Source organism: Ixodes scapularis, unplaced genomic scaffold, assembly GCF_016920785.2.
Source record: "Ixodes scapularis isolate PalLabHiFi unplaced genomic scaffold, ASM1692078v2 PGA_scaffold12__126_contigs__length_90152505, whole genome shotgun sequence".
Lineage (NCBI taxonomy): Eukaryota > Metazoa > Arthropoda > Arachnida > Ixodida > Ixodidae > Ixodes > Ixodes scapularis.
Window position 1 is genome coordinate 39,181,814 of NW_024609838.1, and position 109,106 is coordinate 39,290,919.

At 46.6% G+C, this 109,106-nt stretch overlaps 1 protein-coding gene and 1 pseudogene across 1 annotated transcript; both read right to left on the reverse strand.

Annotated features, from left to right (window-relative positions):
* Positions 1-25,301: 25,301 nt before the first annotated feature.
* Positions 25,302-71,176, reverse strand: LOC8037598 (lithocholate 6-beta-hydroxylase-like). Its single transcript, XM_042289186.1, has 11 exons — positions 71,028-71,176; positions 70,684-70,931; positions 58,116-58,340; positions 50,533-50,663; positions 47,923-48,034; positions 46,965-47,034; positions 43,073-43,181; positions 33,675-33,763; positions 31,734-31,874; positions 29,754-29,919; positions 25,302-25,396 (listed from the first exon to the last, which is right to left on the reverse strand). Exons 1-11 carry the CDS (start codon positions 71,174-71,176, stop codon positions 25,319-25,321), a joined length of 1,518 nt encoding a protein of 505 aa, XP_042145120.1. The 3' UTR covers positions 25,302-25,318.
* Positions 71,177-72,022: 846 nt separating this feature from the next.
* Positions 72,023-73,595, reverse strand: LOC120844845 (annotated as a pseudogene).
* Positions 73,596-109,106: the final 35,511 nt, after the last annotated feature.

The window sequence follows — 109,106 nt, forward strand, 5'->3', positions numbered from 1 at the left end:
AGTGTTTTTATTTATTTTTTTCATCGTAAAAACAAACTAGGCCTCACTGAACGCTCATTAACCGCCCAAATGTAGCGCAACCCGTCCGAAGCAGGTGCCAAAGTTTCAGCATTAACTGTTATCTGGCGGAAGTTATAAGGGGTTTTGTGAAATGTGTAATGCAAAATGGGGCCCACTTTCGCCGGCTTCGGCAACTGGCGGTGATAGAGCTCCATGTATTCGAGAACTCTGCCGGCCAATATTTTTTTATCTAAAATTTAAAAAAAAAATTATTTAGTGTTTTTAATAATATATCTGTTTGTATCTGAAACTTTGGCGTCTGGTACAGACCGCTAGGGCTACAATTGGGTGGATAATGAGTGTTAGGAGTTGCCAAGACCCTGTGACGATAACAATGTCAGTATTGGTATCATTCACATAAGAAAGTGCTTCTGTTTTGGAATTACGCTGCGCATATTCGTGAACACCAAAGAAAATTAGTTGGATTCTGTCCAAAATACTTGACAGGACTCGATTCGGAAAAAGATGTTTAGTAAGCTGCTATGTAATTTTATTTTGTTGAAGGGAAGCTTGCAAGGCACATTTTTTCCTTTGCAAACTAGAGAATTATCCATCTAGCATTAGGAACTTCAAGGAAAAAATTCCCTCTCTGAGAAAAATGTGTCCCTCTTTACAAAGGACCCGATGTTAGGATGCGGCCTTCGTGTTTGAAGAGGGAACATGTTGCAATTCTTGGTCAATTTTGTTTTTTTGTTGAGTACAGTCACAGGCGGCGGGCTTTTTCGATACAGTCGGAGCTGACAGTCTGCTTAAGATTCCGCACGCAAAAATCCGAAATATATTTTTTTTTCACACATAACCCACGTTTTGTTTTCAGTATCTGAAATTCCTTAAAACAAATTATTACAACGACGAATGCGATTTTATTCATCATAGCTTCCAGCGTGCACATGCTAACCTTGGATTAGAGAGATGTGAAAACTTCGGCAGACAAAGGGGGCGACACAGCTTTGAAACGTGCAAGCTCGTCTTCAATGGCTGCCACTTTGTTGGATAACCTCTGCAGTTTGAAGTTGGTGGTTTTCTGTTTACCTTTTAGTTCTTGAAATTCGTTGAGGATTTTCGTCTGACCTTCTTTACAGTGGCTAAGATTTTCGATTGAACATAACTTCGAGTATCGGGACCAAAGTTAGATTCTACATCCCCTGCCACAAAAAGAAAAAAACGTAAATGCAATAAACAATAAAGAAATACGTAAAAAAACGGAAACATTCGTTTTCTAACTCTTTGATTGGCACGACACCATAAAAATAAACGACAAAAGGGATATGTCACCATAAAAAAGTAGTCGCTCTACAGACAGGTCGTACAGTCTAATGAACTAACCCGCAAGTACATCAAAGATGAACAGGACCGGCATGTACAGCAACAGCAAGCGTGCCATCCTGGTGGTGCCACGTAATTAACAAGTTTTGATTCATTATCTAACTTAGTACGACAATTGTCCTTTGACATAATGTCTGCCGAGCCCGATAAATATGTTCTAATTAAAATCAGACGCCATGTATATAGTATATGTTTACACTAATTATATGGTAAGAAAAATTGGCGGCCACCTTTACCTTTGAAGACTTATAATGCATGAAATGCATTATATTGAATTGGTGAGGGATCGGGAACTGGTGTATCGCGTGACGCATAGTTTCCAGCTAAATGGAGCTGGGAAACTGAATGTTTGTAGAGGTCACGTGATGTCAGATCTTGTGAAGACGACTTCCCCCGCTAAATTTAGCGGGAAAACTGGATTGGTGTTTGGGTCGCAAGACGTGAATTTCCCGGCTAAATTCAGCGAGCAATTGAATTAATGTATGGGACACAAGACGTGAAATTTCCCGCTAAATTTAGCGCGTAACCTAATTGGTGTATACGTCAAGTGACGTCAGTTTTCCACTAAATTTAGCGGGGAAACGAAATTGATCTTTTATCCACAAGACGTAAGCTTTCCCGCTAAATTTAGCGGGAAAACTGGGTTGACGTATAGGTCCCGTGCCGTCAATTTCCCCAAGGCATACAGGTCTCGTGAAGACGTGACATCACATGACGTCCCTTTCTCTCCAAAATTTAGCGGGAAATGCACGGACGAATGGACGGACGGATAAAATTTTGAGACGGGGGGGGGGGGGGGGGGGGGGGGGCAGCGTTACAGAGCATATCGTGTTTTAAAAGCTGGAAGGCCTACATTTCCGTTACCCCAAAACTCCGGTTATAGAACTGTCTTCAAAATATTTGTTCTAATAGGAGGAATCACGCACCGCTTTGTATATAGTATCTAGGGAAAACACAGGGTCATGGGTCGTCCCTCCCCTTCCTGCAAGGCGTCCCCGCGGGAGGAGTTAAATTAGTTAATAAAGCGACGAGCGTGAGCTTCCGCGAGCCATCTGGGCTTTCGGCAGTCGTGCATTCACCAAAGTGGAGAATGGCGTTAGCGGGAAATGCGTCACTGACACGCGAGGAAACGTGTTCTACTTCAAACAAAAAGACACAGCTTCGCAAAAGCAGCGGAGACGAGCACCGGGCAGAGGGAGGCGAGCGCGGTCCCCGTTTTTCAGAATACCGCTGATCGTGCAACCGAGATGCGAGCCCCGAAAATTGGCCCCGTATAGCTGGCTGGCTGGGGCTTAATGTGTGTTTGGCTGCGTTGTAACGGACACCGCTCATGTAGCACGTAACTCTCAAAGCCTCTATTTTTTTCCTCTTTTCTATTATTTTTTTTTTTTTTTTCAGAATGGTGAGCTGGTATTTGTGTTTCAGCGTATACGTGTACCTTCCGAAAAACGCTTGATGTTTTATATGCGAATTCCCGATCGCTTCGAGATTATTGTTTCTAAAGACACAGAAGTCAAGTTCGTTATGTAAAAGTTTATATATCAGAGAGTTAGTCTGCCTTGAAATAACTTCTGCTGTTTCTGTTGTTTATCGGAGTCTGCATAACCCTACCGAAAAATCCAGTATAACTTTTCGCTATCTGAATTATGAAACTGGAAATCTATCTGGATACCATCTGGATCTCAGGTTTTTCGAAATTATTCCTTTGTCTGTAATCTGTATTTCGAATTTCCAGAAGCAGATTTCCAGTTCAATAATCCAGATAGGGAAAACCTATACTGGGTTTTTGGTAGGGAATCCTTTGATTTCAATCTCAATAAAACGAACCTCTATGTAACGAATACCTATTAACAAAACTCAAAACATGACTATCAGTTACACGCCTTGAGTAACGTTCCGACTTCAAACTTGTTATTACGAACCTTTATATAACAAACGTGAATTATCAAACATTGCAACGTAACTATCAGTTACACGTGTTACATAACGGTCATATTTTAACCTCAGTATAGCGAACCTCGATTAACGAAATTCACAACTTAACAATACGTTTCACGTCTTGATATTTTCGTTATCTCAAGGACGTTTCATATGCAACCCACAACAGCTCCGAACAAGTATGAATGTGACAAGCATAATGAGCGCACAAGAATCACTGATAGCCTTTCCTATCGTCATTTCACAATTATTATGCTCTCGAGTTTTAGTGTCATTACAATCTGATTCCACACGTATCACTTTCAACAAATGTCAAACCAATGTATATTCAATTGAAGTAATCTTACTTCTTGGTTTCAACAAAGACACTGCAGTGCCGAAATCCAGCTACTTACTAGAATTGACAGTCGGGCTAGTTGGTATGCGTTCATGGTGAGAAACAGGGCGAAACATCAGGACACATTGGCAATAAATACGCACAGGACCAAGGTCCTGTGTGTATTTCTCTCCTTTGTGTCCTTGAGCTTCGCGCTGTTTTTCATCATCCAGCAACTTGACATTCTTCTTTTTCCGAAGAGATTCTTATACCTTGACACTTCAAACAAATTCTGAATACCAGATCCTTTTTGTTCCGTGGAAATAGAGATACGGTGTGCCTTAATTTATTTTGCATAGTCCCAGCCTATTATTTTTAACAGATCTAGTATTTTTCAATTCCACAACCTTCTTTCTTTCACTAATTGTCTAGTTGAGCCAGAACGGAAGTCAAACTTACTCCAAAGGCTGTGTTGTGTAACCTGGCATAAATTCACGAATTGACGTAAGTTTTACGTTTGTTCTTATATTTCTACATAAAGATAGGAGCACCAAACACATAAAGATAGAAGCATCAAACACTAATGCCGTTAAACTCAGAAACATCCAGCCAGTAAAGACTAACTACTAGTTATTTTGAAAAGTCTCTTCCCAATTACTATTATCCCCCAAAACCGGAAACCTTAATTTTTAGCGCGAAGCATATCTTCGCCTGGCAAGGCGATGCCTGCGCTGTCAATTCCGTCCAACGCTGACTTCGATCTTACCTTCGTATCTTGTCAGCCTCGTCAGCACCACTGTTACCAAAAAACAAATACAAAAGAGCACGTCCAAAAACAAAAAAAAAAAACAGTCGGTGCACAATCAGCGCAGCAGAGGAGTCCCCGCAAGCTGACGCTACCATTAAACTGTAATTAAGACTGCGTGTCCACCGCCGTGTCAAAAGATAACATTGCTGTTGTCGTTGTTGTTTTTCGTTTCTTTTGTGACATCGAAGAAGAAACATGACGCCTGAAAAAACGTCCAAGGATCTTGTGTTTCTGCACTTATACGTGCAGCATTAGATTGTGACATGTCCTTTGTTTTGCTGTAAGCAGTGACACGAAACGCCGCAATCGGATGAGTAAAAAAATTAGAGATAGTTTTATTAATCATGCGTTTTCGCTAGATGGCGAAGTTAAGGTGATACTAGGTGCATTTTTAAACCTTTCTTTTTTATATATTGGCACTTTAATCTCGACACAAACACATGTTCCGAAGCAAATTTTAATTTTGACAAAAAAGATGCCTTGGGAGCATTCCTAAAATAGAAGGCGGCGTAAAAGGCAAACATGGCAGATATTTTCGTTTCCATGGTGTTGATCATTGGAGCTGTCAAGGCGAAAACTGACGTTTCTACCACCTGTCGGGGATCACATGTTTGGCCGCTAGCTATTTTGTCACCTCTCACACAACTACGCTAGGACTCTTCTGTTATACACGTAAAATATATTACTTGACGCTTAATAAATTAAAAAAATATATTCTAACGTAGACTAGCTTTGAAACAAAAGTTCGAACTATCTTCCTTTAATGTTTTCTGGCAAAGTTTGCCAAGTTCTTAAGTGTGACCTATTTAACACATTGCGCATTGCGCTCGCTGAAGTGCACACTGCGTGCTCAATGCACTCTGGCACAGACGCCAACTCTAAACACACACAATTATTGTTATTACTTTATTACCAGAGAGCTTAACATACACTTGGATTATATTTCCGGAAGTACACATTAATTAATTTTATAAAAATGCGCCATTCGAATGCAGTTTTCTTTGGTTGTTTGTTTGTTTGTTTGTTTTGGGGGAGGGGGAGGGGCAAGGGCTTTATTTGAGGTTTGGAAATTACGTTTTGCGAACATGTTTTGAACGTTTGGCTTCATAATTTTCAGCGAAGTTCGTGTACTTTTAAAAAGCGCTCGCCAAAGTGTAGTTGCCGCGCCAATTATTCGAATCCGTCATTATTTTTGGTACTTTCTGTGAGCTTCTGTTGTACGCGACGTCTTCGTCATCGTTCGTCATGAACTCGTCTCAGCTCGCATCGAGAACCAGTACTACGTCAGCATTCGCTGAAGACTCAGGTCCAATGTCCACGCGCCGTGGCCAAGGAGTAGTGACCATCGCTTATTGATGGAATTCTTTAAAAAAATGTATTAAAAAAGAAATGCAAGTTTTAGTTTGGTTTATTGATTATGCCGCTATATTCAGAATTGAGTTTAAAGGAACGCAGAGGATGCCAACTTCTGTCTCAGCTTTCCAGGCATGCGACGCCGTGTCAGCGTAACCACGTCCTTATTTTGTATCTTTTTTTTTTTTGTTAATATTTTGGAATTGGGGAAGTCTTCTCGAATCCCGTCAAAATCCTTCATCTTGGTTTTCTTTTTTTTCTTTTCCAGTTGTTTTGTGTCCGGTGGAGCTTGCGTCGCAGGCGTTCGGCAGTAGGCCACGCTTCAAACATGTTTGTCGAGGCTAGACCCGAGTTAGCCTCAATAAGGATTAAATTGTGCATTCAAATTTCAGACATCATCCTTTCTACTGCTTGGTCAGGTTTGGTAAAAAAAAAGAACCCAACCTGACGTGTGTAGACGCCGCAGACGCCACACAAGCGCACAAGCACACACGGATAACTCTCGCCGAGAAAGGTATGTATACCCGATGGCCTATTGAGAGTAGACGCGCCAACGGGGGCTTTACTGCGCCTGCCAGCGCCAGAAACCTCCGGGCTGATTTTTAACCGATCGACTCCGCGATCCGCCTCCAGCGCCATCGCCGAGAAGTTCCCCTTTTCCTTTCATAACACCCCGTATTTCTGCCCCAGCGCCGGCGCGATCCGCCTCCTCCATAAGCGGAGCTGAAAATGAAGTGACAAAAAGTTACTGCGCCAGAGACACCGCATATACGGAAACCGGAAAAGAGAGATGACGCCATTCAGTGAGAGGTCCTCCTGCTAACAGACCAAGAACTCTCCGCAGCCTCTTCCTCCTCCCTTTCGATCATTTAGCGGAAGCGACCGCAGACCGTCGATGACGCGGCTATTGTTAGAACGTCTGGCGCAGTCGCGTCGATTGCCTCGTGAGCTTTGGCTGCCTTTTCGTAACTTATTATTCTCTTCTTTTTTTTTCATCTTTTCCACGACGTTTGGAACCACTGTTGCGGGTCTCGAGTCTACTACAATTCGTATCGCCTTAAGCGATGGAACGCAGAGAACTCCACGAGCCATCGAAGCCAATCCGAGGCCACGTCAGGGTCACGTGATCTCCGGGAGGTACGCAGCTAAGCGTATCATGTGATACCTCCGCAACGTTCGATTGGCTGGGGAGACTCGTAGCGGCCGCTGAGGTTTATTGTAAGGTTAAACAGAGCATAGGCTCCGTTCACGCCCCTAAGCTGGCATTACGGTGGGAACTAATTGCAGACTGGAACCAGCCGTGTGTCCATCTTTTTCTACGTGATCAAAGCCCTCGTTCATACCCAAGGGCAGAGACACGAACCAGGGCATAAAATGGAGGCAACTGATTGGTCCTGCGAGGGCCTATAACTCCCACGGCACTGTCAACTTAGGGGTGTATGGAAAATGGACTACAGTGTGGGCGGGAAACTGAAACGACTCCGGGTCGGGTCTTGACTCTTTATCCCGATTTTTGAGCGAAGCGCGCCGGGTTCCGAAACAGTCAAATAGAGGGGGAAAAACATGAAAGAAAAGAATCTCTGCCGGAAATTGTTGACGAGGGAAATGGCGCGGAAGTGATCTTTGGAGAAAGTCTGCGGGGGTGTACAACCGCGGTCGAGGCTTGAAATGTCCCTTTGGGTTGACGGCTCAGGTTTCCCAGATTAGTGTCATTACTCCCTTGTTCTGGGTAGGAGGTATAAACTGGGGTAAGCCGCAACCCCACTGGTCATGCATCATTCAAAAGATACGGTCTGCAGAAATGATGACGAATTTATCTGCGGACGCACCTGAAGCATGTTTGAAGCCGGTTTGCTTCATGCATGCTTCGAACATTTCTGCAGTCAGATGTTTTGTATGACCAACGTGCCGGGACAGTCGTACAAGAAGAAAATAATACGCCTAAAACACTGTCAGTAGACTGTCTTTTGTATGATGTATTTGCAGAGTTTACTTCGGCTTTAGCTTCCGAGAGCCTCGGCATGGTAGAAACCAGATTTAGCTGGACTAACTATACACTCGTCGAATGCAGTATTTGCGGATGGTTTCGTTAAAACAGTAAGCGAGCATTAAAGGGGCCATCAAGAAGCCCCTAAAGTAATAAAATTGGAGGTAACTACACGTCGTCAGATTCTATATTAAAGGCGGTCTTTTGAGCTGCCCAAAATAAACAGATTTGTTTTGTTTTTTTCAATACACAGGTTTTACTTTTCAGACATGCTATTGATTATTTCTAATTTCAAGATACCATTGAGAAAACGTCAAATAAAGCTGATGCCAAAGTCAACATTCAAACCTCTCAGCGTTGTCCGGTGATGTGAAGAAACGAGTACAACTTGCATGTCAAGGAAACAGTAAAAAAAAAAAGAAAAAAAAAATATATATATATATATATATATATATATATATATATATATATATATACTCTTTTTTTTTTTTTTTTTTTTGCTGGCGTGAGGCTATCTAGCTTTCATTTCACACCACCAGACCTGCTGTAAGCCGCCGGGAAGCTGTATACAGCCCTACTGCCCCACATTTTGAAATATTTGACGTAAGGTTTTTGCGTTGCCAGAGTATCCTCTCAGCCTCTCAGACCAAATTTTGAACTCAATACCATTGCAAAATAAAATTTAAAAAAAATTAATATGTTTAGCAATTGGTGTTGCTAGTTTAGATCTGCATATGAAAGTAACAATGAAATGATTTTTCAACTTCTTTCTCTTTAGCTTTCCTCCTAAACTCAAAAGCGAAATTAGAAATCGCGTGATGGTTACGTCTTGGGCAGCGGTACGAGGACTCCAAGATTCCACGGTGACGTTCATGCACACCATAGAACGTGTCTTGTGCGAGTGATGATGAATGTCGTCACAGCACTCTTCGGCCACGGAAGCGAATTCAAATATTCGTCGACGGATTGATTGTTGACGAGAGCATACGTCTTATTGACGCAGTGCACGTATTTAGTTTGTGAGCTGAGTTCCGGCTGACGTGCTTTAGCTTTCGCGATGAATCATGGTGAAAAGACAGGTAGCTTTCGAAGGAAAGGGGGAGTACGAGATAGTTCGCTGTATTTTCAAATGTTCGCATCGAAAAGCAAGCTTTTGACATTTTACCCTCTGTTTTTTTAGTCCCCACTAAACGGTATGCGATTACTAAACTCCGAAGCTAAAATAATTTATTCCAGCCCAGAAATAATTTTATGACTCCTTTAATGTGATAAAAAAAATTTGAGGCAAATCGGTTACTGTCAAAACTTCGTGTTTAATTGGGCTGTGTATCTTCTATACGTCTTATTGCAGTAATTGCCCATTTTCAACAATACATTTTATCAATTCCGGCCCGTCGATTCATCCTACCCACGGAGGCAGTAGTGTTTAAAAGCGTGTGTGGCGTCAACCACCAATTACCCGTAATAATATTGCTTTCACTTTTTCAGTTGTTTTTTTTTTTTTAGTTGTGCTGAGAACCGATACACAATAATGATATTTCCGTACATCGTTGAAGCATATGGTGGTCATGGAACCAGTTACGCGTCAAAGTTCTGGCACGGTTACCCGTTCAATCTCAAACTTTTTTATTGTGAAAATTACAAAACGAAATAATCGCGAAACTGGACGATGATTCTATTGAAGGAGCCGCGCAACCATATTGGTTTCAAATGTTTATCGCTTTACACAAGCCTACTCACGGACAACTTTTGCTGGCTATGCAGTCAAAGCTATGGGCAGACGTACGCACGCGCGTCTTGGGCGCCCATCAAAGTAGTGCACGAGCACTCCACTTTTTTTTTTTTAATGCCACAGAAATGTTGCGGCCGCACTCAACTAAAGACGCTTTAAACACGCACCGGATTGAGCCGCCATTGCCCACCTTCTTTTGTCTTACGAAGATGCCGAGCCACTGAAGCGGGCTTTAAGGAGACTCTACGAAGGCCTGTGCTAGAGAGGAGGACACAGTAGCACCTAAAGTAGTTATAACCTGTCCTTCTGTGGCAATGATGAAGTGAAGCGAACGGAATAAGAGGAAACAAAAACTGAAGGTTGGTTTTCGCCGCGCCCATGCACCAGCTGCGGCAAAGCATCTCCGCATAAACTTCTTTCTGTGTAATGCAAAAGAAAAAAGCGTGCCATTTATTTCACTGCCAAATATTCGGGTAGGTGTTCTTGTCCAATCAGTGCAATAACGTGAATATCAGAGAGCCAGAAATTACAATACCATTAATAGTACTTCAGCCGTATTAATGTGGGTACTTTGGCATACCAGGTCGCAAAAAGGCAGGGCTGCCCATACCGCAAAGGCTCGCGAGTCAAAATTGAGGCCCATTGTTGCACACACATGTGCAAAAGGCAGAAGAGAAAAAAATTTTTTTTAAAGAACGGGGAAAGGGAGCAGGTTAGGGGGGGGGGGGGGGGGGGAGGGACAGGATTGGAAACGAGAGGCGCCGGACTTGCACCGGCAGGCCTTTATGTATCACGTTACTTCTTTGTATTTTTTCCTAACACAGTAATTAGTCTCTTTCCTAGGTAAGGAACTAGTAACTTATTTTTGTTGTTGTATGATGGTGTAAAGATTAACGGTGTTTGGTTGCTTCTAGAGAAGAACGTGTACAACTCAAGTTACCCTATTTTGTTTTCATCCCAACTCGCATCTGTGCCCTACACGTCAAAAAAAATCATCAGTAAAAAAATTAAAAAAGATGCCCTTGAACGCGTTGCTCCGCTAGACATTATTAACGACACAAAATATTGAAAGGCGGTTCGGTTTTTTTGTTTTTTTTTGTTTTTTTTTTTGGGGGGGGTAAATAAACGCGTTCTTTTTTTTTTAAATCTCAATAACGAGTAACCTACTTAGTTAAGCTTTGGTCTGGAATTTGCTTTCCACAGCGTTCATGGTTGATCCTAGGGCGTGATGTTCGAGGTGAAATGTCGGTGAGAGCTCCGGGGGAAGCTGTTGACGCAGCACAACAGCACGCGGCAACCACAAAGCTACATGTATAGCCTCCTCCATACTCAGAAAACCTGGCAGTTCGACGACGGAGCCATAGAGTGCCCAATCGCAGATTTGGAGCGCGATGATGTGGTAGCACAGAGCATCAAAGAGCCATTTCTCGGGGAACCATAACGCCAGCGCACAGCTTTTGCAGCGGCGAGGACCCGAAACACACTTGTTTGATTGGGAGAAGTGTGTTTCGGCGTCTCGCCGCAGCGGGGCGCGGGTCACGTGGCTCTCCTCTCGTTATTGTCTGCCACTCCACCTTTCCTATCTCGGCGGCCGCTTCTCGAGGCGATCTGCCAGGCTTTGTTAGTATGTAGGAGGCTATTTTAGAGAGCATATCAGCTGTCTGCGTAAGAGGAAAGCGTGTTTTTGTCCGCCACTTCCATACAAGTAGTCACACGTGCTAAACGAATAGCACCGAGTAAACAGGGTTAAAGAAGTAGGTAAGACGAAGCGCACTCTCAAATGAAAACTATCGAAACACGCACATAATTAATACGTCCTTGTGGGTATTTGCCTAGAAAATAGAACTGTGTATCTGTCAGGTGCACTGACCGGGCACTGACGCACTTGCTTTCTCCTTGCTTTCTGATGCAAAAGGCATCGTAAAATTATAGGGCAGTTTTATCTGCGTATCTCCCGCAAATTGTTGTTTCTGCTATTTCTGGGTCACATGGCCACCTACCCCAGCGCACTGACAGATTGCCCGTCGGGGACTGTTTTACTGACAATGAACGCTCTCTTGCTACCATGCATGACGATGCATTTCATCTTGCTTGCTTGTATCTCGTTATCAGCGGACCAATGTTTTGGCGGAGTGCGGAAAATGGCCCGCGTCGATATGGAGCGCGGACTACGGCGCGAAACCGCAAAGTTTCCCACCAACAGCTATTGCTGTAAAATTAATGAAGCTTTGTTCATTTGACTGGACGTAAGGAATTTCGGTAGTTTTACAGAAACATTGTTGGTGAAACCAATTAGGAAAAAAAATGGCACGGTGATGAAATGGTTGTAAAATGGCCTGCCCAGATCGAGGACGACGTAAAGGACGGAGTCTAGGATGATGTCAAGGGCGACATAAAGGACGACCACGTATAGAATGGCGTCGAGAACGACGTCTAGGTTGACCTTTAGGATGTCCCAAGGGACGACGTCTAGGGCGAAGTCGGGGAGGACGTCCTAGCAGACGGCGTCCAAGATGACGTCAAGGACGACCTCTAAGACAATCTCAAGAACGACCTCTAGGACGACGTCGAGGAGGACATCACAGACGTCAGGTCACGTCAGCTTCAGCTACCGGCACTTACACGCCCCGTGCTTACGACCTTACGCGACCGGAGCTTACGCTTCACTGCAGACATGGGTGTTACGTGGCCTTGATAACGCAACCTTGAGAGCAAATGTTTTTCTTCCTTTCCCTCCCTCTCTATTCCTCTCTCGCTCGCTTGTCATTATGCCATTTGACTTGACATGAACCCGTCTACACTATTGCTATTGTCCCGCACTTTATCTAAGGAGTCGTTTGTTTTAGGAGTGTTCAATAGGCTGACCCTATACAGTCTAATTTAAAGTCTGCGACTTCATCTTCCTGAAGGATAGAGGCAGTCAACAGCAGCAGACGATAGAGGGATCCCAGCATGGGGCGAAGCTCAGAATAAGATCACATCTGAAAAATATATTGCGCCCAGGGACAGTGAGAGGGTAAAACGCCACGCTCAATATTCCTGAGCACATCGGACTTTTCAGATCGGATCATATTCTGAGCTTCGTCATTCGCTGGGGGCCTTCCATCGGTCAGCATGATGAGCTCGCTTCGTGTTCTGCAGGAAAGCAAACTCGCGGACGTTTCTTAGGTTGCAATGTCCATCAACAAGGCGCTATAGTTACCTCATCCCACGGCGGCGTATTGCCCTTTGCTCACGGAGTAAAACCATGGAGAAAATCCGGGGCCCTGATTGATTTTTGATATTTGATTGATATTTGAACGTCTCGCTTTTTCGCAAGCAGATGACAATGACCCTTTCGCGCTCGTTGTTTGCTTGAGATAAGAAGACGGGCTCCCACCGAGGACGGAAGGGCGGACGTTTGACACGCGGTTAATCGGGCGGCGCCGTTAAAACTTATCGTAAAAAATAAAAACGACAATTAACATTCCAGTCGCATTTGTTCTGTCGCGCGCGTACCCAACAAAATTAGTTTACAGTTTCTTCTTTTTTTGCTTTTTTTTTGCTTTTTTTTATTTTTTAAATGTGGTACAATGTTTTCTCCATGTCCTAGGGAAAATACATTTACCATAAAACACAAAATACAGCGGGAAAAGACGAGAATTTAGCCGCCAGCAGTGTTCGCAACTCCACCTACGTAGGCTGCGCCTGTCGAAATCACAGTCCACTCGTTTAGGGTTAGTAGGGACGCCGGTGAGAGTCTAGCCTCAAACCCAGTGACTGGGCTCGAAAACGGCTTGTGTTCCTGGGGTCGAGTGTTTCTTGGAAAGGTGTATAACCCTTTCCAAAAAACGATCCTAGGCCGCCGCCATGTTGCTGATGCTGATGCGGCTGGTGCGACTCTCGCGCCCTCCATCAGGTAGAAATTTTTTGCCACTCTATTGAACTCTGAAGACCCGCTCAGCGCGGTTCTCTACCTACGTTTTTGCGGTTTTGCATTTGACATTTTCTCGCCCCTCTTGAAAGTTTCCACTTGCTTTTCTTTTTATGCGTGCTGCGTACTTTTTTGTGTTATTTTCCATTGTGAGAAATGGGGCTGGTAAGTGCCTGCCATTTAAGCTTTTCTGCTCGACATGCACGGGAAATGAAGGAGGTGAAGGACGTCGAACGGCCCTCGACGCGAATTTGCGAACATTGTTCTCTCCCCTCCAAGACATAATCCGCGTAGAATCCTCAGTCGTCTCCGAAAAATAGTTGTCCGGGTTGGGGTGAGAAACGGGTCAATCGCGTTCGTTCCTTTGCCTTGGTGCTGTTGTGAAAAAAGAAGCTCTCCCTAAAACGTGCCCCAAAACGAAGTCAACTTGGGTTCCATCCGATCGTCAAGATGTGACTGCCGCCGACTGTGACTGTGTTATTTTAAATCTTTCTTAAATAAATTCCTTTCGGATAATGCTGCATCGTGTGGTACGTACAATATATTGTTCGAATGTTAAAACTTCCTAACTTGTATGTGCGTCTCCTGTCCATCGGTAAACACGTTATTTGTGAGCGTGAAAAATGCATGCCTTTCGGCTATCTTCTGTTGTAAATTATTTTCAACAGCTAAACGCTTTCTCGTTTGACATGCGGCTGATCGCGCGGCGCCGTAAAAATCGTAAAAAAAAAAAGAAAAGAACAAAACGAATTACACATTTCAGCCACATTCGTTCTGTTGCGCGCGTATCCAAAAAAAAAAGGGTTATAAAATTTTCATTGCATTTTTTTTTTTTTCAAATGTGGTACAATACTTTCTCCATGACCTCGGGAAAATGCATTCACAATGAAACACAAAATACAGCGAGAAAAGCCGAGAATTTAGCCGCCAGCAGTGTTTGAAACTGCGTCTACGCAGGCTGCGCCTATCGAAATCACAGTTCACTCGGTTAGGGTTAGCAGGGACGCCGGTGAGAGTCCAGCCTCAAACCCAGTGACTCGAAAACGGTTTGCTGCCCCTGGGGTCGAGTGTTTCTTGGAAAGGTGTATAGGACCGCAAGACCAGGCATGCAAGCAGCCAGCCAGTAAGCAAATCTCTCGCGGAGGAATTTCCATATCCGAGGCGGCATCCATGTACGCGTGAAACACTGGTGCGCGCTTGACCCGCCGGCGGCGCGCGCGTTTCTGACGTGCCTCAAAAAAAATGCAATCAGGGGCCCCGGATTCGCCTTAAGGCCCGTTCACACTCTTGCGACTGAGTAAGACCCAGAGAGACCAGACCGGTTTTTAAGCATCTTGCGATCTCTTAGGACCAGCTCCGCTGCATCGCATCTGGTCCTAAGAAGTCGCAAAAGGCTTAAAAACCGGTCTCGTTTCTCTCGGTCGTACTCGGTTGCAAGAGTGTGTACGGGCCTTTATGGTTTTACTCAGTGAGGGAGCAACCATGCACCCCTCGGCGACCCCCTCGCCGACGGGAGGAAGCGGGTGGTGATGTTTTTAGTTTCTCTGCCCGATCCCTCAAAGGTCACCCTAGCGATATCCCACACTGTCTGATGATTGAATACAGAAGGGGAAGCAAATTGGCTAGGAAGGGCTCTAGGATGAATCATGCTTTGGGGTTCTAGTCTAGGAGGCGCAAGCTACCGCTCGTTATAAGAGATACAGTCCTTAGCATCCATCCCTTCAGGGCGTGGCGAGTCCCGTCTTATCATTCCGCAGCCAATGCGATGGCGGCATTCTCCATAAGAACGCCCAAGACCAATGCCGAAGACCGAATCGTGAAGCCGAAAGCGTGAACATTTCTCAATGATTCTAAGATTCTATGCCATTAATAGCAATCAAACCGGTAAAACAAATACATACATGAAGGGCCGATGTTTTTTTTTTGGCAAGGATACGACCCCGAAAGAAAAGTGCGAGAGGTGAACTACTGCCGTAGAGATGTTCTTGTCTACTATGTTGTTGTTGTTGTTTTTTTTTTTTATTATTCGTAAATATAATCGACTTGATCGAGCAATTGTTCACTCAATCATGTTCTTTTCAGTTTTGCAGGACACGTGTTTGGTGTATACAGTTATTAAGTTATTTCCATTATATTTTTTTAAGTGTACATTGTGTTTATATATCGTTTGTATAATGTATTCACTTCCTGTTACACACCTAGAATAATTCCCTCTTGGCCATGCAGGCATCTCAATAAATGAAGATGCTAAACATAATAAGAAGCCCCTTCGTTTCTTAGGCTATCAATAAGTATAAGAGCCGGAAAAAAAAAGGGGGGGGGGAGCAATAAGTTAGCAATTTGACCAATATTCTTCTGCTTCAGTGGTGACATCTCAGCCATTTTTGCACCCGATCGGTCTTTTTTGTCTTTTGAAGCCCGTTTAATCCGGCGTGACTCAGTTCGCGCGTAGCCTTGGCTAACGCTCAGACATCATTTCACCGGATATGTCATGCACTGAGTTCGCCAGGGTAACGCGTTCGCACACCCCCTGCAACCAAGGCTGTCCTCACCCAGGGACAGACAGGCATATGTACGCGCCCTAGCACTCTTGAGGACATAGCGCCACCTGTGGGCTGCGCGACGAGACTTCCCGGACCCCTCAAGTCAGGGCGGCAACTTCAAAAATACTAAATGCGGCACCGGCGAGCAGTGTTGCTCCCAGCAAACACAATCGCTCATTTCTAAAGAAAAAATCATACAACGCCCTTACGGCCAAGAAACGCAACACACACAGAAGGAGGTACATTTTATGCCGTCTGTAGAGCAATGTATCGCTGCAGGCACATTTACGTACCCTAGCACTCTCGAGGACATAGCGCCATCTGTGGGCTGCGCGACGAGACTTCCCGGACCTTTCAAGTCAGGGCGGCAACTCCAAAAATACCAAATGCGGCACCGGCGAGCAGCGTTTCTCCCAATAAGCACAATCGCTCATTTCTAAAGAAAAAAATACAACGCCCTTACGGCCAAGAAACGCAACACACACAGAAGGAGGTACATTTTATGTCGTCTGTAGAGCAATGTATCGCTGCAGGCACAAGTACGCACCCTAGCACTCTTGAGGACATAGCGCCATCTGTGGGTTGCGCGACGAAACTTCCCAGATCCCTCAAGTCAGGGCGGCAACTTCAAAAATACCAAATGCGGCACCGGCGAGCAGTATTGAAAAACACAATCGCTCATTTCTAAAGAAAAAATCACAAAACGCCCTTACGGCCAAGAAATGCAACACACACAGAAGGAGGTACATTTTATGCCCTCTGTAGAGCAATGTATCGCTGCAGGCACAAGTACGCACCCTAGCACTCTTGAGGGCATAGCGCCATCTGTGGGTTGCGCGACGAAACTTCCCAGATCCCTCAAGTCAGGGCGGCAACTTCAAAAATACTAAATGCGGCACCGGCGAGCAGTATTGAAAAACACAATCGCTCATTTCTAAAGAAAAAATCATACAACGCCCTTACGGCCAAGAAACGCAACAGACACAGAAGGAGGTACATTTTATGCCGTCTGTAGAGCAATGTATCGCTGCAGGCACATTTACGCACCCTAGCACTCTTGAGGACACAGCGCCATCTGTGGGTTGCGCGACGAAACTTCCCAGATCCCTCAAGTCAGGGCGGCAACTTCAAAAATACCAAATGCGGCACCGGCGAGCAGTATTGAAAAACACAATCGCTCATTTCTAAAGAAAAAATCATACAACGCCCTTACGGCCAAGAAACGCAACACACACAGAAGGAGGTACATTTTATGTCGTCTGTAGAGCAATGTATCGCTGCAGGCACATTTACGCACCCTAGCACTCTTTAGAGTGCCTTCATAAACACGCGCGCTTTTGCTTGAGTGGTGACATCTCAGCCATTTTTCCGCCCAATCTTATTTTTATGCATTTTGAAGTGCGTGCAATCCAGTGTCATTCAGCTCGAGCGCGTAGCTTTGGCTAATCCATAGACGCCATTTTACCGCCCAAGTCACGCACCAAGTGCGCGAGAGTGTCACGCGCTGGCACATTCAGGGTAACAATGGATGTCTTCACCCTGAGACAGACAGACATTTAGGCACCCTAGCACTCTTGAGGACATAGCGCCATCTGTGGGTTGCGCGACGAAACTTCCCAGATCCCTCAAGTCAGGGCGGCAACTTCAAAAATACCAAATGCGGCACCGGCGAGCAGTATTGAAAAACACAATCGCTCATTTCTAAAGAAAAAATCATACAACGCCCCAAGAAACGCAACACACACAGAAGGAGGTACATTTTATGCCGTCTGTAGAGCAATGTATCGCTGCAGGCACATTTACGCACCCTAGCACTCTTGAGGACATAGCGCCACCTGTGGGCTGCGCGACGAGACTTCCCGGACCCCTCAAGTCAGGGCGGCAACTCCAAAAATACCAAATGCGGTACCGGCGAGCAGTGTTGCTCCCAGCAAACACAATCGCTCATATCTAAAGAAAAAAAATACAACGCCCTTACGGCCAAGAAACGCAACACACACAGAAGGAGGTACATTTTATGCCGTTTGTAGAGCAATGTATCGCTGCAGGCACATGTACGCACCCTTGCACTCTTGATGACATAGCGCCATCTGTGGGCTGCGCGACGAGACTTCCCGGACCCTCAAGTCAGGGCGGCAACTTCAAAAACACCAAATGCGGCACCGCTAAGCAGTGCCGCTCCCAGCAAACACAATCGCAGCTGTGCCCAAAAGCGTGACAATTTGTCCCGAGAACAGCCTCTAAAAACCGTCAAACGCCCACAAAATATAGCAAATTAGGTCCCGCTAAGTTAAAAGTTACAGAATGCATTGCAGAAATGCTAAATTTGACTTCCGAGGTACCGCCCGCCAAATTTAGCGCACGATGCATGGTCACGTGACATTATCAGCGAGGTGTGACCCCATTACTTCATCAGCACAACGTCGTCACGTGACACCAACCATGTGACAACGCCACGCAATGCTACTCAATGCACGTGACTTGACACCATGGTGTGACACAAAAATCACGATGTCAAGATACTATGCCATAACTCTACATTGTTTCACGTGACGTTGCGTTGTGGAACACTACGACGCGACACTGTGACATCACGTGCCCCGACCACGTGACCATCGGACATATTGTACGTACGAAAGGGTTTAGGAAATCTCACAATCAAATACCCAGCAGAGCTCATAACACGCTGCTCATTTTGTGTCTTGAGTATGCCCAAAGGATTCAGATTAATTTCAATTAATTATAGTATGGTCATATTTAAATAACTCGTTCAAGAACGGAAAGTCAAAATTGAATTCACACGTGTATTTAAAAAGCAGATCATTATTATAACTGCGTGGTTGAAATCCCCGTAATAATTTACCTTTTGTGTGCGTGGCGTTAGTGTAGTGCTTTATATGATTTTTTTTTACCTTGATTTGAGAAATTAGATGTAATGTCGTATCTTCTTACAAAAAAAAATGATTTTACCTCCTTGAGAAACCTTCTTGCCCCACCGTAAAACGAATTCGTATTTCACTTATATTTTTTACTCAGGAACCCCAGGTTCGAACCCGGGGTTTGGCAAATATGTGCTAGGAATGAATGATGCACATTTATCATGTACCATTTATGGTAATATTAATTACGTTACTACATCATTATGCGCGAGAAACAGTTTTTTACTGCTCTAAACAGCCCTGAATGCATTTGGAGAGCCCTGCCTTTTGTTCTTTACATGACCGGGACACTTTGTAGAATTAACGGATCGCGACGAAAATAGTACCACGATGTAGCTGGTGAACTGGAGCATATATAACCGTAGAGAGCAGCTCGGGACACGGAGTGGTTAGTTTGTAAATCAAGTTTGAACTCAAATATTTATCTGTAAATCACCGTACTCCCATAAGGATAATGCATTTTTTTCTGATTGCTAGTTGGCTCCATTTATCTCAGACATACAGTCCTTAAATTTAGCCCAATGGACAAAAAGGGTATCTATTAAAAACTTTCGCTGAGAGCAAAATAATGCGCGCTTAGAATTTCGTGAATTAAAAAAAATATCTAATTCGTCCCATTGAGTTACGGGCCGTCCCGCCACCACTGCCGATAGATGGCGCAAGTAGTGTCGGCGCGCTCCTGTCCAGGAATTCCGGGTATAGGCTTTCTAGCTGATAGAGGGCGCGCGAGCCGCACCAACCGCATTAGCATCAGCAACATGGCGACGGCATAGAAGCGTTTTTCGAAAGGTGTATACTGAGACGTAGGATTATAGCCTTCACCTACCGATACTGCGTTTCACGATAACTTGGCGAACTGTGGATGCTGAGGCCGCCGCGAGCCAATAAGAGCGCCCGAGCAAGGCACGCGATAACACTCCGTGGCCGAGGCCACGGGGGCCTCGTTACCACCACTGCAACAGTGCCGTCCGTAACAAAATGTAGTTCTAAGCTTCTTTTTCATTTAACTGCCATTTATCTCGCGTGATTATGTCTATAACGAGAAGATATGAAGAATAAACAATATATAATCACACAATTATGAGTTTCAATTATGTTTACACAAAAAATTGACGCGTCGTCTGTATCCTATTCCGATTTGTTTCTCCTTGCAGTGCCGTGGCCGTTGACGATCGCCGGCGATCGCAGTCGTTTAATCGGCCGTTTCCGCTCAAAACATCGCACTGTGCCCTGGCTTTAGCACCAATCACAGATTCACGGCCAAATTGAACGCACGGTTGTCTCATGAACTGGTCCCGAAATTCTCGCTATTCTAGTGGACGGAAATTTTGCTGCAGTGGACATTCATCAGAAATTGGTTGGTTTCGGAGCAGACGACTTTTGGCTAGCATACGACAGCCGGTTCCTCTGGGCCTCGCGCCTCGCATTTGGCGTGGTGACACAACTGCTTCCGTGACGTCAAATCACGTGCCTTTCTCCGACGCACTTATTGGGTCGCGGGGCGCTAGCACCCACAGTTCACCAAGTTATCATAAAACAGAGTATAGGGAGTATTCACTGGCGGCCATAGCTGTGTGCGCGACTGCTGAGCGCGTGCTGACGGCGAGCTTCCACAGTTCTTTTTCAGCGTGCATTCCACACCATCAAGATTGCCGGTCTTAGCAGCCTATTAATGTGACCTCGCTCTGAGCATGCGCTTTAAAGAGCACCCACAAATATGGCGTCCAGTTAATACTCCCTATAGATGAATACAAAAATTTTAGAACGACGTAAAAAGAATGGAGTGTTTGGTGCTGTGTGCAGTAAGTATGGCGTCACGAGCTGCGGGTTAACAGTTTTGACAAAACCCACTTTGTCGGAACTGTGAATCTGCGCGTGCTTCATAGTCGACGAAGGCTTTGGTTCAGATATGTTGTCGGCAGCCGGCAGAGGAGTTGGGGAAATAAATTGCCGCTAGTGTTCTTTCATTGGTTGGCTACCGTCAAGAGAGGGGGAGTTTATCCACATCTTTGGTCAACGGCAAGCGCACGCACTGCCGTCCCTTTGATCGGATTGCCACGTGAACGCTGCCGCCTCGTCTGGTTTAAGAAGCAGAAGGAAAGTGTGGGGCTCAGTGTATGTTGCCCCCGTGTTGAACATTACTGGCTCTATGAGTTTTGAAATCTGTTTTCGATACTGAACCCGAAGAAGAAAAATATTAATATTAATAACAATGATAACAATAATAATAATAATCTTTATTCAACGTGCCCCAAAACAACCACAGTGGTCTCTAGATTGGTGCCCTACTGAAAAAAAAAAAAAAAAAAAAAAAAAACATTTGGCGCCTACATGAAAGTAAACAGGCTCATACCGTTAACAGTTTAGCCACACCGGAGACCAGTTTGTCAAAGGGCTCGCCCGTATGTCTCAAAGGGGTCCCCCGTATGAGCCATAACGGTCACCTGTATGGGCAAACAGGTCACTTCTTTGGCAAACGGGTCAGTTGTCTGGGCAAATGTGTCACTCGTTTCGGCAAAGTTGTCGCACGTTAGCTCAAACCGGTGACCATGTTGCACAGACGGGTGACCGGTGACCGGCAAGCTGTACAGGTTTAATTAAACGGCTCTCCGGAGCCCGTTTAATACTGAACGTACAGATCGGGGGCGTGGGCACGACAGTTTCAGCAGTGGCAGCCTGTTTCGGGAAAGCCGGGAATAGGGTGCCTTCATCGATTTACAATCGTCCGCGTAATGCAAGTAATTATATTTATATTTTGATTGCGCTGATGTTCGCTTATATTGCAACAGCAATAAACTTTTTTTTTTTTTTACGTAAACATGCGACGTTGCCGAGCCGATATTTTTAACAGAACTTCAAAACTTTGGCGTTCTTTGTTGCCTCAATTTACTTATTCAGCTCGAATCTCTCTCGCAGAGGACGCGACCGCGTGAAAGAATATACACGAACTCAACTCTGTGACGTCACGGCGCGGTGGTGGCGCGTCGGTCGCACTTCCGGTCTGGAGCTGTGTGCAGAAGTCCCCATGCCAGACGTGTATTCCTGCGTTGTTTTTAAAAGGAACCAGACAAAAACCTGCCTTCTCGTCAAAACGCCACAAATGAGGCCGTACTAGAAGTGTCGAGAAAGCTTTGAAGGTCAGTTTTCCCGTGCTCGGTTCGTCCGAGTATCTGGATTTGTGCCGTGAAAAGGGAAAAGCTGACGCCGTCGGACAACGATTGCTTGGGCGGGAAACACTTTGGGCTGAATTCACGGATACTTGTGGTCATCAGATTTGTTTTGCTCCAACATGAATGCCAGAAAACCGTCCAGTTGTGCGGACCACCTGCGGACTATGTTCAGTGCGTCTTCCAGTTCAAACGGCCGCCTGATCGTTCGACCTGTCGTCTGCTCTTTCAAACGTTTTGGCTTGTCGTCTGCACTCTTAGACGACGCCGGCCCGTAGACCAAATGTTGGCCCGGTACTTGCGATAAGAAGTAAGTGCAGGCCTCAAAAGACTTGAATTTGAAGGTTGGTAAGCAGGCTCAATGTAAACAGTAGATACAAAGAGATGTTGATCATTGTTACCAGTGACCATCACCGACTTGTTATGCCTAATTCACTTGGTCTGATTCTGCTTGCGATTTTCAGCATCGACGTCGACCATCTCAGCTACGGTTCACGCTTTTGCAGCCCGAGCGGCGTCGCGACTGAAAATGGCGAGCGAAATCTCATCACGCGAATCAGGCTTTAGCGTCCATACTGCGGCGTTCACGCGGAATGAATCGCCACATGTCACATTATTCGCGCGAAGTTTTGCGGTGTAACGAGCCTCGGTAATTTCGCTGACGCCGCTCAAGATAGTCAGACATCGCCAGGAAGACGTAGAATCAACAATTCGAACGCGAAAAAGGGCAGAGGACTCACATTGACGCCGAGAAGATCGCATTTCAATGGTTTGTTTATGGGCGACGGCGAGCTTTTTGCCCACTACCTCATCGCGCATGCACGGCGCCGGTGGCGTCCGCTAGGGGTCCTCCGTTTTGTTTGTAAACATGAGTTGGTGTATACTTCTATACTTCGTCTCACCCTAGCATGGACAAACCGCGAATAGGGTGCCTTCATGTGCGCTTTGCTTAGGGTGGAGACGTCTGGCCATTTTGTTCCCACTTTTACATTTATTTTTTGTTCAGAAGCGCGTGAAAGAACATGTCCCTGCACGCGTCTGTGGCGCGGACTGTGCTATGGCGACATTTTGTTTTCGTCGATTTCTTTGTATTTTCCCCGTGAGCGCGTGCTGTCGGCATCGGGTACTACAAAGGGTGGCATCACTCTAAACAGAAGGTCATTGAGGCGCCCTAACCGCGAAGGCTGTGCTAGCGCGAGCGGCCAACCTTGACAGCCTTGACTAGAGCACTTGCTGCACGAGCGCTCGTGCAGCCGCCGCGGCTCTATTCAAAGCGACGAGCTCGCGCTTTTAGCACGCGCGGCTAACAATAGTCCATACTAAGGTGAGACGAAGTATAGACTCCGTTTCGCCCCAATTCAAGACTCAGCGAAGGTAACGCGCGAACACGTGGCTGCACGAACATCGAGCATTGCGAGAGCAGGCCCGCTGTTCCAGCAGTCAAATTAGGAGCTAGCGCTGGTGCATTTTGAAGCGTGTGCTACACTGGCCGAGGTTGAGCAGTTTCGCGTGGCTCGCATGAGCCGTGCTCCGTGCTGCGCATGCGCGAAGAGCAGTGACGTCATTCGGCGCACAGCTGGCACGCCGGCGGCGCCGCCGCCGCGCGCGCCTCGCCGGTCTGCACATTCCAGAGGAGTGACGTCATAGCCGCGGCAGACGCACTGACGCCACCGCGTGCCCATCTGTGCGCCTCCGTTGCGCATAGCCAAGTCTGACGCTGCACTGGAGCCACTTGATAGCGCCTCTCATTTCGCGCGCATACGCTCACGCTACGTATATCCTGTCTTACGTATATCCAGCTAAACCACCGCAATTTTTTTTCAGTAGGGTGCACCTCCACAAAAACACAATAAGTAAGAAAAAAAACAACACCTTACCTCAGTCAAGACACGCTAATACCAAAATAATGCAAAACACAAAATAAGAATTGGTTAGCTTGAAGCGAATTACCCCGTAGGAGGCGGAAGTCAAAAGCTGATACAGAGATATCGAGATCCAAGATCCGGAGATCCAAATAAGGCAGCCCTTTCCGAGTAGTGGGACAAGTGATCTATGACCACACTGATCCATTGGTTCCCTTAACGAGTAAGGTGAAGGGGTCCCAACAGATCGACTCTACTCTTTCAAACGGTTAATACGGTGGGTAAAAAAAAAATGAAATGTCCAACCAATGAAGTTGTCCAATCTTTTGTTTTTGCCATTGACGTTTACGTGGATGATGCCACATACTTGAAAATATTACGACACATGCCATGGCAGTAGAAGGTATAGCGAATACGTGCATACATTTTGGGTAATCTCAGGTGTTCGGACTTAGGACCTCATCTACGCTACGACATTCATTGGAATGTCGTAGGGTTGATGCTTGGGAAACAAATAGTAGATCCGGACCTTCTGGGCCATAGTTGCCACGATATCATATATTGTTTTTCGTGACAAGCAAGTTGTTGTTCGTTCTAGGTGAGGTCGGGTATGTAGAGAAGGCAGAAAAGCTTTTGGAACTTAGGCTGTTCTCGTTTGTCAACAGTGAATTCTAACTTGGATGTCTGGACAACAACGGTAACGGCAGGAATAGGAGGATTTGAGGATGCCAATAGTAGATTTCAAGAAAAGCAGTCAGGTGTGTCGTGTTGCTTGCCGGACTTGTGAAAGAGAAACACAAGGTATTCTGAACGTTTTATTGACCATCGTCAAAGGCGTCCAGAAGGAGCTTAAAAGTCTGTTAATCAGCAAAAAAGAAAAAAGTAAAAAAAATAACGTGGTGATCGGTAACAATTTTCAACAGACGACCAAAAATGTATGGTCTTTGAATTTGCTAATGGTCGATATGACGGCTAGGCATTCGTTTTCGGTGACAAAGAAACTTATTTCCGCTTTGGGCAAAGTACGACTGGCATATACGGCATGTCATCTTCCGACACGCTTTGGGAACATGACGGCATAAACTCTGTAGCCACTGGAATCGGAGTATTACAACACTCTTACAGATATCAGGATCCTTTGCAGCAGGCTAGCTCAGATTCATTGAAAACGTTCACATAATTATACCGAACTGAGTCACCAAGCATATACACACAAACCTGAAAGTAAATAAAAACAAACTACGGCGCAATACCGTAAAAAAGTTGGGATTGGCTAATACAGTGAAGTTTACGTGAACGTCGGCAAGTGGAAGATCTTTCCCCTTTCTAAGCCGCCGAAGGTTGATTGCGGGTTTAGTTTCCACGGCAATGTTTTCATATTTTCTCCATTCTGATCCAACATCCACCATCGCTGAATGCAAGAACCACTTGTGAGACGTACTTGAGGGTCCTCTGAAAGGGAAAATAGCGCAATGAATATTGTGTTATGAAAAAAAAGTCACCTTCCAACTGACGCTGACAACTTAACAAACGCAGATAGTAGCGAGTTCCAACCATCTTTTATTATCGCTCCTTGTCATTGCTGCATGCGTCGATAAGACCGCAGAAGAACGAATCGCGAAGCAAGAAGCGTTACCATATTACACCTCTTTTCTTGAGCTGTCAGCGAGTATAGGTTCTGAACGTCCTTCTTTTATATGAAGGAAGCCTGCCAGGTCACTTTGCTGCAGAACACACAGAGAAAGAAAAGATAAGTGGCAGGTTTAATGCGCTAAGTTTAGTGCTACTGGTACAGGATTAATCAAAGGTTTTCAATGTTCGTCACGTCCTTGATGTGCTGGATTTGAAGCCGGCGGGCAACGCGTGACGAAAACCCAATAACGTAGAAAGAGGTGTCCAAACAGGACACTACAAAACGCACGACTTCGACAAATCGTGAAAATTGAAGCGGACGCACCTATAGAAGCGTCCACTTCAATTTTCACGATTTGTCGGAGTCGTGCGTTTTGTAGTGTCCTGTTTGGACACCCCTGAACAGGGGGGCAAAATTACTTTTCTTCGCGGATTTAAGTGCGGCTCCCGACTTGCTGGTAAGTACACTCCCCCCCCCTGACTTAGATGAGAAGAAAATAAATACAGGAATATAGACAGCTTGCGCCACTATACGAGTCACCATACAGCTTTGTGCTAGCATGCGCACGTTAGACAAACCTTGTAAACTAAAGTTCGTCAGGATTTTTAACTATACCTAATATACCTAACCATGCTCTAAGGTGCTTTCCGGAATATATCAAGGTGTTCACCCTCAGGTGCTTGTTTCACAAATGGGGACGCAGAATTAAAAAACATACAATGATCAATCACATTGCCAGTGGTCGTTCTAATCACTGCAATGAAAGAATTAAAAAAAAATCCGCTCCCTTCCTTTTTTTTACTGCGTCACCTCACTTAAAACGTCTTTTCGTACGTCTCTTTGCATATATCCATATTCAGTCTTCCGGCAAATTTTCATTTCCTGACCAAAAGCATATTCATCATTCGTTGAAGTATTTCGATAAATGGCGATGATTGGATTATTTCTGCTGTGCGGAAACATTGACGAGCAAAATTCTTGTTTATGAACTGGTAAATCGATGACTCTGGTGGCGGTATATACACCCTAAAATTATGGTGCGTCTGTTTTCCTGCAAAGCACTTAGGAGAGCAAGTCGCTGTAATTTACGGAGGGAGCTCGGCGAATGAGGAGGCTTTTGTTACTTCTCTAATTCTTCCTGTCATTGTTCTGTCGTCACTGCAGTCTCGAGTAATTCTACGATTATGAACTTACACCAGCTCAATTGTGCCCCGACGTTTTATTTGCAAATATGTTTAAACCTAAGAAAAACAGATCGTGCTGTCGCACTGAGCGTGACAGCGATTGGCTTTCCGATTGCTTTGCGGGAAAGTAAACGCCCCAGGTTACTTAGAATGTACAACGAGAAAGTTTGTCTACTCCCAGCGCTGCGGGTACAGTGACGCCACAGCGCCGAGATATGAATTAAATGAGACTGGGCAGGACACAAGGGCTCGCAGCCTTCTCCTCTACTCACAGTATCCGTTCTATCAGATCGTGCAAGATCGTCGTCTGCTCCACGCCAAGTTTTTTACTCGCGAAGCCATTGAAGTTTTAATTTTGGCCTGAGGGACTTATAAGCTTTACTTCAAGACTAAAAACGTGACGTCAGTAGTTGTGTTATGGGGCAATAGGGGGGCTTTAAAGCTCGCGCCCGACGAGTTACAAAAAGTTAAATGGTTTAAAATTAATGCTGGTTACGCTCATGCAAGCAATACGAAAAATAAAAAATGCTAATAAAAGTGTTTTTTCAGACTTTCTGCTAGACTTGCGGTTTATTTATTATTATGACTTCACCCCACCGGAGAGCGCGTGGAAAATTTGAATGTTGGCTTTGGCAACTTCTTTCTTCGTCATTCTTTTTTCAATAGACCTATTGCTATATTACCCAAGCATCAAGGAGAATGCAGGGATTGGTGTTCCACGCGCCACACGCGCACGCCTTCCCCGTATAAAAGATTCGAAGTAAATAACCAAAATAAAGCGTTGACGAACGCGCGTGCAAGATGCCATTTGTTTTCGGAATTTACTTTAGAAAAGTTACTACCGCTGAGGCCAGCACGTGCGCCGCGTGGAACACCAATCCCTGCATTCTCCTTGATGCTTGGGTAATATAGCAATAGGTCTATTGCTATTTTGAATTTATATATAATAAATTGCATGCAGTAACCTCCATGCCTGGGTACTCCAAAAATGTACTTAATTTAGGCAGGTCAAATAAATCGTCGGAGCTTATGATGATAATGCAATTAAATGCAACGGTGCATGCGAGCTGGACAAAAATGACGAAGATAATCCCTGGAGAAGGGGAGCAAGGGGGAAAAAAAGGACCAACCTAAATCTCCAAACACAGCTAGGCGACTGGTGAGCGACCGAAAAAATCCGCCAGGTCCTGGTATCGAACCAGGGAGCTCTCCATTTCCAGTAAAGGGCTCTACCAAAAAAAAAAAAAAACTAAGCTATCCAGGTGTTAGACGTCTGTACAGCAAACGGGTTTTTTCAGCTGCCACCAGTTTAACACCAACGAGGGTGAACTGCTTGCGTTTTTAAAATCATGATAATAATGCAACTAATTTCAAAGGTACAAGCCAGCTGGACAAGGATGAAGAATGATGGAAAGGTCCCGGGTTCCATACCAGAACCAGGCGGATTATTTTGGTTGCGCACCAGTCACCTAACTGTGTTTGGAGATTTGTGTTTGTCCTTTGTCCCCCTTGCTCCCCTTCTCCAGAAATACCTTTCGTCATTCTTATCCGGCTTCCTTGCACACTTTCAAATAACTGCATTATCATCATATCCTTCAAAATGCAAGCCGCTCACCCTTGTTGGTGTTAAACTGGTGGCAGCACACACACAAAAAAAAAAGGAAAATGTTTGCTCTACTGATTTCTAAGTCCTGGTTAACTCAGTTGGTAGGTCGCTACACTGGAAATGGAGAGGTTCCTGATTCAATACCAGGACCAGGCGGATTTTTTTAGTCCCGCACCAGTCACCTAGCTATGTTTGGAGATTTGTACTTGCCCTCTGTCTTCTTGTTGAACTTCTGGGATTATTTTTGTCATTCATCGTCAGTCGTCACCGTCGGAGCTTCTTTTGAAAGGTTTGCCTTTGACAAAGAGGAGAGGAGATACCCCAAAGGGCACATTGTTTTTTTCTTGTTGTTGTTTTTTTTGTTTCTTTTCTACTAACAAAGTTTTACCAGAAGCGCCTCAATGAACGAGGAACCCACGACCGAGATGTCGACTGCCCCCCAGCCGTCAACGCTGCGCAGGCAGAGCTTCGGCGCTGATGTGATCACCCCCTCTCAGCGCGCCCCTTTTCTTAGGCGAAGGGACGCGTTGTGAAACATCTTTGCTATCTTTGTCCACTGGACCGTGTGTGTGTGTGTGTGTGTTTGTGTGTGTGTGCGTGCGTGTGGGCGTGTGTTTGTTTGTGCGCGTGCGTGCGTGTGCGTGTGTGTGTGTGAGTGTGTGCGAGGGTCTGTGTGTGCCTGTGTGCGTGTCTGTGTGTGTCTGTTTGGCGTGTGTGTGTGTGCGTGTGTGTGTGTGTGTGAAGGTTGAGGGGGGAGGGGAAGGAGAGGGCCAATCGTAAACGCGCACAGGACGCATTGGTTACTTCCTCACTGGATTGTGAAACAAGAAATGAGAATGCTAAATAGATCTCTTCTGCGCAATATCAAGCGCCGCGCATGCGCAGGTTGCCCACCGACTTGCCATTTTGTCCTGGTCGATAAGCGCAGGAAAGGTGCGTAAAACGGCAAATCCAGTCAAATCCATAACAGGTAACGAACATCCGCTTCCTAAACGCGACGGAAGAGGATGTGCGTCAGCTTGAGAATATAAATTAGGAGCGTGTTGGTTTTTGGACAAAGTCGACAGAAAGAACAACACACTTAAAAAAAACGAAAGTGTCCGTCGTTCCTTTGTTTTAAATGTGTTATTCTATCTGTTGTCTTTGTGCGTCACATTATATGGACTTGTTCTGGCCTACAGACTGCGCACACTATTATAACTGTAGGTATTATGCACAGTGCACTTACCAGCGACCACAAGTGGCTGCATGACAATAATAATCGCAAAACATTGCTTCAATTCATTTATACCACAGGTCTTGTATGTAGCATACATAAAAAAAAATATTCATGCACTTACGCAAACCTTCTACGTAATACAAGAAAAAAAAAAGAAAGCAACTTGCTTTTTCGGGGTCGTCGCTGAGATGCAACTTGTACTTGACCACAGTCTTGGCCATGATTAACGCGAGCTCTAGCTCGGCCAACCGAGACGCTGGGCAGTTCCGAGGTCCGATGCCGAAAGGGAGGTACGCCATTGGCTCGATCGTCGACTTGTTTTCCGGCCGGAACCTGGCAATAAAGAATAATTTACATGAAAAGCCCACGATTTAGTCACGGACATCTTAGATATAAATAAATATATTTATGAAAACATAGAGGGGATAAGCCAGAGTTCGTCCTTTGACTGGCCACACCATTCTTTTACTGGCGCAATTCAGCTCTATGTATTCGAGCACTTGATCGGCCGCCATTTTACCACTGAAATGTTAAAAAAATCACATAACGTTTGGATAAGATACCGCTTAGTTATGAAACTTTGGCACCTGGTTAGGACCGCTAGCGCTACGTTTAGGTGGAGACTGAACGTTCGACCATGCGTCATTTTCCTTTCCGGTCAATATGAATATGGGGGCCACACTTCGTTTTATTGGTAAGTCAGGACCCAGTCAGAGCGCAGTCGACCGCTCGAACGCAAACAACCAGAGAACGTCAAACTGAAAGCGCAAGTCACGGGTCATTCACTGCGCTTGATTGCTTTAGCTGATGGTAGACCCCATACTCGAAAGGTAACGAAGACCATGACGTTGCGCTTTTGACGCTGTATGATCGATTCGACGTGCTCGTAGCGTCGGCCGCGCTCTTAAACTAAAACGAAGTATAGGGGTACTGGATACTCGACTGGGGGGGGGGGGGGGGGGGGGGGGGGGGGGTTCTGCAGGAGACGTGGCTATTAATGCTACGTCTCCTGCACGGCGCATGAGGCCAAAGAAGGCCTCCTGCACGGCGCATGAGGCCAAAGAAGGCCTCATGCGCCGTGCATGAGGCCTTCTTTCTTCGAAATTTTGCCAGTAGAGCCAATGCTTTGTTTTGTTTGACGTTATCAGAGTAAAGACATTGTGAATGCATAATATCTTCCTGAATACAAAAGCTCAAAAGTCTCCAGATTATCGATAGTTATAGATGGAAGGATGAATGAATGGAGCTGGACTCTTTCAATCGGGCGGCCGCTTGCGCCACCTGTAGTCATTTCTGTGTTCGCTAGACCCGTCTCTGAGCGAACGGACGCAGAGTGAAGTTCTGAGCAAAAATACAAATTCCAGAATTAAAAAAAAAAAAACAAAAAAAAAAACATTTTGCGTTTAGGTTTCTTTATTTGCGCAGTGTCCGGTAGTCTAACCGCGAGACTCGAGTAAACCCACTAAAACAATGTCGTTAAATCGTCAACGTGACCACCGAAGCCATAAATAACGTTGGTCACATAATCGGTCATAAGCATCTTTGTTTACATATAAAAAGCGGAAAGGACAGACAAGGACAGAGAAGACAAGCGCTACACTCAGAACTGGCATTTAAAATCAATTACAAGAAAGAAAAGGAAGTGAGTGCCCTTTATAATCACCAAGATACAAAAAAGGCAAAAGCGAAAAATATAAAAAAGGAAAGGGACATATATCAGAGCTAATGCAGTGATAAAATGCTACAAATAAATTGCAGTAATAAATTACGTTAGAGGAAAATCACATAAAACTAAATGTTACATAAAAAATACGTCAACAAAGCTTTAAAACAAGTTTCAATCAACCTCCCCAAAAAGAAGCCTAAAAACAAAAAAAAACACAAAAACTCCCCACCCTCCTTGCTCCTTTTAATGATGAAACGTGTTCAACGGAACAGTCCCCTAGTTTCCGATTAAAAAGGATGTATTACTCAAAATAACGGTGCTAAAAGGGTGTAGTCATGTCTTAGGCATATATGCCTATGAAACCCCCTTCTTGCGTCCTTAAGTGTGTACAACTGCTTGATATATACATACGTATACAAAATGCTCACTGCAGATAACGAATGTCTTAGTTCAGACAACCCAAAAGGCGTTGACCTCTTACCTGTCAGGGTTGAACTCTTCGGGGTTGACCCAGTACCTTGGATCATAGTGCATCATTTTCACGGGAACTTGAATGTGCGAGCCCTTCGGAATGCGAAGCCCATTGAATTCAAAGTTCTTCTGGCATCTTCGGGTGACGAGCCTGCGTGGCAAAATCATTCGAGATATGCAAGAATCACGCTGCATTTTGTCACCAACGTTTCAGTATGACACACTCTAAGGAAGCTTGGCCTGTGAGTTCACTTTGCTGTAGAGCACTAGATAAAGACTCATCGCAAATAACTGTAGAAAGCGTATGACGAAGCTCATAATACGAGAAGGCCTGAAAGACTAAATGTGAGCATGGACATTGTGCAAGTGAAACGTCATATTTATTAAACACCCTATATTTGGTGTCGTATTCTGAACTTCGTCATTGGATGGGGTGCCTCTACAGTTCCTTGAGTACGTTTTCGCACTTACACAGGCTGCTCCACGTGCAGCTTGAGATAATGCTCAAAAATATTCTGGTGGATTTTACAAAGACAAAAAACGATCCTGAGGTATGGTTCGCCCAGTTTTAAAGTCAATTCTCCACATATCAGATAACCTCGCAAATCCGCATGTTCCACAACGTGGTTGCCATGCTCTGTCCCGACATTCCTACGGAAATACGGGATTTGATCCTCATTCCGCCATGAACGGATCCTTACACCAACTTAGAGACGGAACTGGTTAAACACACACCAGAGCCCGAACAGCGCCGACTAAAACCAGTTCTAACTAGCGAAGAGCTCGGTGACCGTAAACCTTCGCAACTGATCCGACGCCTGCTACAACTTATTGACGAGAGGGCCTTGTTATTCGACACTTTGCTGTTGAAACAGTTGTTCTTCCAGCGGTTGCCGACCAACGTGCGTATGGTCTTAGCGACGGCGTCGGACCCCCAGTTGACTGCCGTGGCACAGCTGGCAGGAGGCTCTGTGGTGCGATGTTGCCACACCACTGATAGCAGAACTTCAACAGAGGCAAGAATCCACAAAACCATGTACGGCGTCGACACCTTCCATCCTTTCCATTCAGATGACATATCTTCGAGACGTCCTCCATCAAGAGCTGACGGACTTCAGAAACGAAATATCGGCAGTATCGCTGCGCTCTCGATGTACATCGCGGCGACGTGATGACAGGCACAATCATCCAGACCGCTCAACCCCTAGGGTGTGTTGGCGGTACGGGTGAAACACTAGCGCGAGAGCACAAAATTTCGAATGATAAAATTATACAGCCTCCTCAGAAACACGTATTTCTGTGGTTTTTATTAAGAAATCTGTTACACGATTCGTAATCCCGGGCTTTGAAAAAAGGCTGCGAGTTACAGAAAACTGCGCTTTTCTGTAACTCGCAGCCTTTTCAAAGCTCGCAGCCTTCGCTGCGCTTTCCGCAGCAGACATGCTGTGTCTGCAGAGTTGTGAATCTGCATGGTGAGCGATTCGGTACGGCTGAAATGACTTACGGAATCCCCTTTGCCTGGGAACAAATCACACTTGCAAAGTAAAGGTGCATGACTGGCACAACGAAATTTTGTCAAAATCTTCGACTTGATCCTTGGTATAAAACAACCACTGCGGCCGTCGACAACGAGCCAAATTGAATAAATCATCTTTTAGATTTGTGCTTTATGCTTCTTGATTTGGTTTGGACGACACGCCCGTTTCTCAGCGGCGGAACCACCCAAAGCAGCAGGCGCACGTGTGCACTAGCGCTGCAACCCGACCTCGGTTCGTTTGTAAACAAGAGTCGGTGTATTAACGCGTGTCACCGAGACGGCCTTCTGCTGGACACGGTAATAAACATTTGCCTTCAGCTTATAATTACTCATTCCCATCGAAATACTCCGTAAAACAGGACGTGATAAAACGCTGACAAAATATCGAGTTTGTAATGGATTAGGACACAGTACCCTGGAAGTGGGGGATAGAACCTTAGCGATTCCGAAATGACTTGATTCAGGTACTGCAGGCTGAAGATGTTGTCGTAGTTGATATTTCCCTGTAAAGGAAAGTAAAAAACAAAACAAGAAAACGATCACTTGTTAGAATTTTAACGTCCCTGACAGCTTAAAAAAAAAACTCACGACGTGGATTATTGCGTTTACGCTTCTTGTTCTAAATTCCTTTTTTTTTTTTTTTGCCTTGGCCTAATTGGCCTCGCAATGATAATAAAATGCTCGTGGCTCGCCAAAACCTGCGCCTCTTAGACTGACTATTAGCCCCAAAAAGATGGAATGGCGCCACCTAACGGATTCTCGTCGTGACGTAGTACCAAATATCACGTGACCGCTTCTGGGCTTCGTTGCTAGCATGTAGGTTGAAGTGTGCCGTTCAGAATTCACGTTTCATTTGTTAATTTGAACAAAAGTTTGGGGTTGCGTGGGCCTTAAATATTTCGTTCTACTTCTCGTGACAATTAAGTTTAAACAGCGCGACGACACTGGCGTCGGAGCATATAGGGAACAGGACCTGGTGACCAAGTTCAATGTTATAGTGCTGACCACGACTAAATCGGTCGTCGCGTGAGTTCGAAGGCTTGTCAAGAGATCAAACATGTAGGTTCTGAGACAAAACAACTTCCGGGGCGTTTTCTTTTTTTTTTTTTTTTTCTGCGTTTTGGAGACAGGCAGGCAGAGAAAATAGAAACCAATCGCGACAATGTCCGAGCAGGCGTTGACCTTGGCATTGCGATCGCCTTTTAGCTTCCGCAGTTTGCTCGCGCGGTTTTGGAGAGACACTGGAAAAATGATGTGAACGTACACTCTAAGAAAAAATGGAGGAAAAAAGTAGCAACGGCGCGTCTTCCTCCCTTCTACTGACGCGCCTCCAAGCGGACACAAGAAACAGGGAGGAACGAAACGTTTTTCTCCTTCTCCAGGCAGACGGGAGAAAGCTTTCGCACTCCCGACTCATCGTCTTTCGGTTTCGTTTTTCGAGCAGGTCGCGCACGTTGTTTAATAAATAGCTGTCGAGTTGAGTGAGCTTCAGTGGCAGCGAAGGCCGCCTGTAATTCCGTCTTCTAGTCTAAACGTGCAGAACATTTCGGTTGCATTAACGTTTTTATCACTAATTTTATCAAACGAGCAAACGAAGCCGCTAGAAACAGCGAAGTTCCGGAGCAGTGCCAGCAGCGCCACGTACACTGGGGGATGGCCGTCTCCGGATTGCGGGACTCGCGCGGCACGGAACTACAGCTGCTACAGCGACTACAGTCACTACAGTAGCGAAACCACGCGGAACTGTGTCGACGTTTGCGACGTTATGGAAACCGCAGGAACTGCGTCCAAGAGAGGCAGGTTTTGCTGCCGGCAGCCCGGGTGCCTTCTGTCCTGAGTTCGGTTCTGTTTTCCGATGCCGAGTGCAACCGGCGTTCAACGTGGTTCTGTATTTGTGCGTGTCAGCAACATAGCTGCAACATCGTGATGGCAGTGTTGTGGGTTGTGAACAGAAGACTGGAATTATCGCCGATGTGACCGTGCGTTCGCGTATCAGTGGTGTAACAACAAGATGAGATCGTAAACTGTCGGGCATTGATGCCGTTGGTCGGGCCGTGATCTGAGGGGGCTTGGTCTCGCAGGTTGACATTCCGCTTTACATTAAAAAGTTTAATACCTCTTGAGGGATTACGTGCAATCGATCAACGTGCGGATAGTCATGTTGGAACGCTGGTCTGAACAGTAGAAGCTCCTATCGCTATCGTACAGTGGCCAACGTGACTGTCGGAATCGTCTTGTCCCCGAGAGCGATTGAGCTCTGGGGCAAGGACTGAACAGTACGAAATCGTGACGGAAAGTACGTATATTTACAGTATGGAATTTCGGCATTAAAAAACAATAGTAGGTAAAATCGAAGAAAAAAAAAAAAGCTACCCTTTATTTTGCTGTTTAAATATACTACGGTTCCTGGAGAAACTGCCCTACAAGTGGCGCGCTGGGATGAGCGGTAGAAGTTTTCGGGCTCGCCACGGCGTAGCTCCGTACACTTAACACCTGCCGCAAGTCGCGGCTTTGACTGCATTCAAGCTGATCGAAAAGCGATTTCTCAGCCCGTGAAGCATCACTTCCAGCTAAGTGAATATCCGCTCTACAGAGATTAATTCAAGACGACAATTGCAGCTTTGCGCGAACAGCACAAATAGAAAAACCAATAGAAATACAGGCTACGACGTGCCGTGTGGGGAAACAAACTCGTGGCTTCGAACCGCATTGGAGCGGCTTGATTTATTGGCTTTCAAATAATTACGGCATGATCGAGCGTTTACTTTTTAATAAGAGATTAATCCACTGAGCCATTCAAAATACTCTCAGAGGTGTGACATTGCTGGGAAAAAATCAACATGCTGAGAATATTTTTTATTGGTTAGGGAGTCACCGAAAAGTTCCGTACGTTCAAAACAACCAGTATAAAAGGCGGAAACGCAGAGCACGGTGTAGTGTTCGGATTAGTGTGGTGTTCTGTTGTATTGATATTTGTGTGTGCCGTGTATGTGCTCAATGTATGTTCACCTGATGTTTGTAGTAAGCGTAATGTGTGTATAGTAGAGGATCCCCAAGCGCACTAGTGGCCTCAGAAGAGCTAAATATTTTTTGTAGAACATGAATTGGGCGTTACCTAGCGCCACCTAGCCTAGCTACTTGCAATTACTCTGCTTGACCCCGCCATCTGGTGGCTAGCGAATTAACCTTTCACGCTACGCGATAAACAGCGGCTTCGAGTTTGTTCTTTGGAGAGCGGCTTTTGGTACCGCGGATTGAGTTTGCCCTTGTACGTGATGTGCGGTTGACAAAGGAATTGTGACTCGAGGAACACCAAAGGTAAGACGCAAAGTGCGCGAAGTAACTGGGTATCGGTTGTCTCCGTTTAACATCGCAGTGCTGTCGACGAGAAGACTGAGTAACTGCTTTCGTAACGCAAGTTTCTGTACCTGTGGGGGGAATCTGGCTTCGGAAATAAACACAGTTCGCGGAAAGCTCGTGCTACGCTTTTATTTGCTGCTGCCCTCGTCTTGTACAAGAGACGTAGCGTCCTCGTCAAGCCTTTTTGGGCTCGATTTGCTCGATTCGGGGCCGCCATATTGAGATGCAAGCGACAGAGGAACTGTGCTCCCCCGCTTCAGGGACGAAAGTTTCTCCCTTTCTAAAGGAACATAGGTTACAAGACCGTTCCTCCCCTAAGGGAGGACTATCCATACCCTTTTTTCTAAGAGTGTACCACATGATGCGAGGCGAATCCGTTCTGTGTTTATTTGACCTTCACATCAAAGAAAGCGGCAAATAGATTTGACAAATATGTCACTTCGACGAAAGTATCCGCCACCACCGCTCAACACCTCAGAGTCCGAAAATGACAAGGGTGCGAAGTAGGAATAAGACTCCCCCGGAAGATCTATGTCAAGTAGTAGTAGTAAGCAACCTTTAATTGCGCTCAGAAAGACTAAGCGATTGGTCGGAGACCCATCCAGGATTTCCCTTCCAATCACCCCTTAGGCGACGGCCAAAATCATTGGACTCCAGTGGCGTCCTCGGCCAGTCGGACGACTTGTTCCTGCACCTTAAGGTCGGTGCAGAGAAGAAGAGCTTCCCAGCTCTCTTGGTTGGGGATCTTTTTTTAGTAGCGGTTAGGTTCTATGTCAAGGTTCAAATTACTCATGCGGAATCGATTGATTTAAAAAGTGGGGGGTCGAGCGAACATACTGATTCAAGGAAAAATGCTGGGGGAAGGCAGTGAGTGACGAGCACCTTGCTAGGCCTTCCGATCCACCGTGTTAGGCCTCCCCACCGACTTGAGCCGCAGCTGAACTCAGTGGGATTGTTGTCGTGGCTTCCGAAAACCGTTAATCGATCGGCCTTTTGCGAGAATTGTAGTTTCAAGTACAGCGAAGTACCCGAGAGGTGTTAGCGGCCATGAAGATGTCGCAGGATTTCATCGTAACTTACAGAGAATTCCCGATTGTTTCGCTTGGCTATTCAAATTTGTGTTTAGGTTTCGTCCTGCGCACGCTTTGCGTGATAGCGAAAAAAAAACATTTAGTGAACAGTTTTTGCTTCTATGCGCTAAAGCACACAACCAACGAAAAGCAAAGCAGAGAAAAAACCTCGCCTCGTCACATTCTGCTTTTCTTACTACGTCATCATCGAGCGATCGCAACACTGTAATCGATCCCGCTCGGGGCTAATAGGAAGCAACGTAATGGGGTATTTACATGGGAAAGAAATCACTCCCTTTGCTGCCCGGGAAGCACGTCACGTGGTAAAGACGTCAAACTTTTGCGCGGAGCCGCGGTAACGTCGACATCCCAGGGAGATGCGGGAGATTTTGCTCGGGCTACACAATCACTCACCACAATGGTGTGAGTTCTCTTTGCAATGGGCTGTATTTTTTTTTTTTTGCGTGTCTGGCAACTTTGGAAATTTTGTTTAGCGAGAAACCGGCGGTGACATCGGTATAGCCTAACTTGTTGTGACGCGCTGTCGCTACTCAAACGAGTTTTTCCTTCTACGTCTTTTGTGCTGCATCCATTCATTCAAGAAGTATCTTTATTTTAGCTGGAAGCATTTCGCCGTCTTCTCATCTAACAGGGCTGCCACCGTAATCACATATCGGAGTTTCGTATACACCTGTACTTTTTCTACTCCCGTCAACGCGCGCCGTGTCCTTTTGCCGAATGTGCGACCGTTAAATACGTCTGATAACCATGGCATCCCTTTCGGTTCTCCACCGTTCGTGTGAATGCTTGATTGGAAGAGGTAGTGTCGCTGGTCCCGCCGATCACTGATATCCCGCTCAGTCCCCCCCCCCCCCCCCAAAAAAAAAAAAGAAAAAGCACCCCCCGTGTTGATATCCGTTAAATTATTTAGGACACGAAAGTTAGACGGTAGAATATTCTTGACATCGAATATACACCAAGGTTCGCGCGTTCTAGAGCTCACGAAATTAAAATAATCAATTTACGAATGTTCATAATGTTTATTAGCGACTATAGTGGGTTACAAGTCAAGAAGGTAGCGGCAAACGCCCCTCAAAGGGAATCACATATCCCTCCGCCACCTCCACATCCAATAGCGTCCCATCGTTTCCGTGACGTCGCGGCCAACGCGCGAGGAGGGTCTTGCCTTTCCGTACATATTTGCTTTATCTTTCGACTTTGACTTAGCATTGTGGAAGCCACGAGAGGGAGATTAGTTTTCCCCCTCCAATGGAAACAAATACGACTTTCAAGGATTAGGTTCCCCCTCCGATGGATACAAAGGCTGCTTTCAGGGGCTCGGTTCCCCCTCTGATGAATACAAAGGTCGCTTTCTTAAAAGTGGGATCGGAGACAAGTTGGCATCACTCTGTAGCCAATATCTATCCATTGAATCGGAACAAAGAGCGTTTCCAGTGAACTCTTCTTTCTACTGCGGAGGGATTCGAAACCGGCGCATCACGTTTGTGGGAGGAGCTTCTCCCACCTTCTTAATTTGTAACCGACTATAGGCAAAACTGTTCCGGTTATTCGCACCAAGGTTACCATGAACCACGTAATCGTGAACGCTCTAATTCTAGGCGCCTTCATGCTCGCCTCGCCAGAGTACGATCAAAGCCTCTCACGCAGCTCGGCTACTCAAACACTATGTACTCTCGCTGACAAGGAAACAGCGCACCCTCAAAACAAGCACTCTAAGCTTTCATGCACACAAAAGAAAGAACCACTTACACAGCGCTGTGTAAGCGGTTCTTTCTTTTGTGTGCATGAAAGCTTAGAGTGCTTGTTTTGAGGGTGCGCTGTTTCCTTGTCAGTCATGAACAACCAACTCGCCCGAACCTCCGTTTTAACAGGTACTCTCGCTCTTGCTCCCGGCCCGTTGCTCCCGGGCACCATGCTTTAGACAAACATACTGGGCTCGATGCTCTAGGTAAGACTTAAAAAATTGTAGCACGTCTCCCCGAATACCATAAATGTAAAGTGTTTTTAGTAAAATGTCGTGATCAAGGCAATCAAGCGCTTCCGTGAATTTCGCGAAAACTCCCAAAACCATTTTTCTTTCTTCGAAACTTTGCGAGATTAATTCTTTCTGCTCGAATAAAGCGGTTTCCGTTGAACAATGTTTCTTAAAACCAAATTGCGAATCTGTAATCAGTTTCTGTTTATTTATGAAATTTGTCAAGCGGATAGCATTTTTTTACAGCGCTTTTGAAAAGACCGGTAGTATTGATATGGGTCTGTAGTTTCCCCATTTCATCGCTGCCTTCTTTTTTATATAAAACCGAAACTTTAGCTATTTGTATGCGCTATATTGTTTTTTAAATTCATTCAAATCTTCGGAGCTTCTAGAGGGTCGTTGAAAACCAGTCTCAGCAATATCACCATGGAGCATCATCGTACCGGAAGCGTTCCTCGCCAGTATAAGAGTCTTTGGCGCTGTGCATGCAATCAACTTATCAATCATGCCCATCTCCACAGATATCTTACAATTGTATTGTTGTTCTTCCGTGTTTCAAAGCAGTAAAATTATTTTTCAGTGGCTCCCAGCACCGACACAGCATGTGGTGGTGGTACAAAAATGTACGCTTGTTTCGCCGGTGTGTGGACAGCAACATCTCGGTATACAACAAACGTCTCCTTAAAGCTACCCGTCACCAGCGAATTTAGATCGGCTCACCAAGAACGCAGGGTCAAGGAGAAATTGCTCATTTCACGCACCAAGATGGCGACTGTCCGGGGACCTTGAGGCTACTTTCCTATGATCCAGTGACTTTAGTGAGTATGTGCGAGGGGACGCCGCTCGTTGAAGTAATGACGTCATCGACGCAACTAACACGGCGGCCTTCCCAAATGGGGTGGATTCGAAGGGACCGCATATTAATCGATTTATCCACAAAACTATCGGGCCATTACCAAAACAAATTTAGAAGATATATAGGAATTTACGATAGGTCCTAGCAGTATAGTTACCTCATATTTTATTTCCGAGTGTCCTAACCAATTCAAACACACGTAGGCGGATTTCTATGGTCCCCGACACCTTAAGGAATACAGGGCGTTGCTTTTATTTTAGCACTTCTTGCTTTGTGATTGGCTCTTCTTCATTTTTATTGGCCATGGCTGCAATCTCCTTGACCGCAAAGCGATAATGAGATGAGGTGCTCCAGATATGCCGCGCCCTTCGTTTCTCACGTTTTCCGCGACTATAAATTGTTAAATCGGGGTTAAAAGTGTCTCCAACAAAACGTCTGCAGCAAAATTGTATAGGGCGTCCGCTCTTTGCGAATTTCGTGGGACGCGCAAGACGCAAAAAAATGCAGGCTGTTTTTTATTTTTTTTTTTGTTTTTTTTGTGTGTGTTTGAACATATTAGAGCCAGTGTTGTGCGTAACGGCGTTCCAAGGAACGGCGTTCCTGGAACGCGTTCCTTTTAGGAGGAACGGAGGAACGCCGCCGTTCCATTTTGCATCGGTGGAACTGGAACGGGAACTCGCTACTTTTTTACTGGAACGGAAAAAGGAACGACGTTCCTTTTTGTTTCGTCCAGTGGGGCAATTTTTATTTTATTTCTAAGAGAAAAATTCTAAAAGCATCAAAATAATATCTTCACAAAGAGCAAGATCCCGTTAACTCTCTGATAACTTATATTGGGGTTTATTTTGTGTGGTGTTTGCTTAGCAACAGTCGCTTTCAGGAAAGCTAATGGACATCGATTCTTTTTTCAGTGCCCGAGACTGCGGTACAAAGGGCGAGACTTTTAGTCGAAGAATAAGACGCAGGAAGAGGGACGTACGTTTTAAACTCAGATACTTTCTTTGCATCCACGAATCCTCACACACTCAGAAATCTAGGACCGACTACAGCCATCACTGAACTTCCACAAAGAAGCCTACAGTTACAAAAAAACAAAAACAAAAAAAAAACAGGTTACCAGACATCAAACAAACTCTTGTATCCCGAACACTGGTCACTTAAAAAATACACAAAAATTAATCTGTGTACCTTCTCTTATTGTCCCCCACTCTCAAACTGTACGAATCCGACTTTCACGAAGAAGGACTTGTAGTTTTCAAGACTGATCTTGCATATGCCCTACCCTCTTTTTCACTTGCTCGTCTTGCGGACAGCAACATCGAGAATTAACCATTGTTAAGTTCGAACAAGGGACTTTGTTAGATTGAAACGTGTGAGGTTGTTGAAAAACGTTCGTGCAATGTGGGGTAACAGTACATTTGGCTCGTCTGAATCGTTCGCCAAAAACATGAATATAGTTAAACCTTTGATTTTTAAAGGTGAATATATAAAAAAAATGAAACCCTTCTTCCGCTTGTTTTCTTCTCCTGGTGCTTTTCCATCACGACACTCAAATGTGTATGTTCCCATTTAGTGGGATAGATAAAATAAAAAAAGAAGAAAACTTTCCTCGATCTAACTAAATATTGTAATAAGCAAAATACAAAAGTAACGTATATGTAACGATACGTTCCATTTTTTTAACAGTAACGGGAACGAGTTCCTTTTTCACATATGGAACTTGTAACGGGAACGTGTTCCAAAAATCGGAAAGAATGAGGAACGTTCTCTCGTTCCTTTTTTCAAGGCACGTGTACAACATTGATTAGAGCGCATCTCTTAGGCGCCCGTTTCCGGCTCGAGTGGCGTCCCCGTCGCTGTCGCCTTCGGCGTAACCGCACGTTGCATTATGGGACATTTCCCATAATAACGTCACACATGACATCACAAGTGACGTCACGAGGGTCACGAGTGACGTCACAAAGGTCCCTCGTGAAGGTCACGACGAAGGTCACGTTCTACGCATTGACCTTCACGAGTGACGTCACGAGGGTTACTAGGGTCACGAGCGACGTAGCTCTTGAAGGTCATTGTGAAGGTCGTGGCCTTCGTCGTGACCTTCACGATGCCTTCACGACTGACCTTCAAGAGGGTCACTAGGGTCACGAGTGACGTCACGAAAGAGGAGGGTAAGAGGGGCTGAAGCAGAAGGGGGAGGAGGAGGAGAGCGGAGGAGGAGAAGAGGGCATGGAGGAGGAGGGGAGAAGAGAAGCGGAGGAGGAGGGGCATACTTTCCTCTCAGTACCGCCTCCTCTTCCTGAAGAGTTGCGCTCTAATTCGGCATTACAGGGAATTGTAAACTTCTTTCAATTTTTTCAGCATCGTCATTCGTTGCGCATCTATCGTTGATTTCCTCCGGATAAGTGGACGATCAGATTCTCAGGCGGGCGCTTTGTCCCGCGGAGTCACCGAGGCGGGACGGTTTCTGTCTTTAGACCGTTTTTTAAGCGTAGACAATTTCAGATTACGGCATAGCTATTGGGAAACTCACAGCTTTCTCCAGGAGAAGTTTTACTTCCGCCCTCACTTTGTCTTGGACGTCTTGATGCTTTGCCAAAAGGTACGTGGTGAACGTGAGTGCCGAAGTAACCACCTCAAGGCTGGAACAAAAGCTTGATTTAAAAGGCACGTTGCTGGCAACACTCAAACTGTAAAGCAGCAGTCACCTCATGGTGCCTGGAACGCGTTCCCCCCTTGTGTGCTTACCACGTACAAAAAAGTGGTCCCTCCATTTCCGCCCGATCACGACATAGAAGTGTCATGCTCTCGCCGGTCGCGATCTTGGCGGTGTCACAGCAGCGGTGGTGGATGTGACAGGCGCCTGTTCTGCTGCACGTCGCTCTCCACTGTGACATTCCACGAAAGCTTCAGCAGTCAGAAGTTGGGACGCCATGACGACAGCGACACTCACGTTCGCTCGTGATTTTCGCGGGAATTTCTACGACCAGCCGCCAGGATCGCGGAATCCGACAGCATGAGAGTCCGGCCTCTGTGACGTCATGTGCTGCCACATCTGGACAATCTTTGATGTATGGGAAGCATAGGACGCTAAACACACCAGTTGGCGACACACTCCAGGCACGATTATACCATTTGATCGCCTCTGGGGCGAGGCGGCTAAATATCCACTCCGCGGGCTCTAAGCCAGGGAGACAGGTGTTCTCGTTTAGTCACATAACGCGATAAACGCCCAACGCTTCTTTTTTTCTTTTTCTTTAATATATAATGCAATTGCCAAATATGTTACCGAAAAAAAAAAAGTGAGCGAGGATGCGTGTCCCGCTTTTCCTGTCGCTGGCTTAAAGTGGATTTTGCAGCTGGATGGCGAAATCGACTCTTCGCTGGCAGAAAATCTAGATATGGGTCCCAGTCTGATCCAGATTTTCCTCCAGCGACGGGTTCATTTCGGCACCCGGCTCCAAAATACCCTTTCCGCCTGCGCGGATCCGCCCGCGGAATCCGCAATTCTAAACGCGTCATTAGAGGGGTGGCGAAAAAGCAGACGGACGGAAGCAACCGCGGAGGGTTTCTGGCCGCGTCTTACGGGCATTCTATGGGTAGTGATAGAGCCTGTTCTAATAGCAGACGACGCCGTACGCTGCCGCACATGGTGCGCACGTCCGCCCGCACGGCTAGCAGACGCTGTAGACGGCAGACTATGGTGGCTAGAAAGGGAGGTGTGACGGTCGGAGGAGGCAAGGCCGTCGCGCTGCGTTATGACGCCGCGAGCGGCGCTGTCCTCAGCAGCCCGACTAGCCCGTTCCGTGTCCGCGCTGTCGTCTGCACGTTGTCGCGATCCCTTCAGTTTGCGGTTTTTCTTGTATCACAAGAAATAATGGACCGAGATTTTAATTTCGTTTGACAAATGTAGTATGTCAGTTTGGTCACGGAACCTTGCACGCAGGGGCCACCGAAGTTCTTGCCTTTATCTTTTGATGAGTCAGTGTGGAATAAAATTGGAGCGGAGATATCGAGTGTCGCGTGTTACAAGCAAAGGGAGATAATGACTTGATTTGTCATCGCTTAATGTTAAATTTTCTTTACTACAGTACTTAACCGTTGTCCAATAATCCAGTGGTAAAATCGAGCTTATGCCTAATAAATGCGAAATAATTTGCTACCCGAGAAAGCTGAATTTTACTCGCGTGTTCTTGGGTGCGGGTAATCGATTCTTAGAGAGGAATTTTCTCGAAAATACTATTTTTAAGTTTCATAAAGTTGTGTATATAATAGATAGCTTTGGTACATCACACCAAAAATAAAGCGTGAATTGCATAGTGTAACATACTTTAATGTCAATCCAAAGAATGCATGAACACTTTAATAAGCACGAAACTCAAAACAGGGTTGTGAAAATCTCCCTAACAGCACAAACATGAGCCGGCAGTCAGTCTCATAACTTCATAGGTTATGAGACTGACAGCTTGACAACAGAACAACTGTAAACATTTCAATGGTCACAAGTGGATACCGGCTTTTACAGCCCGCGCCTGATCTTTAAGTGTTTTTTTTTTTTTCTTTTCCGGCTCGCCTGCCTACTTGCATTCTTTGTGGCGACAAGGAAGTGCGACCTTGTTACCTGGTACCTGATACTCCTCATCTTGCGCGAAAGTTAATTGAGCAGCAGCTTGCGCAGATATTTACACTGCACACATCTGCTGCTCTCGCTCTGAACAGTGCCAGTGCAGTTCAAACTGAATACTTTGCATCCAAATGTGCGGTGCTTACACTTCGAGCAAAGCAGTTCATCAAGGTTCTGCACTTCTTCCAGTCCCATGCAAGCTTCCATCGCTTGTAGTTCTCAAAGCAAGTCTTCGGCTTTTTGTAGGCTCTCTACTTGAACTGTTTTCAAAGTTGCACCCTAAACGATCACGAGGGCGCAAATCACGTTGTTTGTGCTAAACACCACCGACCGCTCCAAGTACCTGCCGTCCCTCCGTCCATCTCGCACACTGAAAACACAACAAACTCAGGAGCACCTGAAATCAGATGGCTTCCCCAGTAATTGTTAGGTAGTGCACAGCCTTGCAGATCCACACCCTGCAGAACGCTCGTGCTGGTGCTCGGCAGATCTGCGTCGTTTAGCTGCTGTGCAGAATCTGACCCTTCAATGTCAGCTCGAACTGCTTTCAAAGGGAGCCCCTCAGACGATGTTTTTGTTCGGCGCTTCTTTGGCAGCGGCTTTTAGAAGTACGCCGGCAGACTGAGAAAAACTGTTGGTACCGCATCGTCCGTGAGGATAGTTCGGTCGCGAGAAATCTGAACGAGCTCCCCCCTCACTGTATGCGGGAAGTGTACGATATAGAGTTCGTCAAAGTGCAGTTCACAGAGGACTGACCTGTCGTCGAGTCCTTTGTCGGCTCTGGAAACGACGCGCTGTCATGCTTGGAAGCGATCTGCTTGTTTAGGCACACCGAACAAGGACACGTGTGTCTTCGCTCGTGTCGAAACATAGCCGCTTGAACACCCCGGGGCAAAGTAGTGCGTCTGCTTCTTCCGCATTCTGTCCACTTTCCTGTCTCGCTATATTCCGCTCACATGCTAGCAAAAAGCACGGGTAACAGAAAGACATTTCAGCTAATAAGTGGTAGCTCACGGAAGCACACGAAACAACCAACACGATGTCCAGGCGAATGACTCAACACAGGCAGAGCAGCGGTAGCCGCCGATGTCTCCGGAGAAACAGATCGCGCTGGGCTCGCGAGCGCCACCTGTCGCCGTCATACGAAAACGTAACACTCCGCACAACGGAGCGAGCCGTGGGACCGATACACCTCCCCTTCTAGCCACCATAGGCAGACTATAACGCACCGGACGTCGCGACATGGAGACATTAGGCTTGAAAACATCTTAAGCCGAGCAGCCAAGCCAGTCCAACTGTAATGGGTGGGGCCGCCATTGTGCGGGCGGAGTCTAGAGTGGGTGGCGAACTCCAGAGCCTGATGAACTCCAAGTAAACTGCTCCAAATGTCGTAAATATTGCGCAATTTTTTTTTTTTTAAGGTTGAGGGGAAAAAACATGTGTCATATTTTAACCCTTTAGTTGTTGTTGATGTTGATGATGTTTGTTGAGTGTCATTGTCAGCCTGCAAAATGCGTGCATTGTTGAAACGCTATACAGGGGAGGTCAGTCTTCTCCGCTAAGTTCTTTCTACTGTAACATTAAAATGGTTGTTTAAATGCTAAGGGTAGATCTTCGCGTGTTAATCTATGGATTTCGAAGCTGCACTTTTTGACGAAAATATCCACTTCAAATACACCTTTAGGTAATTCGAGCGATCAAAACATGCACAATACAACGGTAAAAGCTCCTTCGAGGGCACATCTTCGTAACTATGCCATTATTTGCATATTCCATAAAATTGTTTCCTGCTTGGACTCACCCTGCAATGACGAAGAGTTCGGCATTGGCTACTGTTGCAAACGGTGTGATCCCCCTACGTGGAATGTTCGCTGTACAGAAACAAAATCTCAAGTCAGTTCCAGCTCCACATATGTAAATTATCATTTGCATTCTCACTCAAGGCTCAGCGAATAAATAAAACTCTAAATTCCAGAAATTTCCGCCAAAAACTTGGTCTAAACCCTGTCTGCCAATGTTTCGTGTCAAGTTATTAGGAACGATTTGCTTTGTTTCTTTTTTTTTTTTTGTCACGTCATTTCAGTCTCGATTTTGGTTACATACCTTGACTCAATTCTGTCAAAAAGAAACACGAATATAGTATTTATTTTTATTCCGTTGTCATAATAATTTGCGTCTGACGAGGTTACAAAAACGTTCTTGTCCTTAGTGCCCCTCCAGAAGTTAGGACAAGAGAAAACAAAAAAAAGTGACAAAAGCAAACCAAGTAGCCCTTCAGGATTTCACGCGTATCATGCATCGCATGTCGAAGCCCCTTCAGGATTTCACGCGTATCATGCATCGCATGTCGAGGCCCCTTCAGGATTTCACCGCGCACTGGTCACACCGAGGTTCGCCGTACGCAGTAATTTCTGCGTGTTCTTTTACAAAATTAAAACCAGTGCACTTTCACGTCTAGGAATAAAATCAACGGGACTTCTTAATGTAAAAAAGTTAAGCAAAAGGTTGCTTGTAAGTCCCAACTCAAGTTCTGTCATACTCAGGTGGTCCCCATAATCGACTGAATTTTATTATTGCTCTTGACAACGTAACGGTCGATGCAACTCTCGTGATACTTAAAATACTGCAACAATAACACAACTTCATAACGCATTGCGTTATGAAGTTGTCTAGGTGGGCCATAATTCCTTGATATATCAATAAACATGGCAGGTTTTGGCAGTGCGGTGAACTGGTAATACACATGCAAATATACTTGCAATTTGTCGAGTGGCCGCTGTCAGTGGAATGTCTCGTTCCACTTGGCTTGACTTCTCCGCCGTATTTTTCTTCCGCATTGAACAATAACTGAACCAAATCTTCATTCCCTGTCTGTCGAAGGGGACGATGTTCGAAATAATTAAATTGTATGAGGTATAAGTTTCATTGAAATCGCCTAAAATAAGACCTCGGAACATTTATCTTACTGTTGCCTAGTTCAGGATGTTACGTGCGTCATAATGACTGTACACCATAAATTTCGCTTATTGTTTTATTAAAGACGTTTTACACATAAAAAAGAGCGCTGAATCAACCCCTCCTCTTCCTCCTCCTCCGTACCCTCCCCTCTTCCTCCATACCCTCCTCTGGTCCTACAGCCTCCCCCTAGATTTAGCGGGAAGATTGACGTCATGCTTCCTCAACACCAATTCAGTTTCCCCGCTACGTTTAGCGAGAAAAATAACGTCCCATGACTTCGTGTCCCTTCACGTACAAACAAATTCAGTTTCTTCATCGGATTTAGCGGGAAAATTGACGTCACGTGACCTCCATACCAATTCAATTCCCTGCTAAATTTAGCGAGGAAACTGAACGGGTGTTGAGGTCACGTGACATCAGTTTTACGGCAAAATTTAGCGGGGAAACCGAACGCGCAGTGTTACATTACGGGACGTCGCAGTCCTACACACCAATTCAGTTCCTTCGCTAAATTTAGCGGGGACTTCCAATTGGTGCAGAGGTCTGTGACGTCCCATAACGCAATGCGCGCGCGGTTACGCCAACAGGGACGCCGACGCCGCTATGCGCGAAAACAGACGCCTAAGAGCAGCGCTCGAAAATCATTTAAAAATTGACAATAACCAGAAGTTTATTTTTCATCGTGTTTAGAAGGATAGAAAAGGCAGCCTAGGGCCTCACGAGTACATGTCAGTTATGAAGGGAGTTCTCGAGAAAAGAGAACCGTGTTCTTCGGCCCGCATAAATAAAGTATGCTTCCCAGAAAGTACGAAATCTGTGATAATATGAAGCTAGCGGCTGGAACAGAACGCGAAAGTTTTAGAACAATGTTTTACCTGCATCAAAATATAATTGATAAAAACGAAATTACTATATGAACCGACACCGATACCGAAATTACTATATGATGTCGTCAAAACAAGAACTAACGTTGTGGAAGATTTGATTTATATCAGTGAAAAACTGTTATCCGCCAGGAAGAAAAGATTGTTTTCGTTCTTGCTGACAAGTTTTTGTTTGTTTGTTTGTTTGTTTTTTTCACTGAAAGAGATGCGACAGGCACCTACAATGTCATTTCCTTCCCAGTGTAACACTACTAGGCTGAAGTGGACGTTGGCTCAAAGAAATTTGGGTTTTTCTCAATTCTCTTTTGATCCAGGGAATGTCATGTTCTCAAGCTTTCGCAATCCATCCCAACCGCCAGCGACCCATTGCCAATGAGTTAAGGCTTTCTGCGGGGCATAGTTTATTTACACGGGCCAAAAAACACGGTTCTCTTCTCTCGGGAAAAACATGTACTTTATTGTAATAGTTAACAGAGCTGTTAAAGTGAGGGGATGGCAGTTGAATTCGTTCAGGGTCAGTGACAGCTCAGCAAACACCAACGTTGACGCTTCTGCTTTATCAGTCGGCGTTCCCTTATGCCGCATACCTACTGGCTACAGAGGGGCAATAGAAGGCTCGGGACCTGTTACGCAATCCGTTATTTAAAATTTTTTTCAGAGTTTTATAATGCTTAAAATGCAATGTTTGAGGAAGAATTTTTTACATTTGTTTAGGAGACATTACAGGGTTTTCGTAGATCGTGTTCGCCGTCTCGCGACGCCCTCCACAACACGCGATGCCTGGAACTCTACTGTCAAGGCCATCGGCTCGCAGCCGCAGTAGCGGTTTCTTCGTTACGGAGTGCTTAGCGGAGCAGGAAGCACGGTTTACGAAAACTCCATATTTAAGCGGTCGTTTCGGGGAGTGAAGAACGTATTTTTTATTCATCTCCCCGACCTATTTAGCAGAGGAACCGGCTTGGTATAAGAGTGAAGTGACGTCAATTTTTCCTCTAAATGTAGCGGAGAAACTGAATTTTGCCTGTAGGTATCGTGACGATAGCTCACGTGATATCAATTTTTCCGCTAAATTTAGCGGGGAAACTGGTTGTTGTGTAGGTTATGTGACGTCCATTTCAACCCCTAAATTTGGCGGAAAATGCAATGGCAGACGGATGGACGGACGGACAAAATTTGGGGGATGTGGGATCTCGTTCAAAAGCATTACACGCTTTAAAAATTGCACAAGATTGATCATGTTGGCAAAGACCGCGAAGGAGAGAATTTTTCAGCGCAAACTACTCTCTTGCAAGACAACCTTGCAGAAATTGACGTCGCGTCTCATGAGGTACATGGCTTGGTCACATGACGTCAATTTTCCCCGCCGCATTGAGCGGAGAAATTGACGTGACTTTCTACCATAAAGTTATTATCAATGAATGCGGATGATAAAGCACAATCTGTGTTAAAACTGAAACGAAGGGTTCAAAAACTGTAGCATAAAACGTCTCCATATTCTCACTTGATGGTAATTTGATGAACACTCACCCATCCTTTTGCTCGACGTAGGCGGACTAGCTCAGCGATGTATTTATGAACTCTGGTTTGAGGCTGCACGTGAAAGCATTCTCGCACGAAGAATATCAACTTTTTCATACTATTCCATATTGGAATTGCGTCTGTGAAATAAGTAAGAACAGCATTGAAGGCCTGATCGATATTTTCTGCTACTCAGCTGAATTCGCGCCTGTAGTTCGCCCTGACCACTAATAAGTTGAAGCAGTATTACATTTTGGATTTCTTTAGGCTAGTACCACGGCACCTTTCCACAGGGGCAAAAAGGTAAACTCGAAGAAATCTGAGGCAGGATTCTCAAACCTGTATACGACAAAAAAGTTTGTAAATACAGCTTGCGCAAAAGTTACCATCTTCTTGATTTTCTCGAAGCAAAATGTTCGCAAATTTTCTGTGATATAAGTCAAATCATACGACAGGGGTCCAAGTCCTCTTACGAACTTTTGCATAGCAATGCGTCCAAAATGGCTGCCTACGTCCCGTTCGTCCTTGAACACCGCGACGCCAGAAGGAGCTTACGGCAGCAGCGTGTGCTCAGCGCCCGTCAGAGACTGGAAACGATAGTCGATCATCACCTTAAAGGCCTATTCGCACATATATGGAGTATTCACAGGACGCCCTATTTGTGGGCGCTGTTTAGAGCGCATGCTCAGAACGAGCTTACATCAATAAGCTGCTAAGACCGGCACTTTTGATGGTGCGGAATGCACGTTGCAAAAGAACTGTGGAAGCTCACCATCAGCACGCGCTCAGCATTCGCGCACACAGCTATGGCCGCCAGTGAATACTCCCTATAACGGGGCGCTAAGTGAACGCAACGTGGGCGCTCGAAAGAGCGCTCATGTGGCGCTTCCTAGCGCCTGACTTAGTTCTAATATATAATACAAGAAGCAATTAGCGCTTTAGTAGCGCCTCGTTAGCGCTTTAGAAGCGCCTTGTGATCGCTTGAGTAGCGCCTTGTTAGCGCTTCCGAAGCGTTTTGCTAGCGCTTCTTGTACCGCGGTTACTGCTGCGGATTAAGCGTGCATTGCGGTTCCGGTTCCTGTGGTTGGGTCAGCGGCGGATTTATGGGTCAGGCCTGGGGGGGGGGGGGGGGGGGGAGGGGTTCGTATTGCGGTAGGCAGTCGGCTGGCGGAAAGGGGCGGGGGGGGGGGGGGGGGGGGGTCTGCTGAGATTTGACGTTACAGTCGAAACGTTGCCCAGATCTATTTTGTTGACCCAATATTTGCTATTTCACCAGAAACTCAACTTTTGGCTGGTGTATATCAATAATTTTTATGAAAATAAAGTTGACCTGGGGAAGCTTAGCGGCGGCGCCCTCCCCCCCCCCCCCCTCCCCCCCTAAATCCGCCCCTGGGTTGAGTGAGCATCACCAGCACCATGGCGGACATGTGGGACGCTGAAATAGAAGCGCGACAAATGCTCTTACATAAGCAATTAGGGTATATGTGTGTGGGCGACTTAACGCCGAGAAGAGCCTTCTGGGTGCGCGAAATCTTTCACCACCAACATACCGACGGGTTCCCGGCGAACCTTGTTCCCATACCGAGAGACCGACACACAGCTTTCTTGAAGGTGATTATTTCTTTACCTGCGTGTTTTTGAAACTAGGGTCACGCATGTCGAATAGAAAGCGATGAGGTCGTACCCAATCAATTAGTCGCTCAGAGTCCATGACTCTGGATCGTCTCCCCGACCGTTTGCTTGGAGAGCGGCTCGTTCACTTCATCTTTCGCCGTCAAAGGAAAAACAACGGAATCGCCGTGCACGCGCCCTTCCGCAGCAGCAAGCACGGCACAAGGAGCGTCAGAGCGCTTACACTGCGCTGCTGAAGCGCTAACCGAGCGCTACTAAAGCGCTGCTGAAGCGCTAACCGAGCGCTACGTCACGCGCAAGTCGGTTCCAAGTGCTGCTTCCAGCGCTCATGAGGCGCTAACTTAGCGCTCCGCTGTATGTGTGAATCGGCCTTCAAGGGGTCATGAAACGATTTTCCTACATCTTCCTCCTTAGCTTTAATCCTCAACTCAAATGCGAATTGTGAAATCACGTCGTCGTGACATTCTTCGGTACCGGTGCGATGACTCCTAGCTTCCCCCGTGCTTTTTATGCACATCATAGAACTTGTCACTCTCCAGTGACGATAAGTTCCGTCAGGGCACTCATTGGCCAGGAACGCGAATCCAAATATTCGTCGACGGATTGATTGCTGACGAGCGCATACATCCGAGTGACGCAGTTCTCGTGTCCAATGCGTGAGCTAGGCTCGGCTGACGTCAGGTTGGCACCACTGACGCGCTTTGGGAACCGCGGATGTATCATAGTGAAAAGGCGGAGAGCTTTCGAAGTAAAGAAGGTACAAAATAGTCCGCTATATTTTCAAGTGTTCGCACCGAAAAACTGGCTTTTGACTTTCTACCCTCTTTCTTCTGACCAACTAAACGATATGCGATTAGTAAAATCCCAATTTAAAATCATTCATCCCAGCCCAGAATTTTTTTCATGGCCCCTTTAAGCGAGGGGTTACTTCCGCTTGCTGAGGCCTACCGGGCGAAGCCCTGAAATGTGCAGGCGCCAATGCTTCGCCGCCCGACACCTTAGCTTCGTACGGTTTCCGCACTAGTGCTGCTGGCGCTTCGCTTTTATGCCAGAGGGAGTTTCCAGTCGGTTGTAGCTTACGTCAGAAACCCTGAGCCAGACGAGGGCCTCGCGAATAATCAACAGATTTAACGGTGGTTCGTGCTTCCTATACGAAAGCATAATCAAGTCTTTTGTGACGCCGTGGCAGTGCTCGTGTATGGGCTAGGCCTAGCAAGGTATTTTTTACTTGCCCTGCTGAGCGGCCCTGGCTTTTTTGAAAGGATCGCTGCCAACCGAGGGCTGGTCGGAACACTTCCGCGAGCTGGTGTTTGGGGACCCCTGCTTTAAAACATTAACACGGGTCGAGATATAGCATGTCTTGGGAGCTATGGGTCAGACGCTTCCTCTGCTGAACGCTACGTCAGCATCGAGTTGCGATTTGGTAGTGTCCTCGCAGCCTGTATAAGCGACTGCAACGTAAAATATTTGTCAAGAGCAGTTATTAAGACGCAGTCCCACGGCGGAGTTCCATCGCTTCGATCGACAACACAGCACTCCCGGCGTGAACAGGTGGCTCTTGCAGGCACTTTTCTGGAACAAAAAACGTCGGCTGCTTCTCGGATTTCTAAGACAACGAACGATGCCTTGGCTATTTGTCCCCCGGCGCGTCGTTTTGAAAACAAGCCGTTCAGGACACCCCCTTTACCAAAGAAAATAGACTCGTTGACATCGTAGCGATCACTTTGGTTGTAGGACAGTAGGAGTCGACAAAGGCGGCTATGCCAGCCATCCCGGCCATTGTAGGCTGGGCGTGCGAATTTGTCTAAAACAGGGCATTGACGACATGTAACTGCACGGACACGATGATAAAATCAACGACGCTGGAAGGACGCGGCCTCCGTTTGTTTTGGTACAGACCAGTGTTCAAGGCGTTACCGAAAAAAAGTAACAGAATACGTTACTCGTTACATGCAAATGAAAGGAACACATTACCGTTACCGATAAAAAGTAAGGGACGTTACTTTTGAGTAACTTTTTTTAATCATGAATTAACGCGTTTTACTTGTTTTGACGTTATAGGTATGCATAACCGCCATATTTCAAGAAACATTATGCCCATGCAGAAACTGAACATAATTACTTTATCTTTTTTACAGTTTAATCTAAATAATCACTAAAAAACGCAAAAAAAAAACTAAAGCATTCACATGATTGGTTGCCTAGAAACTTGAAGCAAATTGAAGAATAACTTTTTTAAATCTTGGGAAGAGAAGTTAACGAGTAACGCAACGTTACCCGTTATACGGAATAAGTAACGTAAGTACGTTACCCGGTACTGGTTTGAAAGAAAGTAACGTAAGTAGGTTACCAGGTACCATTTTGAAAAAAGTAACGAGTAAGTTACATGTTACCGACAAAAAGGAATGCGTTACCGGTAACGTCATTACTTGTAACACTGGTCCAGACCCACATGCTTCGAAACATGCCAAGCTCTCTAATGGGTGGTTCGTGTCGCCGAAGGCGCTATCGCCATAGCAACAGCCCTCTCTCCTGGTGATCGGGAAGTTGCGGGACACCGGAAGCTATCGTTTGTCCGGCGTTTTCCTCCTCACACTTACAAATACATTCGGGACGATCTGAGAACATCTTGCGATATGCGTAACTTACGAACTTCTTACCGAAAACATCTTAAAGGTGCCTTGAGGGGGTTTCTGAGATCGCCTAAATTTGGTGATAACTCAATCTGCGGGACCTGAGTATCCTCGAAATCCATAAATCATAACGATGCATGACCGATTTCTCTAATAAAAAAATAAATCATAAATCCAAATTATCTCCGGCGATGGGAGGAGCATTGTGCCGGTAGCCCGGACTTCATGTGACGAGTGAAAACGCGACATTTTGTTGAGATTTCCAAAGCTACTATTACAAAATGGGTATGATTTTGTAGATGAAAGATGCAAGTAAGAGTAGTCGAAGAATGTTCATTTTTTTGCGGAGAAGGAATATAATATTGCAATATTTGTCTAAACAAATAAAACTACTGTAAACGATATTTTTTTCGCGAGCTCAATATTTCGCGATTAAGGTAAAAGCTGAAGTTTTGTAATAATTCGCGGGTTCTAATTTTCGCGACACAGGGGGATTTCAATGTAGATTCCAATGTGTTTACATTTTACCGCAATTGTTGGCGGGACCTATATTTCGCGAATTGTAGGTGATTTGCGAAATTCGCGAAAATTAGGTCCTCGCAAAAATTGATTCGTTTGCAGTATTCTTTTTTTCTTCTTCTTTTTTTGAGAGTGATGTGTGCGTTTGTTAGCTCTCGTGCGCATGAGCGCGCGCTCTCGCTGGGTTGAATGGTTTTCTGGGCTGTATGGGCAACGCGCCACGCGTTCAAGATACTCTCACGAATGACAATGGACCTCTTGGTGAATATGTGCTGCCACCTAGACACGCGACTGGGTTCGAGGCTGACTGGCGAGAAAATAACGCGCGCTCAAGGCCTCTCCCACCCGTTCCACACCCAAAACGTCAGCTACATCCTGTTCACCCATTGAGGCGCTGTGACCTAAAATACTGCTCCCCCAAGCTCACCTTTGTCCCCATCGTGCTTAATCTTCCCCCCGAAGACACAACGAAACCATCTTCCTTCTCTGCTCGGCCAGAAGGAAGAGAAAAAGGGTATTGGAACCATTTACTCTCGAACCGATGTTTCTACAAAAGGTCCATTGATGCGGCGACGAAAACTGAAGTAAACTAAACATTTAATGGGGCGAACTTCTGTCCAAAACAAGATAGAAGAAGGCAAACGTCGCTGGAGTCGATGGCGGCGAAACAGCGCGATCGAACGCTGGAGCGAGACTGACTCCGGCTCGCCACGTGGAGCCCCTAATGTACAGTCGTGGGCTCGATCCTGGAACAATCGACGAAGAACGTTCGGCGCGTAGAACAATCGGACCTCGAGCGAGACACAGGGCTCTCGAAGTTATGAGAACGTGGCATTTACAGAAATAATAAAAGGCTACGTCCGTTCCTGGGCATCACCTGGGAGCCTCCGAGCGACACCCAAGAACGGCACAGCTGTGTATAAAGACAGTTCGGTTAATGGGGAGGAGTGGGCAGAGCCAAGGCGTGCACCAGGCGCCACAAGAGGGCTTGACATGTTCTCTTGGTTAACCAGAAGCCGAAAAGATTCCCCTAGCGGTGGCAGCGAGAACCAGGTTTAATCATAGATATGTGGTTTTAATCAGCGCGTAAGAGCTCAACGTAGTAACCCTTCATATATGAAAACATGATGAGCGTGATGTTTCGATTATGATCACGAAAAAAGATGTAAGAAACGGATGTGCCACTCGAACTCTGTTATGCTCGAACAGAGTGTGGCCACTCGGACGGCAGATTCCCGGCCCTCGGCGCCTGGCGTACGGATTATGTCGATCGTTCCGCTAGTTGCGCTCTTCCTCCGTGATTTTGGATGAGCGTGATTGAAACATCACGTGCACCATATTTTGAGTCACCGAGAGTTACTCCGACGCACTTATTAATTTAGTTTCTCTTGACCACCTCTAGGATATTATTTCCGGCTTCTGCATGGTTGGCCATATACGAATTTGTGAAGACACCCTGGAACAAGCCCACCGCGCTTTTGGTCCATGGTGTCTCCTAATATGACGTTAATACTTCCCAATGAATGGCCGAACTCTCCGTATGTACGGCTCTGAAAAACGGTAACCATTCGGCCACGCACGCGTTCCTCGGCGACGTGCATGGCAATATCACTCTGCGGTTCCACCGGTCGGAGGCGCGAAGATCCTCCACTCGCTATCGACTGACAGCGGTCCTGGTTTGCGAACATGCTCCTGCCATCGCCGGAGAGGAAATCGGTGTGTCGTGATATTTGATTGTTTTTATAATAGAAAATCGGCCGCGAATAGTAATGATTTAGGATTTCTAGGATGCTTAGAATCAGGAGAATGAGTTATCACCATAGGCCATCTCAGAAACCTCCTCAGGGAACCTTTAAGACAGTCTTCGTGAATCCTGCCTCTGGAGCGCCTACTTTCCTGCAACGCACCTGGGAGGGTCGATCGCTGCACTCTACGGAGAAAGCTGAGCTAGTGACGAGGATGCTAAAATATTTTGACGCTAAATACACAGTCTGGGTTGTTGCCCCAAGCATGAAGTTTCACCATACTCGGTGTACGTAGTAGCGCAGACTGTTTTTTTTTGTTTTTTTTCGGAGGTCTAAACGTAATTTCAGCGTCGTCATTCGTCTACCTCTCTGTGTAGATTGTAGCAATTGCATCTCCCAAGTTTGTTGTGGGAGAGTGGACGCGAAAGACTTCTTAGAGCCTGCAAGCCGTATTACACGTTATGCTTCTTTAGGTAACTCCAGGGGCGCTCTTCTACGGAGGCAAAGAGGTGTCCCGTTTACATACATCTCATACATCATGCAAAAGACGCGAGGTACTCTACAGACACGATGACAGAGCTATCTGGGCACACGCCTCACGCGTGTTCAAAGCCTATTTGCTTCATACACATGTATGCGTCGAAGATGACAGCACACATTTTTTGTATGACCAAAGTGACATGAATATCCTACAGGAAACAAACACGCTTAAGACAGTGTCTGCATACTTTCACTCTTACGATGTATTAGCACTTTTTAGCCAGAGGCTATGGCTCGCGAAGTTATGCCTCTTGAGAGCTCCTCTTGAGGAGTGTATGGCAAACGTCTCCCCTACGAGAAAGTCTGAGGGCCCGAGGGTGGATGCCGGGGACCAAGGCACCGGGACGTCGCAAGCCGCCGATCTAGGAAAAATAGGCGGCTAAGCCAAGCGCGGCGCTGACCAGTGGCGGCGGGAGGCGATGTCTCCGTGCTTTGTTCCCAGCGTCCACCTTAGGGCCCCTTGGTGCACTTCAATATGCCATCCACGTCTTCCCATTGAATCGCGACTCAGCGAAGTACTCACTGAAAATCAAAACCCAGCTGTAAGGAGACCGGGCAAGAGCAGCTCGGACAAATTTTACGAAGTACTCGGTCTCTTCGGAAACCACCTGGACGTTCGTCCGGGCCCCTATAAGGTAACGCAATAGGACATCTATGGAAAGCCGGCAGAAGGGCAGGCTTATTTCGACATCTCCCCTTTCTCGTTCCGTCTTGTCCACAATCTTGAAAAAGTCATCGGTGCATTCGTCTATAATCGGGAACGCCTAAATGAAAATCAAAAAGGAAATAAATGTAAGTGAGTCCGCAATATAGGCTGCTCCGACGATTTACTGAGCTACAAACAAGAAACACATTTTCGGAAAGGCAATTAATCATCTTGAAATTCAGAGTAGCTATTGAGAGACCGGCGTATGATGTTAGGATTAACCAACGCCCAAATTTTTCCGCGGACTTTGGTGGGCTAACGTCACGTGTATAATTGGAAAATCGAGCAGGAAATATGAAAAACACAACAGGCACTATCAAAACGCTTCTGACAGTAGTTTGGTTTATGAAGTACTCAAATAACAGGCGAGCTGGCGACAATTCATCTTTAAAAATAAAACAAGGCAGACCACACATTGAGTCTAAAACATCCGTTTGGGACTCAGTGCGTGATGTACCCTTTCCTCTGTTTTCCTCTGCCCCAAAGATTTTCAAAGATGATATTATTTTCAGCGTATTCTTTTGTTTTGCTGGTTTGATTTTCTCCAGTAATAACTTGAGATCACGCCTACGCGATAGCAATCTTAAGAAATGTTAGAGGGACAATGACAAGGGTACATATCCGTGCCGATGTTTTTATTTGAACATGACCTATAAGAGCCCTACTACCCAGAACACAATTTGCGGCTGGAATTTCGTATTCTTTCAACGCGAAAACCGCCGCTCGAGAATTTGCCAGTTTCCAGGCGCTGTCACTCTCTTTTCCACTGTTGTGTGCCGTTCAAACTGACGCAAAACAAATATGCTCCAATCGTGGGTCATCTAAGATACACCTTCAATATTAAAACTAGAAAATATTATGAACTTCATTTTTGTGGCTTTTAAGTAGCCAGAAATTTGCTGACCTAAAAAGAATGGTTAGCTCAGATCACACGAATTAGATGTACAGGATATTCTCAGTATGTCGACGTAATTAACGTACGCTCGCGGGCTGGACGACGCGATGGCGGCGCACGACGAACCAACGTTGCGACGGATGTGGGACCGTTACTTTGGAACTGTGGTTTGTGGTACCTGCCAATCGACCTTCAAGCACAGAACAGCGAGGGGAAGGGATAGATGTGCGAAACATTCGAAGGACAAGCGTGTGAAGCAAACGTGCTTGTTGTCGTCGTCTGCTTCACGCGCCCAAAAAACAGAAGAAAAAAGAAACTGGGTAAGCAGCGATAGCCACGTGCCTTCCGGCAACTCTCTCCTCCGTGTCTCCGTGCCCATGTTTCAGTATGGGTCTTGAGGAGTTACATTTTTTTACTTTATTAAAATATATATGACTCTGTAGCAAAATACTGACTGGGTAGTCTTCTAACTCCATACTAAATCGCCAGGTAAAAAAACTAAAATGTCATTTCGGTAATGTCAGTGTCCCTTTAAGGCAAGTGATCGTAAGCTGCCATAAGTGTGTAAACCAGCCTTTACGTGTTCGCACTCATCAAGATCTCTGCAACTTGAATTACATACCCGCCTCATCATGCTCGACTTGAAGGCCGGTGATGTCAACGCCCTCATAGCTCGCCATTTGTCACCGGAAAGTCTTGATATTTTTACGTCGTTGACAGCTTCCACACTGGTCAGCTCCACAACTCGCTGAAAAAGTGAACGTGCATGACATACCTTAATGTAATGACGACTACTTAGGGAGCATATTGTATTGCCTGTATTTTAAGGTTGTGATGCGATACTGTCTACACATGCTTCTGTATTTTGATGTGGCTACGCCACACCAGTACCACAATACATATACAGCCGTCTAGAGGTGCAAGCATAAGAAAGCTCAGGAAGTAAAGCCCTTAAGGTTCTATATCAAAGGAAGATTCCAAAGTCACACCTTTTTGAGAATTGCGATACATATAAAAGCCCGTTATCGCTGCAGTCCTGGGTACCGGCTTTCGTGAATGTATACACACTGGTGAGAAATCTGTATATCTTGAGTTTATTTCGCTGGCATTTATAGTCACTTTAATAAATAAAGAACACGGAAAGCGGAAGGCCTCTCAAACCGTGGTCAAGGAACCCAATCGGTGCTGAAAATTTAAGAGTTTTTATTAAATTATATGACATTAGAGCTGTTTTATTCCGAGTGTCTGATATCATTACACCACTCTTAACTTGTTTTGTTTTTTCGAATGATGGGACATAGTTAAAAAAGAACAAAAAATATTTCATTCTGTTTTAGGTTTCCGAAACTTTTAAGATTTACGATACCGTCCGCTTTCGTTAGCAAAAGCGCATAGGAGAAGATGGTATGATGTATAAATTCCTTTAGACGTCACCAGGATAAGCCTTTTCACAGTTTCCCGAAACAAAATCATTCACAGCCGGATGCGAGCCCATTGTATAATGCCGCTACTTCCAGTTATACGCTGTTTCTGTAGCTGAAATGAATACAGATGGGTAAAAAATGTCTTAGGAATCGCTTGATAAATCGCAGGTGTTCCAGAAGGATCAGTTTTCTTGCGAAATTCGCGCTCCCTGTGATAACAATAACGCGAAACTGTAGGCCAGCAAAAGTAGCAGCTCTGGTGTTTTTGTGTAATAAGTTATTTGTGTTGTGTGCGTGTTTAGACAGCCGGAAGTTAGTCAGTGATTAATGTGTTATTATACTGAAGAATGTTTTGGCTGGTTCATTTTCGAATCTTGTAAACCTGCCATCTTTTAAGCTGCATGATTGTGAGTGTATGTCCATATGGCCTATGAACCCCCTTTAAATTATGAACCCCCTTTAAATTAAAAAAATCTTAAAATATTTCTGCTAGCTTGTTTTGATAATAGGAAGTCAGTTTCTAAAAAAACCCCGAAAATGTATTCCTCTGCGATACCGTCAAAACTGTTTGTTCAGTTACTCGAGCGTCGCATTCCCCTGCAAAGGTGGATTTATTGAAAATGGAGGTGATAATCATTCCCCCAATAATTATCGACCAATATTGCTTACCAGTGTATCATGTAAAATACAAGAAGAAATACTATTTTCCCAATTGACTAAATTCCTGTATTCAAATTCTTTTTAAACACAGCTCAGCATTGCTTGCGCAATCCTTTTTCTCGGTGAGACGCAGTTTTCATATTTTGCTAACGATCTTCACTCTGTCGTTGATCCCGGGTTTAAGGTACATTTTTTTTTCTAGATTTTTTGAAAGCATACGGTGAAGTTTTTCACTAGTTGCTTGAACAAAAATTTATTTATCTGTGCATAGATCCTAACCACTAACTTCCGGTTTTCCGGGCTAGGTGGCGCAAACTACCACCTTGTATAAATGATAAAACCCTTAGTATCCATCCATCCCTTCATCCGTGACAGCTAGGATAGCATGCTTCTTGAATAATCAATTTTGTTTGATAACTCATATGAGAATGAGTTTCCTCTCGTTTCCGTCACATTTGGAGTACACCGGGGGTACTTTATTAATGCGAAAGCATTAACTTTCCCATGGAGCGAGCTGACGTCATCAGTTTGAAGCGCGAAAACGGCACCTAGTTTCCCCGATCCTAAAGGAACGAAGTAAAGCTGATGGAAGTAAAGCCATTGGATGACGCATCGACGGGGTTCCCATTGGCCGCTGCGCTCGTCAGTTTCCACGACCGCTCACCGCATGGCGCTGCGTGTCCATCAGCGCGCCGTTAGCACGGAGCGTCCAGGGGAGCACGCGCGCTGACCGGCGACGGAAAGTACGCAGCAGACGAAAAAGGGAGCGGACAAGCGGCTTGCATGCTTTCGCATTCACAACTCATAAGAAGTGCTTAGGTGTACCTTGGAGCTTTTTGTTTTTAATTCACAGTAAGAACTTGCCACACTGCGTTAAAGCGAACTAGAGGAGGGTAGTGAGCTCAGCGAGCGCTCACGGCTTCCGGACTTCGTGTGAACGAGAGAAAAGGGCGCATGCTTCACATAGCATTCGCGGCGCTACTAGGGTTGTCGTCGTCGTTGTCGTCATAGTCGATTCGGCATTGAACTTCATTCGACATAAGCTACAGAAAACACGGGGGAAAGGATCATCTGAACGAGAGCCTGTTCGCGCTGCCAAACTGCCAAGCCAAACCTGCCTGTCGAAGACCCTTGGAACGCTCCGATTCTCCAGCCCATGCTACTGTAGCGCCGCCGCGTACATCCAAGGCCTTTCCACGCTCTCCACTTCACAGCAATCACATGGCGCGCGTCGGCGCCTGATCTTACTCTAGTTCACTGTAACTGCGTTTCATCTTCATTAAGCCGTTTCACTTATGGCTCTGTAAATTACAGTGAAACTAAAAACCACACTGTTGTTGCCAAGCTTCTGACCTAAATCAACTCTTTTTACCGATGATGTAAATTTTGTCAAAATAGAACTTAATACAACAAAATGCAAAATTATGCGAGGTGCATGTAATGATACTTCAGTATCATCGTAGCACCTTAACAATGTTCCTTTGTCTTCCGTCGCTTCTTACAGATATTTGAGAGTCCACATTACTTGTAATATCTTCTGGAAAATGCATACCTAATCTTTCCCCTTGCACTATTGATCTTAAAATTAACCTTGCATAGGACTCTCGTTCGGTAGTAAAATATCTTTTGTCTGCCAGGTCACTCTTATCATCGATGCTCTCGAGGCAGTACAAACCGGTCAGCTTGTTTGATTTTCTGTAATTATCATGGCACCGCAATCGTAACGTCCATGAAAGCATATTTATCCCTTACCAAAATTTCATTCCGTCATAGAATTGCTCGCTTATGACCTTTTCACGAGATATATGATGCTACCTCTTACTTACACCAACCAAATTTCACTCCGCTATTGTATATTTTACCACGCATCGACCATCAGTTCAAACTTGGCCTTCCCGATTATAAGTTTAACGCCTTTTATAATTGTAGGAGTGAGCTCCGAAGGATGAAATAAATTATTTTTCTCCTTTTTTTTTAGCTTGCTGCGTGAGCTATGTAATGCGCGAAGATTGAAAAGAACAAGTTGAGCGAGAACACCTTAGAGCTCGGACATCAATTCCAAGAAACCATTGACCCAGAATCCTAAGGCCTCCTACAGCGACCACAGTCAGCGTTTAGATAATGGCGCGAGGCAGTACTGTTACCGGCGACGGCGCCCCTTTTCGTTTTTTCGACTTTGCCCTCATGGCCATCCAGCTCCCGATTCCGCCCGCCTTTTTGGCCGAAAAATCCAAGAGTCTGGATAACCCAACTCGAGGCTCAGTTTCACCTTCACCGTATAACATTCCAGCTGTTTCGGTTCTACCTCGTCGTCGCCTCCCTTCCTCCGGCCGTCGCCGTTGGGATGACATTTTATCTCAGCCTCCCCCATGAGGACGCCTACGACCACCTGAAGGGCGTCCTCCTCGAGTGGACGATGGCATCAAAGCGCACGAGGATCCAGCAGCGGCTCACAACCGAGGAGCTTGAGAACCGCCGCCAATCTCAACTTCCTCACCAGATGCGGCAGTTGCTCGGTCCCCAAGCCTCCGGCACACAGGACCCTATCCTGCAGGAGATATTTCTGCAGAAACATCCTAGAGGAATACGCATGGTTTTGGCAGCTGCGGAAGATATGCCGCTAGACCGTCTGGCGATGCTCGGGGCCGCACCGCTGGAGTACGCTTCACTGTGCATCGTGACTGTCACACAGCACAAACGGTCCGCCAGGGAAACAGCCCTTTTTAAGACTTGGGACACGTATGGAAGATCTATCCTGCACTGTAGCTGTTCAGGCCGTCACACGAGTCACCTTCTTGACCAACGAGGCGAGATAAGTCTTAGACCCGTTCATCCTTGCGACGTGCCTCACAGTCAGCTGACGAATCGCTGTGCTGAACAACAAGCGGTACGCAGAACATCCCACCCCTATTGAAAATAACACTTCAGCCCTCATGTGTCATGAGACCCCCTCAGCGCTTCAATCCCTTTCAGCCCATCGAGCCCCTCAGCTCTTCAAGCCCCTTCAGCCCTTCAAACCCCTTCAACTTTTAAGCCTTTCAGATCCCTAAACCGTTCAAACCTTTAGACGCCAAATTGACTGGGAACCATAGAACAAAGATGCAGTTTAAAACGTTATTAAACCACTAAATTTAGAGGGAAATATTTCCCGCTAAATTTAGCGAGAAAATATTTTCCGCTAAATTTGGCGGGGTCTTTTTTCTGCTAAATTTGGCGGAAAAAATTTTCCGCTAAATTTACTGGGAAACTTTTCCCCTGAATTTAGCGAGGAAATGTTTCCGCTAAATTATGTGGGAAAATTTTTGAGTGAAATTTAGCGGGAAATGTTTTTCGCTAAGTTTAGCGGGGAATTTCTTCCACTAAATTTGGCGGGACTTTTTCCCGGCTTAAATATAGCAGGGAAAGTTTTCTGCTAGATTTAGCGAGGAAAGTTTTCCGCTAAATTTAGCTGGAAATTTTTCCGCAAAATTAAGCGGGGAAGGTTTTCTGCTAAATTTAAGGGCGAAATTTATCCATAATGCAACGCGCGGTGAGTCACTCGTGACGTCACTTGTGACCCTCGTGACGTCACTCGTGACCCTCGTGAGTCACACGTGACGTCACGTGTGACATACTTATGGGAAATCTCCCAACAAACAACGCGTCGTTACGCCGACGTCGACGGCGACGGCGACGCCGTTCAATCCGGAAACGGGCGCCTAAGAGCTGAGCTCTAAAGCTCGATAAGAACCAACGTTTACTCAAAGCTGGGCGCAAGCAGCTGTAGACAAAATCAATCAGACCATGCCGGGACAACCGAGTTCCTTGCCTCAAAAAATATATCTCGAAGTACATACAATGCCGCTGGATATATTCCTAAGATGTACGGCAGTGCAGCGAATAAAACCAAGCAGGTACACCGTGCTAACATATACAGATTGTCAGTTGCATGTTTAGCGAAACCACAAACGCGCAGCCAAAACTCCCACCGTTGTGAAATCTTAAGCAGAGTCATTGTGTCGTCCCATGGTGGCGCCGCGGTGGCGCCTCCGGCGTCTTTTTTGATCGCTGAATGCTCCTGAAGCCGGACGGACGAAGAAGCGCAAAAAACAGGGCGTTAAGCGACAGTCTTGATCTGCACACCCAACTGCTCTAGAAGATAAATCCCACGCATGAGACGGGAAGCCGACACCGAGCCTCCGCTGGTTCTAGGGTGTTTAGTTTGCGCTCGTTGACTGCGAAAATACAGGGCAATCAGCTACTGACTAAGGATGTATTTAGACTGATTGAAAACAGGCTATCTGCAAAAGACCAGCAAAATATCCCTCTCCCATATTTCTCAAGCACTCTCTCTCTGTCGCGAGCGAGGAATGTGTGTCTTTGAACACCGGGAAAACGCCATATTTCTCTCTCTTTCTAGTCCAGCTCGTGAAACATACACAGAACACAGAGACCCAGCAATCCAAATAGATGTCTACTTTAGGATTCATATCTCACCAGTCTTGCGTTGAAGCTGTCAAAGTTTCTAATAAATACTTGTTTGAGGAGTTGGGGGTCTCGGACGATGATCACGGGTCTGAAGCCGCTGAAATACCTAAACGATAATACAAAAGAAATGCAAAAGATTATCAGAATACGATTTTGTTTTGTCTACCAAAGGTATCGAATATTCTGTGTTTTTTCTGTAAATATCGCGCACGCTTTATGTGCTACATTATTACAACATGTTTTTTGTTTTTTTCATGTCTCAACTTAATTGATCCAGTAGATGCAAAGTACCCTCTTCAAATTCTCTGGCTACATTTTTGCCTGTTCACCGAAGTTCCCATCACACTGTAAAACAGGTACTCTGGCTTGCCCTCCTACAAAAGTGCCAACGCACAAGCCCGTCTCTTTGGTATATTCCGAAGCCGCTCTGAATGCATTGTTATTTACAGGTTGTCTGTAACATGATGATGACACGTCACAGTGTGACCTCCCGTGACACCTTCGCGCCATGGTGTCACGAGATGTCGCAGAGTCACGTGACATTACTGGGACACGTGACATGACGGTACGATGGATATTTATAGCGTCACATGACGCCACAATTGTGCGTGACGTCAAGATCTCACGTATAATACGATAACCGGAAAGTTTCCTTTGGGCTCATCGTCGTTGCAGCCCTACGGCCAGAAAACACAACGGTTGTGATAACCGCGACGTCAGCACCGTGACGTAACCATCAAAGCCACGCACCAGGCGCGGACAAAAAATTTAGATCCCTAAGAGCTAAACCTATAAATTGTGTACATTACTAACACAAGAGGACACGGTTTTTCACAGTTGTTAAAACATTCTTTATTGCCCTGTTATATATAATATATATATATATATATATACCATACACACATATAATGCACCATTGTCGTCTGCATCGGTGTGGGCCTAAGGATCTGCCGTTGCCGTCATGGCGGTCTGGGTGGGTGTTGGTCCCAGTGCCCTCGGCTGCTGCAAAGTCGTCCACCGGGGCCGTCGTTGACGTAGATGAACTCCGCCAGCTTTGTCCACAGCAGGGAGACGATCGTCTTGTCACGACTGGTGGGCAGAATCCAATCGACATACGTCGCCGGACGGATCTCGTCTGGGAGTTCCTCCAGTTTCGTTTTCCGAAGGCTAGCGTGGCGCTCGCACTCCCAGACAACGTGGGCAGCCGTCGCGGTCCTCTGGCACCGGCAACACACCCCCTCGTCGGGATCGTCGCCGAAGAACTTATGGCGCAGCGCCGGGGATAGGACAGTGTTGGTCGCGAGGCGGCGGACGAGGGTCTGAGTGCTCCTCGGTAGGTCATTCGGCATCGGAGGAACGGGACGCAACTGCTCGTCCGGGCATTCCACCCACTCCTCACGAAGGTGCGTAGGGTTCTCCGCCTTCGCTGTTTAGCACTTTCCTTGACGACAGACCCCAAGCAGCACATAAACGTGAAGAAAACGTCGAAAGAACGTTGAAGACGTCTGTAACGTGACGTCGTAAAACGTCGAAGGTCCCGACGTTACCTTCCTTCGACGTCGATGAAACCTTTAAATGTCCGCGAGAAAAGGTGCACAGGAGGTCGAGGGGACGTTCCAAATGACGTTTGTTGCACATCACATGCACGTCTCAGTGGGCCGTTGCGTCCTCCCTCGACGTTTATGATACGTGTGTTTACGACATCCGGACTACCAACGACGTTCACAGAACGTCGAGAAACCTTTCCAAATTACGTTCCCTAGCCGTCGTGGGAAAACGTTGTGTCCCCCCCCCCCCCCAAAAAAAAAAAAAAAAAAGAAAAAAAGTATTTTTTTAGTATTATTGCGAAGGCAAGCTGCTATCATGCAAGTACGAAGGAAGTAACTAAAACACAGGTTTTGTACGAACTGTTTATTTGAGCATGTTCAGACACGAGATACAATACGGAGCGCCTCCAAAAGACGTCCCTGGATGGGCCAGCCTCAAAGATATAAAAGAACAAACTAATTCACGTAAATAAGTGAACAAGAGACGATGTCACGCGGCGCGGAATGTTCCACCGCTTACCTCGTTCTGCTTCTGATTAATGCGCTGACGCGCGTGCTCTAGCCGTCCCATTGCGCGTAGCTGGTACTCTCGCTGCGTGCACGGGAATGGTTTCAGAAGGGGGATCCCGTCCGCTGGGCGTTCTTGATTGGGATCGTCGGAAGCGTCAGAACGGTCTTGATCGGAGGCTGGACTTGACGCGCCGGTATGTGCACTGCCACTTGTTTTCTGGGGGCGTCATTCATTCCTCACAGGCACCTTGATCGGAGCAGTAGTACGATTCAACGTGTGAAGCGTTATGGCCTTGAAAAAGGTCCTCGAGCCGTGACTGAATACGACGGCGTTTTTGGCGATCACCGACTTCTTCATAGGGGCGACTTGAACGACTCATCCAATCGCAGCACTTATACTGTATGCAGACTAAAAAAAAAGAAAAATCATGGCGACATAGCAGCCTGCCTCGTAGACCCGTAGACGTGACAGCCGGTGCTAGTGACTGGCTTTCGGAAAAAGCTGGACCGGGTCCCAGGGCTGTTCTCTCTGGGCCAATTCGAAGAACAGAACATTCAGTGAAATATTTTGGGAACGACTGAGAAAATACGTGCACCCGGAACTTAGGCTTGTCAATTGTTCGTCCGTCGCTATCTTCCCCCACTTTTCTCGCTCGCCCTCTTCTTGCCGAGCTTCCCGACGTATCGCATGGGGCTCTATGGAGTTGCCACTGGCTTCTCCTCTGCCTACCTTTCCCCCTCTCTCTCGCGACGTGCCGGCTGTTTTTTTTTTTTTTCTTTTTTGCTGTGTTTTTTTTTTTTTTCGGACGTAAGTGCGGACTGGGGTTGAACGCTTTTTGGACCGTCATCTGGGCCATTCAGGGGTTGGCGTCATGAATGTCAATTTCCACAAACCGTTGACAGTATCTACCGGATTTCGTCATTGCCGGGCATTTTATTTTATTTATTTTTTTGAGTCAACTCCAAAAATGCGCAAGTGTGCAGTGAAGTTGTGCTCTGATATAGTCTTTGCTGGCATGCGATTTTGGTTTGGGTACGTCACCAGTGGCAACGAAAGCCAGATCTGTACTGACAGTCACGTGACAAGACTTTGCGCCCCGATCTACCGAAAGCGCTAAGGCGCTGGAAGTTGGTGTTATGGATGAACTGTGATGTTGATGCGAATATTTTGGCAGTGCGCAGGTGAGCATGGGTTACAAAATACGAAAAAACAACTGACGAACCTTAAAACAATCTCGGGTGGTCGCGGAGCAGTATGGATGCTCCTAAAAAAGGATGTAAGCCTAAAATCACCTGGAGAGGGGATAGTGCGGCGCCCCTGAGGCGCGTGCCAGGGCCCAGGACCCATGGAAGACGACAGTGCGCGTGCAAAATGTAAGAATATTACAATTCGATCCGTTCTAGACGCCATGAGCTTCGCAGATTAAACCCGTAACAATATTTTAAACAAACCAAAATTATAACAAGCACATCTAAAAGGAATGATATTTCCAACATGCTTTCATATTATTTTTTTTCTTCCGTGTAGATTGAGTTTTGTAAATGCCCTCTTTAGCGTCATCGATGTGCAATTAATAGCATTTCGAAACTCTCTCAAAAAACCCTCAAAAATTAAGTTTTCTTTGCGGCTCTTGAGCACTGTCACCTTGACCACAGTGATTCTGCAGCTGGAGATTGAGCTGAAAAATCTAAAAACGTCGAACAAAACGTGAGTGGTCGACGTTGCCAGCATGTCTTGTATGGCGTTTACGACATTTACGTGTGGACGCGACGTCACTGAAACGTCACTGACGGGGCAATAATGTAACGTCACCCAGGACTTTATTTTAACTTTGAAGACACGTGAGTGTTCGACGTTGCTAAAACGTCTTATCGTGACGTCGTGGTGACGATGACGACGTTAAAGTTGAAACGTGACGTCGCCAGCACGTCACGGACAAGACGATAATGGGACGTCATTTATGAACTTCAGTTCAACGTCAAAGAAACGTGAGCGTTGGACGTTGTGAGAACGTCGTGCATCGACGTCGTGGGAACGTTGACGACGTTTGAGTTGAAATACAACGTCGTCACAACGTCACTGATTGGACTCTAATGGAACGTTATATAAGGACGTCACCTCAACATCGAAAAAACGTGATCGAAGTCATGCGGGACGTCACGGACGTCCGGGACTTTTTCTCGACGTTTCCACGACGTTTTGTGCTGCCTGGGACGGGTCGGCCGGGCTGGCTGCCTCGCCGGCTGAGTTGTGGAATGCGTTCGGCGCGGATGCCATCTGGCGAACTGCTGCTCGCGCCTCGCTATGGGCCCACTCATTGCCGTCAATGCCCGCATGCGCGGGCGCCCAGGAAATAGTAGCTTGGATGTTGAGCTTGTTTCGAAGTTCTAGGAAGGCGGCGAGCAACTCGCCGACTATTCCCGTGTACGTTGATGGGCTCCCGCTCACTCGTCTGCAAGTTTCGTACGCGCGGGTCGAGTCGGTGAACAGTAGGAGCCTGTGTGGATAGTCTGTTGGTGCAAAAGTTTGAAGAACCCGCTGAGATGCTCGGAGAAGTGCCATGAGTTCCGCTTGCGTAGTGTCGACGTCTTCAGTGGTCGAAAGCGCAGCCGAGTTCGGAATGCCATGGGTGGTGTCGACCCACGCGACCGCCTGGACGTGCTTGGGGGTTCTGTCCTCTCCTTCGCCGTCGTCGCCGGCAGTCGACAGCAAGGTCTCCGCCATGTCAGTGTAGATGATGGTGTGCGTAGGCGGTGATTTGTGCGCGACGCTACGTGTGTGCGCTTTGTCAAAGCGTTTGCGTCGCTCCGAGTTGCTCTTTCCAGGTCCCATGTTTCGTGGGAGGGGTTTTTTGTCGGTAAGCGTGACCGGGGCGGCCCACGAGGGGGCGAGTACGCGTCCGCCGGGCGGACGTCCAGACTGGGAGGCACGCGAAGCTCTTCCCATATGGAAAGCCCAGCTGTCGAGCTGCTGAGGCGGTCTCTCTGGGCGAGGAGCGCCTGTTTGGCGAGTTCCGACTGGAGATTCATGCGGCCGTGTGCGTACAGCTCCCGGAGGGGCGTATGTTTAGGCAGTCCGGTAACAATGCAGATGGCTTCGCGATTGAGTTTCTCGAGTTGCTCCGCCTGCCTGGGCATGAGGACGTGATAGTTATAGCCGTAGAGGATACGGAATTCAAGCAGCGCCGTGACGAGCTGGCGCGTTTCTCGCTCCCGCGTGCCTCACTGAAGGTGTGTGATTCTACGGATGAGGCGGAGGAGGGATCTGCACTGCAAGGCGACTTTCGTCACCCACGTGGTGCCTTTGCCGTCCTGACCTATGTAGGCTCCCAGGATCCGAACGGAGGGCTTTCGCCGTATCCCCTGGCCGGCCATGTTGAGGGCGATTTGGTTGCGGACCGCTTAGGTCTTTCTGTGGGGCCCGTTTAAAACCGCGACGTATTCGGTCTTCTCGGCCGAGGCGGTCATGCCGACATTCCGAAGAAAGCCCTGTATGACGTCGAGGCCAAGCTGAAGCGTGTGCTCCTGTTCACCCGCCGATCCCGTCGTTGTCCAGATGGTGACATCATCGGCGTATATGGCGAAGTGCAGCGACGGAACCGCTTCAAGGAGTGGGGGAAGTCTTGCCATGACCATGGTTGAAGAGGGTGGGCGAGAGGACCGCGCCCTGCGGTACCCCGGTCCTGTTCGGTTGAGCGGCTTCAATGAAGTCCCCGGCTTTGATCTTGTACGTTCTGTCGTTCAGGAAACTCTTAACGAAATTGAGAAGGTGGCCACACACTCCGGCAAGCTCTGCGCTCTGGATGACCGCCTCGTGAGGGACGGTGTCGAAGGCCTTGCGAACGTCCACCGCCACCACCGTTCTCGTCTGCACTTTCGAGTAGGCGTCAAGGACCTGGTGGTGCAACATAAGGAGAATGTCTTGCGTGCTCATCCCGTGGCGGAATCCTAGCTGATGTGGGTGGAGCGGGTAGTTCCTCTCGAGATGCCACATGAGTCGCTCGAGGACCATACGTTCAGTGAGTTTACACAGGTTGCTGGTAATGGAAATTGGCCGGAGTTTAGTGAACTCATTTGGTGGCTTGCCCGGTTTTGGAATTGGTATCACCAGGGATTCGCGCCAGGAGCTCGGGAATTTGCCCGTCGCCCAAATCTCGTTTATCGCGTCAAGGACAAGCTGAAGGGGGAGTTCAGGGAGGTTGCGCAGTTCTGAGATGGTTATCAGGTCTGGGCAGGTGCGCTGCGGGCGTTCGCCCTTGCTAAAGCTGCGTGAAGTTCGGCCATTTGAAACGGTTGGTCCATGTCGACCTGCTCCGGTACTCGGAGATCCAATGCCTGGAAATCTCCGATCATCTGGGTCGGTGTTGCGGAGTCTCGGGAGTATATGGTGGGATCCGGTGTAGCCGCAGGCTGCGGGAAGAACACTGCCCCAGCCTGGAGCGCCAGCTGCTCCTCCGAGATTCGCATGCGTAGAGCCGTTGTCTGCGCCGTGGTGCGTCTCTTGGCTTTGCCCTGCCAATTGCGAAAGATGTGCCATATGCGCGGTCCGCTCATGTTACCGTTGAAGCTGGAGCAGAGGTCGCACCATCTGTCTGTAAGAGTGTATTTGCGTAATCACGCGCCTCAGCCGTTATAAGGCTCAGACGACATCGCAGTCCGGGCATTCGTCCTCTCTCTCTGTACGCACACAGCGCGTCGAGGCGTTGTTGCCATGGGTTAGCCAGGTGCAAGTCGGTGACGGCTTGTCCTCCGCCACTTGAAATTGCTGGGTAGATGACCTTTTGGCTCCGCGTATTGTCCGTAGGAGGTGAGCCAGTCCGTGCGTTTCCGAGTCACCGCCTGATGTGGTGACGGGTGTTTACTCCAGCTCTGCGCGGAAGGCGTCCCACCAGACGACGCTCGTAGTTCGTTTCGGCGCCGTAATCTTGTGACCGCGCAAACGAATGAAGATGGGCAGGTGGTCGCTCCCCCACGTGTCTGCTCCTAGTTCCCAGAAGAGGGCCCGCCGCCGGTTCGTCCATGTCAGGTCGGTCGTGGTGTCACCCTGGCGGGCGTGCTGGCCAACTCGAGTTGGTAAGTCCGGATCGTTGAGCAAGCTAAGGTGGTTGTCCTCCATTGCGCAAACTAGGTTCGAACCGTATGTGTCGGTACTCGATCCCCAGCACGTGTGGCGTGTGTTGAAGTCGCCACCGATGACGACGAGGGCATCGGGATGCATTTTCCGCAGGTCTTCGACCCAGGACCAGTCAATGGTGACGCTGTTGCGGATCGACGGTCGGACGTATATCGACACCACCACGACCTTACATTGGGGGAGTTGGAGGGCCATGCCCACGACCTCTTGATGTTGCGTGCACCAGCGCTGGAGGTCCAGCTCGTCACGCGGGATGCGGGCAGCCACTAGGACCGCCGCGTTGCCCCTGTAATTGACGCTGTGCGGCGGCGCTTTGCCACCCGGACTGTTCGGCGTTCGTTGGCGATGCGGGATGGTCGGTCGCGTATACGTGTCGTAGCCGGGCAGCGAGAGTTCGTTCTCAGAAAAGAGGTCATCAAAATGTTTAGGTGAGGAGATGGGGAGCGGGGGGAGGGGGGGGGGGGGGGGGGGGGGGAAGTAGCTATGTTTAAAATTAATACTTTCAAAAGGGGCTAGATTCGGAGCTAGAATTCTCAAAGTGATAAAATCGGAGCTAGATTAAAAAAAAATAAAAGAGAGAGCCAATTAATTTGGGGGTGACAACAAATTGGGCGTTCCCAAACTTTTGACGTTTTATAGGCAGCTGCCTACTCTGCCCATTGTTAAGTCCGTACTTTCCCCTGAGAGTTATTTTACGACCAGATTTTGTTTTGAGAGTGCAGGAATTAAAATATACTTTAATTTATTGTCTAACATACTCCGTGTTGTATTTGTGTTTTTTTTCTCGTGTTTATTCTAAAAACATCTAGGTAAGCGTCTTTTTTATATATGAGGCACAGACTACTGTCGTGTAAGCCGTACAAGAAAGTAAGTTAGCATCACACTCTAAAACGCCAAGGGGCAGGAAGCGTAACTTACCCGACAATATCACCGTATTTGGAGGCCCACCCTTCAGTCGCTTTCAATGTACCCTGGAACATCAAGACAAACAGTTGAGGTATACGGAATCAAAGAAGAAACACAGGCACGACAGGAAAATTGAAATTGAGCACATCTCTCTCTCTCTATATATATATATATATATATATAACGGGCATGGTGGCGGGAGGCCGAAGGCGTGGGTACAAAACTGAGAAGAAAAAAACCCTTAGTGAAAAACAGCAACAACGGACGATTTAATCTTCGACGTTTCGGCCGGAGTCCGGCTTTCGTCAGGAAGGCCGGACTCCGGCCGAAACGTCGAAGATTAAATCGTCCGTTGTTGCTGTTTTTCACTAAGGGTTTTTTTCTTCTCAGTTTTATATATATGTATATATATATATATATATATATATATATATATATATATATATATATATATATATGGAGTAGAAACTTGAACGAATAAAAAAACTTAGGTAAATAAAAACGTCGCCAAAAAAAAAAAACCTGGAAACTTAGAACTTAAAACTTCAAAACTTTATTTCCCAACCGTTTCGCCTGGAGGACCCGGCGTTCGTCATACAGTCTCTAAAACTTTATTTCCCAAACTACGTGAAGCTATGTATGTATATATATATATATATATCAATGTTTTGTGAACTGCACATCACGAAGTTATACATATATAATTTCGTGATGTGCAATTCACAAAAAAGTGCTTTATTTTATGAACGGGGCTGGGGGGGGGGGGGGGGGGGGGGGGGCAGCGGAGGGGGCGGAGTGGGAGGGGGGATGTGTTTACAAAGTGGATAGGCCTCTATGAAAATTTTGATATTTTCTGTTGTTAATTATTTTTTCATATATATTTTGATAAAAGGAAACGGCTTTCAAGCTTCTTCATTTGCAGTTTATAGCCAAAAGGTATGTAGAGACATCCGTTGAACCTGTGGAAGTATTGTGCTAAAAGAATCAAACACAATTTCCTGTTCCAGCTCTTCAAGCAAAGGTGTCAAAAACCACTTTACTGAGAAATAATGTACCATTTCGAAGAGTTCAGCCATATTTCCGTAAATGGGATGAGGATCTGGTCCCGGTATGCCCAGGTCTTTGAAGAATGTCCTTTTCGTCTTGCAGAGCTTGTAGACACTGCAGAAAAAGCAATGCAATGCCATGAAGACTAGTCCGGCTAATGAATAGCTTTAGTGCACACCACGCAAAAGCTTCGCGTAATTCAAGAAATTGTGAGTCGAAAGTGCGAATCAGCAGAATGTAAAAAAAATGCTAGCACGTATTTCGTACCCAAGCAACGCTGGTAATTACTTGCGGGAACTTCTCGAGGGATCTCGTGCCCAGGGAAAGGGAAAATTTCAAAATGTCGGCTGCCTCGCATCCTTACAAAAAAAAAATATCTGGCCAGATCTGAAGATTTCATGTATGGCACATATCAAACATTGGCCACATATAACCTGATGTCTGCCAGATATAGCGTCATAATGCCAGATATAGTCTGATATCTCTAGCGAGGTATATGGCAGCATAAGCGACGTGGTGTTCACAAAGTTCTGTTTTACGTGAAGCTATGTGGAAATTCAATTTTGCAATTCTTTCCTGAACCTACCGCAGTAAAGCTATATCACCGTGCAGCTGCACGAGTGCAGACTTAAAATCTTCATCGCCCGCAATGTGCGTTAGCACTGCCATTGCTTTTGACCAAGTCAACCCCCGGTCACAGTCCGAGTTTCGCGGCTTCGACATTAGCGTCGCCACCATTGGCGGCGCTGTGAATAGCGTCGCCACTGGCAGCAGCGCTTTCGTGGTGGGGGCTCTCATTAATACAATACAAATATGGAACTTCGTTTGCTAAGAATAATTTCAACAAAATGTCTTCCCCGCGTCCTGCAAATAAAATGTAATTTATTTGATACATAAATTTCTATTTTTTTTTTTTTTTTTTTGTCTATCGGTCTAAAACCTAAATCATAAACAGACAGGGAGGAAGTTGCATGAGCAGCAAACTCGCTCGACTGGCCGGCGCCCTGGGCCTCGGCCCTTGGCTCCACTTTTCACCTCTTCCAAATTTGTAACTTTGTAACGGTTGTGTCGCTCTGCGCCTGCTCGTTGTGCGTGGACGCGTGTATTTGCTTGCCCGAGGGTCGTGTGAGCGTGGTTGCCGTCTATGGCGTTCCGCGCGCCTGTCGAACTCGATGGAGGGTCATTCTATGTCAAACGTCCCAAACGTTGCGCTCGAGCACCTCCGATTTCTAAAAAAGATCCATGGCATTTTGCCGCAACATTTGTAGCCTTGCCCTGAAATATTTATCACGAAAAAAAGTTTTTGATGCCGTGAGCGCGGTTTTAAGGTTTAAAAACAGCGTGAAACTAGGCATCAATCAGTAATTGATGAAAAGTCAGGTTTTTGATAAAACACCCGACAATATCTTTTTAATTTGCACAGCTTTCGACTTACAACGTGGTTTAGCTTGTGCAGTTTTGTCTAATTTAAATATAAAAAACTAATCTTTTTTTTGGGAAACTATAACATTTTTGTATTTTATTAAAAATATCTCATTACCTTCAGGACTTAAGAAAACTTTTTACCGGGTGCCCCCTGCGGGTAAATAATCTATAAAAATGTTTAAAACCGCTCACTTAAATATCTTGCAGTAAACAAAAATCCTGAAGTTGCAAAAAAGTGCGTTTTGATGCATAAACTGCCGTTTATTTCACCCTGAGGTGGTCCAAGTAAAAATGCACAATGTGGTGGGTTTGGAAGAACAATCGATTGCCTTCTGATTGTGAAAGTTTAATCAAAGTAATTTTTGTTTAAAGCGAGACAAAGTTTTTTGAAGCTGAACTCTCGCACCACAACCCGGAGTCGCTTCTCAACGCCTCTTCGCCGCACAGCACGCCACCTGCGACGATAGCTGACACGATTAGGCCCAAAGAAAGAAAGGAGTTTGCTGCCGCTTCCCCTTGTCCGTTTTTCCGACTGCAAGGGAAGAAACGGAGCACGTGGAGCGAAAGCTCGCGCTGCAGAACCCAGGGATCCTGGGTTCGAGCACCACCCCTGCCCGTTTTGACCTGGATGAGCATCGTACCGGCGTGCGGTCGTGTATCACTACTGCGTGGTGCACGTTAAAGACCCTAGGCTAGCGGTTGTACTGCACTGTCTAAGTTGCTCATCTACAGCGTCTGACTCGTCGCAACTTTAATGGCTGACCAACTACACGCTCTATAAATATCCCCATAACCCAAACCATTACGGTTATCGTTAGGATTATCGTTGCGCTTTGAGATCTCCGTCCTCAGCCGGTACGCGCAGCTGTTTGACGTAAGTGGAGGGGGGGGGGGGGGGAGGGGAGGCGCTGGCCTACCGTTAAGCCTAAGTTTAGGCCTAACGTTACGCTTTGACGTCTAACGTCGCCAACCGGTACACGCAGCTAGGGTGATGATGATGATAGGAGGACACGCGATTGCAGCACTCGTCACGCCGATTTCACACTCACGGCGCCGCGCCGAGCTTCGCACTCCCGCCGCTGCCTCGCCCAGCGGCGCAGCAGTCACCAGCGAGCTAGGGCGGTCTGTGCGGTGCACCGTCGCACTCCCTGCCGGCGCTGCGGCCGCCTCTGCTCCTCTAGGCGTCGACAAACATTGCGGTGCCTGAAGCATCGATGTCGTCAGCGGTCGCAACCTCAAAACTCGAAAATATTACTCGCAGTGCAAAACTCGAAGGAGCACTCAGCTGCACTCAATTGGACATTGATGCTTTTGCATTCGCAACTCGTAAGAAGTGCTCAGCTGTCCTCGGAATTTTTCTTTGCTTACTTCTGTACAAGTGAAGGATAGAGATAAAGAAACTTCTTAGTATCAACCTCAGCGACGAAGATAATCCACTCTAGGTACAAACGAGAAGTTTGGGGGAGCCGTATCTAGGTCACAGCGTCTCAATGGGCCAACTTGATCTAGCTGATGTTTCGGGTGTCCAACGGATTGAAAGAGACCTTGCGAACGCGTTTTTTGTAGCCACTCAGTCGCGCATCCAGGTGACTGAACCTATTTTGAAAAGGGAGATAAAAGGGTGTTCAGTGCAGCAGACGACTTCTTCTCATCGAAACGATGCGAGATGTCCGATGAAACGTTTCAGAGCCCCAATGGTGCCCATGGTCGCAAAGTGTAAGTGGCGGCCACACTAAACCCTTCTATAACAATTTTGGTTTGTCTTCACCTGGTACAGTAAGCCTAAGAGTAACGCCGCGAAAGCAACGGATTCATATTTGAGGTAACAGTCCCTTACTTTTATTAAAGTGTAATTGTAAATGCAGTTCCCTACTTTTTAGTATTTTAGTAATTCGCTAACGCACTAAGACGCGAAGTTTGACTGTCGTCGCTAATGGAAGTTGGAAGCAGGAACATCCAGAAGATTTGCTGATCATTTTGCACAGTGCACAGAATCACAAACATTCCAGTGCCACCCCTATTGAAAAAACGCTTATGGCCATGAAGTAAAGTGAGTACAACTCAATTTTACGTTTTGCCATGGCTGATTAACATATTCTGCCGGTAAGACGGCACATAAGCGGCGTTGTTTACTCCCATTTATATTTAATCATTTTCACATTAGCGATATTTGTTTTGAAAAGGGCGGCGCGCGCAGCTGCCGATAATATTTGGTGTCTTTTATGTGTCTGATACACGTAAACATTTATGGTGGATTGTCTTTAACGCTTACAAATCTAAAGTTCACTGATAAAACTAGCATTTTTTTATTATAGATCGGGTCAGTGCATATATGGTAATCTAGCACATGTTTCGTTCGTTTCAATAAGAACTGCTCGGGAATAGATATTTAGTTCATTACATCACTAAGAATTCTAGATTACAAGAACCACTGCACTTTTGAAAACAAGGCAAAGGACACGTAAAATTCAACTTGCACGGTTACAGACTGTAGAACATCAGTTAAAAATTAAAATTACCATTCATAATTGCATTGGCTTAGCTTGTATACAATGTGCACGAGAACCGAACAAATCGCAACAAATAGGGCTGGACACTGGACCAGACATGAACTCACTTGTACAAGATTGCCAAAAGGCCTAGAGCAGCGCACACTATAATCTCGATGAGCATCGTGGCGTTCACTGCGCGTATGGAACGATGGATTGCCTGAGGGACGCCGATTTACCTACGATATATTTGAACTCCCACACCAGCTGTTGAAAAGAGGACAGTCGTCGCTCCAAAAAGAGGACAAGGTACAGCGACCGGATGTGATCGCGGCACACACACCCTAAAGCCGAGGTTACACCGCTTATACATTATACTAGAGGTGGAAAACTATCGATAGTACCATCGATAATATTGACAGTCGCCAGAAATTTGACTATGGATAGTCAACTATCGAAAAACTATCGATAGTACAATTGATAGTCGACTACCGAAAAGCTATGGATAGTTCTATCGATAGTCAACTATCAGAGAATTATCGTTAATTGACTATCGGAAAACTATCGATAGTTGACTATCGTAAACCTATCGATAGTACTGTCGACGGTTTACTATCGATAGTTTTGCGACACTATAGAAGTTTGCGTCACTCCCTCTTCTCTTTTTCTCGCTTTATTTTTTTCAAATGAGACATTAACTAGCCGAAGCACTAACAATCCCAAATTTGGTTCAGCTTTCAGTGATGACGAAGACGGGAGTTTGGGCGAAGAGAGGAGGAAGGGAGGTGAGCGGCGGGGCGGCAACTGTCTTCGCTCTAGTAGTGCAGAACTATCGATAGTACTATCGACAGTATCGATAGTCGCCAGAAGTCTTACTATCCATAGTAAAAAGACTATCGATATTACTATCGATAGTCGACTATCGAAAAACTATTGAGAGTACTATCGATAGTCGACTACCCATAGTTCTGCGACACTATCGATGATTTTGGAAAAACTATCGATTGTATCGATAGTCATTATCGATAGTTTTGCATCAGTACCATTATATACAAGGCAGTCTGCATACAAACTCAAACGCGAGTCACCGCGAGATCCTTGCTTGGAATGTCGCATGGTATTGAGTTCAAGAAGAAAACTTGGCACGCGGCATTCGAACCACTGATATTGTGTTGACTCGGGTTTCCAGACTGTCTGTTGAACACTTTAAAAGGGAAGAGTGCAGTGGGGTGCACCCGTTGGTCGGTGTAAGTGCTTGTCATATATCCTTTGGGAAAATAGTCGTACATCCCAAAGATGGGAGTAAGTGTACACTCGTTGGTGTGGTGCACATGTAGACCTATATCTACACCAATCTCACTCGAAGGGAACACAGGTGCACCCCATTCAATGGTGTATGACTGCACCAATTTCTACACCCACTAAATGAAAGGGAACACAGATGCACCCGATTCGAAGGTGTGTCATTGCACCACTGTATAAACCCGCCTCACTGAAAGGGAACACAGATGCACCCCGCTCAATAGTGAACCATTACCCCCATTTCTACACCTACTGCCCTCAAAGGAAACACGGGAGCACCCCATTCGATGATGCACTGTTACACCGCTTTCTACACCCACTTAACTTAAAGGGAACACCGATGTACCTCTTTTAAAGGTGAGTTAACCGTTACAATACTTTATGCACCCACTTCATAACTATCTTCACGAACCAATTTAAAACAACAAGGAAACCTGTGAAAAAAATGTACGCTCCCAGGTAATTGAAAAAAGGCAGCTAAACAGACACAAGAGATTGTTTTCAAATCTCCTAGAAGTTTATTAGACAGCCTCTTTCATAAAAAAGTACACACTTGCAAGCAATTCGTGATGTGTGAAGAGGTACAACGAGGCTGTTTCACAACTGAGAATATTACCAAACAAACAAGAACCGGGGTGATTCTTAGGTAGTGTTTATTCTCCCAGCAGCCGGCAGAATTACTTCCCCGAAATTCTACCGGCAGTCGCCACTCATTGACGGTACAATCACTTCATCGAACGACGTTTTATCGACACGTGATGTTTCATAGACAGCTCTCATTAGGATTCGTTTATTAGCTTCTCTTTTCTTTTTCTTATAATCAGCCGCCCCAGACTGTATCCGCGAAGCGACGCGTACGGGTGGGACAGTTGGGCTATCAATTTTGTAATGAGCCGCCAAAGACTGTCGCCACGAAGCAGCGTGAACGAGTGAGCTGGGTTGGTGAGCACGCGTTTCAGAGATACACACGCGACGAAATGTAAGATGTATATGAGCAGTGTGACCCCGACCAAACTACAGCGATATGTTTCCTAGAGCCCCTTATTTTTCAAAAGTAGCGCAAGGTTCGTTGATGCACGAGGCACGTGCAACGTGCAGCCCTTGGGAAGATCACGGCGGCACAGCGCAGCACTGAGCAAGATTTCAGACGCCATGTTCTACCCCAGAAGTGGCGCGCGGCACGTGTCTCGAGCATTTCCACAACAATGACTGGCGCCACTTTTCCGAGGATAAAGGGGCTTTAATGTTTCCCAGATAGCAGCGCCCGCGAGAGTCACGAGGATTCGTCGGGTTCTTTGAACCCCGCTAGCTTAACAATGCGTTCTACAGAACGTTTCCGTTATAGAAAAACTAATTTTATCCACGGACAGTTACCGTGCGCTCTGGCTTAGAATAGTTATTATAGAGCGCTGCATCGAACAGCTGCGCCTCCGTGTAACGACGTACGTCACCCCCTTTCTTTTTACTGGCACAAGTTCGCTTCATTAAAAGCTTTTTTTTTTTTTTTTCACATCAACATCCGTCGACATTTTTTTAATATTTTTTATTATTTTTGCGTGTCGTTGTTCTTGTTGTATCTAGATTTTTTGGCACCTTCCAAAAAAGGTAAATGACCAAGAATTTGAATTTATTTTATTAATTTATTTACTTCTAAAGGTCCACAGGTGTATTACATAAAGGGGGGAGTAAATAGATTGTCATCAAAATCGTACATTGTTGTAATTGTATGAAAATATAAAGGGAAACATAATCACGCTAACGAACTCAATAACGCGTAACATGGTACATGGTCACGCATACCAGCATGTAATAAGCTCTAAGTGATTAAAAAATAATGCAGAAGAAATGTAGAAGTGCTACCAAAAAAGAGGGTACTTAGAAAACCCTATAGAAGAGAATTACTCAGCGATGATAAAATGAATAAGTGGAAATATAAAGGCACCGAACGTAGACGTGCTTCTTGGAAAATAAAAACAAAATTGACGTCATGATAAAGAGCCACGTAACAATAAAACAAACGTGTCATGGTTTGTTGTGTGTGCGATTTTACTTGCCAACTCATCGCAGGCCTGCAGAAGCGACGAAAATTTACACATGTTAGTTTTTGCCACGGGAATATCAACTTCTTTGGGGTGATCATGACGAGGAAAGATGCGGGAGTGGGATGGCGTTATTATTGCGAAATTCAGTTGAAGAGTGAAAGAGCTAATAAAAATGCGATAGCCTAGCAAGATATCTTCTTTGCTGAAGTGTTTAAGTTCTGTGGTGCTTACACGTGTGTATTGTTTGAGTATGAATTGAGTTGCCCTGTTTTGAAGAGCTTCTAGCCTGTCATTTAAATCATTTTGACGCGGGTTCCAAATTATAGGTGGGTACTTCAACGTTGACCTAATCAGAGCAGTGCATGGTTACAAGTCAAGGAGGTAGCGGCAAATATCCCTCAAAGGGAATCATATGTCCCTCCGCCACCTCCGCGTCCAATAGCGTCCCATCGCTTCCGTGACGTCGCGGCCAACACGCGAGGAGGGTCTTGCCTTTCTGTACATATTTGCTTTATCTTTCGAGTTTGACTTAGCATTGTGGAAACCACGAGAGGTAGATTAGAGTTTTCACCCTCTTATGAAAACAAATACTACTTTCAGTGTTTAGGTTCCCCCTCCGATGGATACAAAGGCTGCTTTCAGGGGCTCGGTTCCCCCTCTGATGAATACAAAGGTCGATTTCTTAAAAAGTGGGATCGGAGACAAGTTGGCATCACTCTGTAGCCAATATCTATCCATTGAAGCGGTACAAGGAGCGTTTCCAGTGAACTCTTCTTTTGACTGCGGAGGAATTTGAAACCGGCGCATCACGCTTGTGGGAGGAGCTTCTCCTACCTTCTTAACTAGTAACCGACTATATTAGTTTCGTTTCTGTTGTTGCCATGTACAAATGTCTTCTCATAAATCCTAAAGATTGGTTTGCTCTTTTAGAAATTTAGTCTACATGATTATTCCATGAAAGATGAGGATAGATAATGGGTTATTTTTCGCTAAATCCGGTCCAAACCAGCAGACAATTCGTTGTCCGGGAGGCTAAAAAGCGAAATATTTTTTGAGTGGTGCGAAATCTATGGTGACGTATTGCGGGTTCCGCTGGCCATCATCAGACTTGGTAATATTTCGATTCTCGAGGCCCCGCGACGATCAGGCGCAAGTGGGAGGGAGAGGACGCTTCTCGCTTATCGCAAAACCTACAAAGGACGAAGAGAAGACAACGATCAGTTCGCGCTTTCGCCTTTTCCCTCGCTTCCTCCTCTACCCTCCTTTTACCCCTTCTACCGTTGCTGCTTTCTTCTCCTCCCCTCCCCCGTCTCTTACCCATCGCTCCCACCCCTGTTCCGATAAGCCCACCCTGGTTAACGCATAACCTCCAACTAAAAAGAAAAATTGTTTACGATACAAAAGCGCAACCCCAAAATGATTGACAAGCAGCCTTGAGTCAGTGAATCACAATGCCGCTAGCGTCACACAAGTTCTTATTCAGCGTGCCGCGCACTGGTATTTCTTTAGATGTCCCACTTAAAGCGTGTTTTTTTTTTTTGTTTGTTTGTTTGTTTTGGAAGGGGGGGGGGGGGTTCGTTGGCGACTGCCTCCCAATAGTGCTCTGTTAGTGATTGAGTTTCCTCATTGTATCTTTTACACAAATTGTGGCTTGTCTGCAGCTTATCTTTCGCCCCGAAGTTTGTACAAAGATGCTTCTTCACCCTTCCTTCCTTGTGGCCACGGCATTTTTATACCAATGTAGTCCGATCCAGGCTTCCGACTGGAAGCATCAGTTATTTCGAGAAAAAAATATCGATTCCCGTTTATTAAGATTTCGGAGATCAAAGAAGCACCCAGCGAAGTCGTACCGCGGTGTGCGAGAAACAAACTCGGTTTTGTAAGAGAAACAAACTTGGCTCTCGTTTCCTGGTCCGGGAAGTTTCCTTCGCTAATCCTCCGACGCACAGATTGTGATGTGTCCATTGGTGGGGGCACTATTTTTCCTGACTTATCTCAATTCACTTGATGGCACAATGAACCACCCCATCATCCGAATGGAGCGCTTGGACTCATGCCCGACTTCTTCAGTCCCTTCTTTCCAGCCTTCACTTCCCTCGTTTCGAAAACGTGAGAGGAGGAAAGCCTTGCAGAATATTGAGTCTGGTCATCCGCCTTGGGCAAATTTCGCTACACAAACCTGAGTTTCAGGAATGCACCAGAGTATTGATTCTTTTTAAAGTTCATTATAAAGATGTAATGAAGGTTGTACGACCCTTGGATTTTCCCCTGAGACCGCCTAGAAAGTTTCGTTAAAATACATAAATACAGCCAATTTCAGTACTTTCATCACATTTTGAGAGAAGTTTCAAATTCAAATTCTTTAGAGATAACAATGACAGAACGAACGGCAGTACGTGTGGTATCATGCCTACGCATGACACCACACGTAGTGACGTCATACCACGCGTATGACGTCACTAGCGGGCTCAGCTATTGGTTCTTGATACGGCCACGCTTGCCGAATAAACTTGTTGCGTTAATCGCTCTGCCTGCTTAATCGTCCACCGCGGCTAAAACATAATGCCAACGCGCACAGTTCCTGTCGAGTCGCAAAAAGCCACTACAGCGTGTCTGGAGCGTGACGTGGCAAGACCTCGGGATGGCAACGCTTGGAAGGTTCGACCAGTTCGTCGAGCACGGCGACGAGGACTTCAAGTCCTACTTAGAGGGGTTTGAAAACTTCCCGAAGGCTTCCAAGGCGAGCGACGACCTCAAGATATCAAAGTTTATAATGACAACAAAAAAGTGAAAGCCGTTTACAAATCCCTGTAACGCCGAATCGGAGCGCAGCTCTTGAGGAGGAGGAGTGAAGGGTACTGAGGGGAGGGTAGACCCCTCCCCCTTCTCCTCCTCCTCCCCTCATTCTTTAATATGCTCCGGGGGGGGGGGTCACGGGACCTCGGGGGGGGGGGGGTGTCACGTGACTTCGGGGAGGGGGTCACGTGACCTCGGGGAGGCGTGACCTGGGGGTCACCTCAAGGTCACGTGAACCCCAAGGTGACCCTCACGTGACCTTGGGGGTCACGTGACCTTGAGGGGTCACGTGACCTCAGAAGGGTCACGTGACCTGGGGGGTCACGTGACCTTGAGATGACCTTGGAAGGGGTCACGTGACCTTGGGGGTCACGTGACCTCGGGGGTCACGTGACCTCAGAGGGGTCTTATACAATCGTGTGCGCAACAAAGACGAGGACAAAAGCAGAGAAGAGGACACAACAAGGCGCAACTTTCAACTGAATTTTATTGAAAACGTGTTCCGGTATATTATTTTATTTTTCAATAAAATTCAGTTGAAAGTTGCGCCTTGTTGTGTCCTCTTCTCTGCTTTTGTCCTCGTCTTTGTTGCGCACACGATTGTATAAGATGTCAAACCAACTCGCCCAAACAACCACTCTTCTCAGAGGGGTCACGTGACCTTCAAAGGGTCACGTGGGGTCATCTTGGGGTCACGTGACCTTGAGATGACCTTGGAAGGGGTCACGTGACCTCGAGGGGTCACGTGACCTTGGGGGTCACGTGATCCCAAGATGACCCCACGTGGGTCACGTGACCTTCAGGGGGTCACGTGGGGTCACGTGACCTTGAGATGACCTTGGGAGGGGTCGCGTGACCTTGGGATGACCTTGGTTACGGCGACGCCGACGGCGACGCCGACGCCGCTCAAGCCGGGAACGGGCCCCTAAGAGCTGCGCTCTAAAAAGAATGCCTGCAATACCCTTAGCATTTTGATCAAACCCGAAACCCCAGAAAGCAAGACCTACGCACAACTGCTGCAAGCATTGCAGAGACGATACTCGCCGAAGCCACTAGTCATAGCGGAGCGGTTCAAGTTTAACAGGCGTTTTTCCAGCAAGGGGTCGAATCTGTGGCAGTTTTTGCTGTAGAGCTGAAGCGATTGGTTGCGTCGTGCGACTTCGGGGCATTTCTGGATGACGCTCTTTGAGGTCGTTTTGTCTCCGTGCTTAGCAACAGAGAAACTCAAGCGTAGTCGCTAAAGAAGAGCACGTTTACGTTCGCAAGCACCGCAGATATCGCGCAGAGTATCAAGCTAGTCCGCACAGAAAGCCAGAAGTTTCAGCCCAGTCATGCCCAAGGAATGGTCAGCACACTCCCCCATAAGCCAGACAGTGGTAGACGCCCATGACGATGTGAGAAATCCTCTGCTACGGCTTAATCATCGAGAGCAAGAGCGTGGGAGTCATCTGACTGTTTCTGGTGGTGCGGCTCAGCGCACGAGGCGTCCTGTTACAAACTTCGCAAGTATCGCTGCCGCTCTTGTAAGCGTTATGGACACCTGGCGAAAATGCGCAGGGGGGGGGGGGGGGTTAGAAAATGTGTAGGGGAGAACAGAAAATGTGTAGGGGGGGTAGAAAATGTGAAGGGCGGGGCCAGAGACTCTGCGAACGTTGTATTGGAGGACAGTGACCAAGTGGAAGCTGTGCTGTATAATGTCGATTCTTCTGAAGTCCGTTCATGTCGATACGAGATTTCCAGGGAAGTAGCCCAGAAGAATGTGCGCATGCAGATAGACACAGGCGCGTCCGTTTCGATAGTACCGGATGCAACCGAAACAGTAATAGATGCAGCTCACACTGCATCCATAGGCACAGTCACCAGTCGTCATTACGCGCGTGGGACTGTTCAGGTACACTCGCTTACTCTACAGCATCACGAGTGCCCCTTACGTTTTTCAGGCAGTGGTTGATTACGTGTTCAAATGGCTGGACCGCGTATTATGCTATATACAGGGGGTTTTGGTAGCAGGGTGCACTTTTGACGACTGTTTACATAGAGTGAAAAGTGTTTTGTCACGGTTCCAGGAGCGAGGCATACGATTCAAGAAATAAAAAAAATGAAAGCCGTTGACAACTCCCTGTAACGCCAAATTAGAGCGCAGCTCTTGAGGAGGAGGAGGGAAGGGTACTGAAAGGAAGGTATTCCCCTCATCCCTCCTCCTCACCTCCTCATCCTGTCTGCTACTCTTCTCTCCAAGCAGCGTCGCCCTTGCCTCACGAGAGTCACGTGACCTCACGGGAGTCACGTGACCCCTGTGAGGTCACGTGACGATAATGATGAGGTCGTCACAATGACGTCATCGTGATAACGTCATCGTCATCGTCACTCATGACGTCATCAGTGTCTGTTTTTAAACAAGCTCACTACCGCCCACTATTGTCAAACCCCTGCGTGCTTCCGGTTTTCATCTTCGTTTCATTTTGTTTCGTGCCCTTTTGTTTCCTGTACAGCCCTACTTCTACTTCGTTGTTCCACGAAGCTGCAACTTTTACAGCCTACACTGTTAAGCCCACGCTCTCCGGAGATCGCGGTGATGTCCGTCGTCCGTTTATGTCCGTCCGTTGTCGTGTATACTGTTGTGTCCTGCTAGCTCCGTTGATGGTGAGAAGGGCAATGACCTTTTATGTGAGCAGGTTTCCAGTAGTGATTTAAGGTTGCAGCCGCGCACAAGGCGGGAGCAGGAAAAACTTCAGTGGCAACACAAAAAAAAACATGGCGCGCATACTACTCTCGAACAGGGGGTCGCTCCGAGAGCGGCACTCCCCTGGTGGGTACACAACAATCCCTCCCCCCCCCCCCCCACACTTGGCGCTTTAGACGAAGTCATTCAAATAAACTGGCCGTCTGACATGGCGACAACTACGGGAGGCTGTTCGGCTTGTGTCGGTGTGAAAGTCATGGCGGCCTAGAGGCGTCACTGGTTTGTGGCTGCTCAGTCGGCTCAGAATCCAAATACCGGCGCCGCATTTGATCCGTGTGTCGCCGCAGTTCCCGGCCGTCAGGTGTTCGAGTCCGGTATGACAATAGCCTTACCACTTCAGCAACAACTGCGGGAACCCAGCGTGGTCCAGAAGCATAGTTCCGCACATACACCGCGTTGCCGGACGAAAAACTGCGTGCTGGCTCTTGCTCTTCTTCAGTGTGGACGGTCTGGCCGTGGTCGTCTCTGACCCCGTCTGGGTGCAGTCTGTCCAAAGGCGTCTTGGAACGGCGGTTGAAAAGTAACTCTGCGGGGCTCCTTCCCGTGCTTGTGCATGGAGTGACATGTTGCTGGAGAAGGAAACTCGTTAGACGTCGGTCCCAATAGCCCTGGATGATTTGCTTCAAAGCATCCTTAGTTGCTCTAACCATGCGCTCCGCCTGCCCATTGGTGGCTGGATGAAATGGGGTAGATGTCACGTGGTGAATCAGGCCGCTTGCCAAGGACTGTCTGAACTCCTCAGACACAAACTGTGCTGCATTGTCCGATACAATAGTGTCAGGTAGTCCGTGATTTGCGAAAAGGCGACGCAGGCACTTGATGACGGTGGCACTGGTCATGGAGGACACCGAGATCACCTCCAGCCACTTGGAGAAAGAGTCCACAGCAATGAAGAAAACTTGCCCCTGAAAAGGGCCAGCTAAGTCTATGTGAAGACGAGATCACAACGTCCTCGTTCTCTTCCCTTGGTGCACGGGGTCCCGAGGGGGATCTGGTCTCGATGCCTGGCATGCACCGCACGCGTTTACCTTGTGCTTAATGTCAGAGTCCAGCTTTGGCCACCACACGCAACTGCGGCCGAGGGCCTTCATGCGGACGATCCCTGGATGCGCACTATGCAGTGACTCCAGTACCTGAGCTCGTCCTTCAGTGGGGATCACAACTCTGTTACCCCACAGAACGCACCCCTTGTACACCAAGATTTCATGCTGTCTCTGCTCATAGGCCTGAAACTCGCCAACCAGACGCTGCGAAGGCCAACCCCCCAGTGCCCAGCTCAGAACACGAGACAGCACAGGGTCTCGCCGCGTCAAGACAGCAATGTCTGTGGCCTGCAGAGGAGGCTTTGTAGACAACTCCAGCATGAATACCTCTAGTAGCGGTGGTCGTGCACAGGCAGTTGCAGGCGAAGGCAGTCTACTGAGTGCATCAGCGTTGGCGACCTTTTTCCCCGTACAATGGACCAGTGTGTAGCTGTAGGCGTTCAAAAGGATGGACCATAGGAGCATTCGAGGGGACAGAATGGGTGGGGTCACCTTGTCAGGCACCAAGATTCCCAGGAGAGGCTTGTGGTCGGTTACAATCACAAACTCACGACCGCAGAGATAGTCATGAACTTTCTTCACGCTCGACACTATGGCCAGCCCCTCACGATCGATCTGCGCATAGTTGCGTTCCGCCTCCGATAGGGTACGTGAGTAAAATGCAATGGGCACCTCCCTGGAGTCGTCCAGCCTGTGGCTAAGCACTGCCCCAATACCCACAGGGCTAGCATCGTATGTCAGGACCACAGGCTTGGTTGGGTCGTAGTGTGTCAGAACTGTGTTTGAGGAAGGGAGGCTCTTCACCGCATCAAATCCCGTTTGCTGCCTCATTCCCCAGGTCCACACTGTCTTCTCGTCGAGGAGTCGGTGGAGAGGCTCCGCAACTGTAGCCTTGCCCTTCAAGAAACTGTGGCAGAAACTGAGCAAGCCGAGGAACGCTTGCAACTCTTGCTTGTTTCTTGGAGGAGGTGCCTCGTGGATCGCTGCTACCTTTGCCTCTGAAGGAAGATGCCGGCAGCTTGTCACATGAAAACCCAGGAAGTCAACCTCAGTCACGTTGATTATGCATTTTTCTCTCTTTACCCGGAGGCCTGCATCCTTAAAACGCTAAAGCACCTCGCGAAGTAGAGAGGCCAGCTCCCCTTGTGTAGCAGCAGCAATGAGAATGTCATCAAAGTATGTAACTGCTCCGGGCATGTCCTTCAGGAGGCCATCCATTAACATCTGGAAAATTCCAGGAGCACTGCTTACACCATACTGCAGCCTCTTCAGCCGGTATGCCCCACGATACGTGGCGATTGTCTGAGCGTCAGCTGACACTTCATCAACTGATAGTTGTTGATAGGCCTGCGCAAGGTCTAATTTTGCTAAGCACTTGCCCCCAGACAGTGATGACAGCAAATGACTCACAGCGGGAATAGGATACGGGTGTTGCTTGCGAGCCTCGTTTATTGTGGACTTATAGTCTCCGCATATCCCAACGTCGCCATTGCTCTTGAGTACGTCCACTATAGGGGTTTCCCACGTCGGCTGCGTTACAGGCTCCAGTACCCCCTGCCGAACGAGGCGGTCCAGCTCCTCCTCCACCTTCGGCTGAAGTTCAAAAGGCAGCCTTCGAGCTTTCAGGCGGATTGGCGGAACGCTGGTATCCAGGCGCAGGGAGACTGGTGGTCCCACATATTTCCTCAAGCCGTCTTCAAATACCTCACTGAACTCCGAGAGAACGGTGTCGACTGTCAATTTTTCGATCTGGGAGACACCTGTAATGACAATGCTCAGTGCACTCTTAGAAAAAAGGGTATGGATAGTCCTCCCTTATGGGAGGAACGGTCTTGTAACGTATGTTCCTTTAGAAAGAGAGAAACTTTCGTCCCTGAAGCAGGGGAGCAAGGTTCCTCCGTCGCTTGCATCTCAATACGGCGGCCCCGAATCGATCAAATCGAGCCCAATAAGGCTTGATGAGGACGCTACATCTCAAGTACGGGACGAGAGCAGCAGAAAATAAAAGCGTAACACGAGCCTTCCGCAAACTGTGTTTATTTCCGAAGCCAGATTCCCCCCACAGGTACAGAAACTTGCGTTTCGAAAGCAGTTGCTCAGTCTTCTCGTCGACAGCACTGCGATGTTAAACGGAGACAACCGATACCCAGTTACTTCGCGCACTTTGCGTCTTACCTTTGGTGTTCCTCGAGTCACAATTCCTTCGTCAACCGCACATCACGAAGAAGGGCAAACTCAATCCGCGAAACCAAAAGCCGCTCTCGAAAGAACAAACTCGAAGCCGCTGTTTATCGCGTAGCGTGAAAGGTTAAATCGCTAGCCACCAGATGGCGGGGTCAAGCAGAGTAATTGCAAGTAGCTAGGCTAGGTGGCGCTATATACCGCCCAATTCATGCTCTTCAAAAAATAATTTGCTCCTCTCAGGCCATTACTGCACTTGGGGATCCTCTACTACACACACATTACGCGTATTACAAGCACCAGGCGAACATACATTGAGCACATACACGGCACACACAAATATCAATACAACGGAACACCACACTAACCCGAGCACTCCACCCGTGCTCTGCGTTTCCGTCTTATATACTGGTCGTTTTGAACGTACGGAACTTTTCGGTGACTCCCTAAGCAATAAAAAATATTCCCAGCATGTTGACTTTTCCCCAGCAATGTCATACCTATGAGAGTATTTTCAATGGCTCAGGGGATTAATATCTAATTAAAAAGTAAACGCTCGATCATGCCGTAATCATTTGAAAGCCAATAAATCAAGCCGCTCCAATGCGGTTCGAAGCCATGAGTTTGTTTCCCCACACGGCACGTCGTAGCCTGTATTTCTATTGGGTTTTTTTTCTATTTGTGCTTTTCGCGCAAAGCTGCAATTGCCGTCTTGAATTAATCTCTGTAGAGCGGATATTCACTCAGCTGGAAGTGATGCTTCACGGGCTGAGAAATCGCTTTTCGATCAACTTGAATGCAGCCAAAGCCGCGACTTGCGGCAGGTGTTAAGTGTACGGAGCTACGCCGTGGCGAGCCCGAAAACTTCTAGCGCTCATCCCAGCGCGCCACTTGGAGGGCAGTTTCTCCAGGAACCGTAGTATATTTAAACAGCAAAATAAAGGGTAGCTTTTTTTTTTCGATTTTACCTACTATTGTTTTTTAATGCCGAAATTTCATAACGCAAATATACGTACTTTCTGTCACGATTTCGTACAGTTCAGTCCTTGCCCCAGAGCGCAATCACTCTCAGGGGCGAGACAATTCCGACAGTCACATTGGCCACTGTACGATAGCGATAGGAGCTTCTACTGTACAGACCAGCGTTCCAACATGACTATCCGCACGTTGATCGATTGCACGTAATCCCTCAAGTGGTATTAAACTTTTTAATGTAAAGCGGAATGTCAACCTGCGACACCCCGCCTCCTCCGATCACGGCCCGACCAACGGCATCGAGGCCCGACAGTTTACGATCTCATCTTGTTGTTACACCACTGATACGCGAACACACGGTCACATCGGCGATAATTCCAGTCTTCTGTTCACGACCCACAACACTGCCATCACGATGTTGCAGCTATGTTGCTGACACGCACAAATACAGAACCACGTTGAACGCCGGTTGCACTCGGCATCTGAAAACAGAACCGAACTCAAGACGGAAGGCACCCAGGCAGCCGGCAGCAAAACCTGCCTGTCTTGGACGCAGTTCCTGCGGTTTCCATAACGTCGAAAACGTCGACACAGTTCCGCGTGGTTTCCCTACTGTAGTGACTGTGGTCCTGTGGTTCCGTGCCGCGCGAGTCCAACACCACCTAGACTGACTAAGGCCTCTCCGCTTCCCTGATGACGTCACGCCATATGTTCGTCTGCCCCGGACTCTTGCCGTTCGGCAATGGCTGCGATAGTGACGGCGTCTTGTTCTTCGTCCAATTTGTTTCCGTTTTAGACTGCTTCTGACCGTACCAGGAATGATCCGTGTGTGGTGGTGTGTGCTGTTATGTGTGTGAGAAGCAAGCCTCTGGATATTTGCGTAACGAGAAGTTGGTGATCAGGATTCAAGACGAGTTGGAAACTAGCCCATCGTTAGGCCTCATTGCGCTTGGTGTTTTCTGGTTCTAGGTTTGTCATTTGCCTTGCTCATAATTTAATCTGGCGTAATTTTGTGATTCACAACATGCTTACGTGCTGTGAAGAGTCTTTTCGTGCGTAGGTAACCTTTGACGACTTTGGAACGGCTCGATCGGTAGGCCGGAGCCTTGTAAACACTTCGTACTTGAGAGGTTCAAACTTCAAACCATTATTACTCTACTAAATTAACGGAACTGTCGTTCTCATCGATCGGTTACCTACGGTTTTTCACGTCAATGACTAGCTAAATTTGATTGGAACTTTTGGCATTATCTTGTTGACGCTAATGATTAAGAATAATTGGGGTTGTGTGGATGTTTATACAGCGTGTAGTTGATCAGCGACGAGTCATTCGCCATAGAGGAGAAATGTAGCCAGTGCAGTACAACCGTTAGCCTGGGGTCTTTAACGTGCATCGCGCAGTTGTGAGTCTTGTAACACACGACAGGACGCCGGTACGATGCTCATCCAGATCGAAACGAGCAGGGGTGGGGATTGAACCCAGGGTCCCTGACGCTGATGAATGTTGCAGGTAGGTGTGCAACAGGCGGTTGCCTGCAACATGTAGTTGCCTTATTTTAATTAATGTTCATCCAGTTTTCAATCTTATTGCGTTCAAAGGAAGAAAAACAAACTCCAGTCATGCTAAAAAATGTAAGTGTGTTGAATTTATTACCAAAAATAAATAAAGCAAACGTACTGAGCATGTTTTCTTTTTTCAGCAGTCGACTTTCTGCCTTCAATGTTTTTACATTCCTCTGTGTTCTAGATGAAGGCTTACAGTTCATAAGTTGTGCTTGCTGTCCTATTTCTTGGCCAGGGTTTTTGTTTTTCGTGACTCCTGAACTTGCTGCGCCTTCTGCTGAATTCCATCGTTGATCGTACCACAGTAGTTCCTCAACAGCGTATTAGTCGCTGCGCTCACCACATGCTTCATGAGGAGTAAAACGCTGTGGCCCATCGAGCAGGGGCTGATGTCGAGGGCTTCTTTGAGCAGTGATAACGCAATGGACATTATCAAGGACCGCTGCTTTCCGCCTTTCAAGAATGCACCAACATTCTCTGGAGCTGACAGTTTCTCAACCACTAGCTTAGTGACGAGGACCACTGTCACAGTGCATGGCTGCGGAAACTTGAGACCCCCTCTTGTCAAGTGGGAAATCAGGGAAAAGTCCTCCACCTCCAACATTCGTCCATCCATCACAAGCAGTTCAGCACAGGCTTCACAGCGCATGCGCTTGAGTGCAGCATGTGCACTGTAGCCAGCAACATACGTAATGACCGGCATGTCGCACTGCGAACTCTGTAAATCATCTTCGGTGATGATCACATTGAACAGGCTTTGCTCTCCCTCAACTGCTTCCTCTTCATCATTGGCTTCTGGAGGTGGCACCAACACCAACATCTTCTGAAGCCGTAGCTTTTTTTCACACTCGAACACTTGACGAATAGAAATGTGGTACTGTGCACCAGCTAGCTGCCTGTACTTTCCGAAACGGTCCTCCAGGCAGTCGCTCTGAAACTTCCCCAGGAGAACATACTTGAACTTCAGTTCCTCAAGGCAGTACTGGCTAAGCTTCAAGAGCGAATAACATGTCAGCTCCAGTGCCGCATGAGTTTCCTTTGTGAGGCCGCCTGTGTCGCACTTTAGGCTTTTCCAGGTGTCTCGCCACCGCAGCAGATCCTTCAAAAACTGCATCTTCGTGTCGTCGATGCAAGTTATGGGCTCCTGCAGTTCGTCTCGCAGTCTTGTGCCCTTATGAGGGCTCTTCACGTTGACAATCTTCCACCATTTTACAACAATGTCAATGAAGTCTGCGGTCGATGCAGAGAGCTCAATCTGGAGGTCGACTCCACGCGTTCGGAGAGCTTCTGAAACAAAGGGACTAAAAACGTTCAACGCAAGCTTCACATTTTGCCGCTCCATTGATGTGGGGTTGAGAGCTTTCACGCTGAGCTTAAATCCAAACTTCAGCAGCTTGTTTTGTTCTTGCATATGAAGGTCCCGAAGAGCTTGAAGCGATGCAGCCTTTACGGTGGAGGTACTGCCTTGGGTTGCAGGCTGAAACTGCGGAAAGTAAAAACACTTGTCCAAGTTCTTCTGATTAAGCCAGTTGTTCCGCATACACTTAAGGAGGTGTACCGGATCAACGACGTAGAATAGTGGCCGACTTTTGTCTGCTGGGTGCGGGTAGACAACCTTTGTCTTGGGAGGCACTGACGGCGGTGACTCGAAAAATGACATCATTTTGCGGTTCAAAGCATTGTTATCTGTGATAACAGCAATCACTCGAATTCCCATTGCCTCGAGTCGCATGATCACCTTCAGGACAAATTCGTGGAGTGTCTTTGCGTCCATCTTGGAAACGGGAAGGATGTGAACAACATCTTTTGATGATGATAAGAGACTCTGAGTCATGAAGACGTGGGCAGTGGTTGCTGGTTCGGCTGCGTTGTGGGAAGCACCAGTTACGGTTCCTCCTTTGTAGTCAAAATATGGCTTGATATGTATTTCGTCTATCATTAATGTCACAATCTTCTCCTCTTCCCTCATCGCCTTGACCCTCTCTTTCATGTACCCTAGAAAACAGCTTTGATCCTGTTCCGCTAGGGGGTCCCCGCCATGCCTGGAACAAAGACGTCGAAGGGTTGTGCGGTGCGGTAGTTTGAGGGCCGACGCAGACCTTGCAAAATGGTAGGCGTGAGGCGAGATTGAGTGCAAGACGGTCGCAAACACAAGGAAATCGGAGCTGTAGCGTGGGGATTTTGTTGCAAGCAAACAAATTTGCTCATTGAGAAATGTCAATGAATCTTTATCGTCCTGGGATAGGTCCGATCCATCTGCAATGATGTCTTGCAGTAGTGAGCTTATGAAGTTGAGAGCTGCTATCTTCGTGGGCAGGCTTTGGTGCTCCGCATGACTTGATATCTGCTCAATCTCGTCTAGCAGGACAAAAAGAGTGCCCAGGTCATTGAGCGCTTCTGGCACGGCATTACCCGAGGGTAGTGCTCTTATTGCAACTGCCCCAAAGCACACAGTTACGGACAAGTTTGAGTCGATTGTGACCGAATGCTTGACATACGGGGACTCCTTCGTCTCGATGCGGAGGAACATGACACACTGGCTGTTCACCGTTTTAATCCAAAAGCTTGAAACTGGTGCGGTGAGGAGTTTGGCTGTGAGATCATTAAAAGACTGAACAACGTTCTTCTGTATTTGTTCCTCGTGCGCCATCTGAGACTGCTCGATGGCCTCCTGAAGAGCTGCGGCGTCTGCTCTTGCCCGTTTCGCGTCAGGAGCCTCACGGCTGGCCGTGCTCGTTGTGGATAGATAACTCGGGCAATTCGGAAATCTGGTTGGGACCGCGTCTTCCGTCAGCTTGGTCCTTTCACGTGTTACTTCCAACGTTCTCCCTGTGGCTTCATCGTGGTGTGTCAGAGTTGTGATGAAGCAGTTGCTTGCGAAGTGCTCTTCACATACCTGCAGAATAAATATATAACACATATTACAGATGCTGTGCACCTTGTAAGACGTAAGGCTTTTGGAATACATGGTACAAGTCATCTTATAAACTGCGCATTGAACTTTATTATCTTGAAGTTATATCAAACTTTCATTAAATTATTATGACTAGACTGCTTGAAATCGATCCACTAAAACTCCTGTCACACGAGCATTCGAAATGGCGCAGAGGAACGATCAGGGATGAAGAGTGTGCATTATAAAGCTTTGATATGCACTTCAGATGCGCTCGCGCACCTGAAGCGCAGGTTTGGCTGCATAGCCCCAGAAAGTAGGAATCAGTAAGCTAGCTCGCACTCGTTCCACACAGCATGCGCTAATTCGCTGATTCGCATTTTAAAATTTTCCTGTGGTACGAGTATAAACTTGATTGCTGTTTTCCCCCAAAATAATCGAAACTTAGAGGGGCGGAGAAGCTACTTCGCTGGAAGGGCGAACATGTACAACGTGCACAGGCTGCAACAGACAAGCACTACCGCTCGCGTGTATCATTCGCCCAAACCATACATGTTTAGGGGAATGATTTGGTGCTTACTAAAAAATAAATCAAAGTCTTAAACTTACCCTAGAGTGCTTGGTTGGCACGAAATCTTTGCGAGGAATCGCTCTCAGCCACTTCGCCTTGCGCGCTTCATCGGACGGAAACGAGAACACTCGTACTTTCGGCCCGTTATCGTAGTTACCACGACATCCCGGCACACAGCACCGACCCATTGCTGGTGATGTATACGATCTCAATCGAACGCCAGCCGCTAGCGCACGAGCGACGCCATCGTAGGCATAGCGAGCGTTCAACGATCCGCGCGGTTCGGCCGGCTCCGCTCAATACAGCACCTCGGCCCCTCGGCTCGGCCACCTTCCGCACGGAGTGCGAAGTCGGCCGTCGAGTCGCCAGTCAAGACGGTCGGACACAGCGCCTGACGTCACGCGATGGGGAGGGGAGCACACGGAGGGGCCTTAGTCAGTCTAGGTGGTGTTGGCGAGTCCCGCCATCCGGAGACGGCCATCCCCCAGTGTACGTGGCGCTGCTGGCACTGCTCCGGAACTTCGCTGTTTCTAGCGGCTTCGTTTGCTCGTTTGATGAAATTAGTGATAAAAACGTCAATGCAACCGCAATGTTCTGCACGTTTAGACTAGAAGACGTAATTTCAGGCGGCCTTCGCTGCCGCTGAAGCTCAATCAACTCAACAGCTATTTATTAAACAACGTGCGCGACCTGCTCTAAAAACGAAACCGAAAGAAGATGAGTCGGGAGGGCGAACGCTTTCTCCCGTCTGCCTGGAGAAGGAGAAAAATGTTTCGTTCCTCCACTTTTCTCGTGTCCGCTTGGGGGCGCGTCAGTAGAAGGGAGGAAGACGCGCCGTTGCTACTTTTTTCCTCCATTTTTTCTTAGAGTGTTGTCGAAACCAGTCAACCCCCAGCAGGTTAGTGCGGGTGCCCCTTGCTACCAGTACCGTCAGCGGGCCCACAAACTCCTTGTGTTCCACGTGCACGCTGCAGGCCCCGACAACGTTCACTGGGCTCAGCTGATAATCAACCACCGTCGAAGAAAAGTCAGTCAGCACCAGCTCTCCACCGCGCTGCTGGAGTCGGCGGAATATCTCCTCGGTGAGGATCGAGAAATCCGGTCCAGAGTCCAACTACATATCGCAAATCTGGCCTTCAATGGACACCTTTGTTTGTAGCTTGCAAGGCGCCGGTGATCCTCCTGCGCCGACGTGGTTGCTGTAGTAGCACTCGTCATGAGGCAGAGCGGTTACGCTGTATGCCGCTCTCGAGTTCCGTGGCTGTCGAAACGGCAGGTTTCGCTGCTGGCCACTCGAGCTGCCGGCGCGGCAGACTCGTTCGATGTGGCCGGTTCTTTTGCATTCCCTGCACTGCGTGTTTTTGAATCGGCAGTCGGCGCGGAGGTGCGCAATTCCACATCCGTAGCACGTGCCGTAAATCGTAGCCTGCGTTTCCGTCTGCCCGAATGCGGCCGGTTTCTGACATTTCACTTGGTCAATCGCGGGAATAGTTGCGGCAGGGTCATTCTCTTCAGACTCTCGGACAACCCTCGTGTTTTTCGCGGCCGCTTCTGCCGCCAGAGCCTCCTCCTGGGCCACGCAAAAAGTCAACCATTTCTTTGCGAACAGTCGGTTCTGCAGGTGCTCATCGCGGAGTCCGCAGACGAGACGGTCCCTGAGCATTTCTTCCAGGTTGGGAAAATTGCAGTGCTGGGCCAGGCGTCGGAGCTCGGTGATGTAAGAAGATACTGTTTCCTCCGGGGCTTGGTTCCGCTTGTAAAATGTGTTTCTGCGGGCTATTTCCGATAGCTGCCGCGAGAAATGGGCCTTGGGCACCTCGGCAAGCGTCTTCGACTGCGGCGCCTCGGGGCTACGAGCGATTGCAGTAAGTCAAACGTGTCCGCGCCGCACACGCTGAAGAACACCGCCAACCGACGCTTGTCTCCCGCCACTGTGTTTGCATCCAGGAAGAAGTTGAACCTCGAGACGTAGGAGTGCCATTTATCTGGCGTGGACGTATCAAAAGGCTCGATCTGGCCTAGTGTGGACGTCATTGTCCCGATGAACTTGTCACTATGCTTGAACGTAAGCACTTAGACGATACCGTGCATCCTCGTCGCCACTGTTGTGTCCTGCTCGTTCCGTTGATGGTGAGCAGGGCAATGAACTTGTATGCGAGCAGTTTTCCAGTAGTGATTTAATGTTGCAGCCGCGCACAAGGCGGGAGCAGGAAAAACTTCAGTAGCAACACAAGAAAAAAACATGGCGCACATGCTACTCTCGAACAGGGGGTCGCTCCGAGAGCGGCACTCCCCTGGTGGGTACACAACATATACCGTGTACAGAGTCATAGGGGGGGGGGGGGGGGGCACCCCCACGTTAGGGTCACATGGCCATGGTCACTGGGGTCCTAGCTACCACGTGACCACACTGGAAATAGCGTACCAACGGTAATCAGATAGTCACGTGACCATCATGCGTGGTGTCCCTTGACCATCATTCACGGGTGGTTACGTGACCATGGTCACTGGGGTGCCGGCTACCACGTGAATATGCTGGAAATAGCGGACCGGTCTGCTGGTCACATGGCAATGATTCGTGAGGTCACGTGACCATCACCCATGGGTGGTCACGTGATCATGGTCAGTGGAGTCCCGTCTACCACCTGACCACGCTGGAAATGGCATACCAAGAGTGATCAGGTGATCACGCGACCATGATACGTGGGGTCACGTGACTAATATTCATTGCCCACTCAGCGCAGACATCTGACGCTGAATTTCGCGTTATAGTGATACGTAACCGTCCCTCAATTTTTTTCTTTTATACAGCTCTCCAATGCTTATCTCTAAGGCGAAAAATGCCGAGTCACTGAGCTGTGAGCGCAGGTTCAGCGTACAATACCTCGCGGAGGAGAGCTACTGCGCATGATCAGAAGGCGTTCTACAGCCAAGTAAAGAAAGATGGCAGCTCTCAGAAGGTGTCTATTGGAAAGGTCTGTACCATGGACTAGCCTAAGGGTATAGAGTACCATTACAATAAAAGCCTTCTGCAAGATGCTATCTTTCTTTACTGGGCTGTGGAACACTTTCGCATGCGCAAAAACTCTCTTCGAAATAGCGTACGCCACTCGCGCATCCAGAGCCCAGTGCCTCGGTAGTTATCGCCTTTTGTCAGAACAGTTGGGAAGGTGCAAACTTTTCAATATGGCTTATCAATTTATCAGTGAAGACATACATTGTTGCAACGGTTACCAGCAAAAAAAAAAAAAAAAAAGCACACGACCTGAGGTAACGCACAGGCGCGGAGAAAACTAGAGGCAGATTCATTTCGAAGAAAACACACCATAGCAATGATTGGGCGGTAAAATGGCTGAAATATCCTTGATCTACACAAGTGCATGCAGCTGAATGACAACGCACTTTGCGCGTGTGTACGGCTTAGCGCGTAGCGCAACGTAAGGAGTGATTTCGCCGGCGCTCCAGGGGTGTCTGGACTAGCTTAGCTCATTTGGCGCCTTCTGTATACACGTTTGGTGGAGACATCCGTCAATTCTGCGACACCGTTTTTGCTCCGTAGAACATGACACATCGTCCCCTACTCGAGCACCGCCTCAGCTTCTGCAAAGAATTGTTTCGGCGATGTGAAAAAACATAACCACCACCTGATGCAAGAGATTCATAGATAGGTAAAAGAAGATGTCCTTATTAATGTTTCAGTGGCGGTGGGACCTTAGAACGATCTGGAGTTGAACGCCGCAAGAGTTCTCGAGTATTTCATTGGCTGAGGGCTAGAAAAGTTGAATTACAATCTGTTTTGCTTTTGCTTCAGATGGTCTTGTGGAATCAGGGATACAGAAAATTGCGTAATTTGGGATAACATTACTTCAAAATATGCAAGTTAAATACCTACAGCAAATAGTCAGATTCCTGATGTACGAAATAATTTGAAACTCACTAAAAAGCATTAGACAAAATATCAAAATACTCTCTCAGGCAAGCGTAATATACATAGTCAGCTACGCTATAGTGGCAACTGAACCTACTCATGCGAGTTTTGTGCCTTCCCGAGCAAAGGGAAACTGGCCAAAAATGTCATTAGGACTTGGTCCTTAGAGCGAAAACACGCGACGTATAGTGCAAGGGACCAGATTGAAAAATTCACAGAAAAATAATTATAGTAAATATCGAAATGTCCTTCCGGAATATGATACTAGGCATAACCACAATCTTGATAGGGGAAAATTGAATCCTCTCAGGCAACGTTTGTGGCTTCCTGAGCAAGGGGAAACTGCCCAAAAAAACGTTCAGACTCAGTTCCTAAAGCGAAGAGTCATGATTTCTGTTGCGAGAGACCAGATTGAAAAAATCACAGAAAAGCAGTTGTCATAAAAATCAAAATGCTCTCCTCGAATATGATACTAAGCATACCGAGGTACGTGAAAGCGGAAAACGAAATCTTTTCAGGGGATTTGTGTAAATTTCCGAGGCAGGGGCAGGCAGGGGTATCATCGTATAAATATCTGGGTGTGCATATATCTGCTAATCTGTCCTGGTCGTGTCACGTTGAATATATTGTAAATAACGCCAACCGCATGCTTGGATATCTCCGAAGAAATTTTTGTCTTGCTCCCAGCTCATTAAAATTACTTTTATATAAAACATTAGTTCGTACTAAATTGGAATATGCAGCTTCGGTTTGGGATCCTGGTCAAGAATCACTTATCTCCGAATTAGAAGCGATTCAGAACCGCGCATCTCGTTTCATTCTTTCAAATTATCATCGTACATCCAGTGTGACCGCAATGAAGTCTAGCCTATCATTACCTCTTCTTTCACAACGTAGAAAAATGTTCCGTCTGCGCTTGTTTCATAAGATATATCATAATAATCCGATTCTAAAAGAAAGACTACTAACAACACTTCATTACGTTTCAGCACGCATCGATCACCGTCATAAAGTTGCCATTCCTTCTTGTCGTACTAAACATTTTTCTGAGTCTTTTAATCCTAGTGCCTCAACAATGTGGAATCACCTTCCCGGAGCCATTGCCGAAATCCCCGATATCGAGTGTTTTAAAACTGCCGTTTCCAATATTTTTTTGTAAAGAGCCATAACTACTGTATAATATTTTCTGTTGTACGCTGTATGTTGTGTTGTACTTTTAATACCCACTCCCCTCTGTAACGCCTCTGGCCCTGAGGGTAAATAAATAAATAAATAAATAAATAAATTTCTTAAAAAAAAAAACATTCGGGCGTAGTCGCCACAGCGAAGAGACGCGACTTTTTGTGCGTGGTGTCATATTGACAAAACAGAAGACGAAAAAATAATTATTATGAATATCAAAACGCTCTCTCGGGGAATAATACCAGGTATACACAGTGACGTGTCACGTGTGAATTTCATCTGCTCACGCAATTTCTTCCAATTTCTTAACCTCCTTAAAAAATCTACCGGTAACAAGACGACAAATAGCCTAATTCACACTTTTTACCTACTGCTTTTCTTTTTCAGCACTCTCCAAGCTTTCTCGAGATTTTAAAAGCGATAACGTTTTTTCCATGCAACCTGCTCACGCAAGCTTCTTTGGCATATACTCCGGTCTGGTGCACCACGAGCCCATACGAAAAACATCCCACCATTGATTGCCACATGGTCACGTGACGACAATGCGCGGAGCACACGTGGCCATTGTTCGTGGTGTCACGTCCACCACGTGACTACACTGAAAGTAACAGACCAATGAGGGCCACAAGGTCACGCGGCCATGATCAGCAGTGGGGTCATGTGACCATGATCCGTGGGATCCCCTCTGCCACGTGACCACGCGTGAAATGCTATTGCATTTAAGACTCATTGGGAATTCAAGCTGACTGCCAATTTTTTATACCCTTCACGAACAAGAATGGTTCTTGACGGGAAATAACCGGAACCCCTCCCCCCCCCCCCCCCCCCCCTCAAGAAAATAAGTATACAGAGGAAGCACCTAAGGCTCTCAAAACTGTTTGGCACAGAAATGTTAATTATTTCAAAGTGTTGACATTAGAACCTTTGCTAAATCTCTCAAGCGCGCCGGCCCGTATTAGAGGAATCATGGGAACTGGCATACCAGCTGGATGAGCTGCAGCCATCTCTAACATTATTATTCTTCTTGTACAGCTTCAAAGACCTGATATTAAGTTAGAAACGCTAAAAATGCTAGAAACAGCCCCGCTGACTCCGAGCTAAATCCTGGTTTTGGTTGTTGTGATTTCTCGGCTTTTTAAGCAATTTCTGCTAAAACAACAATCACGACAATCATAATATTGTAAGAGATTTCTGTGGCTCCGGCCAGGTTGAAAGTTGGATTGCAAGCACAGTATCATAAACGCTGGCATCGACGAGAAGTTTTAAACGTAATATGACAGGTCCTTGGGCTGTAAGGATGCTTTTTCAGGGAGGCTCCGAAATACGGTCGAATCTGTGTAACCATGGAAATGGTCGAAATTGACGATGACTAGAAAGCTGAAGGAACGGGTGGTTCCCGTTTTGACCCATTTCCAGTTCAACCTTCCCGTTTGTACCTTCCCGTTTCGACCCGGCTCAAAACAACCTTCTTGTTTCAACATTTTCCATTTCGGCTTATCCCGAAACGACCTTCCCGCTTCGGCCCTCGCTTGTTATCAATTGGGTCGGTTCATTGGTATTGTTCGTTAACAGTTGGTTGGGTTCAAGTGTCTAATGTCTGTCCTCCTTGCTCACCTCACTTCTCCCTCTCCCGAAACAACCTTTTAGACATGGCACCCTAAAATAAAATCTGTGTCAGGGAAGGAACACCCGAACATTAACAGCTTCATCGATCTGATCAAACGGGATCAGGCCTTGACGAGACATAATAAAAAAAAACGAAACAACGCAAAGACAAGAACAAAGTAAAAGGTAACCTACAATATACAGCCCTGTGTCCTGTCGGTTACCTTTTACTTTGTTCATCGTATTTGCGCTGTTTTGTTTTTTAATTATGCCCGCACACCAACTAGACCAAACTTCTACGATAATCAACCTTGACAAGGATATCTTTGCAGCAGCTTGCGAATGATGGTGCCCTGCGGGCCAGGGGACAGCAGCGAACTATCAAAATTGAAGTGTCGCCTTTCTGATAATGCGATTTTCCCGCTCGACTTCCTCAACAAAGGCGATAGCATTTTGTAGTTTATGAAGTTTTCCTCTCAGCGCGAGGTTTCTGTGCTTGAACTCGTAAGAAAATGAAGTCGCAATTACATGCCTGCCAACTTGTCTGATTTCTCACTCTTCGAAATATCCCGTTCACTATAAGGAAGTTTTAGAATAACGCACGTAAGCGCTTTGGGTAACCTAAAAATAGCGTCGCGATATAAAACCAAAGTCAACTCTCATTTTTGCTTACTCAAATTGCTTGCCTACGTTATTCCAAGACCTCAATATTGTACGGAGCGCGACACTGTTAGCGAGAACAAGCGATTGTTGGTTTTCGCTGTTTGTCTCAAAGAATCAAAAGACTACCATCAATATTATTAGTTTCTTTGAAAGTGCTCATCTGGGCCACTAACCTAGGCGGTACGATTTGGTACCTTCTAACATCATTTTGAAGCAACATTTAAAAAGTCGTCAACATCGTGTTCGCGGTAACGTTGTCGCGTAGTGTACATAGTCCGTTTTGTAGTTCCACATTTCGGGGACCATCTTCAACGAAACATTTCAAGTGGTTCAAGTAGAAAAATATTTCGCTGGAGCTTGTCTGAAAGTGATGTATATTTGAAGAATACGTTGACAATAAAACCTAGTTCACAACATAACTAAATATCTCGCCGGCACTTTTGCATTAATTGAATTAACAAAATTTCGGAACCTATTCTTAAGGAGAAAATGTGCTCAACCCAGGGTTAAAACAATGGAGACTTTTCGCGAAAAGTCTTGTGGGGCTTTATACCAATGGGTTTAAACGGGACGGGCTCAAACGTAAAGGGTGTTTTGCTACGCGTTCATATCAAAAGGGGCGTTTCGGGAGCGGGTTGAAACGGGACAGGTTCAAATGGGACGGGCGATACGGGAATGGGTTGAAACGGTACGGGTTCAAACGGAAGGGTCGTTTCGGGAATCGGTCAAAACGGGACGGGTTCAAACGGGAATGGGTTGTTTCAAGCTACACCTGAAGGAACACCGTAATACGACCCCCCAAGTGCAGGCCGTAGCACTTGGGGTATTTAGCAAATTTATTTATACGTACTCCCGGCTGCCATTTGGCAGCCAAGGCAGGAGAGGGCACACAGGGCAACACACAAGTAGAAAACAATGGTCTATTGTGGGCCGTAAAAAGATATAAAGTGCTGATTTCAGGCTTCTGTGCTTCTTTTGAAATCCGTGGACAGATCTGGAATTGCCATACTTAGCCAGATCTGGGATTTCCATACCTCTCCAGGGATATCAGACTATATCTGGCAGGTATACCATATCAGGTTATATGTGCCAATTTTTTTGTGCCATATCTGAAATCTTCAGATCTGGCCAGATATAATTTTTTTGTAAGGGTTAAGGCGTCCATAAAAAATGCTTGTTTTAACTCGGAAAACATTCAGTCCCGCAATTATTGCTGTAGGAATACATATTTTATACAGAAATACTTCGACAAAATGACGAGACACGCAGTGACTGCACACAGCAAAACAGATCACAATTAGAAATCAGGTAGACGTAGTCAACGCGGACACGGCAAGACAAGTGACACTTACGATCATGTAAGCGATGTTATCGCGTGCAGTCACTGAATTCTTGCATTATACCCCGGCCACATGGAAAACTTTTTGCAATTTCGATCAAATGACATTGTGGGGTCGACAAATGAGCTTGCAACATTCGTATAATCACTCAAGATCGCGAGCTGATTAATTTTCATATCATTGAATGTAAATATATTAACTTTTCCGTGTGTCAGGGGTACTAAACTTACTACATGTCTCCTTTCCTCCGTCCCGTTTTTTTCGCCTGTACGTTTTAAACAACTAATTTACTTCTCCCTGTGGGCTCCAGCTGCCTTAGAACAAAGTATAACTTATTTAGTCTACAATAATACTAATGCCTTAATACAGTTAAAATTCTACTATAAGCGCGGTAAACGCAATAAAATATCATTACTTTAAATAAACACTTAATCACAAACAACGCACTTTCAATATTCACACAAACTTGTTTCTCACCTTCAAGTGAAAATACATTATCACACATATGTACAAATGTCGAAGCAACTGCACACAGATAACGACAAAAAACAAAATTCCATTGTACCAGAATATTTAAAAAAAACGATTGCAGTACTTTATTCGCGTCTTACATGACGAAGAAAGACAGTAAATAAGTAGTTTCTCACCTGTCGATAGTATCCATACGTCCCACAATATCCGTTACGAATAGATTTGAACACGATTGACGAACTCCAAGACCGTGCGGAAACAGGTAGGTAGATTATTTTTTAGGTGAAAATCACTTGATTATCGTTGCTCCCTAGCGCCAGATACATGCCTCACAATACCGACAACGCAAAAAAAAAAAACATACGTTACTTTGTTTGTTTGTTTGTTTGTTTGTTTGTTTGTTTTCAGTTGTTTTTACGTGATTGTGACACTTGCTGCAAGGCGCCAGACTCTCTGGCTTAATTAATGCTCGCGGGGAGATTCGGGAGAGCGAAGTGAGTCGTGACCTCTGTAAGCCCTTCTGACAAATACAGTGTGTCAAAGCGCCCCCTGGTGTGGCTGGGAGGAACCTCGTTGCCGATCGATTATAAAAAGCGGCGCCAGCAAGGGTGCACGTCGCTTTCTTCCCCCTGGGTGTCAGTGTATGGCTTGGGCAAGGTCGCGCAGGTATGGTGTCTTGATAATTGAGTTCACTGGTACGACAAGTGTCGGCTAGTGGATCAGTCATAGCTCTTTGTTAAACTTGTGGCGCGGGACATCTGTTCCGCTGCCGTAGTTAACCCCTGCGTTATCGATAGACATCGCTGGGCTTGCGTTTATTGAATATTCAATCAGCAGGAGTGGAACCTGGTTTCTCCTTGTAGATATGTGTTTCTCTTGGGTGTTGAACACGTAATCAGCGGACGGACTCGGTCCGGTCTTCTTATCCAGAGAAATCAGTCATGTCTTGTGTAGCCGCATTCCTCTTTATCGCGTTACCTACTCATCATATACCCACTGCTTTACGTTTAATTATGCCTCATTTGAATGGCCTGATGATAACATTAAACTAGTTATGACACCCACGTTTGATATTAGCTCCCAGATTTGAAATAACTAAGGCACCGAGATCCTTTATTGTACCGGATGTTTCTAAAGGAACAATTTTACACACTGCATTCTTAGAGAAAATTGTTTCGATTTTCCGGGATTTTACTAGCACGGTAGGGCGGAAAGCTGTCTTATGCTTCGTTAAACGACTGCATATTTCTTGATTTTTCGAAAGCCTTTGATTTAGTTCCTCACCAACTGCTCTGCTTAAAATTGAAAAAAAAAAACTAAACTTTGACACATTGACTCTAACATTCTTGCATGGATCGAAAATTTTCTCTCTAACAGAACGAAGTTTGTATCTGCAAATGACTCACTCTCTTCCCTGCCCTGTTAGTTCGGGTGTGCCGCAAGGTTTCGTCCTCGGCCCCCTTCTTTTCCTCATATACATAAATGACCTCGTTAACAATGTCCACCCATCCATAAGGTTGTTTGCCAATGATTGTGTCATTAATCGTGTAATCTATTCTGATACTGATACGTCTTTTCTTCAGACTGACCTTAATTCCATTACTAACTGGTGTGACGTCTGGAAAATGCGCCTTAATGCCAGTAAATGTAGAGTAATGAGAATTTCACGGAAAGCTGCCTATATTAACTTTCCTCAATATAACATTGGTTCTGTTCTTGAACAGGTGACATCGTACAAGTACCTAGGTGTCCATATAACATCTAACCTCTCCTGGCAAACTTACATTAACTTTATTGCTAACAACGCTAATCGCATGCTAGGTTACTTACGCCCCAACTTCACAAGGGCTCCTTCATCATTAAAGCTACTACTGTACAAGACCCTCGTTAGACCCAAGCTTGAGTATACGAGTTCGGTGTGGGACACAGGCCATGAATTTCTAATTAATCAAATCGAATCTGTACAAAATCGTTGCGCACATTTTACTTTGTCTGATTTCTCACGTTTTTTCAGTGTATCATTCATGAAACTAACTTTACATCTTCCGAATCTTTCATTGCGTAGAAAATTATCTCGTTTGTCCTTACTTCACAAAAGTTATCATCACAACCAGCATCTAAGTGAAGAGCTTTTTTTTGAACCATCGTATGTATCCCATCGAAAAGATCATCACAATAAAGTCAACGTTCCTTTCAGTCGCACGAAGCTCTTTTTCGATTCTTTTGTCCCAAGAACTAATAATGACTGGAAACACCTGCCCACCTCCATCGCCACAATCACAGACGCTCCTGCATTCAAGTCTGCCATTGAAAACTATTATGTTAACTAATATGTGTTGAATTCTATCATTTGTTTCCCCCCCCTCCCCTCTGTAATGCCGTGTGGCTTTGAAGGTATTGAAATAAATAAATAAATAAACAGCGTAAAAACAAACATAGCATTATGACACTTTTTATATACACGTTGTAACAACGTCTACGATTCAACACGTATCCTAGCCACCGTGGGCACAAAAATACTCCGCGTGAACGCACGTCATAGAAAGATTCTAGAATGCCGTATTTTTCGATGTCTAGGTGGCGGTTTTTCTTTTCTATTTTTTTTAAATGACCATCTTACACTACGGTGCTACTTATATGCGTTTTTTTTTTTCTTCGTGTTATATATCTTGCTCAATTCGTTGACGAGAATGTTGAACCTAGCTCCCGACGGATCGCGATCACAATACATATATACAAACTTATCAATGCATTTCGCCGCTCCGAATGGAACAGAACATGCAGTACACTATAACCTTGAAAACCAGTACTCCAGAAGGACACACTACATTTTGTTTCACATTACGGTCCAAACGCGGCGCAACCGACGCTACGAGCTCATGGGACCAATCAGACAGCTTCAAAAGCGCACCATCATCGTGTTCGTCATGTTTCTGTCCGTGTTCAATTCATCGCTGAAAGAATCGTAAACAGAAAAGGCCCAGTGACTTGCGCTTTTGAGGCTGC

Coding starts and splice junctions, on each gene's coding strand:
- LOC8037598 (XM_042289186.1), bottom strand. CDS start 71,176: ATGGCCGGCCAGGGGATACGGCGAAAGCCCTCCGTTCGGATCCTGGGA. Junction 70,932..71,027: donor CGTAGAATCACACACCTTCA/GTGAGGCACGCG, acceptor CCTCATGCCCAG/GCAGGCGGAGCAACTCGAGA. Junction 50,664..58,115: donor CAGCTGGGTTTTGATTTTCA/GTGAGTACTTCG, acceptor CTTATTTCACAG/ACGCAATTCCAATATGGAAT.